At 44.9% G+C, this 124,796-nt stretch overlaps 30 protein-coding genes, 2 long non-coding RNA genes and 1 other non-coding gene across 58 annotated transcripts in view; 18 read left to right on the forward strand and 15 right to left on the reverse strand.

Moving 5' to 3' along the window:
- The window catches only part of LOC9657111 (ABC transporter F family member 3), a 3,719-nt gene extending 2,566 nt beyond the window's left edge, over window positions 1-1,153 (reverse strand). Inside the window, exons 1-4 of the mRNA XM_024661101.1 lie at window positions 900-1,153; window positions 511-726; window positions 259-451; window positions 1-201 (exon numbers count right to left, since the gene is read on the reverse strand). The exon at window positions 1-201 is cut by the window's left edge and continues 8 nt beyond it. Of these exons, the coding sequence (XP_024516869.1) occupies window positions 1-201; window positions 259-451; window positions 511-726; window positions 900-1,115 (826 nt within the window). The 5' untranslated portion in view covers window positions 1,116-1,153. The remainder of the gene's footprint in view (window positions 202-258; window positions 452-510; window positions 727-899) is intronic.
- A 1-nt stretch (window position 1,154) lies between these two features.
- Window positions 1,155-4,695, reverse strand: LOC9657112 (digestive organ expansion factor homolog). Its single transcript, XM_024661102.1, has 23 exons — window positions 4,404-4,695; window positions 4,309-4,350; window positions 4,074-4,256; window positions 3,921-4,023; window positions 3,705-3,849; window positions 3,534-3,654; window positions 3,393-3,478; window positions 3,225-3,341; window positions 3,093-3,173; window positions 2,891-3,042; window positions 2,769-2,841; window positions 2,623-2,721; window positions 2,480-2,568; window positions 2,366-2,430; window positions 2,267-2,313; window positions 2,161-2,220; window positions 2,038-2,109; window positions 1,946-1,975; window positions 1,801-1,895; window positions 1,640-1,745; window positions 1,525-1,587; window positions 1,407-1,478; window positions 1,155-1,355 (listed from the first exon to the last, which is right to left on the reverse strand). The coding sequence occupies exons 1-23, from the start codon at window positions 4,468-4,470 to the stop codon at window positions 1,284-1,286; spliced, it is 2,040 nt and encodes a 679-aa protein (XP_024516870.1). The 5' UTR covers window positions 4,471-4,695; the 3' UTR covers window positions 1,155-1,283.
- LOC9657113 (zinc finger protein STOP1 homolog) lies at window positions 4,526-6,267 on the reverse strand. The gene has a single exon (XM_024661103.1). The coding sequence runs from the start codon at window positions 5,965-5,967 to the stop codon at window positions 4,696-4,698; it is 1,272 nt and encodes a 423-aa protein (XP_024516871.1). The 5' UTR covers window positions 5,968-6,267; the 3' UTR covers window positions 4,526-4,695.
- Window positions 6,255-10,269, forward strand: LOC9657114 (anaphase-promoting complex subunit 5). Of its 2 annotated transcripts, none has more exons than XM_024661099.1 (20): window positions 6,255-6,452; window positions 6,499-6,661; window positions 6,712-6,848; window positions 6,970-7,222; window positions 7,270-7,489; window positions 7,546-7,624; window positions 7,676-7,761; window positions 7,817-7,934; window positions 7,990-8,022; window positions 8,069-8,317; window positions 8,379-8,456; window positions 8,501-8,712; window positions 8,767-8,826; window positions 8,884-8,951; window positions 9,004-9,109; window positions 9,163-9,304; window positions 9,361-9,459; window positions 9,525-9,789; window positions 9,851-9,918; window positions 9,980-10,269. In XM_024661099.1, the coding sequence occupies exons 1-20, from the start codon at window positions 6,303-6,305 to the stop codon at window positions 10,100-10,102; spliced, it is 2,709 nt and encodes a 902-aa protein (XP_024516867.1). In that variant the 5' UTR covers window positions 6,255-6,302; the 3' UTR covers window positions 10,103-10,269. The 2 variants fall into 2 exon arrangements, with proteins under 2 accessions (XP_024516867.1, XP_024516868.1); XM_024661100.1 differs by having other exon boundaries at window positions 6,739-6,848.
- LOC9657115 (serine decarboxylase 1) lies at window positions 10,202-12,304 on the forward strand. The gene is made up of 6 exons (XM_002987095.2): window positions 10,202-10,559; window positions 10,629-10,860; window positions 10,928-11,121; window positions 11,194-11,330; window positions 11,399-11,973; window positions 12,025-12,304. Coding segments are annotated over exons 1-6 (1,428 nt in total). The 5' UTR covers window positions 10,202-10,270; the 3' UTR covers window positions 12,026-12,304.
- A 228-nt stretch (window positions 12,305-12,532) lies between these two features.
- On the reverse strand, window positions 12,533-13,216 carry LOC9656023 (calvin cycle protein CP12-1, chloroplastic). Its single transcript, XM_002987173.2, has one exon. It carries the CDS (start codon window positions 13,108-13,110, stop codon window positions 12,718-12,720), a length of 393 nt encoding a protein of 130 aa, XP_002987219.2. The 5' UTR covers window positions 13,111-13,216; the 3' UTR covers window positions 12,533-12,717.
- Window positions 13,217-13,322: 106 nt separating this feature from the next.
- Window positions 13,323-15,080, reverse strand: LOC9656024 (BTB/POZ domain-containing protein At4g08455). Its single transcript, XM_002987174.2, has 3 exons — window positions 14,775-15,080; window positions 13,754-14,258; window positions 13,323-13,650 (listed from the first exon to the last, which is right to left on the reverse strand). The coding sequence occupies exons 1-3, from the start codon at window positions 15,078-15,080 to the stop codon at window positions 13,571-13,573; spliced, it is 891 nt and encodes a 296-aa protein (XP_002987220.2). The 3' UTR covers window positions 13,323-13,570.
- A 285-nt stretch (window positions 15,081-15,365) lies between these two features.
- Window positions 15,366-15,956, forward strand: LOC9657116 (protein D2). Its single transcript, XM_024661005.1, has one exon. It carries the CDS (start codon window positions 15,366-15,368, stop codon window positions 15,954-15,956), a length of 591 nt encoding a protein of 196 aa, XP_024516773.1.
- An 83-nt stretch (window positions 15,957-16,039) lies between these two features.
- Window positions 16,040-17,677, reverse strand: LOC9657117 (enoyl-CoA hydratase 2, peroxisomal). 3 transcript variants are annotated; one of them, XM_024661105.1, is made up of 11 exons: window positions 17,584-17,677; window positions 17,510-17,532; window positions 17,352-17,457; window positions 17,227-17,297; window positions 17,086-17,158; window positions 16,993-17,032; window positions 16,862-16,934; window positions 16,634-16,802; window positions 16,493-16,563; window positions 16,263-16,442; window positions 16,040-16,203 (listed from the first exon to the last, which is right to left on the reverse strand). In XM_024661105.1, the coding sequence occupies exons 1-11, from the start codon at window positions 17,650-17,652 to the stop codon at window positions 16,107-16,109; spliced, it is 972 nt and encodes a 323-aa protein (XP_024516873.1). In that variant the 5' UTR covers window positions 17,653-17,677; the 3' UTR covers window positions 16,040-16,106. The 3 variants fall into 3 exon arrangements, with proteins under 3 accessions (XP_024516873.1, XP_002987221.1, XP_024516874.1); XM_002987175.2 differs by having other exon boundaries at window positions 16,260-16,442; XM_024661106.1 differs by lacking the exons at window positions 17,510-17,532; window positions 17,584-17,677 and having other exon boundaries at window positions 16,260-16,442; window positions 17,220-17,297; window positions 17,352-17,383.
- A 234-nt stretch (window positions 17,678-17,911) lies between these two features.
- LOC9656025 (NDR1/HIN1-like protein 10) lies at window positions 17,912-19,030 on the forward strand. Its single transcript, XM_024661031.1, has one exon. The coding sequence runs from the start codon at window positions 18,174-18,176 to the stop codon at window positions 18,909-18,911; it is 738 nt and encodes a 245-aa protein (XP_024516799.1). The 5' UTR covers window positions 17,912-18,173; the 3' UTR covers window positions 18,912-19,030.
- Window positions 19,031-28,728: 9,698 nt separating this feature from the next.
- On the forward strand, window positions 28,729-31,308 carry LOC9656026 (methylcrotonoyl-CoA carboxylase beta chain, mitochondrial). 2 transcript variants are annotated; one of them, XM_024661076.1, is made up of 10 exons: window positions 28,729-29,147; window positions 29,208-29,327; window positions 29,394-29,828; window positions 29,943-30,033; window positions 30,083-30,318; window positions 30,374-30,538; window positions 30,602-30,676; window positions 30,731-30,862; window positions 30,917-30,973; window positions 31,028-31,308. In XM_024661076.1, exons 1-10 carry the CDS (start codon window positions 28,797-28,799, stop codon window positions 31,229-31,231), a joined length of 1,866 nt encoding a protein of 621 aa, XP_024516844.1. In that variant the 5' UTR covers window positions 28,729-28,796; the 3' UTR covers window positions 31,232-31,308. The 2 variants fall into 2 exon arrangements, with proteins under 2 accessions (XP_024516844.1, XP_024516845.1); XM_024661077.1 differs by having other exon boundaries at window positions 29,058-29,147; window positions 29,222-29,327.
- Window positions 31,309-50,876: 19,568 nt separating this feature from the next.
- Window positions 50,877-53,087, forward strand: LOC9656028 (U1 snRNP-associated protein usp106). Of its 2 annotated transcripts, XR_002990479.1 has the most exons (15): window positions 50,877-51,026; window positions 51,083-51,135; window positions 51,191-51,350; window positions 51,408-51,471; window positions 51,524-51,603; window positions 51,668-51,821; window positions 51,881-51,942; window positions 52,003-52,065; window positions 52,123-52,181; window positions 52,235-52,316; window positions 52,368-52,405; window positions 52,465-52,605; window positions 52,650-52,730; window positions 52,798-52,873; window positions 52,983-53,087. XR_002990479.1 is itself a non-coding variant. In XM_002987100.2 (14 exons), coding segments are annotated over exons 1-14 (1,185 nt in total). In that variant the 5' UTR covers window positions 50,877-50,879; the 3' UTR covers window positions 52,799-53,087. The 2 variants fall into 2 exon arrangements, 1 of the variants encoding a protein (XP_002987146.2); XM_002987100.2 differs by having other exon boundaries at window positions 52,798-53,087.
- Window positions 53,088-53,242: 155 nt separating this feature from the next.
- On the forward strand, window positions 53,243-59,335 carry LOC9656029 (serine/threonine-protein phosphatase 4 regulatory subunit 3A). 12 transcript variants are annotated; one of them, XR_002990478.1, is made up of 30 exons: window positions 53,243-53,358; window positions 53,416-53,715; window positions 53,778-53,903; window positions 53,969-54,101; window positions 54,175-54,831; window positions 54,967-55,071; window positions 55,128-55,227; window positions 55,289-55,474; window positions 55,525-55,590; window positions 55,646-55,728; window positions 55,776-55,835; window positions 55,901-56,000; window positions 56,052-56,129; window positions 56,177-56,244; window positions 56,292-56,360; window positions 56,412-56,489; window positions 56,543-56,638; window positions 56,693-56,763; window positions 56,811-56,888; window positions 56,940-57,033; window positions 57,083-57,175; window positions 57,235-57,449; window positions 57,494-57,608; window positions 57,656-57,787; window positions 57,836-57,943; window positions 57,999-58,159; window positions 58,213-58,290; window positions 58,344-58,972; window positions 59,030-59,080; window positions 59,132-59,335. XR_002990478.1 is itself a non-coding variant. In XM_024661082.1 (29 exons), exons 5-29 carry the CDS (start codon window positions 54,727-54,729, stop codon window positions 58,795-58,797), a joined length of 2,745 nt encoding a protein of 914 aa, XP_024516850.1. In that variant the 5' UTR covers window positions 53,243-53,358; window positions 53,416-53,715; window positions 53,778-53,903; window positions 53,969-54,101; window positions 54,175-54,726; the 3' UTR covers window positions 58,798-59,331. The 12 variants fall into 12 exon arrangements, 9 of the variants coding, with proteins under 9 accessions (XP_024516850.1, XP_024516851.1, XP_024516852.1 ...); XR_002990476.1 differs by having other exon boundaries at window positions 58,344-59,080; XR_002990477.1 differs by having other exon boundaries at window positions 59,030-59,335.
- Window positions 59,336-59,568: 233 nt separating this feature from the next.
- Window positions 59,569-61,914, forward strand: LOC9656030 (calcium-dependent protein kinase 13). 5 transcript variants are annotated; one of them, XM_024661092.1, is made up of 3 exons: window positions 59,569-59,855; window positions 59,927-61,753; window positions 61,800-61,914. In XM_024661092.1, exon 2 carries the CDS (start codon window positions 60,050-60,052, stop codon window positions 61,643-61,645), a length of 1,596 nt encoding a protein of 531 aa, XP_024516860.1. In that variant the 5' UTR covers window positions 59,569-59,855; window positions 59,927-60,049; the 3' UTR covers window positions 61,646-61,753; window positions 61,800-61,914. The 5 variants fall into 5 exon arrangements, with proteins under 5 accessions (XP_024516860.1, XP_024516859.1, XP_024516857.1 ...); XM_024661091.1 differs by having other exon boundaries at window positions 59,570-59,869; window positions 59,918-61,753; window positions 61,827-61,914; XM_024661089.1 differs by having other exon boundaries at window positions 59,570-59,869; window positions 61,827-61,914.
- A 302-nt stretch (window positions 61,915-62,216) lies between these two features.
- LOC112341238 lies at window positions 62,217-63,845 on the forward strand. Its single transcript, XR_002990480.1, has 6 exons — window positions 62,217-62,334; window positions 62,378-62,457; window positions 62,593-62,936; window positions 62,987-63,047; window positions 63,292-63,371; window positions 63,432-63,845. It is a non-coding gene; the product is annotated as an uncharacterized LOC112341238 (long non-coding RNA).
- Window positions 63,846-64,042: 197 nt separating this feature from the next.
- On the forward strand, window positions 64,043-65,848 carry LOC112341217 (pentatricopeptide repeat-containing protein At4g02750-like). Its single transcript, XM_024661006.1, has one exon. The coding sequence runs from the start codon at window positions 64,043-64,045 to the stop codon at window positions 65,846-65,848; it is 1,806 nt and encodes a 601-aa protein (XP_024516774.1).
- A 798-nt stretch (window positions 65,849-66,646) lies between these two features.
- On the reverse strand, window positions 66,647-69,907 carry LOC112341236 (pentatricopeptide repeat-containing protein At4g02750-like). Its single transcript, XM_024661088.1, has 2 exons — window positions 67,286-69,907; window positions 66,647-67,240 (listed from the first exon to the last, which is right to left on the reverse strand). The coding sequence occupies exon 1, from the start codon at window positions 69,883-69,885 to the stop codon at window positions 67,624-67,626; it is 2,262 nt and encodes a 753-aa protein (XP_024516856.1). The 5' UTR covers window positions 69,886-69,907; the 3' UTR covers window positions 66,647-67,240; window positions 67,286-67,623.
- A 150-nt stretch (window positions 69,908-70,057) lies between these two features.
- Window positions 70,058-71,490, reverse strand: LOC9657120 (peroxidase 57). Of its 2 annotated transcripts, none has more exons than XM_024661107.1 (4): window positions 71,171-71,490; window positions 70,889-71,077; window positions 70,663-70,825; window positions 70,058-70,585 (listed from the first exon to the last, which is right to left on the reverse strand). In XM_024661107.1, exons 1-4 carry the CDS (start codon window positions 71,387-71,389, stop codon window positions 70,188-70,190), a joined length of 969 nt encoding a protein of 322 aa, XP_024516875.1. In that variant the 5' UTR covers window positions 71,390-71,490; the 3' UTR covers window positions 70,058-70,187. The 2 variants fall into 2 exon arrangements, with proteins under 2 accessions (XP_024516875.1, XP_002987225.1); XM_002987179.2 differs by having other exon boundaries at window positions 71,165-71,488.
- A 780-nt stretch (window positions 71,491-72,270) lies between these two features.
- On the forward strand, window positions 72,271-73,829 carry LOC9657121 (peroxidase 2). Its single transcript, XM_002987104.2, has 4 exons — window positions 72,271-72,728; window positions 72,811-72,999; window positions 73,071-73,236; window positions 73,324-73,829. Exons 1-4 carry the CDS (start codon window positions 72,495-72,497, stop codon window positions 73,719-73,721), a joined length of 987 nt encoding a protein of 328 aa, XP_002987150.2. The 5' UTR covers window positions 72,271-72,494; the 3' UTR covers window positions 73,722-73,829.
- LOC9657122 (peroxidase 5) lies at window positions 73,748-75,130 on the reverse strand. The gene is made up of 4 exons (XM_002987180.2): window positions 74,882-75,130; window positions 74,566-74,760; window positions 74,347-74,512; window positions 73,748-74,290 (listed from the first exon to the last, which is right to left on the reverse strand). Exons 1-4 carry the CDS (start codon window positions 75,086-75,088, stop codon window positions 73,854-73,856), a joined length of 1,005 nt encoding a protein of 334 aa, XP_002987226.1. The 5' UTR covers window positions 75,089-75,130; the 3' UTR covers window positions 73,748-73,853.
- Window positions 75,131-75,287: 157 nt separating this feature from the next.
- LOC112341218 (translation initiation factor IF-2-like) lies at window positions 75,288-76,358 on the reverse strand. The gene has a single exon (XM_024661007.1). It carries the CDS (start codon window positions 76,356-76,358, stop codon window positions 75,288-75,290), a length of 1,071 nt encoding a protein of 356 aa, XP_024516775.1.
- A 124-nt stretch (window positions 76,359-76,482) lies between these two features.
- LOC9656033 lies at window positions 76,483-78,698 on the reverse strand. Its single transcript, XM_002987181.2, has 8 exons — window positions 78,427-78,698; window positions 78,309-78,362; window positions 78,095-78,250; window positions 77,913-78,018; window positions 77,815-77,856; window positions 77,704-77,760; window positions 76,940-77,645; window positions 76,483-76,752 (listed from the first exon to the last, which is right to left on the reverse strand). The coding sequence occupies exons 1-8, from the start codon at window positions 78,567-78,569 to the stop codon at window positions 76,604-76,606; spliced, it is 1,413 nt and encodes a 470-aa protein (XP_002987227.2). The 5' UTR covers window positions 78,570-78,698; the 3' UTR covers window positions 76,483-76,603.
- Window positions 78,699-81,468: 2,770 nt separating this feature from the next.
- On the forward strand, window positions 81,469-82,914 carry LOC9657123 (anthocyanidin 3-O-glucosyltransferase 7). Its single transcript, XM_002987105.2, has 2 exons — window positions 81,469-81,966; window positions 82,028-82,914. Exons 1-2 carry the CDS (start codon window positions 81,522-81,524, stop codon window positions 82,912-82,914), a joined length of 1,332 nt encoding a protein of 443 aa, XP_002987151.2. The 5' UTR covers window positions 81,469-81,521.
- Window positions 82,915-82,931: 17 nt separating this feature from the next.
- On the forward strand, window positions 82,932-84,886 carry LOC112341207 (probable glucuronoxylan glucuronosyltransferase F8H). Its single transcript, XM_024660978.1, has 9 exons — window positions 82,932-83,013; window positions 83,066-83,295; window positions 83,381-83,527; window positions 83,605-83,669; window positions 83,724-83,793; window positions 83,868-84,095; window positions 84,146-84,289; window positions 84,357-84,492; window positions 84,549-84,886. Exons 1-9 carry the CDS (start codon window positions 82,935-82,937, stop codon window positions 84,749-84,751), a joined length of 1,302 nt encoding a protein of 433 aa, XP_024516746.1. The 5' UTR covers window positions 82,932-82,934; the 3' UTR covers window positions 84,752-84,886.
- Window positions 84,887-85,206: 320 nt separating this feature from the next.
- Window positions 85,207-86,796, forward strand: LOC9657124 (caffeoyl-CoA O-methyltransferase 1). The gene is made up of 6 exons (XM_002987106.2): window positions 85,207-85,450; window positions 85,520-85,649; window positions 85,749-85,828; window positions 85,945-86,089; window positions 86,143-86,274; window positions 86,344-86,796. Exons 2-6 carry the CDS (start codon window positions 85,524-85,526, stop codon window positions 86,635-86,637), a joined length of 777 nt encoding a protein of 258 aa, XP_002987152.1. The 5' UTR covers window positions 85,207-85,450; window positions 85,520-85,523; the 3' UTR covers window positions 86,638-86,796.
- LOC9656034 (exo-poly-alpha-D-galacturonosidase) lies at window positions 86,688-88,922 on the reverse strand. 3 transcript variants are annotated; one of them, XR_002990465.1, is made up of 4 exons: window positions 88,320-88,922; window positions 87,696-88,027; window positions 87,095-87,641; window positions 86,688-87,039 (listed from the first exon to the last, which is right to left on the reverse strand). XR_002990465.1 is itself a non-coding variant. In XM_024660977.1 (4 exons), the coding sequence occupies exons 1-4, from the start codon at window positions 88,916-88,918 to the stop codon at window positions 87,303-87,305; spliced, it is 1,194 nt and encodes a 397-aa protein (XP_024516745.1). In that variant the 5' UTR covers window positions 88,919-88,922; the 3' UTR covers window positions 87,205-87,302. The 3 variants fall into 3 exon arrangements, 2 of the variants coding, with proteins under 2 accessions (XP_002987228.1, XP_024516745.1); XM_024660977.1 differs by lacking the exon at window positions 86,688-87,039 and having other exon boundaries at window positions 87,205-87,388; window positions 87,465-87,641; XM_002987182.2 differs by having other exon boundaries at window positions 86,688-87,641.
- Window positions 88,923-88,975: 53 nt separating this feature from the next.
- On the forward strand, window positions 88,976-89,047 carry TRNAQ-UUG. Its single transcript has one exon. It is a non-coding gene; the product is annotated as a tRNA-Gln (tRNA).
- Window positions 89,048-89,052: 5 nt separating this feature from the next.
- LOC9656035 (transportin-1) lies at window positions 89,053-93,613 on the reverse strand. 2 transcript variants are annotated; one of them, XM_024660961.1, is made up of 27 exons: window positions 93,383-93,559; window positions 92,893-93,180; window positions 92,669-92,836; window positions 92,531-92,611; window positions 92,416-92,466; window positions 92,280-92,365; window positions 92,162-92,228; window positions 92,053-92,109; window positions 91,976-92,005; window positions 91,866-91,925; window positions 91,689-91,805; window positions 91,520-91,633; window positions 91,247-91,471; window positions 91,120-91,200; window positions 91,002-91,073; window positions 90,842-90,952; window positions 90,701-90,784; window positions 90,548-90,655; window positions 90,394-90,495; window positions 90,286-90,348; window positions 90,170-90,235; window positions 90,044-90,115; window positions 89,860-89,984; window positions 89,754-89,805; window positions 89,616-89,684; window positions 89,504-89,563; window positions 89,053-89,440 (listed from the first exon to the last, which is right to left on the reverse strand). In XM_024660961.1, the coding sequence occupies exons 1-27, from the start codon at window positions 93,557-93,559 to the stop codon at window positions 89,357-89,359; spliced, it is 2,670 nt and encodes an 889-aa protein (XP_024516729.1). In that variant the 3' UTR covers window positions 89,053-89,356. The 2 variants fall into 2 exon arrangements, with proteins under 2 accessions (XP_024516729.1, XP_002987229.1); XM_002987183.2 differs by having other exon boundaries at window positions 89,060-89,440; window positions 90,170-90,232; window positions 93,383-93,613.
- A 93-nt stretch (window positions 93,614-93,706) lies between these two features.
- On the reverse strand, window positions 93,707-95,233 carry LOC9657125. Of its 2 annotated transcripts, none has more exons than XM_002987184.2 (10): window positions 95,119-95,233; window positions 94,939-95,052; window positions 94,775-94,870; window positions 94,597-94,681; window positions 94,421-94,545; window positions 94,330-94,354; window positions 94,198-94,281; window positions 94,106-94,135; window positions 93,934-94,042; window positions 93,707-93,870 (listed from the first exon to the last, which is right to left on the reverse strand). In XM_002987184.2, exons 2-10 carry the CDS (start codon window positions 95,029-95,031, stop codon window positions 93,807-93,809), a joined length of 711 nt encoding a protein of 236 aa, XP_002987230.1. In that variant the 5' UTR covers window positions 95,032-95,052; window positions 95,119-95,233; the 3' UTR covers window positions 93,707-93,806. The 2 variants fall into 2 exon arrangements, with proteins under 2 accessions (XP_002987230.1, XP_024516730.1); XM_024660962.1 differs by having other exon boundaries at window positions 95,108-95,208.
- A 439-nt stretch (window positions 95,234-95,672) lies between these two features.
- On the forward strand, window positions 95,673-99,264 carry LOC9657126 (protein MODIFIER OF SNC1 1). Its single transcript, XM_024661008.1, has 6 exons — window positions 95,673-95,689; window positions 95,902-95,973; window positions 96,138-96,733; window positions 96,822-97,915; window positions 97,979-99,077; window positions 99,173-99,264. The coding sequence occupies exons 1-6, from the start codon at window positions 95,673-95,675 to the stop codon at window positions 99,262-99,264; spliced, it is 2,970 nt and encodes a 989-aa protein (XP_024516776.1).
- A 101-nt stretch (window positions 99,265-99,365) lies between these two features.
- On the forward strand, window positions 99,366-99,849 carry LOC112341202. Its single transcript, XR_002990462.1, has 2 exons — window positions 99,366-99,502; window positions 99,590-99,849. It is a non-coding gene; the product is annotated as an uncharacterized LOC112341202 (long non-coding RNA).
- A 147-nt stretch (window positions 99,850-99,996) lies between these two features.
- Window positions 99,997-100,783, forward strand: LOC112341228 (embryonic protein DC-8-like). Its single transcript, XM_024661061.1, has 3 exons — window positions 99,997-100,196; window positions 100,373-100,528; window positions 100,602-100,783. Exons 1-3 carry the CDS (start codon window positions 100,089-100,091, stop codon window positions 100,680-100,682), a joined length of 345 nt encoding a protein of 114 aa, XP_024516829.1. The 5' UTR covers window positions 99,997-100,088; the 3' UTR covers window positions 100,683-100,783.
- Window positions 100,784-102,880: 2,097 nt separating this feature from the next.
- Window positions 102,881-106,625, reverse strand: LOC9657127 (probable helicase MAGATAMA 3). Its single transcript, XM_024661093.1, has 21 exons — window positions 106,516-106,625; window positions 106,309-106,465; window positions 106,100-106,233; window positions 105,878-106,051; window positions 105,631-105,816; window positions 105,548-105,583; window positions 105,406-105,488; window positions 105,299-105,349; window positions 105,142-105,253; window positions 104,979-105,084; window positions 104,821-104,918; window positions 104,655-104,765; window positions 104,512-104,604; window positions 104,410-104,463; window positions 104,299-104,357; window positions 104,159-104,243; window positions 103,736-104,101; window positions 103,560-103,682; window positions 103,415-103,501; window positions 103,116-103,350; window positions 102,881-103,048 (listed from the first exon to the last, which is right to left on the reverse strand). Exons 1-20 carry the CDS (start codon window positions 106,606-106,608, stop codon window positions 103,132-103,134), a joined length of 2,427 nt encoding a protein of 808 aa, XP_024516861.1. The 5' UTR covers window positions 106,609-106,625; the 3' UTR covers window positions 102,881-103,048; window positions 103,116-103,131.
- Window positions 106,626-124,796: the final 18,171 nt, after the last annotated feature.

Below are 124,796 nucleotides of genomic sequence, written 5' to 3' on the forward strand. Positions count from 1 at the left end.
CAACCAGGCTCGCCTCCTCTTCGAGCAACTGCGTACGTTCAATATCGGTGCTCAAGACGCACTGCAGAACTGTCGTAGAGCTTCCGACCACCTCTTGCTCGACATGTAAGATCTGACAATTCTTTGGTAGTCCATCGATAGCATGCATTGCCATGTGCTTGAGAAGCGTGGTTTTTCCGGTCCCGTTTCTCCCAACAAGACCTTAAGCCACACCACTCAATCAATCCGAGTTATGGAACACAAAACGAAAATGCTCACCATATCTTCTACCATAAGCAAGCGTGACAGAGGCACTGTTGATGAGCTCCCTTCCGCCCATAGAGATGCTGAAGTTCTCCATCCTTATATCTTTCGGTACGTTGGCATCTCCGTCCGTGTTGTGAGTTACGTAAAGACCAGCCATCCCAGCAGCTGCGGCATCCGCTGCAGCAACATGCGCTTCATAGTCTGCCTGTTTATCACAAGAGAAATGAAAGGTGCTAGAAAAGAAAGAAGAAACAAGCCACAAACCCGTCTCTGGCGTTCTTCTTTTTTCCTCCTCCTCTCGAGCTTTGCCTGGTCGCGCTCGGAGATTTGCGGGAGAAGATCCTCGTGGTGTGCTGTGCCCGCAGCCTCGGAGCTACGGAGACCCTCTGACATGCGCACCGGAGCAGCCAGACTTCGCACCGATAGTTTGTTCTCGTCAATACTTCCTCGGTAGAATTTCTCAGCGAGCTTCTTGCAAACCTGGAACACAAAGCACCAAAAAAATTTCTATAATCAGTACATGAAAAATTCCATCCCTTGACTACTTACTCCAACACTCACAACTTCTCCAATTCATTCTTCCTAATAAATTTTCTAGCTGCGCAATTTCTGTCACTCGTTCTAGATCCTAGGAGCAGGGAAGAAGCACATACCCATCGCGCTTCAGCATCGTCGGCCACGCACTCGGCCTCGACGAGCAGCGGGCCGAGCGCCTCGTACGCATTCTCGCCCGACTTGCCGAAATCGAAGGTGTCGTCCTGGAGCACATTGATGATGTAGTCGACGATGATCGAATCGACGTCGGCGTCGCGAATGCGCCTCCCAATGAGCACCAAAACCTCCCCCTTGACGCTGCCGTCTATCCCCATCACTCCCAAAAGCCCTAAACCTTTTAGATCAAGGGGATAAAAGGTTAATAAAGCTCAAGTTTCGTTTAAGTTGGTTTAAAAGCTAATAAAGCATAGTTTAAGTTGGTAGAACTTTTCTTCGTACTAAACGCTCGACTTGGTATATGAAAGGTCCAAGCATTTTTTTGCCTAGAAGAACATCATCGTTTCTTTAGATGCGAGAAGCTTTTGCGCTCGTTGAGTTCCCACGATTCTCTCGAGCTGGAGAAAATTACGAATCAGTAGTGGAGAAGGAAACAGAGAAAAGCTTACTTGCAGTTTGTCGAATTTGGAGTAAATTACAGTACAGGAAGGATTCTGTCCGCCGCCAAGCATATTGACCATCTGTAAAAGGATATGAAAACCGGATCGATCGCAAACGAGCTGGTACCTCGGAGTAGAAGTTTGCGTGATCCGGTAGTGAGTAGAATATCAGTTCGCGTATGCCCCGTATCTGCAAGGATAGCTCTGATGTACCACACGATGAAAACTTCACGGGAGCTTACTTGGTAGCGGTGATAGAAATGTGCGCGCTCAGTGTACAGCATGATTCTTCTTTGGCCGTGGAAAAACCAGGTTCGTGACCGGGAAACATCGCTTGATTTTGTATACCTGCGTAGAATTGTTACAAAAATAGATCGGGATTTGGGTATTTGTTAATGCTCACTCTCCCAGGAGACAAAAGGATGCACTTTCGGCCTTGAGAAAGTTTCGGAGCCGTACGAAGTCAAAATAAGAACGAACAAATAGCATGGTTCCTCCCTGTAAAAGAAAAATTGGTCGATCGTTTAACGTGAACTAACGTGACTGACCTGCAATGACTCCTTGATCCTTGGAAAGAGCTGCAAGATCATGCTAAAGTCAGCACAAGTTTTTGCCAGCGAGTTAGCAGCGTATGAAGAACCTGTTTTGTAAAAAATTCGAATCTTGCGTCATCGACGTCTGTAATTGATTCACACTGCACACCCTCATACACCTGCGGGAAAAAAGTTGAAACCATAGAAAAGTAGAAAAGCTGAAGACTGACCTGACGAACTTGCAACATTATATTTGAAAGCACGCCATCGTAACGACATTGTAACTTGGCCTGAAGCTTAGAAGATCAGCACGTGAGAACGGGCATCGCGAAATACCTTGCCCGTATGATTGACACACTGCCGAAAAAACAAAGCATTGATAGCTGCAAAAGATCGTTTCAAGAGATTGTTCGCTATCAAAGACGACACTATTACCTGCATCAGGATACGATGAAAGAAAAATCGTTTGACGAAAATATCGTGCATGACCATCCAAGTACCTTGTAGCAAATAAAATGTAAGACGAACTAGGAAGTCATAGCGACTCACCATTCGCGAATTCTCATTATGTCAGTATCATGCTGCTTTGAAGGCATCTTGTTTATGTGATCAAACAACGACACAACGTGTGACCAGTTCTGTCAAACCAGACCATTTCAGAGAAAATGAAAGTTTTAAAATAAAGAACATACCTGCATCAATATTACATCCGCAAAATCTATGACCAAAATTTCTATGGAAGATAAAAAGTCGATGTTTTTACTGGTATCAGCTTTTGCTTCTTGAATGCTCTGCACATCATGCTCAGTACTTAGCACTTGGAGGATGCCGAACTTACAGTAGTTAGACCGAGAGGTGATGCAAGTATTATATCTGACGATAAGAAGTCGCTGTAAAGTTTGACCGCTTTTCTGCAACGCAGGACCCTTTAGTTTAGAAGGACAACTTTTACCTTCTAACCTCGTAAATTTTATTCCAATCCTGAAATGATCGTCATTGTTCCCATCGAATATAAACTTAAAATCTGCTGGTTTTGAGGCTTGCTTATCGTCTTTGTCTTCTTCACCCAAACCAAAATCATCGAAAAACCGTTGCTTGAAATCAACGGTAGCCTGTAAGTGACCCGTTAATGACCTGTACACGATGAAACGTTAATTTGCACCTTTTGTGTTGGAGGAGCCAATGCTAGAAGACGCTTCACAAGCTTCAGTGCTAAGTTTCTCATGGGCAACAATACCAGAACCTGCAAAAATCTCAATATTATGGAGAAGACATGCATTGCGAAATGAACAACCTTGGGACGAGTGAATCCTTGATCTCGAGGACTGTTAAAAACACCAGTAGGTTCACGATTATGCAACTTGTCGTTGTTCTTGCTGACCAGATCTTTTGTTTTCAAAACATGGTTTATCTGGTCACAAATAATTGCCGCATCAGATTCACACCGATAGTAATTACGTACGATATGAAGAAGGCAGGCATCCATCGTTTCAGAAGACAATTTCTTCCCTCCTTTCCTTGTGTGTAAAATATCGTAGTAACTGTTGCCTGTAAGAAAGAAACCACCGGTGATGGAGAATAATATAAAGAATTAGCAACTTACACAAAGAATAAAATTGACACTGGTGCTCACTTTGAAAATCCCCAAACTTTCGCTTCGCCACATTCGCCCATTGACTTCGCAACCGTGCTTTGACATTGTAATGGGAGAGTTTACTTTCCGCCTGCAAGATGTCGTGATTGTAAAAAATCTGTGGCACGAAAATATCTGTACCTTGGGAAACTTTTCCTTGTCGATAATCCATTTCGAATTCAAGAAGCCCGAAGCAATATTTTCCACATTCAGTTTGGACTTGGCGCTATCAAGCTCAGCAATTTCCCCTTCTCCTAGTTTGTGATCTAAGTGCACTTTGAATTCGCTATAGTGTTAAAAAGGAAAAACAGACAATGAAATCAAATATCAGCAGCAAAAATTCAAAGCGTTACGTACTCGACAGTGCTTGTCTCCAGATTCTCGTCGTCCACTTGCTCCTCTAGAATTTCGTCACCATCGTCATCCTGGAACTCATCATCAGACTGATCTGGCTCGGTATCTGCGATAAAACGTGAGAAACTTCCAGAACGAAGAGAAGTTAGCAGCTACCTTCTTTGTCCGAAAGTCCACCATTTCTCTCGGTATCAGCATTTGGCACATCGTCACTGCTATGGTCCCTTTCCTTCGTTTGAAAACCACAAGTTTGCCCCCCACCACGCGACTTTAGCGTCGCGATAAGCGTGCTGTATGCCGTAGCCGCATCCAACTCTTCCGAGGTAGACGGACTTGGATCTAGGAACGTTTGAACTGTTCTAGGGATGAAACACGACAAAAAGGATCTTACCTCGCACGTCGTCACGAGAGAGATCCCGAGAGACAATCCGATCTACAAATTCTCGGTTCAATGCGCTGCATTCTCAATCGAGGCGAAATCCTTACCTCCAGCCGCAGCCGCTGCTGCTGCTGCTGCTGTCACGGTGCCATTGCGCTTGCGCTTGAGCGCCATCGCGCTCGCCTAAAACCCTAAACCCTAGAATGGAGAACTTCGTTTTAAACTGGCATACGTTTATTTCTAGTTTCGATCTAGTATCATTTTGGAGGGAAAGTCACAGAGCTCCAATTCTCTCGCATGAAAATCACAGAGTTCCAATCTTCTCGCGAGCAAATCCTTGAAGCTTGATACTTCCAAAGACCACCCTGGAAATCCTTGTTCTTCGAAGGACACTCCTCTCTATAAGACATCTCCTGGAAAGACCACTGTACTCCACTTCTCGCTCGTGAATCCCAGCTCCTCCTCGGAGAACTGGTGTGGAGGAGCTCCCGCGAGGATGGAATTCCTCGACGATGGTTTGTGACCCACGAACAGCGAGAGGTGGCCGAGCAGCTTGTCCTTGCGCGAGAAGCTCGTCCCGCAAGAACACATCCACTTCTCGCGGCCGCAGTGCTTCTCGTGCGTCCGCAGATCCGCCACCACCGAGAACTTCTTGCTCCGGCACTTGCTGCAAGTGAGCATCTTCGGGCAGTGCGATCGCCGGTAGTGGTTCTTCACGCAAAGAACAGTCTTGAGCGGCGAGAACTTTGGATGGAGCTTGTGGCGCTTGCAGCCCTCGAACGGGCATGAGTAGCGCTTGCTCCGGCTGGCCTGGACGAGCTGTTCTTGGATCAAATGCTTCGGCTTGGACAGCGCCGCCGCGGTCTTGTACTCGTCGCCGTGGCCTCTCATATGCATGCGCAAGTTGGCGTCGCGCTTGAATCCTTTGCCGCAGATCTCGCAGAAGTGCGTGTGCTCGGCGAGGATCTCCATCGCGTCCAGCTCGATGAGATCGTAGGAGCCGGGCAGTAGCGTTTCGGTCTCCTCCTCGAGCTCTTCCTTGCGAGGATCGCCGCCGCTGGGAGCGACGTTCCAGACCGCTGGAGCGAGAGTTTCTTCCTCGTCCTCGTTGAGGTCTGTGAGATATGCCATGAACTCGTCCGTGTCTTGGCCTTCTTCCAGCTTTGGAGCGCTGAGCTGCTGCTGCTCTCGATCGCGATCCTTCTCGAGATCATCGAAGACGATGTCAAGGCCGAATTTTTCCGTGAGAGATGGCGTGCTGCTGTCGCTGCTGCTGCTGCTCCCAGTTCCAAACAGTGATGAACAGTGAAAGCCCTCGTCCTTCTTGATCGCTCCAGTTGGAGCTTTCACGTCCTTGCTTTCCTCCTCGCCATGTTTGAGCTCCAGGATGCCCTCCATGAACCGATCGAGCAGCTTCTCGATCTCTCGCAGCTGCTGCTGGCTTGAATTGTCGGGCCGCGATGCCAGCTGCATCGCCACCGCCTGGAGGTAGCCAATCTTCTCGAAGAGAGTCGGGCAGCCAGCGCTGGAACGCCGGGGGCTCACCGAAGGACTCATTGGAGGATTGGATGTGGAAGCTGTGACCCTTCGCGGAGGAGAAAGAGGAGAAGTATCAAACGCTTCCACTCCCAGACCCAAGAGAGAATCTTCACAGTAAGAAGAAGACTCCATGTCCCCAAGAGCTCCTTAAAGACAGTGAATAGCGCTCTTGGTCGAAGGAAGAGGGCGACTCCCTGTCACTGCTCTTCTCTCGCCTGGATCTAAGGAGCTAAAGTCTGTACTGAGCAAGATGGGAAGCCACTCACTGTTCTTCGGTCGAAATTTGTCGCAAAGTCAGCACGAAGCATCTCAAGAAAAATTGCTCTCTCGCCGTCAGAGAGAGCCATCCAACCGAATTGCGGCACGATGCTGTCCGATGGTTTAGCGCTTTGACCTGCGATCGCTCCGATCCACCACGCCCGATAAACCCTAAAATATTTGGGGAGAAATTTCAGGGTTCATGAGGAATGGCAGCGGGATTTGTCTTGACGCCCCACAAGCTCTCGATGTGCGTGCTTCTCCAGCTCTACGCGGCGCCGCCCGCGCTCACGCCTCCATTCCCTCTGCCGGCGGCGGTGCGGCATCAGCTGGCGCTCTTCCTGCTCGGATTGGCCAAGGTAAGCACTGCGATCCAAATCGAGAATGCGGCAATCCTAGACGCAGGCCTGCGATGGATTCCTGGAGCCGACGCTCGAGGACCTGGGAATGCAGCTCAAGGAGTGCCTTGGCAGCATTGGCGAGGTGATTGCCGAGCAGCTGGCGAGTCGATTGCTGGGATTTTCATCGCCGGAGGACTTGTTTACCTTTGTTGTGCTGGGACTGAGAGGTAAGCTATTTGTATGCAAAGTTCTTGCGGTTTAAATAGAGATGTTCCAGAGATTGTTGTCCCGGCTCCATACACAGTTCCTGAGCGCGGTGGTGGCAACGAAGATTCATTGCTGGTAGAACACAATAGCCCGCTGGGACAGTTCTTGCGAAGATGCATCTTGTCATTCAACATTCTATCCTTCGAGGTATGTTCTTTTCTCTTTTTTTACTATAGAGTTAGATGGATCTTCACTCGGTTGATTTTCTTACTGTAGATCTAGTTGGATCTTACGCTGACTGCTTTTCTTTTTTTTTTCGTGTTTCCAGGGAACGTGCCGGCTTCTAGCTGAGCTTGATGCATATCGTCGGCCGGCTTTAAGTATTGGTGATGGAAACATAGTTGCAAAAGATTCCTTGTCTTGCCAGCAAGCAGAAGGTGATGATGATGAAGACGAAGAAGAAGATCGGCTAGAAGACGATGAAGACGAAAATGTCATCGCCTCCGTGACACCCGTTCACGGCAGGGAAAGACATGGAAATGGTCGGCGGGCATTCGGAGTTCCATTGATTCCGACTGAAGGTAAGGTCAATGGATCTTTTTGTCCCGGCTAACTTGAGCGACTGCAGGAAGTGAAGAGCTGGAACTGCAAGAGTTCACGGACATGCAGGAGCTCGAAGGTTTTGGTGCAAACCATGTGGGAAACGGTGGAGGTGTTCGAGACGGTGGGTTTGCATTTGCATTTGGTGATGCTGCAAGCAGGGGCGAGCATGCAACACAGGGTAGTTTTCTGCGGACATATGGTCAGGTTGAAGCTTTCATGAAAGACCAAGCCATACTTATAGCCAAGTAAGTTTTCAAGAGTCCTATTGGGTTTTTAGTGGTTCGCTTACTTCCTTTCTTAGAGAACTTGGAACAACGAACAAAGTAGATCTGGACACTAAGCTCAATCTTATAGAAAACTTGGCTCCAGAGATGCACCGGGTACGCGTCGCTTTACTGCCGTTGACAGGTTTTGTAAAACGTGTTGAGCAGGTCCACTATCTTCAGTATCTTAACTCTATTCATCATGGAGACTATCCAGCTGCTATGAGCAGACTCCATCAGTACTTTGATTATAGGTAGGGCCTGCGACGTGTTTCACTTGATCTTAATCTTAATATTCTTTTATTTTAGTGCGGGACGAGGAAACATCGCACCCGGCATCGACGCAAGTGTCGGAAGGTTCCAAGCTGGCCTTCTCACTCTTGGATCTATGCACGCACACTTTGGTCACGTCACTCAAGCGTTACAGGCAAGTGTTTGTTAAGAGTCCTGATTGTATTGAACTGTGTTTTGTTTGCATGCAGGCTCTCAGTGAAACTGTTCGCATCGCTCAACAGGTACAAGTTTTCTGCTCTCACAATCCATCTAACTTTCTCCATGCAGAACAACGATGATACTTGTCTTGCGCATTCTTTGGCTGCTTTGTGCCACTTACTATCGGAAGTGGGTGTTGCTGCCGAAGTTACAAAGGCCGGTGCAATCGGCGACTTTGATCGTAGTATTGGTCCACAGCTCGCTGCTCAGCAGCATTTGCTTCTTTCTTTAAACCGGTGCTTAAAACGAGCATTAGAGCTGAAACTTCCCAATCTAGTTGCATTCAGTCGCTTGGCTTTAGCGAAGTTTGATCTCCAGGTAATCAGAATATCAGGTTTAGTACATATTTATTGATGATTGAAGATGATATGCTGCGTAGCATGTTCGCAGGTTGCCTCTGATCGGAGGGCTGAGAAGCTCCGAACAACTTGGGACATCGCCAGTTGATGTTTGCAAGGTAATACTTTGGATTAGTTATATTAGCTAACGTGTTTCTTCCAGACTCTCAGAATCAGTCCATATCTTCTAGGCGACCTGGTGCACAGTATGTCGTCATCCGGGTCGCAGCGGATCACTTCTGGGGCTTTCGGTCAAGCACCTGGAATGCCCGGAAACTCTCAAACAGGAAGGCTGGGACCTTTGTCAGAATCACTGTTGAAGCTGGCTGGATCCTCGTATCTTCTTCGATCTTGTTCGTGGGAGTTGTATGGCAGGTATGTCGTTTGTTTTGTTTGTCTGTACATCGTTCTGAAACTCTTTTGTACAAGCGATCCGATGATGCGCGCGAGTACCTTGGTTCATGCGTACTGCTACTCCAAATCCGCAAGGTTTGGCCTTGGATTACGCTTGAGTGGAAATGTTTTTCCAACGCTTGTTCTGTCCAGTGCAGATGATTTATCGGTAGCCTATGTAAAGCTTGCCCATCATTTAGCAGCTCATAAGGGATATAGAGGTATCATTAAGCTTTCACCTTGGCCTTTTACGTAAAAGTTTTGCTGTTTCAGTCGCTTTAACTGCGCTGGAGCAAGCAATGAAGAAGTTTCCACTTCATGCTAGATCTTCTTTGCGATCAGTTCAACTTCAATTTATTCATAGTCAGGCTATTAACCGGTATGTTTAGAATAAACCTTGTTTGTGATGTTTCTGACTCATCAAACCTGCAGTGGAAATACCAGGCTTGCATGGGTAGCATGCTCCGAGCTTGCGGCAATGGCTTCGCCAGTCCTAGGCGTTGACATGGAACTAAAGTTTGAAGCTAGTTATCGCCACGCACTAACGCTTCTGGCGTGTAAAAACTACAGTGAGGTACACGTTTGGCTGGCGCTCCTGTTTGCTTTGGTAACGTGTCTTGGCTATGGCAGGCAGCGACTTCAGCAGGAGAACTGTTCGCTTTGTGCTACAAGTATGACATGCAGCTACATGTTGTCAAAGTCTTACTTCTTATTGCTGAGATTCACAAGGTCTTGATTCTTTCGTTTTTCTTTTCGATACTGTTACTCATTCTAAAGAACTCTTGCCCGTCCAGAAATCCGGGAGCGCTGTCACGGGGCTACCATACGTACTAGGCAGCATAACACTCAGCCAGTCACTCAACCTGGACCTTCTCCATGCGGCGTCCAGGGTCAGCTTAGCAGAACTCTGGCTGGACCTTGGAGCCGACCACGCTCAACGAGCACTCGACCTTCTCCAGCAAAGCTTACCACTTGTCCTCGGCCATGGTAGCCTCGAGCTTCGTGCGCGGACCAACCTCTGCATTGCGCGGTGCTACGTAAGCAGCACAGACTTCGCAGGTATCATTTTCTTCTTTGTTAGACTTTGCGGACTTACGTAGTCTTCTTCTTTTGTTTGCAGTGGCTACAGCTCCAGAGCTTGTACTTGATCCACTCCAACTCGCTGCGGAAGAATTCATGAATTTAGAAGTAAGAAACTTTGATACTTACTGGCAAGGCCTTGATTTCAATCGCTCCTCACTTTTTCCAGGACAAAGACCAGGCATCCGAAGCTTTCTACTTGCTGGCCACCACGTTTAACTCGATCGGTCGTATGGAAGATCGAGACAAAGCCGCGGAGAAATTCCAGCAGTGCGTGGTAGAAGAACCGTAAGGCCAGGCCAACGAGCGATAACCAGCAAGGATTCTTCTTCCAGTACGGAGATTCATGTGAATCGCCAAGGTTCCCGATTCCTGTACGTATGTGTCGGTAGCCACGTGTCCATGACGTGTCTGTAATATCTTTTTCTCCTTTTAAAAAACCACCTAGGGTTCTTCCGCTATGGTAGCTATGGCGCCCGCATTGCACGATAAGGCGGCAGCAGCGGTCCTTCCAGAGGAAATTTCGATCGATTCTTGCGGCATTGAGCCGGATCTCGAGGGTGCCGATGCGATCGGCAAGCTGCGCGGCGAGCGGGAGATTGTTCTTGGCAGGAATTTGCACGACCAGTGCTTCTCGATCACGGAGCCCGAGCACGACGACGAGGAGACCGGCGAGAAGGATGTGTACATGGCTGGTGTTCTTGCGCGCTACCGGAAGACGCTGGTAGAAAGGACGAAATATCACCTGGGTAAGAGATTCTCTTCTTCTTCCTTGCTGCTTTGGAGTGTTTGTTTGAGCTCTTGCGATTGGAATGCAGGGTATCCATACAACCTGGATTTCGACTACGGTGCTCTCTCGCAGCTACAGCATTTTTCCATCAACAATCTGGGAGATCCTTTCATCGAGAGCAACTATGGTGTTCATTCTCGGCAATTCGAGGTCGGTGTTTTGGATTGGTTTGCGAGATTGTGGGAGCTGGAGAAGAACGAGTACTGGGGATATATCACAAACTGTGGGACGGAGGGAAATCTTCACGGCTTGTTGGTCGGGTAAACTTATTTCTTTCCTTTCTTCTTCACGGACTTGTTCTTACTTTGATACTTCTTTTTTCCACAGGAGAGAAGTTTTCCCGGATGGCATCCTCTATGCCTCGAAAGACTCGCATTACTCGGTATTTAAGGCAGGACGTATGTATCGGATGGAAGTCGTGAAGGTTGACACACTTCTATCCGGCGAGATCGACTGTGCCGATTTTCAGCGCCGACTGCTGGAAAACCAAGACAAACCAGCCATTGTGAACGTTAACATAGGTGAGTGAGAGAGCGAGTGAGTGAAAGTTCTATTGTCTAGTTCTCGGATATTGATTCATAGTACTGTTTCAGGTACCACTGTCAAAGGAGCAGTGGACGATCTTGATGGTGTGATTAGAACACTGGAAGACTGTGGCTTCTCCCAGGACCGCTTCTACATCCACTGTGATGGTGCTCTCTTCGGGCTCATGATGCCGTTCGTGAAGAGAGTAAGCTCCACAAAGTTCGTGTTCTTCGTGTTCTTAAGCGCAAGGCGTGTTTTTTCTCTTCTTTCCAGGCACCAAAAGTGTCTTTCAAAAAGCCTATTGGAAGTGTCAGCGTTTCGGGACACAAGTTCGTTGGCTGCCCGATGCCATGCGGCATCCAAATTACCAGGATCGAGCACATCAACACGCTGTCCAGGAACGTCGAGTATCTGGCATCCAGGGACGCGACCATCATGGGAAGCCGCAATGGCCACGCACCACTCTTCCTCTGGTACACTTTAAACCGCAAAGGCTACCGCGGTTTCAAAAAGGAAGTGGAGAAGTGCCTGGCAAACGCGCACTACTTGGCCGGTTGCCTCCGGGAGTCCGGATTTGGGGCCATGCTCAACGAGCTCAGCAGCACCGTGGTGTTTGAGAGGCCGCAGGACGAAGCCTTTGTTCGAAAGTGGCAGCTCGCGTGCCAAGGCAAGATTGCGCACGCGGTGGTGATGCCCAGCGTCACGGTGGACAAGCTCAAAGTTTTCCTCAAGGAGCTGATTGAGAGCCGGAGCCGGCTCTTCCCGGACGGGAAAATCGTGGCTCCCTGCGTCGCGGATGAGCTGGGCGCGAAGAACTGCGCTTGCGTCAAGCACTCCTCCTGTTCCTGGTAAGTTTTTCTAGCTTTGGTTTCCTCTTCTCTGATATCTCATTGTTCCAGAGCTTGGCGCAAATCTCTCGGGTGTACGTATCTGCGTAGAAGAGATATTATGCTAGTGGATGGGCGAGCCAACTTTTTCTCGAAACTTTGGACTCCATACAATGATAGAGCTGTTGGATTTCCAGTCAAGAAATTTAGAAAGACAGGGTCATGCTTTTGAGACCTTGAAAGAAAATTAAACTGAGAAGAACCCCAGAAATTTTCTACAGACAAGATCATGCTTTTGAGACCTTGATAGAAAAATCAAACTCTATAATAGAGCTGTGGATTTTCCAGTCAAGATCATCCTTTTGAGACCTTGATAGAAAAATCAAACCCTATAATAGAGCTGTGGATTTTCCAGTCAAGATCATGCTTTTGAGACCTTGATAGAAAAATCAAACTCTAGAATAGAGCTGTGGATTTTCCAGTCAAGATCATGCTTAAAAGAAAAATCAATCCTTGTGATAGAAATCCAAGAGTATCATGGGCGATTCTTCTTCGAGAACTTTGATCGTCAGTAGGGAAGTTACTAAAGCAATCCATCCATTGAAGATGAAACAATGTACACATTCTTCACCGAGAGAGATCTTCCCAAGCCAAGAAGGAAAGAAGAAGAGGAGGGAAGAAGATCATATAGAATTCTCTACTTATCTGGAAAGAGAGCGAGCGAGCGATTAGATTCCCAGAGTAGCGAGCGATCTTCCTCCTTGATCAATTGTCATAGACCCGGCACTCATCCGTCTCTGGATTGTCCTTGCAAAACGCCTCCAGCGGATCCTTGCCCTTGTCCTTGTCCCTCTGGTGAGACGCGGCGGCGCTCACCTCCTCCACCTCGTCCCACGCCACCACGCACTCGGCCGACGCTGGATTCTCCGCGCACACCTCCTCCGCCTGCTTGATGCTCTCCTCCACCTTACCCTCCAGCGGGCTCGCGCACGCGATCGTCGTCGCCATCCTCCTCCTCCGCGACACCAATCGAATCCCCCCCATTCCCCCTCGCGCCGCCGCGCAGGAGCTCCTCCTGGGAATCGCGGAGATCTGCTGCTGCTGCTGCAAGAATTGGGGCTGCTGGAGCGCCATCGTTGTAATCGCGATGGACGCCATGAGCGCACGAGCTATCGATCGATGCGAGGATCTCTGTCCCAAGAGCCCTAGCTCCAGGGCAAACGATCACCACGCAAGGAGGAAGAGATATCACTGCCACGTGGAGTCCGCTGATTGATCGACAGCACGGCAGGTCTATGGCTTCCAAAGCTGCAGGAAGTAGACCATGGAGAGAGAAGGGGAAAATATAGACCGGGTGCTCTAGGAAAAAATCCAACCCATGGTTCCCACATTTCACTTTGCGAGATTTTTTCTTTGTTTTGCCTTGCCTATCAATCGCATTCTCGGGCTCGCTTGCTCAGGCGTTTTTTTTTTTCTCGAGAATTATTCAGGAGTAGCTCTATGATTGATCTGGAACGAGGAAAACTTCGATCTTCTCAAGCGTAATAACAAGGAGCTTACTTGTCGTGATCACGAGCGCGAGCCAGGCGACGAGAACTTTGCGTTGTTTCCCCTCTTGTCATGACCCAGGCGCTACTTCTTCCTCGTTTCTCTGGATGGCAGCAATCTTAGCTCTGGACGAGTCCCCTTGGCCATCATCTGGAAAGAAAACCAATGAAGTTAGTCACTACTGCTTGATCGAAGAGAAAGAGAAATCCTGGAAACCAAAGCTAGAAGTTGGAAACCAAAGTGAGTGTACTACTACCTGCGACAATCCTGCTTCTCTTGCGTGACATCCGCTTGACAAGCCCCTCGTAGAGCTCGACGAGGAGCTTGGGATCCTTCTCCGCGTACATGCTGTAGTCCCCGAACGTCGGCAACACTTGCATGTCCATGGAGGCCGTCCGGAGCACCGCGTCCTTGACAGTCTCCGAGTCATACTTTCGAGCCAGGTCCAAGAGGTTGATGGCGTTGTCCCGGGAGACGTTGCTGACTAGAAACTCCTCGCACACGGCCTTGAGGAGCTTGACGCCATATTTCTCTGCAGCACAGAAGAGAGACGCGGCATGTTTCTTGAGCACTTCGGGACACACTGTGGCGGTGTAGAAGAAGCGCACAAACGCTTCCAACACATCGTGCGAGAAGTCGTCGATTCGGACGACACCGCTTTGGGCTTCCTTCATTTGAGCACTAAACATGGCCTTAAACACAGGTGACTTCCCCGCCTGCGCTAGAAACAGGCAGACAAACAAAAACCACAGGGGCGCTCACATGTGAAAAAACATGTGGGATTGAGAGCTTTTTGTTTGGCAAGGCTGCACTGCTGAGCATCTCTCTCACTCAAAAGCTTTAGAACAAAGCTTTCAAGGAACACACACACACACAAAAAAAAAAAAAAGAACTCGAAGCAAAAAACGTAGAAAACCTCTCATCCCGTTCTCTCTCACGCAAAAGGTTTAGAACAAAGCTTTCAGGGAAGGCAAAAGCAAACAACAAACAACCAACACAAGAAAATGGAGACAAAAGCAAGAAGAAAAAATTCTCATCTCGTTCTAGTCCCAATTCTAACAAAGAAAAAGAGAAAAGTCCTTGCAAGCTAATCCACCCAGAAAAATGGTTTTTCCCGACTTCTAAAGGAAACAAAAACACAAAGAGCCGCAAAAATTCATTCCAGGAAGATCACGAAGAACAATCAAGCACGCATTACTATCAAAAGCCCAAGGAAACCAAAGGAAAGAAATAAACTAGATGCTAAGCTAGGGCTTGAGAGAAAGATCGCTTACCAGGATCGCCTTGTGCGCGCACACATCCGGCCCATCACACGCCTTGAGCGTCACATCCGACAGCGGCAAATCGAGGGTGTCCTGGTCCCAGGCGCGAAGGAATTCGGCCTGGCGCGCCACGGCTTGCAGGCGCCGCTCCTCGTCCCGGAGGCGCTGCTGCGCGGCTTGCAAGCTCCCCACCAGCGACTCCAGCCTGTGGATCCGGCCCCTGTGGCATCGATCACAATACGCGAACTCCACCGCGTAGGAGCGAAACTCGTACCCTGAGAGGAGCCTCTTGCAAAGCACGCATTCCACGCGAGGCATATTCCTCCTCTCTCCGTGTGCCCTAGAGGGAATTTTTTCTAAAAGATTTTTGGCGCCAAGGGCGTTTCGCGCGGGAACGGTTCGCCACGTGGCGTGTTTGAAAACGTTAGAATTTAGGTTAGGACTAGATAAACAAAAGGGTACCATTAAGAAAGAAAAATTAGTCAAATAAAATTGAAAATAAAATCGAAAAGGTGCCAAAAAGGAATACATAAACCCTATGTTAAAAGGTAAATCACTATATAAATCTAGGTATCAAAGCGATCACAACACAACAAAGGATCAATGAGGAAGCTTGTGGTAGTTGCTTTCTTGGCTATATTCTTTGCAGGAGCTACTTCTTCGCGATTGTTAGCGTCTACTCCACCACGATCTCCATCGCCAGGATCTCTAGCAGTGGAGAAATCGATCTCTATAGCTGTTTCTTACACAGGAAAGGATACCTTCGCCGATGGAACCCTTTTGACGTGCCCGCAAACCGCGATTCATCCCAACGTTATGGTCCCCGGAGATGTTGATCCTGCACAGCTTTACTCCATCGTGATGATAGATAGGCGAGCTTCGCGGTCGATGTTTACATTGGCAGATCAATTCACGTACGTCCACTATTGGATCGCCAACATCCCTGGATCAAAGGTTGACGCTGGCACCATTTTGGAGGAGTATATGAGGCCTGCACCCCACGATTTCATGCAGCACAAGTACGAGTTTATACTGTATAAGCAGCAAGGGCAGATCAATACGCCTCTCGCGGATAGATTCGTCAAGGACTGGGAAGCGGTCGCAAGCGCTTACAACCTTGGCAGCCCAGTAGCAACGACTTCCTTTGTCGCGCAGCTCACCCTAAACTTTAGAACGAGAATGTTCCAGTGTTAAACAGGTGGCTTCTTTGAATCATTGCGTGTTGTTCGAAACTAGAGAAAAGAGATTCAACTATTGTTAGAACAAGATCGTCCCAATGTTATAAAGGTGGCGAGATTATAGGTTTGAATTAAGAGAGAACGAAAATAGAGAAAAGAGATACGATTACAGTTTAGAGTGGTGTATGGTGTTGTTTCTCAAGAACACTGTCCCGGATAGGACGACTTTGCCTCTCTCTTTAACTTTGCACTTGAAGGAGATCCTGAAAGAAGACGCAAGCGTTACGGGGATGGTCTAGAAACGATTGCGGGCGCTTACTGCGAGCTCTCGCCTTGTTCTTTCTTCATCAATGTTACGAGCGTTTCGCCCGGATAGACGTGGTGCAGGAACCTGGAGCTGATCGTCGCAATTCTCGTCGGATCGCCGTCGCAGCAGCACCGAATTATAGCTCGCACGGCATAGCCAAGCGTGCAAAGCCCATGAAGAATGGGACGCTGGAAGCTGTGTTTTTAAATCCCGTCACAGACGTCATTCGCAAGAACAACGCTTACCCCGCATCTGCGGCGAACTTTGGGTCCGAATGCAAGGGATTCATGTCTCCTGAAAGACGGTAAAGTAACGCCTACATCACGGACGAGTAACTTTTACGCTCTAAAAGGAAAAACAAAAAATTAAAATTAATCTCTCGTTACCTGGTTCGGCCTGATTTGATCTTCAAACTCGAAGTCTGGAGGAGTTGCGTCGAATTCTTTCTCATTGAAACTGATGGCTGGAAACTGCGACGATGTTCGCGACGAGAAGGAGAACGGGCTTCCAGGACCTGCCGAGAATCCGCCAGCACCGCGTAAAAATGCCAAAGTCCTGCAAAATTGTTGACTTAGCGCTAGGCCTACTCTCCAATTGTACAAAAGCTACAACACCTTTGCAGACATAGCAGTTCCCCGGTATCGATGTCTCGGTGCAAGAGTTCCATTTCAATTAACGCGGCTTTCCCTAGAAAAGTGACGCTCGGGCCTATCATTTTTGCGCATGAAAAACGAAACAGTCGTACCTTTGTCGTGAAGACCCGAAATTCGTTTGCTGCTACGAACCTGAGATAGAGACACTCGGACATGAAGGAAAAAAGAGAAAGGAGAAACCTTACCCGTGCACTCGTTGGAAGAGGTTTGTAAATCTCCACATACTGTTCACCGTGCAACAGTAGCTTCGGATCAAAGCTGCAAATTATATACATTTTTTTCCAGGCTAAAGTCAATGAAAACGAGAGATGGAACTTACAACTTACTTGAGGCCGCGAATATCACCAAAAGTTCCCACAAGCCTGTTATTGAAAAGTACTGAAAACGTGGGAAGAACCTACGCATGATAACCTCTAATTGTCAATGAGAAGAAGAAAAAAACTTCCCTTGCCTTGATAAACTTCTGGCCATTCGGATGATAGACATAGGAAAGCTCCACGGGATCAATCGGATCTACCGCCGCCGCGCCGACGCCTAACGCATAGAGCGCCACATCCCTGACCCAACGAACAACGAAATTTAGGAGAAAGAAGCGCGATTTCGTCATACTTCTCGGTGTAGCTCAGATCATCCTGCCAAGGACGCGATCAGACAAAATTCTGGTGAAATTTCAGCTGGAATACCTCTGGAAATCGATGCGTGAGTACCTCCTCGGCCACAATCGGGGGTATCGGCTGTCGCCGCTCCTCCATGCCTATCACACAGGACCACGATAAAAAATTAGGGCTCTAGCGAGTCAAATGACCGGGTCTTGACTCATTTTGACTCAGTCAGCGATGGTAAATGAGAAAGCCACTAGATCTTTCTTTTAATCGCGTGAGAGAAACGTTGTCAAACGCAAACGCGCGTGCACGTACTTTCACCGTGTGTAACCGCACACTGCCAAAGAGTTAAAACAAGTAGAAACTTCTCCTATGAAAGGAAGAGGAACCTAACGCAAATTAAAATTCGCCAAAGTCCATTTTGCCCGCGCCTTGACGAAATTGCGCCTTCTTTTTCTCTCCACTCGTTCCGGGGTCGGCATTTAACCACAGTGATTCCCGTCCTTTCATCTTCCATTCCCCCATATTCACGATTCCCTCGTCGCGCGATCGATCGGTTCTAGTTAGCGCAGCGCTAGTTTCGTGTTAGATTCTTCACGCATTCCATCCATCATCCATCACTCGATCGATCAGTGGGCAAATAGGGTGGAATTGATCGAATTCTTGCAGCAATGACGGATCGAATCCATCCCGCGGCATCGCCCTCCGCCCCGATCCTCGAGGAATCCAAGCGTCTCAATGGAGCGTACCAGCAGAAGATCCCCGATCAGCTCTTCCCGCCCCATCCCGCCGCCTACGTCCCGCCGGCAAGGCGGCGATCGCGCCGCTGCTGTGGCGGCCTCTGCCGCTGTCTCTGCTGGCTGCTCGCCCTCTTCGTCATCATCGTGATCCTCCTGGGCATCACCGCGCTCGTCTTCTGGCTCGTCATCCGCCCCGTGCGATCGCCCAGCTACAACGTCCAGGACGTGTCACCGGTGTTCACGATCTCCACCGATTCCAATCCGCCGCTGCTGGATGCCATCGTCTCCTTCACGGTGCGCGCCGAGAACCCAAACCGGAGGATCGGGATCTACTACGACCGGGTCGCGATCTACCTCTACTACGCGGGATTGCAAGTCGGGGAGAGCTCCATCGATCCGTTCTACCAGGGCCACCGCGATGTCAGGTTCCTGAGGAGCAATCTCACCACCACGGATCTGCCCCTAACCCAGGAGCTGGCGACGAGCTTGAGGAACGATATCGCCCAGAATCGCGTCCCTCTGGACGTTCGCGTGAGGGTCAAGGCTAGGGTCAAGATCGGCGCGCTAAAGTCGCCGCGAGTCAAGGTGAGGAGCCACTGCAGTGTTGTTGTCCGCCCAGACGGGGCGGGGCTCTTGGAAAGGAATTGCAGGGTGAGAGTGCGACTCTAGAGGAAGAACGCCCTGCAGTATATACTCGCGCTTGTTCATTTCCGTAAAAAAAAACATTCTTTTGCATTTGTTTAATTCTTTTTTAGCCTTTATTTTTCAATAAAGTTCAGAATTTAGGAGAGGTTTGGAAAAGATCAAAGAAATAAATCCACTGGGAATAATTTGATTTTTGAAGATCAAGATTGGTAGAAATCAAAGAAAATAATTTGTTTTGCTTAGTAGTAGCAAGGCTTGGTTTGCTTTAATAATACAATTACTATCTTGATAAACTTTTGAATATTTTATAACATATTTTTTCCTTAGAATTTTCTTAGTGTAAAATGTTTTTAAACCAAATGCTATTCTGATTAGAGAACAAAAGAAAAATTCCAAGCATTCACATGCATGCAAGAAACCTTCACAAATAAATGACAAGTTCTTAAAGATTATATTTCCTCTTTGATCCATAAAGTTGTAGTTGTCTGCAAGATAAAGGTTCAAGTAATTCTAGTCAGAGGTAAGCATTGGAATAATTGGTCAAGTTGCAAGGTTATGGAGCTATTCTCTTATCGACAACAACTAGAAATTAACTAACTAGGCAATGTAGTATAAGGTGCCATACTCCTCGACTGTCAGCACAATCTTATTGACATTCATTGTGGCCCTCTAGCTGCTAAGGAAAATGTGTTTAGATCTTATTTTTTCCTCTTTAAACACACAGGAGCGAAAGGCAAGAAACGAACTCCAAATCCAAAACAGACGCATCGCACGCAAGGAATCGCAGCTCCGCGAACTAACTGCCAAGCTCTTGACCCTGGAGGTTTGCTTCTATGTGCTAGCGAGTCTCTATGTCATGTTACTCTCCAGTAATGCCAAAGAGAAGCCCGTCACTCGTCACTCGCACGCTACCAAACTTTTATTTTTCTTCTAGCTCGGGATTGTGTTTAGGCAATCGCTATCGATCAGCAAAGACAAGGCTATCCTTTGGTGAGGTCGTGGTTTTCCATACATTCCTTTAATCGCATCTATGGTCGAGAGCCTCCACAGGTCCAACGCTCATCTCAATGCTGGACGAGGCGCTCTGAATGGTGGAGAGGCTGTCCTGCTGGAAACTCAAGGCACCCAGCTCCTGCGCGACGAAGCCTCTCGAGACGAGGCCTGGACGCCGGCCTTCTCTGCCGAGGATTAAAAGTTGCGACACGACATAAGTTTACCTTATATTCCATTTTAGATTCTTTTTTATTTGAAGTGCGAGGCAACTCATGATTAGTAGCACCTCTTGGCCCGTGGTTTGAGGAATAGAGCAGCACTTGGATTGCCTTAGGAACTGTGAGAAGGCTCAAAAATTTTGGAACCAATTGAGCAATCAAATGTGGCACAGTAGATTTAGTGTTTCTAACTCAACAACCTACTATAGCATGATTCAGTTTTTTCTTCGACTCCACGTACAACTATCATGTCGACCAAGTAGGGGCAGCCTTGCTCAATAGCAAGCAAAGAAAAACAACAAGAGGTTCTCTCATGAAGCAAGCTTGTTTGTCTTGCTTGAGTAGCTCATATCGCTAGAACTTGATACTAGAAATGTCCTCCCTCAACAATTGTAAGTCCTCTTGTATTTGAGAAACAAGATGATTAGCATTTTCACATCTTGCAAATCTGTAGTCATTGGTATTCAAAATGACTCATAACAATATTTCTATCTAGATCTCTGCAAGAACTCGAGAAGAACACACCTTGGCTTCCTTATGCTTGGCATTTCACTCAACAAGACCAGAAAAGAATTGATCTCTTTTAGTGTTTAACTCACTACCAACTTGCTTCACAATTCAAATTAATCAGTTATTGTTCTCATGGCGATTAAAGGCTTCGTATGTACGCAGCTTTATGCAGCTTGGGAGCCTAGAAGATCACTTACATAGCTTGTATATTGTTTCCTACATATAAAACTAAGTAAGCGTTACATGCAGACGTGCTAGCCAGAATTGTTGGGTTGGAATGCAAAGATGAAAATACAAGAGCTCCCAAAGGACTAAAGCACTTGTGTGCCAAAGAAAATCCTCCAGTTATTTATTGGAATTTCAAATCTTACTCAAAAAGAATATCATCCCAAGCTTTCAAATATTGGTCTTGCAAAGCTGAGTCCAATCACACGCAAAACACACGTTTGAACCTATGTAGTGCCAACTTATGGATATTGTGCACCCAAGTATCCCATGATAGGACTTAAGTTGGAGATTTGGAGCTGTTCTTTTGGAGCTAATTATTGGACGGGAGGATTTAGAAAAAATCTTGTTGCCTGAATAAGCTTATATGCTCCTTTTTTTCCTTCTTCCATACATAAATGTTTAGGCTAAAGCTTTAGCCAGTTCGCAAATGGACAAACAAGGAACTCAGCATTGATTTTATCGAGATTGCATGTTATGGGGGAAGCATGTTCACATCATGCTTGATGTCGGCTGTGATGTCTTGGAGGTTTTTTGTTTGATAAGTATTCATTTACTCCATAAGACGAACACAAAGCCGAAATTAAGTGGAATTTCAGTAATTCTTGTAGTATATATATGATTATGTGGCATGTAAATGGTATGCATTTATTTTTTTAGCACTCCAATGGACAAAAACAAACCAAAAGATGTACAAATGTGGAATCACCTTTATCATCACGAGTAACTAATAATATGTATTGATTGTTAAAAATCTATTTGTACGTTTTTTTCAATTGCTCTAAGAGAACTTCTCGTCACCTCAAATCTACATAGATCAATTTGAGGATGGATTTTCTTGTTGTAACTTAAAAGAAGTATCTCTCTATAATTACAGCATAAATCTGTTTCTTGCCAAGTTTGATTTTCTTCATGCACTTCAATGTAGGTTAAATGGGAATGAAGAAAAGAGTAGAAGCAACTGGTCATCAAGGCCTGGAAGTACTTTGATTTTATCTTTTGTTTTCTATTGTTTTCACACAAGATTTTGGCTTTTGGCACTAGAAAATTCCTAGAGCCTAGACTTCAACTCAGTATAATTCCAGTGTTCTCCAAGTAAACAACCCTTGTACCTAGAGAGTTCTGAACGATCTGTGCAAAGAAGTTTGATAAACAGCAAAGAAGCATATGAACCAAACCAAACACGAAATATCAAAAAGAAGGAAGAAAAACTGATCATGTAAGAACAACAACGTGAAATAAGGCCAAAACATTGGAGGAAGAAACAAGGGGAAAGCCCAAGGAAAGAAGATTTCACTTATACCAGATCGAATGAGTTCTATCCCACTAAACACGGCGAAGGTCAAACAGTGAAACCATTTCAGCTCGGCATGTGCATCTGGTCATACGAATCGAGCAGAAATACTGCGACTCTTGAGCGCCTTCTCTGACTATGGCTTGCAAAATCATCACGCCGATTCTTTTCTCTCCACTTTGCTTTGCAGACCCAATCAGCAGGATGGGTGGTTCGCTTCCGAAGTGGAGTAGAACGAAAGCAATCCTAGATTCGCGAGCTCGAAATCCATTTTTATAGTAACGGTGCCCTATTATATTGGCGGTGATGGAAGCTCGAGCATTGGGGTTCTCCTGGTTACGACGCTCTCCAGCACAGGCAAGAACACAGGCAAACACACAGGCAACAGGATTGAAGATCCTTCTCCTCGAGGTGTGTACAGCTCGCCATTTTTTCTTGTTCTTTGACATTTTTCGCGTGCAGGCGACTCCTGCCGCAACAGCGGACAAGAAAGCAGGGGATTACCAAGCACTGCCCTTGCAGCTCGAGGCAGTGATCGCCAGCAGTGGCCCAGCATCAAGTGTTCCCAAGTATGATGCACCTATACTCGAGGAGGATGACGAGCATGAGTGTTCCCGAGTATGATCCACCACCATTACCTGTACTCGAGGGTGACAACCATGATTCGCAAGAGGTAACTCGAGAGCTAAGACGGTTTGTTTGGAACCGCACCAACCTTCTCTTGCAGCTAGAGGCGGTCATGGTTGGCATTGTGGATTCAGTTCAGTATACTTCTCTCGGTGGCAAGACTCTTGCAATCAACGACGACGATGACAACCTGAGCTGGAGGAGATCTAGAGCTTCTTTCAGACAACAGGCCATCCAACCATAGCTCCAATACCATGTTGTAAAGGGATCTGGACAAGCCGGGGATTGAGAACTCCTCCCTGGTTGTGTGCTTGTTCAGCTTAGTTCCAACAGGACATTCCCGTTGGTGCAGCTACCATCCAGAGCCGAAATTCATCTGGAGGTGGAGGAACTTAAGAAGCTAATTGGAGAGCGGACTTGGAAGCTACCGACCACTCTTCAGTCGATAAAAGAAGAAATGTGGAGCAGGCTTCTGAACGTGGGACGTCCCAGGAATTATGGGAAGAACTCAAGAACTTCCGGGGGTGGCATCAATTCCCAGTGACCAGTTCCCGACAAATGCTTCTGGAAGCATCACCAGGACATGGACCTTCTCTATTCCGTGGGGTGGATCGCTTCATAGCTCCACCCCACGGAATAGAGAAAGAAATTTGATCCAGAAATCCACCCCAAAATTTCTGGATTTCAGAAATTTGCAAAAGCAGCACAACAAGATGGAGAAGAACAACCAGTTTCAGTCTTTTGGCAGAGGTTGCAAGGCAATGGCACCAGCACCGTGAGAAAGCACAGGAGGCCTCCAGACAAGAATAGTGATGAACAAGAACTTGTGGCAGCAATGGCCGAGGAGTCATCCTACAAGGTATGTCTCTGTGAACAGGAATCAGATATGTATTTGTACTAAGATGTACACTGAACAGGTGCTAAAGTCTCATGCAGCAGCAGGATCTCGAAAGTTGAGGCAAGTTGATGTTTCATCGACACCAGTTTGGCAGAGCCTGCGAGGCGATGGCACCAGCACCGTGGGAATGCACAGAAGGTTTCCATACAAGAATAGTGAAGAACATGCAGCAGCAATGGCCGAGGAGTCATCCTACAAGATATGTCAGGAATCAGATGTATTCGTACTAAGATGGACATTGAACAGGTGCTAAAGTCCCATGCAGCCACAGGAATTCCATCTCAGAAGTTACTGGCCAGTGGCACTGGTGACACTAAGGAGGCTAGCAGCAATGCTTCACCACCACCAGCATCGCCACCACCTTTTATGTGGCGGTGGTTCCCTCGAAGCTTGGGCGAGGATGGTGGGAAGGAAGGCCAAGAGGATCAACACCGAAATGTTTCAAGAAGCTGAAGAGACTTCAATATCAAGCTCTCAGAGTTTAGTGTTTGCGGGGTGAGCAACGGCAGCAGCATTGCCAGTGAATTCATCCAGTTATTTGAAGGAGAAGGCATTAGCAGCAGTGATGCCATCCTGAACTCGCTGTTGGAAGGCGAAGGTGGCTGCAGCAGCAGCAATGCAGATCTTCGGCTGGCTTCCTCCAATGATCTCAACTTGCAAGCGATGGCTGTGGCGGCAACCCCGCTGCTTCTTCCAATCCATGCCGTGGTGCTGGTTGCGCTGCTCTTCCTCTTCTTGCTCTCCTTCCTCTTGGTGATCAAGAGGAGGTGGGGGAGGAGGAACAGAGGGCTCCTGAGTTCCACCTTTCGATGCAAATGCATCAGGATGTGCAGTGGACGGGATCAAGTTGTCGCAAGCATGGCTAGGTACTTGGATCAAAACTTGAAGGCGGTGGCCTAACACTGCGTGATGATCCCCATCGGGAGTGATAGAACTTTGGTGGCAGATTTTCATCGGCTGGAAGCAATAGTTACATTGCCAATAGCTTTGTGTCGCAGCTGATGCCAAAGGATGAGAAAGGATGCATGCAAAGCCTTTTCTCGTGCAAGCCAGGAACGAAAGGAAGAACAGTGAGCGAAAGAAACTGTTTTGTCAGCTGCGGCCATGAACATCACCTGAAGAGTGAATGCGCAAACAGTGCCTCCATCAAACCCCCACACAAAGGTTTTCCCAATGTTTGTAGCGGCAGCTAAGAGCATTCCATCCCCACTATCAAAACAAAGCTGTGTGATCAGCATAAGTTCTAGAAAAACTACGCAATGGATCCAGAGAGCCACTTCGTACCTGAAGTCTAGGGACTTCAACTTAGCCGATCCAATCGCACAGTGTTCGTCAAGCAAAAGCTCCATGGAGATGTCGTGTGAAAAACATCCGAGATAAAAATTAAGAAGGAAACAATCCGCACACCATTCCCTCAATTTTAAACATTGTTCTGTGGACACAGCTCTCACTATGAAGGAGCCAAGTTCCATTGGGATGAATTGGAGCCCGTATGGAGCGAATAGGAAACCATTTTCGATGCACTGGATTGACAACCTGTTCCAAAAAACTTGATTTTAATCATTTTCCTTCATTTAAAAGCATCTAGGCACATATTCAATCCCCCTGATTAAAACACGTACGTTGGTAACGCTTCAATTTTGATTTTAGTTGCGCTTCTTTCTTAGGACTGCTGGTCTATCTCTCTATTTATCCCTGCATTTTAGTGCTGTTCAGCCAGCATCAGATCAAGATTGCCTCCTCTTTATTGCGTTAATTCCTCTGCAAAGAAGTAGCGAGCATAGATTTTCACATTCAAGTGGTAAGAAAGCTTCTTAATATAATTCCTTCTTTCTTTCCATCCATCTAAGATTTTTGAAATCTGGCAGGAACCACATCTCCTGAGAGTCTCAATATGAAGTTTGCAGCAATGGTAATGCGATACTATAGTGTTACAAAACCTTCTTGCTGGTTTTATACCTAGCCATGTAAGTCAATGTACAAGAATGTTCCAAATGGTGTGACCTTCACAGAAAAGGTGAGCATAAAAGTTTCAGAAGGCAAACTCTCTCAATAGCTTAATGCTAATTGTCATTTTTTCACATCTAAACTTAATATGCAAAGAATATTATAATAGGATCTTGTCATTTAGGGCTAAAATTGCAATACATCATTTTATTCTAATTGAGAATGCTCATTTAATCAAGGTTTATGTTCATTGTCGATTATTAAAAGAGATTAAAATTTTATATGCCACTGTTGATTGGGTGCTACACTACCCTACAAATCTGGATGGGCATGCTAACAAGTTTTTTCCTTCTTTTAGGAAAATATTCGGAATGTGACGAGAAGTGTGGAGAATGCAAGAGCTGCAAGGCCAAGGCCACTGGCTCTCCAAGGCCAAGTTGTTCCTTAAATTTTCTCGCTGCTCGACAATTAGGAGACAACGTAAAAACTTTTGGTACATTTTATCTTTGACTTACGATAAGTTGTGAGCCTCTCCTCGTTGTTTCTAGTGAGCATTAACCTCCAACGTGCGACCTGCTAGTCGGCTAGCTCTGCGTTTCCCAGAAAACCAAATCCTGTTTTTTCTCTCGGCATCCCCACCCAAATCCAGAAATTCTCACCACCACTCGATCAGATCAACAGTATCGAAGGAATCCAAATCAAGGCAATGCTGGAAAACAACCTACTGCAGGTATTTTGCGAGTTACATAGGAAAAATCTATGTAGTCCTCCGTGTAGCAATCACTAGAGAAATGCTCACCTTATGACAACATGTTGATGCATTTGATCCATTTTGCATCCAACATCTTCGTTGCTATTCCCTTGACGATCCAATATTCAACTTCATCATCAGAATACCAAATTAATAAGCTATATATTGGAGTGTCTAAGATTTTGTTTTAAAGAGGATTAAAAATATCCATCAGGAATTATTAAACTCTATGCAGATGGTATTGAAACTGATGCATGAAAGATATTTTAAATCCTGGAAATGCTCGATGGTGGTGACGTTTTCCAGCTTTCTATTTTAATGATTAACCATTTGTATATCTACCAGCAATTTCTTCAAATTTTGCTATATATTTTTAGCAAAGTGTTGATTCAAATTAAGGGATGATTGTATTCTTAAGATGATAAAAATTGGTAATAATGTATTGCAACATTTTGTCACCAGGGTTACATCCATTGGCAGAGAAATGTTGATGTCATTATTGTTACTACTATTGTTACATTAGACCACTAATTTATCATAATATTCCACTGTAGCATGGCCGTGGAGATATAGGCACCCAATGTGGACCTTTTAACCACTGAAGGTATATGTTCAGCTTACAAGTTTCTGTCGTCCTTCTAACTCTTGTGCTTCTGGGAGCATCTCCATAAAAACAAATTCATGTGTGCATATCAGCCAGCCAGCTGGCTGAAATCAACGTTTCTGTCGTTGCTGCAAGCTTCGAGCTTAAAAGCCTATGCAAGCCTCTGTTCAATCTCGCTGGGCTCGCATATATATTTCTTATTTGCACAATTCTACATGATGGCACAATCCAAGCTGTTTCTTGCGCTTATGATAGCACTTGTTGTTGCTGCTGCTACTGGCACTGCTGGAAGTTGCGTTGAGGAGCGCAGCGCGCTTGTTGGAGCTGGCTGCGATGGATGCCACTGCACCGAATGCGTTTGCCCGGTAGGAGTTGGACCGGGATGCACTCCCGCGTGCCACTGCAGTGCTTGCGTTTGCCCTGCCTCGCTGCTGGCTCAGGAATTGCTCGGGGCTCAGTTTCTTCATGTTTCCGTTAAGCATGCTTGATCTCTCAGAGCTCATGGGAGAAGCCACCTGATATGTGTGTACTCGTATCGAATGTAATGTGTTGCTGGCAACACATTGCTGCATCGAATAAAATATGTTGCCATTTCATAGAAGAAGAGTACTAAAAAGAAAGAACTCCAAAAAATTCAGCTAAGACCGCACAATCCAATATAACAAAAAAGCCTATCAAAGTCTCTCGCATCTCAATACGTCTCTTCCTCGATCCTCCTCCAAACCCAGCGCCGCCGCCTGGAGCGCCACCACCACCACCACCCTGGTACATTATCGCGATCACCAGGTTGCAGATCCCCTCGAGCGCCTTCTGCTTGTCCTCGAACTCCTCCACCTTGCTGGGACCCTTCTCTCCGGCATTCCTCCGGCTCCCAGGGGTGTCTCGCAGATCACGGTTGCGTTGCCAATGGTATCCTCAACGTTTGAGAAGTTCAAGGCGGAGGACGACGAGGCGAGGAAGAAGATCGACGCCAGGAACGCGCTGGAGAATTATCTATGCGTACACCATGAGGAACACGATCCGGGACGACAAGGTGGCCGGGCAAGAAGAAGATCGAGGAGGCGATTGACAAGACGATCGAGTGGCTGGATGCGAATCAGCTGGCGTATCTTGGCAGTTTGGACATCTGCATCGCACATGAATAAGGAAGACAAGTGGTACCTAAGCAGACCTTCTCGACGTACTAGCCGGGGAAGGTACTTCTTTTCTCCTGAAGGAAAAATCACTCGGTACAAGCTGAACATATGGTTCCGCGAATACAAGACGTCGTTTATTTGGGATTGGGGCTACAAGGTCTGGCTGCTGACTGGTGTTGACTAGCGCAGGCTTTGTTGACGTTGTCCATACACAAGCTGCAGCAGCTTTTTCACTGCCAGCGTGCACACGGTGAAGAGGTGAGCTTTGCCAACTCTCGTAAGGACCTTAAACCTTAGTGTTTTAATTATATTCATATTTCCAAGTAATATTTTTGCATTTATTTAATAAGTATTTATTCATAGAAATTTTACTTTTTCTTGAAATTATATTAAAGGTTTCCAATCTACATCCCAGGTTCTTAATTAGATTTCAGGTTGAAATTGATCACTATGTTATATTGCCTAGCAAATGTTGGGTGAATACAAAATCAATAATTTTATTCAATGTTTTTGCCTAAAAATAAAAGAATTTAACCCCTTTTTTATAATAAAGTTTAAATTTAAAAATCTGATATACATGGGCTCTGCCCGCGCGAGTTCGAATCTCCCAGGCGAGCTAGGTTTTTATTTACTCGAATGGCGCATATTCTTCTAGATCCGTTTTGATCTTCACGAGTATTTCTTCGCCCTACGCATCTATCTCTCCATGGCGCACAGGCATCGCGTCGCGAGGCTGCTGCGATGGAAATGGCGGCGCGCTGGACCTGCGATGGCTCTTGTAAGTCACTGCCAGGAATCCTCCAGCTCGTGGATTGGATTGCGGGAGTTTTGGCTCGGGAGGATTGGCCACGGATCGCGATTTCCATCTCTTTCTCCATCGAGGGGCTATTCCATGGCTTCTGCGTCCACACAACCGCAAGAGAGTGAGAATGTGATGGCCGTGGACATGGGGCTAAACATTCTCAAGGACGGCGTGGATGTCAAGAGCGATGCTTTCCACGCAAATCGCAAGGCTATGGAAAGACTCGTCTCCGAGCTTCGTGAGAATGTCCGCAAGGTGCTGCCGATCTTTCTCTCGACGTTCTCTACGTTTTCATTGTTTTTTCTTTGTTGAAAGGTTTGCAATGACAGGGACCCGAAGACTCTCAGCCGCCATAGAGCAAGAAACAAGCTCCTGCCGCGAGAAAGAATCGACCAACTTTTGGATGCTGGATCGCCTTTCATCGAATTGTCCCAGGTGATAACAGTGTCACAGTTTTACTTCCTTTTCCTCTGATAAAATGTGACAAACTCTTGTGAGCAGCTAGCGGGATTCGACATGTATGACGAGCAAGTTCCTTCTGGAGGGATTGTCACAGGGATTGGATCGATCCACGGCCGGCTGTGTATGCTCGTCGCCAATGATCCAACAGTAAAAGGTGGAACTTACTATCCTATCACGGTAAAGAAGCACCTTCGAGCTCAAGAGATCGCAGCTCAATGCAGCCTCCCTTGTATATATCTTGTGGACAGTGGAGGCGCAAATCTCCCCCGGCAAGCCGACGTTTTCCCGGATAGAGATCACTTTGGCAGGATTTTCTACAACCAAGCGCGGATGTCCGAGGCTGGAATACCTCAGATAGCGCTTGTTCTGGGCTCGTGTACAGCAGGTGGTGCTTACGTTCCAGCCATGGCCGATGAGAGTGTCATTGTGAAAGAAAATGGGACGATTTTTCTTGCTGGACCTCCCCTTGTCAAGGTACGGCTTCGTTCCTTTGTGGCTTCGTGGCTTTGTTCTCGTGCTGCTTTTGTTTTTGTTTTTCTGGCTTTTCCGTTTTCGTTTCTTTAACTTTCTTTCTGTGTGCTTTCTCAGGCTGCGACCGGAGAGGAAGTCACTGCTGAAAATCTCGGAGGAGCCGATTTGCACTGTAAAGTATCAGGAGTAGCCGACCACTTTGCGAAAGGTAAGGATCTTTCAGTTCGAATGTTTGCTCACAGTTTTTATGTTCACAGATGAGCTGCATGCTCTTGGAATTGGTCGAAAGATTGTCCGGAATTTACATCTTGCTGCGTCAACTCCCAACGTAAAGCTGGACGAAGACGCTGTCGTAAGGGAACCATTGTATGATCCTTCTGAATTGCATGGCATCATTCCAGAGGATTTGAGGCAGTCTTATGATATTCGCTCCGTCATTGCTCGAATTGTGGACGGAAGTGAGTTTCACGAGTTCAAGAAGCTATATGGAAGTGTAAGCTTTTTCGAATTTGTCTTCCTTCAAAACTTACTGATCTCAAATCTTCCAGACGCTGGTCACAGGATTTGCAAAGATTCATGGACAGTCCGTTGGGATTCTGGGAAACAATGGAATTCTTTTCACTGAGTCAGCCTTGAAAGGTGCTCACTTCATTCAGCTCTGTGCTCAACGCCACATTCCGCTACTATTTCTTCAGAATATCACTGGCTTCATGGTTCGTATCAACGAACTTTATCCTTCTATCCATTTCATGTGATTTTATTTATGATAATTTTAGGTGGGATCCAAATCCGAGGCTAGTGGTATTGCCAAAGCGGGTGCCAAAATGGTCATGGCTGTTGCTTGTGCCAAGGTTGCTTTGAAAAACTTTAGATAATAGTTTCTTACCTGTTTGAAACTTTTCTAGGTGCCCAAGATTACTGTGATAGTCGGAGGGAGCTACGGCGCCGGGAACTATGGAATGTGCGGACGTGCTTACAGTCCCAACTTCCTTTTTCTGTGGCCAAACGCTAGGATCTCGGTCATGGGAGGCAGCCAGGTATGTTTCTTCATATAGTTTTACTTGAGTCAGCGAGAGCTTTTTTCCGATCAGGCAGCAGGAGTTCTCGTGCAGATTGAGAAGGAGCAACGCTCCAGGAAAGGAAATCCAGTAAGTGTTTCTCGTGAACATTTCTTCTCTTGTATGATGGTGGCTCTGTTGCAGTGGAGCAAGGAAGAGGAGGAGCTGTTTAAATCCAAGACTGTAGAGTCTTATGAGCGAGAGGCCAATCCTTATTATGCTACTGCCAGGCTTTGGGACGATGGCGTGATTGATCCTGCGGACACGAGACAAGTTGTAGGACTGTGTCTCAAGGCCGCATCTCAAAGCTCTCCACAAACTTCGAAGTACGGAGTTTTTCGGATGTAACTACAGAAGATTGGATCTAACAAGATCTGCAAGATGAATACTATTTTATAGTCCTCAACTTTACTTATTCATTCTTATTTAATCAGGGTACAAAAATGCAAGTGAAGTCTGAGAACTTTACTTTGTTCCACGTTTAGCTAAGTCACTCGCTATCATGTTTCTAAGCCTAACATATCTAAAATAGTATAAATAGTAGTATAATTATAATAAGGCTTACTGTTAATATCTAGAGAAGTGAAGACAATAATTACTACTAAAATACTAAAGCAATAGAAAAGAAAAGATAAATTTATATGAATACTCTGACTTTAGAAATTAATTAAGTTTATATCTCAAGTTAATTTAGAAAGTTAAACTCTTCATACTAATTCTAAATACTCATTCATGTGCATTTTTTATTTTGAGTTTAAATCTGATGAATTAAGGTTTAAGGTTTAATTCCCACAACAATCAGTAGTGGTGAATATACTCTCAATAAATACAAAGAGATGACAAATACATAATATTATCCCCCTAATGTTGAGAATCAAGCAACAACTAAAGTGGTGTAAGACCATGCTTAAGTAGATAATATTGATGGAGATTCACAACAAACTTAAAAGCATAAGCATGATGAGAAACAAACTCTTAAGTATGATTGTTAGGAAAATATCCAAGTTAATCAATTAAATAATAGAGTTTGGCAGCAACCTTAAATTTCTACTCTGCAATAATAACCATTGGTGGTGATTGGAATATAAACAAAATCAAAAAGGGCATAATAAAGTTTTAATGAAGAAAAATGAAACATTGTATGAATGGAGAAAGATTAAGTCAATAAATGATTTAGATATGTGAGAAAGCAAAAAGAAAGAACACAATCATTGATAATCTAACTTGCTACAAGGGCATATAGTCTTTCAATAATAATGAAGAAGTTAAAGGCTTAAATTGGTAAGAATAATGAATAGTACAATAATGAGAGAAAGGTGACGGTGAACATCTATCATCTCATGAAGATAGAACTCATAAAGAGAATTTAAAGGAGTAGCATGAGCAATAATAAAATTATTTATAAGATCTAGTATTAAAGGAAAATAAATATAACCAATGAGGATTAATGTTATAGTTGAAAAAGAATGAAAAGTGATGTTTTAAAGAATACTAAGAATTATTATATACAAACTTAATAAAAAAGATTAACTCAATCATTTTGTTAATGGGAAATAAAATATTAAAGATATTGCTCTTTTATCTTCTATCTAGTCTTCTCCAATCTAAGGTTTAGATTAACTCAATCTAAACCTTGAAAGCTTTAGAAATTTATTTATATGGATTTCCTTACTAATCTTCTACCTTCTTAAAGATTTGATAACATCTTTGTTGTGGTCAATTAGTTTTCCAAAATGGCACGTTTCTTGGCATGTCAAAAGAATATTAATGAAAAACAGTTGGTTAAGCTTATTTATAAAAAGATTTTCCATCTTTATGGACTACCAAATGATATTTTTAATGATTAAAGGCTTTAATTTGTTTTCACATTTGGTGCTAGTTTATTTCCTTTTTTGTCAAAAACAAATTGTTAACTTCTCTTAGACTAATGGGTAATGAACAGGTATTATTTAAAATATTTGAGTAGTATCTTGATGTTTTATTTCCCATCAATAACATAATTGAATTGATTTCCTTTGTTGTATTCAGTTTACTTATAATAATTTTTAGCATTTTTCAACACATCACTCTCCATTTTTTGTGTACTATGGCTTTAATCCTCATTAGTCATATTATCCTTGTTAGCTAGAAAAACACTACAAGAAAATATTTGCCAAACTTCTTGAACAAATAGATGGGTCGCTTAAACTATTTCAATTTGCGACTTAAAGAGTGATCAAGAGGAGTAGAGAGCTATACAAAGAAATTAATTTAAAAATGAAAGAAATCAAGGAGAGTTTTATGTTGGAAGTCAATCACAAAGTTTTTAGGTGAAGGTGTGAGATAATTATATATCAAGTAAGAGCATCATCTTTCCCATTTGTTTTTCTTGAATGATGTATAATTGTAAATTAAAAACATGATAGTGATTATAACTGTCAAGCCTGTCACTAATTGAAAATATGTGTCAAGGACAAATATTGAAGATCTTTGGATCATTATATTATAAGATATAAATCTCTAAGTCCTAAAGTAGAGTTGAAAGTGTACTATGTGATAGCTGAAATGAAAGTTCAACAAGTGTTACAAATTTGGACTAAAATGTTTGATTTGAAAAGTTGAGAGTAAGAGTGAAACTCTCAAAGAAGTGTTTAAGGAAAAAGGATGAAGTGATTGATAGGTGATTCTCTAGGAAGGGATAAAAAAAAAGATTGACACGTGGCAAATGTTGAGATTGAGTTTAAGATCAAGATTGAATTTGATATGGAGTTCAAGATCAGATTCAACTCTATTTATTGGCTAAAGGAATTACTCCACATATTGAGATTAATATTTGACATTTTAATTTGCTCTAGCTAGGCTTGAGAATAAAGTTTTTTGGAGAACCATAGCTCTCAATTTCTATTCATGAAAGTGTGAACTTAAAGAAAAGCATGGTAAATTGTAAAAAAAAACTTGAGACACAATATATAAGAGTTAAAATATAGAGGGAAATGGCTCATTAATAAGTGTATATATACTTGTTTCAATCTGTTAAAAGTCTTGGAATACTTAGGTAAACATAAGTACTATTAGCTTGAATGACATCCCAGAAGGTCCGAATTCAAAAATTTAAATTTGGTATAAAAAAGGTTTTATATCTAATTCATCATTTAAATACAACCTTAACTCTTTAGGTTATTTCATCATTTAATAAAAGCAGCAAAGTTACTATTTCAAGGATATATATTTGACCTCCTATAGTCATCAATTACATAAGAATAATTTTATGACTAATTTATTGTTTAGGAGTTCTTGTCCTTCTTGTCCTTCTTTTAAGTGATCCTAACTATACTTATTTACTATAATTATATTAAAATCAATTTATTTAATCAAACTCTTATATATATCACATCCTTAAGCTCTCTAATGAAAACTTTTTATGATTCCCAAGATCTTAAAATTATTCCTTTTTTAACCTTTTTTTTAAGTTCATATATGAATTAAAGTGGAGAGCTATGTCCTCCTGACATGCTACTCCTTGAATATACCCCCACTCTTGGGACCTTCAAATGTCAATATCAAGTGGAGTTATATTTAACTATCAATAAAAGTTAGATTAAAGAATAACTTCAATACTAAGTTGTAAAATTTTTCATTATACTTTAGTTACTCAATCATGCCTTTAACCACTTAAAGAATTTTCACTCACAACCTCTATAAGTACTTATCCTGACTTAAAGAACTTATTAGCCCTTATAAGTAATCTCAAATCCATGTTAACGAAGCATTTGGTTTGTGTTTAATCTCACTTTAGACACTTAAAGGTATCATCAAAGTGTTAACCTTTTACATTAAAGCCCTCTTTTCTATTAATCTTATACATTAAGGCCATATTTTCTAGTCTTACTAGGGTTGACCTAGACCCCACTTTTGCCTCATTGAGATAATGGTTGCTTTTACTGCTGGTGAAATATTAGTGCCTAAAACTTATACATAAGTGTAACACATTCTATTTCTCCTCCTTTAAAAGGTTTTAAGAATGCATAGTGATAGTATATTTAAATCTAATTCCATCATCATAGGGTTATACTCACCTCCCTTTAAAGATGGCAATTAATCATTCACTTGTACCTCACATACCCTACAAGACGAAGGACATACTCATAGATATAATATTTATAATTTTGATTTTTAAGGTAAAAAATATACCTTGTCCAAGGGTATTATATTTTAAATAGCCATTAATCAATATGAATTAAACCTGTGTTATTTGCTCTAATATCATATCTTTTCTTTTAAGCCAAATGGAAAAAAACAGCAATTATTTAATGAGAGTGGCTATTTTATTTATATCCTCTAAAATTCCAATAACAATATATTCAAATTTCATCTCATAAACACATACTCCAAGAAATTAAATTCTAACTTGCAGCAATAAAAGATGCATAGCAAAAAAATGGCACTCACTGCTGGTTTCTTCCATTCCTGCTGGGGGGAAACTTGTGACCCTCCACACTATCCTAATTATACTTGTTTAGATGCTTTGAGCGACAAAGAAATACACGCAACTATGTGACGCTTGCATGGGGAGGCCTATTTTGCTCCACCACCTACTCTGCAACACTGATGGTGCAAGGGATGGGCACGCCATGCTGCTTCATTACTAGCCAGCTACCCCAAGATTGGAAGAAGTATTTTGCTGGGAAATTGGAGATCCAGGGCCAGCCGATCAGGTCTATCGGGTTGCTGATGATGTGTCACATGCCCCATATCTTCCCTTCAAGGCTGACTCCGTGAAAAGAATCCCAACCTCACTTCATTCGGAGCTCTGTGCTCAACTCCTGGTTCGTATTATCCATCACTTGTGATTTGGTTTGCCCATTGGAAGAATGATCAATAGCAAATTTCCAAGAGTCAAGCCAAGAACTAGAGTCTTTTCTCTCACCGAGAGTCTGAGCTTCTTGGGCTGCATGATTAAAATTTTCTCTTTCTCGTGAGTTAAAGGCTATAACTGATAAAGGAGCCCCAGCTCCTCAAGTATGGAGGAGAGGAAAGTCAAAGTTTTGCCCATTCTGGCTCTCCGATGTAAATGAAAAGCTCAATCAATCGAAAGATCTCTCCACTGCTTTTTTTCTGCTGAAGGGAGTAGTGCCAAACTTTTTCCAGGATGGATTTGTCTCAGCAAAAGAAGATGAATCAACTGCGCCTGAATTGGACTGTGACACGAAGATGGCAACGTGCTTTTAAGCCAATACGAGAGGATGATCTTTCTATAAAGAAAGTAGAAAGTCAAGCTGCGCAAAAGGAAGGAAGAAAGTCGTGAGATCCAGCAACAAGCAGTGAAGATCAACAGCAAAAGAAACTAAAGAACTTAACACGAGAACCACACAAGCTCCACTTGTCCTCGAGCTCCGCTCAAAACATCAGAGGCATCAGGAGCTGCCCTCAACACATCCGGCGCATCAACCTCTGACCACCTCCTGGAATCAACTCCATAGTGCACAATGCGCGACTTGGCCACCAGCCATACACTGTCCTTCCCATCGGTGCATGTCAACTTGTCCCGCAGTGACGGATCACGAAGCTCCTCGTCAGAGTACGACACAGCCTCCCACTTCCCTCCCCGCGCCTCAGCGACAACCAGCCCCATCTGTTCCATGTCTTCGCTCACCAGCAGAAGTCGGTCCCGATCCAGCTGAAGGAAGCACCAGCTATAAAGTCCCAGCTCCAACTCGTTGGCATCAACCTGGAAAACCCGCCAGGAACCATCCCACACGTTGTATCTCGCGATCCTCGAGGCCCTCGGGCAAAACTGTACCACCTCACCGTGATCCAGCATCGGAGAGAAGGCCTTCCCTTTGATAGTAGCCGATACATCTGGGCAGTCTTTGCGCCTGGACCACTCGCCACAAGCCGAGTCGTAGATGTGCATCGAGAGCGAGGGCCTGTCGAACCTAGGGGGCCTGTTGAAGCTAGCAATGCAAAACTCTGGCGTCGATCGATCCCTCTCGCGGCTGTACACCACCATGCTAGTTCCATTGCTGACCACCGGCGGCAAAGGGACTCTCACCGGTGAGGAGTTGAGATCACTGTAGCGCCACACGAAGATGGAGTTGGGGCGCTGGAACTCCACAACGGTAGCCAGGCAGAGCAAGCCGGCGTCGCTGCTGACAATCCTCATGCCCTCCGGGAGCGTCTGGAAGTGACGCCACTGGCCGCTGCAAGGGGAGTTCTCCACCGGCTTGACGAAGAGGGACGAGCACCAGGCAATGCGGAGGCAGAGGAGAGGGATGCAGGCGTGGGAGCGCGCGTACCATTTACGGAAGCTGGGATCGTCAATTGTTCGTTGCCAATCACGGCACACGCACCTCGCCTGGCACCGATCGATTGCAGAAAGCCTGAAGAAGACGAGCTCCACACATTCACCGCTGCCTCCTTGCATCCTGTGTGCCCAAGTTTGCTCTAGGTGTTTCGTCAATAGCTTGCCTGTTGGGATTCTGGTAAACAATGGAATTATTTCCACGGAATCAGCCTTGGAAGGTGCTCACTTCATTCAGCTCTGCAACGCCACTGTTTCTCCTTGAAAAAAAATTCTCACCGAGATGGCGTTTGAACATTTCGATCCTGCGGACACCAGACACGTTTTAGGTCCGTGTCTCAAGGCTGTGTCTAAACGAGTACAATTATTACAAGTACACTTGTTGACACCACGTTTATTTTTATTTTGCATATGCAAAACTTATAAATATTATAATCACAGATTATAAAGAATCAAGTATGGCATATTTATAGAGAGGTCATGGCATGCAATTTGTAAAAAAGTGAGTGTTACTGTGGTAAATTTCACTCACAATATAGTGTCTATGTGGCAGTTTTCTATTGGTTCAACATTAAATGTCATTTGGATGCCTCATGGATGATGGCCGATGTCCCCATAATATGAACAATGTGCTAGACATAGATGCCACATATCATCAAATTTAACCCCATGACATAGGGATTTATCAAGTCATCCTTGCTTTAGCACTTTGCTTTAGTGCTTTGTTATTCGGCATGTTTCTTGGTAGCAAATATGGAAGGTAACTTGATTTGCTAATGATTAGTTTCAAATGTTTTTGTGGGTAGTGTTGGAAGTGCCTTTGATTTATTACTAGATTGCTCTCTATAAACTTCGAAGTTCCTATAATTCCCTCCCTAAATTTGTGTCACTAAAACTTTTTCTTCTAGGTTTACTGGAAGACGTGGAGGAAGAGGAGGTGGATGGCCTTCCATCCAATTTTAATGATTCAAACTGTGGTTCAGGTGTGGATAATGACAACAATGCACTCTTAGAGGTTTGCTTAGTTTCCAACCTCTTAGATTTATAATTTGCACATTTCTAGGCCTTCTATAATTTTTTGCGATCGAGAGGATTCGGTAGTCCAGCTGCATTTGGCACTTGGATACACCTGAAGATCCTCAAGACTAAGACTACTGCTTACTTTAGCTATCTTAGAATTTCCAAGCCAACACTGTACAAATACATGCGGCTTGTTAATCCAAATTGAAGAGGTGTATATTACAGAGCACCACCCGAAGAGGTACTTCATCACATTCAGACTAACAATGCTATGAATCAAGGTGACACAAATTGGGGGATTATCAATTCCCAATTTCGCTATCGAACTAGAGGATACCAGTTTAGCCAATGCCAAATTCGTGAGGCATTAACCACTCATGATCTAACTAGGCCAGAACAAAGGCACATGACAAAAATTCGATGATGGATTTACAGGAATAAGGACTTTGCCATATGGATTGTGAGTATTCTTTCATTTCTGCTTTTTTGTTAGCACATGTGGTAACATGTTTATTGTAGCATATTGCAAACTTGTAAGCTATGGTTTCTATGTATATGCTATTATTTGTGGGGCAACTCATTATATTGTAGCTTGCAAGCTAGCTACCTCCAAAGAATCCAATGCAATATTCAACATATATGCATAAGTTGTTCGTCAATTTGGAAGGCCCAAGTGCATCCGGAGCGACAATGCTCCAAAGAACAATGAGGTTGAAAGGGACATGGTCCATTGTTAAGGTCCTGTAGCTAAGAGTTTCATACGTGGGACATCAACACGTAACTAAGTACTCGCAACATTAGAGTTTTTCTAAATAAGGATTAAATCAAATTTATTTTATAGAGCATTTATGGAGAGAGCTTTTTGAGCGCATGATTTGGTTTTATAAACACCTTTTTGAGTCCATGGAAGATATAAGAATTCTCGATGTATCTAATCCATGGCACAACCAAAGTCTACGTTGTGTCTTTGCTCTGTACCTCATGAAGGATATTTCACACTGGGTTGCAACCTAAAACCTCTATGAGGTCTATTCATATTGATATGGTGATTATTTCAGACCATCTTATGTTCTTACAAACTTATTTCAACCAATGGAACAAGAGTTTGGGTAAGAATTTTGGTAATGTTACAGAATTCTTTATAAATTGTGCTTTTGTAGGATTATGCCAACTGTTGGTGGAAAAGATATTGAAGACATACTTGGACTATTTCTCTCCAATGTCAAAGGTGCAACTCTATTAAAGGTAATCTTTAGAGCAAGAATAGAATAATTTCTTTTAATCTATTTCGTTATGCTTGGCTACTTTACAAACTCTTAGCACTGTTCGAAACCAAGCATTTTTTATGTATCGGGAGGGACTCAACTTGGATGAGTAATATTTACTTCATTTGGATTTAACAATGGAGTGTGTAATGGTTGATGTTGCGAGTGTAGATTTACCACTTTACATTGAGGGTGCCTTGCCTATAGCAACACCAGTGACGTGATGAGCTTTGGAAAAATTATACTTGGCCATACTTGGAGAAAATTGAGTGTTCTTTAGTGTACATTTCAAATTTAAATTCAATTCTTGATTTCCTCAATTTTAGGGTTCCCATGTTTGGGATTAGGGTTTACACTAAGTCCCACCCATATTAAATGTGCCTTGGATATAGGGCAATTTTATTTTATGACATGATCTTGTCGATGGTTCATTCATTCTTCCAATCGATTTATGTCATCTAACTGGAGGCAAGGCTTCTAGTGCACACTCCCCCGATCGCAGGACCACCACCCAAGCAAGAGCGTCATAACTGTGATGGTGGGTAACTTCTCCTCGATCAAGTTTGCATAACCAATTCCTTGTGGTTTCCATGCTCAAAGCAAGAACACCACACACCTCAACAGCAATAGACACTATGCAGAAAACACCTCGTGAGCATGCACCCAAGCACTCGATTTTTTACAATCGATACAACCAATAGTCCCACAAGACACACACCAGCCACTTGATTTTCCAAGCTTTGCAGCAGGGACATCAACTCCAATAGCATCCTATCCATAGCTCCCAAGTGCATTTAAGCAAGCAGAGTGCCACTTAATATTGCATACACTGCAACATATGTGGAACCTCTAGATGCTTTATTTCGTTAAAGTGGGACTTATTCAGTAAAGTGGGACATTAATTAGCATGTATCCACATGCCATTTCCTAGTACTTAATTAATATTTATTAATATTTCTATCAGTTTTTTAATTTATTTTTTATATTTCACAATATTATAACACAAAATCATATGAAAAGTTTTTAATTTATAAATTATAAAGTTAAAACTTCAATTTTTTATTGTTGTTATAAAAATGGCATGTGGCCACACACCATAAGTGGGATAATGAAAAGTCCCACTTTAATGAAATAAAGCATCTAGCATGTTTCATTTTCCTCGCCTTCCTTGGAAAGCAGCAGCCCGAGCGTCCGAAATGAGCAAATTCGGACACCTCATGCCCATGGTGTTGTCCAATCTAGAATGCTACCACCAACACCAACTACAAGATATGCTCATGAAAGCCCATATAGTGCCACTACTACCAGCCTACAACTCCACTAGCCGCTATAACTCTTGTAACTCCATTTACCAGTACAAGTGCCAATATTTGGCCATCTACCTCCCGAAGCAACAAGTGGTCTAGCTCGGTAAGTTTTTCATTTGTACCTATCTTTTTTCTATGTGTTTTTCTACATAGGGTGAGTTGACAATACCACCACACTAGTGAGTTCATAGTTCCCATCAGCATTCCACAACTACTCCCAAGGATTGACATCGTCATCTAGTGGAGCTTCAACATCTAGATATATTCAAGTTAACCCTCAAGGCGGGCTGCCATGTGAGCCACAGATATAACATGACCCCATGCACTCTTCAAATTTTTATTTTTTTTGGATTTGTTTGATTCATTTTCATTTCACTATGCTAGACTCTCTCACCGTTTGTGGCTACAGTGCACATCTATGCCAATAACAATTGGCAATTCTCGATTTTAAATGGAAGATTGAAGCTAAAAAATAAAATACATGAATATTAAAAGAGATGATCATTTTTAATTACACAAAACACTTGGATAATGTAAAGTATAAAATATCTTGTTGTCGTGGACCATCGTGGCAACCAATCCAAAGTCATTGGTGGGATGTCATCTACGACACCCTTGGTCCCCCAGCCGTTCACTACAGTCCTTGTCACCAAGTGGATTGCAATCCCGAAGACTTGGTATGTACACTTGTATGGGCGGAAAAGAGAGCCATCTGTGAAGGTGACAGAACTTGATGAGCTGGCAATGGCCCTCCCAGAGTGTCTCATATGGGGTGGCTTATACTCCAATATTCCTTTCTAGCTCGGTACGGCCTAACATGCGATTCTACTATCACTCCAAGCCTCAAGAATCCAACCTTCATCCATGACCAACCCATGAGCATTTGTCCAGTGTGCAAGGCAGTCCAATGGTGGTAAGGCCCATGTTGAGTTTGCAAAATTTGGCCTCAGCTCTATCCGGCCTTGCTATTGACCTCCTCAAACATGATAGGGAGCTATAGCAAACAAGGCCAATGGCAACTGGGCAACAGTAATATACCTATACAATGTTATGGAGCATCTTACTAACAAACATTAGCTAAGTTATCAAAAGTAGGCCCAAGCACTTGAGGAGAAAGATATTCGTGAATGTAAGTCATTATTTTTTTTAAGTTCCTTCTTCACAAATATATGTTGTGGCCTTTTCAGTTATAGTTGCTATAAATACCTTGATTACAAATGATGATCCCTTGGTGATAGAGCCATTTCTCTCAAGGCCAGCCATGCAGGAACCAAACTAAGATGAGAATAATGAAGAAGACTCTACGGATGAAGAGGATATTTTTCCATTACCGGAAGAAACTCTCCCCACACAAGACAATATGGACATCACCGGAGTCAAAAAATAAGGTGATTGTGAGGATGAACCACACCAAGGATCTCCAGAGACATCCTTGTCACCAGAGATAGTGGCTCTAAGCCATATAACTGGTAAGAAGTATAAACATAAATGAATATTTCCTTCACTTTCTAATTTTTGAGTGTAAATAGGCCAATAGTATTATATGATAGTGATAGTGGAGGCCTTGAAGACCATGGTGTGTCTCCACCCCCCTTTTTAGAGGGAAGTAGCTCCACTCTACTTACTCTTATGGAGTTACTTGACATCTTTTCTACAATAGAGTAAGATAATTGAAAATTGTACCATTCGAAATTGAACTAACGTTTGCATGTAGATTGTTAGAGCGTCAACAACGATGGATTGATGCCACCAATACATTTAATAAAGTTATTCAATTAACCACTTAGGATAGTGCTAACTTCATCACACTACAGCATGAGGAGTTTTTTGCCTTACAAGATGCCCCCATAGCCCTTGAGATGAGGGCACAAGGGGATGCTGAAGTTCTTTCATAAATGGAATGGCTGAAACACAAACTTCTTGGTTGCTTTAGCATAGAGAGCACAAATGACGAGGACATGCTAAACACTGTTGCTACACACCTTGAGTTCCATTGAGCTAGTGGTGAAATATTTCTTTGCTTTTCAGCCAAGCCATGCTTCATTGACAAGATTGAGAGAGTGTTCTCTTTAAGCTTGGCCTTTCAAAAGCACAATACGAGGGTGTGTTTTGTGATAACACAATCCAACAGCTCCTTGCTAAAGGAAGCATCAACGTGCCTCCTTCAATTATTGAGTCCACAATAACATGGTTCATTAAGAATAGGTAAGTATATCTATTTTTTAGCACTTAGTACCATCTTATTGTTTTGTGCAAGGACCTACGTAGGAATTGGGCGGCTACACAATAATTAAGAGAACTATTTGATATTGCTGAAACACTGTATTGTAAGTTCTCCCGTTTTTACATCGAGAAGGCCATGTTTCGGCCATACAGACTTGCTCGTACACGTTTGAGGCCGTCTCACATTCTGGATTGCCTATGAATTGGAGTTCCCTCACTTGTCCTTCCAAATTACACTAAACAATGAATTCAGTTGTTTCCAATTCACTTTCAATACTAATCTCCGCACATCGAATTACAAAGTGGTCTATGCGTATGAGATTGGAGGAGCTTTGGTGTGGGAGGATGCCACAATAGATGCGGGTGGGCCACATGCAAAAGCCATTAGAGAGGCTGTTCACCAAATTCTAGGATCGGTAAGTGTAATTTTCACTTAGTTCACTAGAGTAACTTTGTGTTACAGACACATGGACTATTTGTGCTTAGGGAAGGAGCCACGTATTAGCATCCCAAGATGCCAGTGCATTCTAGGACGTTGCGACAAGAAAAGTGGGATGTGGTAAGTTAAGTTTAAAGCACAAGTTTTATATGCTCCTTATTTCTATACGCACAGACTATCTTTGTGGGCTGGTTGCTATTCCAAACATTTGAATCTAATGCATAGGTATCTCGCAGGTGTACAATTGCAACATTGGCAATTACAGTCGGAGAGGTTGCAAACGAGAATGACCGACAACTTGCCCGAGGAGGACTATATGAGATGGACCTCAAGGCATGCGTGTTGCATATCTGAAATGCACTCAACCAATTGCAAAGTGAATCAAGCCTAAAGGAGGAGGGCGATTAGCGCAAGTGTGTGAATTCCATCTTAGAGAACCCTACAATTACCGACTACAATGCAATGCTTGAGTCTAAACTCACCAAACTTAGTGAAGGTTATAAATAGGCTGTGGAGGCATGTGTGGTTGCAATGGTCTAGCGTTATTTATTCATTGAGCCAAATGTAGTGGGAGACTTACTTTGAGATGGCTTCCAACATTCAATGCACATGGAAGCTTGTCAGAGGCTATACAAGAGTCCAACATTGCTAGGTAAGCTTTCACTCATTGGGACAGATGCTTTATTATAGGTCCTCCAGGTAAGGATGATCATTCCTCCCACGGAGTTCATCAAATGCCTGATGTTTGATCAAGACTTTGGAGAGAACTTTCGCAGCTGGATTATGGACATCATCTAAGGTAACTATTTACTTTCACAAACAACTAAAACTCTTGTATGTTTGAACATTTTATAAATATGAACCCGAAAGAGTTACCCAAGTTCCATCACTTTGTGGTTGATTCTCCATAGTTCCAACTGGGAGAGCCTATTTGGATCTAAGTTGAGAGATAAGGTACATCATTTACTCGATTTCCTAGGTTTTCCACATGCACACGAAAAGTTTTCTTCCCTTTAACATACCTGTCAATGGAGTGGACCAAACACAAGATTCACCAGGCACTCCAAAATCCAAAGGGCTTGTATGGATTGGGCTAATGTTGTGGAAGTATTATAATCAAGACACTTTCACAATAAAAATAGATAATTGTCTTGAAGTATGTTTCACACTTTGAAAGACAGTTCATTTGCAAAGTTAAAGGTAAGAATATTCAAAATATTCCATAAATGCCCATTATAGGCACTTGTGGCCCTTGGTACCCTTTTGGCTTATGCTTGCCTCACCAAGGATAATCACTATAGCTTCTAAAGCAACTCCCAATTTAAGATTTGGGTCAAAACTATCAAACTTAGGTGTTATATGATCCCCATCCTCGCTTGAGGAACTCTTAACCTATTTCATGGTAGAACCAAAATCACCTTCTGGGTTTGTGAACTCGTCCTTGCTTACATCTTGAGCAGTAACATATCCCTCACTGTCACTTTTTTCAGCAGAACCTTTCCCCTCGGTGATTGGTATAACATTAGAAGTAGTCTTGGGCTACCTTGTCAGAGGGATTGTCGAGCCTTGAGAGGAGGAGGCATCATATAAAATCTTTAGTCCTCTCCCCTATTGGATCCATTGTTGTGCCTCAAAGAAGTTATAGAATCCTTTTCAGTTTGCCATGTTAGGAGGAAACCTAGAAACCTCAAATATTGCAAAAGGGTTAGAGCATATAGGAAATTGTCACAAATCTACTCTTACCAAAATGAGCATGAGCTTCCAATCCCTGAAAACTCTAGTTCTTCAGCCGTAGCATACATTAGATAATTTTGCCCCATGCTTAGAAACCCTTTTTACAAATTTCAAAATTTGAAACGGTTATAATTGGAAAATGTTGAAAGTGTCTATTGTTATTGCTCTTCATGTTACTACATACAATTGCAACTTCCATATTCTCAAATCTCCTTCAGCATGCTCCTTTTGAGAGAACTCCAAGTCTAAACATCAACACTATACACCTTTGTGTAGTACACAATTGAAGTATAAGCCCCACCAATTCATGGAATTGGTTAAACTTCAACCTACTTTTGAGTCATATGCAAATCTTCTAAGCATCATGGTACAAAATTAAAGCATTGAGAGAGCTACATTGGAAATCAATGGCAACAAAGGATAAACTCAATGGGATGCATTAGAGACATGACTCCAGACAGTATATATTTATGGCTTTGCAATGGGGCTAGATGGAGTTCACTTACACTTGCTATGAACACTATGTTAAAAGAGGTGTGCCAAAAAAGGATAATTCAGTTCTTTTACCATAAGTCCCAAGAGCAAGAAGTGAGAACATAGTGCTCTAGATAAGATAGTATGGTATGCAATTTGATTGATTGTCCATTTGGTTTGCAACATTAACAACTTGCTAGAATGCATGGGATGAATGGGTCTATAGGCCATGAATGGCTCCATTCTATATATAGCACGGGTTATTGCTATGGGCATGATGCCCCATCCGGGGCATAAGGATTGGATATTTGTAAAATATTCTATACCTATGTTTTTTTCACACTCATAATACACGTGGACCAATAGCAGCCATACACATGGTGTGAGTGAAATCCACTGCTGTAAAATCCACCCTTTTACGAATTGCACACCATATTATAGCTCCCCAACAGGGGAAGTGTACTAATATGCTAGAGAATTCAATTATATTACAAGATAAATTCATTCATTCCTTCGTTCATATTTTATTTGTATGATCTTACAGAGGGATTTAAATAAGCTTTACAAATGATTTTCTCCAGTGTTTGGCAGCCAATATCTGTCTCCACCTCTAGTGTTTCTAGTATCACCCAAATCTCTTCCTCTTCCTCACTGTTACCCTTTGGGTAATGGTTGATGTAGTGGAGCTTTAAGTGTAAATTCAAGTTTGAGGCTCTACTTCCTTTTTCGTCCTGCAACTCTATCCTTCTTTTCTTCGTCATCCACTTCATCCGTGTGTGAGCAGCATTTCTTAGGATTGGAATGGAAGAACCTCTCTTCATAAACTCTTCCTTATGTTTGAAACTCCGCACCACTCCAGCTCTTCCGCGCCATGCAGAAAACATCACATTCTTTAGTGTCGCCTGCAGAATCGCAAGCATCCCATCCATCGCGCAGGTGCGGATATTGCTCGGGATCATCCTGGATCACGGATTACCCGAGGACACTCCCCTGGACATCAATATGTTTGCGAAGTGTGGGAATTTGGAAGCCGTGAGGAGAGTCTTTGAGGAGATGCCGATGTGGGACATTAGTGGAATTAGTGGGGATTTCGAATTGGCACCCAGATTCGAGCACTTCGGGCATCTGGAAAGTGCACTACATCCTGTAATAAAGGAACTTGCTGGAGTTCCAACTCGTTGATCCTTGATTGCCTTTATGGTCAGGCGACTATGGATTTTTACTGCAAATGAGATGGATTTTAACTTTTCTTTTCTTTCAGTATTTATTGCCAGTTCCATTAGAAATAATGAAAATAAAAAATTATGACTAAGACTTAATATTTAATAATTTCTCCTTTCTTTTTAGATTAAAGATGTATATTCCCAACATGACATGTATCAGAAGCATCATGTTCTACTACTAATAGTGTTCTATCTACTGTAGTCAAAAGTCATTAATCTATATTTGCAAATCAATTGACCTAAATTTTACATTAGCACAGATCCCAATATTCTTGAGTTAACCCTCCGCATTCTAAATGGTGCTTGCGAAGATGGTGATAATATTACGTTTGGACAGAAGTAAGAAAGAAGTATTACCATCTTTGACCAGAGTACTCTTCCATATCAAATCATGAGAATATTATTTAAATAGGATTCTCTAAAATCCAACTTATGGTTTTTCATGTGTTGCAATTCATGATTCTTCATTTTTTTGCCTGATCATTCTTTGGTCTAAATTCTCGGACCACTGCTAAAAACTTGAGTCAGAGAAAACCTTTTATATACTTACTAAGAATATGCCCATCCAGATTTGCAGCAGCACCCAATCAACAGTGAGGAAGAGCCGTAACTTCCTATTATAGTATTCTTGCATATTAAGCCTAGATGCGCTCAAAGATTTCATTAGTGAAAAATGTCTGTTGTGACCATAATTAGCATTGAGCTATTGAGAGAGCTTGCCTACCAGTTCCGGTCTGAAACTTTTATGCTCACCTTTTCTGTCAAGGTCACACCATTTGGAACATTCTTGTACATTGACTTACATGGCTAGGTATAAAACCAGCAAGAAGGTTTTGTAACACTATAGTATCGTGTTACCATTGCTGCAAACTTCATATTGAGACTCTCAGGAGACGTGGTTCCTGCCAGATTTCAAAAATCTTGGATGGATGGAAAGAAAGAAGGAATTATACCAAGAAGCTTTCTTACCACTTGAATGTGAAAATCTATGCTCGCTACTTCTTTGCAGAGGACATCAAGTCCATTAACGCAATAAGGAGGAGGCAATCTTGATCTGATGCTGGCTGAACAGCACTAAAATGCAGGGATAAATAGAGAGATAGACCAGCAGTCCTAAGAAAGAAGCGCCACTAAAATCAAAATTGAAGCGTTACCAACGTAGGCACGTGTTTTAATCTGGGGGATTGAATATGTGCCTAGATGCTGAGTTACTGTTTTAAATGAAGGAATATGATTAAAATCAAGTTTTGTCAATCCAGTGCATCATAAATGGTTTCCTATTAGCTCCATACGGGCTCCAATTCATCCCAATGGAACTTGCTCCTTCATAGTGAGAGCTGTGTCCACAGAACAATGTTTGAAATTGAGGGAATGGTGTGCGGATTGTTTCCTTCTTAAGTTTTATCTCGGATGTTTGTCACACGACATCTCCATGGAGCTTTTGCTTGACGAACACTGTGCGATTGGATCGGCTAAGTTGAAGTGGCTCTCTGGATCCATTGCGTAGTTTTTCTAGAACTTATGTTGATCACACAGCTTTGTTTTGATATATGAAGTCCATCTCTTGTAAGAATTCATATAGTTGGATTGTCCATTTTGTACTACCAACAATGACATGGTTAGAGCCCTAAGGGATTGTTTATATGTCAGACAATTGTTGACAACATGGTTCACATCCTCCACCTTTTCAAGACAAGTAGCTCACAAATCAATGTTTGGATACAAATGTTTTTCAAATGCATAAGTATGCATTGGCATGCATGCCATGTTTGCGTGGTTTTGTACACATTAGTGCCATATAAGAATTTTTGTTGCATCTCAGCAAGTGAGAAGTCACACCCTAATTGGGGTCTCATTATAACATATAGACACCCTTTTTCCTCTCTAAATTGACACTAAAGTTATAAGCTTGTCACCTTTTTCTCTTTAGCTTTTGTTTCTTACCTCATAGAGGAAACTTGCACTATCAATTAGATTAATAAATAATAAGCACTACTATTAAACAAACCAAGCATTAGTACATGTAAAGTGCACTAAATCATTTTGAATTGTGGATGGAGAGAGCAATGTCATTTAGAGCAACTGGAATCATCTAGAAAGTTAATAGGATTCAGAGTTCTTCGTCTATCACTCAATTACACACCTCATTGGTGCTGTACTTCTATTTGAACAACAGGGCTGAAGAAGACGGCCGCATTGTAAATGAGATATAAGGAATGCTAGGTGAAGTTCAGCACCTGGAAATCGAAGTTAAGTCCCATGACGATGCAAACATTCGAAAACTAGCTTGAGAAAAGAAAGCAAAACGCAAAATCGAGGAATAGGAATAGTTTTCTTCCAGCGGTGATCAATGCGTGCCTCTTTGGCCGACAATTGAGCAGCACTTGCGGATAGAAGCTGATCAACCACACTGAGAACGCAAACCATCCAAGAAGTTGATAGATCACATAGATTGCCAAGACGTCATGCTGTTGAAAGCTGGAGTGAACAGTGCGAAGTGCGCCACTCCTAGAGTCACAAGGTGAAAGTTTTTCATTTGCTCCCAGATTTGTATTTCTATGTGCTGAAGGTGGGAAGCTCTCCCGATAGTGAGGCTGTCTGCATGCAATCTGGTGGTGGAGAAGTGTCCATCTTGTAAGTGCATTTATTTATTTCGAATTGGAGACTGATTTGAGTTCCTTCTCTTTCTAACAACCACCATGAAGTTACAGCCATCCTCGTTCTGTTCAGCGGTGGGGGCAGAGGCATCGTCAGGCAGCACGTTGCTTGTTTTCTCCAGATTTTGGGAAAGAGACTTCATGCCAAGCTGCAAAAGATAGACAGAAGTAAAATCTGATTGCATATAACTTGTCACGAACCATGCCTCGGAAGCCGCTAGCTTCCGAGGCAAATACATTAGGCTGATGCTCTGACTAAGCTTGATGAGAAGCTTCCGTAGCAAAGGACTGCGAGTTGCAACGGGCGAGTCAGATAGCGTACTCACTTCCTTCCATGCAACAGGTGCAATTTCCAGAAGAATGATACGATCCCCGACCTGCGTAGAATGCGTTAACGCAGGGGACAGCAAGAACATCTCAACTTAAAAATTCTAGCCTGTGCATTGACAGTACCAGGGATAAGAAAAAACTCCAGTAGAGCTGTCTTGGGATGTTTTCAGTGCATCGGGCCATGAATGCGCCGAGAAGAACGCAAGCTAATTACGATCATTTACAAGAACTTATTCGTACCCGAGAACATGAGAATGAATATCTGGCTGCGTCAAAAGCCCGGACAGAACGACTCCAGCCATTTCGCGAACAGGACCAGAGCATGACAAGAACTGCTTGCAGAAGTTCAGCATTTTCTAGACGAGAGGCGACGAAGATGCTGTGCTCGTTGTCAGGTACCCCAAGGCAGTGAGGGCGACTGTATACTTCGAGTTCTGATGGCTGGTGAGGGAAGAACTTGACCACCGTCTTGTAGCCACACACCGTGATGAGCTTGTGAATGACACAAGTCGGCATCTTGGATGTTCTCAAGCTGCTAGATTAGAGCAAAGAACTTTCACGAGAGGAACAACAATCACTTCCAATGTGGCTTGAGGAGGTGCTGATACTTGTTGCTAGAAAAGTCACTCATTGATTGTTCACAACAAGATTTTACAATACTTTGTGCAATTTTGTCTATGCTAAGCTTTACAGCTTTATGGATTGTAAATTGAATTGAATCATTGAATCATTCAAAAAAATAATAGATGATATCATAATTTAAATGTGACTACGTACATTTTTTTCTAACATTGGGAATTTTATAGTTTTCAATTGCACAACATGAGTTGTTTTCTTTCCCTAAAGGCTAAACTCTAGTCAATAGCCCATGCACTAGAAGTCCAGCTGGGGGTGTGGAAAATTAAAATATCCAAAAATATTCTAAATCCTTATAAGTAATATTAAAAATTCTTAATTCTGAGATAATGGATTAAATATTTTTTCTAATTAGATTCATTGAGACTCATTAATTTAAATAGATTGCTTATGTTTTAGGGCTCGACAATGGATTCCTTCCGGAAGCAGCTGGACGCCCTCATGGGCGCCAATCGCAACGGCGATGTCCAGGAAGTGCAGCGCAAGTTCTCCGATCGGGATGTCTGTCGCCTCTACCTTGCTGGCCTCTGTCCTCACGATCTCTTCCAGCTCACGGTAATCATCGATCAGAATCCACAGCGCTAGATGTTATTGCATCTGGTTTTCCACAGAGAATGGATTTAGGCGTCTGCCCAAAGATCCATTCCTTGCAACTGCGAAAAGAGTGAGTAGATCAATTTTTTCGCTCTCGTTTTTTCCTCATTACGATGTGTTCTCAGGTATAACGAGCAGACCAAGCAGTGTTATAATAGAGAGCTGGAAGAATGCTTGGAGAAACACGTTTTGGAGTGTGACAGGAAGATCCAGCGTGCTTTGAAGCGAATAGAAGAGGATGATGTGAATGCTGCTACTGCTATTGCAGTGTCGGAGGTGACCAGGGTGAGCGTTGATCGTCTTTGTTGGTTTCAGAGTTTCATCTTCGCATCACTGTGGCAGTCCTCGGAAGCACTCGAATACACAAGACAGATCAAAGAGAAGCTTAGAATCGCCGAAAATCTAGGTGAGAGTTGATGATCCTGGGGATGCTAGCTAACATTTTTCTTCCATTTTAGAGCTGGAGGGGAAAACCGATGATAAAATCAGAGTGATGGGAGAAGTGGAGGCGCTTAGATCCACGAGAGCAGACAGACAAGTATGCTTTCTTCCTTTTTTCAAAATTTTGTTTTCCTTTTGAATGTCATTGTTTTTATTCTCAGGCTCTATCTCTTCTAGAAGCGTTCAACAAGGACAGAGCTTTACTTTTGCAAGGAAATGCGCCTCCACTGGCTCCTCTTCCATATATGCCTTTTCCTCCCGATGCAAGGACCCAGGATATGATCAAGGAGAAGCTGAACAAAGCAGAAGTGTTGGGTAAATATATTTCTTTTAGAGATTGTTGTGTTTTCCTCACTGGTTTGGATGTGATCTAGGTGAGCAAGGCTTGGTGGATGAAGCGCAAAAGACCTTGGAAGAGGCAGAAGCGTTGAAAAAGGTACCACTTGCGAGAATATTTGCAATAAGTGTCAGGCTAAGAATCTGATATGCCGCACAGCTTGTCTCGAGGTATGATATGGCTCCGGACCCAAACAAGGTGCTTCAACAGGACGCACGAGCTGTTCGTATATTGATACTCCTAACTTGTGTGGTTATGCTAATCCGTGATAGTTTACAGACTGATCAGAAGCTACGTGTTTGTGATATATGTGGAGCATATCTTAGCATCTACGACAGGTACTGTAGTTTGATGTGGTATTCCTGTCAAATTCTCATTTCATGTCATGCAGTGATCGACGGCTCGCTGATCATTTCGGTGGAAAGCTTCACCTCGGATACATGCGCATCCGCGAAAAGCTCGGCGAACTTCGGGTAATCTTCCGGATGATTGCTAGTAGCTCGGCCTTTCAACTTTAACTGCAGGAGGAAAAAGAAAAGGCGCGGAAACTTGCAGAAGAAAAGTAGGAGTGTAGTTTTGGCGTCTCGAGGCTGAGCTTAACCGTGTGTGCTTGTGGAGCAGGGCTCGAGAACGGGCTCTGGCAAGCAAGGAGCCCGACGAGAGAGAAAATGATCGCAGAGAACGCAGGGAGAGATCTTACCGTGACAGAGAAAGAGAAAGAGATAGAGATAGAGGATACATGAGGGAGCGTGGTCGCAGGAGGTAAGTTCTCGTTTGCTTTCTTGTGCTAAGTTTTGGTTCTACAGATCAAGGTCTCCTTCTCGCGAGCGTATAAGGGAGAGGTCGAGAGATCTTTCACCCCGCGACGTCCGTAGAAGTCATTGGTGGTAAGATCCAAAGTGGACGAGAACATGATTCTAATCGCGCGTGTGCGCGTGTGTGTGTTTTGCACAGACAAGCTTGCGTTTCTGAGAGAGTCGGATCATCACGAAGATGGGATGAGCAGTCATCGTTTTTACTCTTTCCAAATGTGCGTGGAGTGCCTCTCTCTTTCTTTGATTTTAGCAGCAGCATATAGCTCTATGGCTACTTAGCATGCATGGTTTGTGACGTGGTTTGCACCTTATTCTATTTCCCAGGACTCCTTGACGGTCTTTTGCAAACTCCCAGAGTGTTGCATTCTCATGTACTCGGTGGGACAATCTGTAAGTTATAAACTTAAATTCTTTACGCTTCTCTAGAAATCTCTTTGATATACTCATCTAGCTTGTTCGTCTTGGCGGACAGAGAACAGAGAAGAAGATCGAAAAAAATCGAAGAACAGATGAAGAGCTCGAAAAAAAAATCAAAGTTTTTAGAAGATGGGGAAAAGGTCTAGAGTAAATTTCTAGGGTTTGAGGTGATGACAGTAGCTAGCGGTGTGGGGTACACACTGATCGCGCTTGGGCCGGGGTTTAGTCTCTTCTTCCTCTCTATCGTGTCCAAGCCCCTTCTTATTCTTACGCTCCTTGCAAGGTATGGTCTTGATAAGTTGATACATCGCATTGATTTTCCTTGGTGTTTTTTTTTCAGCACGCTGGTATGGCTCGCATCTCTCGTCGCGCTTGCGATCGTTTGGAGGGGATTTCTTCCTTTGGGTTCTTCCAGTTGGATTTGTTTGCCACTTCTAGCTTCGTCGGTGGCTCTTCAGGAGTTTCTTAGAGTTCACTTCTGGCGAACTTTCAAGTAAGAGAGCTCTTTCTTTGTTGTTTTTTTTTTTTCGGAGGTGGAAATAAGTGTTGATCAGGAAAGTGGAGTCTTCTCTAAATGGTGTTGCGGTCAGGATCTCGAAGCCTCCTCTTAGACCCAGTGAAAAGATCGAGATCGCCATTGGTAAGCTTGAAAAAACTTGTTTTTTTGTATCATAGATAGTCTGAATCTCTTGATGGTTGCAGCTCTGGGCTTTGGCCATGGTTTGGCTCACTCGATCATGTTTTGCTTGAGCCTGCTTACACCGGCGTTTGGACCCGGGACATTTTACCTTCGCTCGTGTCCTCAAATGCCATTTTTTCTTGTGATTTGTAAGTAAAGTTTGGTCTCTTTTTCTCAAGGTTTTTGCTTTTTAATTGGTGTGTGTTTTCGTTAGAACAGCTGTCATCTCACTCGGATTTCTATTGATCCACACATTTTCAATGGTTATATTCTTCAAAGGCTACGAAGACCACAACAGTGGCCTCCGATTCTTCGTCCCCGCTATGCACGCCGTGGCTTCCTCGCTGGTAAAGTTCTTGCATAAAATTTCTAAGAATCGAGAAGTAAAAATTGCTTTCTCTCTTCGTATTTTTCCTGTAGACTTTGGTGAATCTCGTACAGAACGGGTGTGTAATTGGCACTCCCCTCGTGATGCTGTGCGCGGCACTGACGCTTTTCGTGTGTGGAAAATCCCTGTGGCAAAAGGGGGACTAAACAGGATATTCTTTCACAGAAAAAGAGGAGACAATGGCGCTTGACATCGCGAGCTTTTGGATGCCAGGAACTTCGCAATCAATGTCCCTTTTTTGACAAAACGTACCATGGTTTTAAGTCCTATAATTCCCATGGTAGAAATGTCCCCAGGGTGAAATATAAAAAAGTGTGTGTTTTGAGTAGTGTTGTCTTGTTTGGGTTTGGACTCGCGCACGCGTCTAGGGCGCCAAGGTGCGAGGCTATGGCGGACGGGGATTCTCGGCGCGCTGTTGCGCGGGCGTGCTCGCAGGTAGCGTGGCGCTGCTAGTCCTTCCCTGCCGAGAATGGTGTGAGCTGCGAGGGGGAATTTCTAGGGTTTTAGGTGGAGGAGGAGCAGCAGCGGAAGCCGGCAGGATAGGGTTTTCTGGGAAGTGGGCCTAGGGTTACTCCAATGGCGGAATGGATGGAGCTGTGAGTAGCGCGCGCGCGCTTGGTTCCGAGGTCATGTCTTCCTCTCAGAGTAATAACGATGCCGCCACTCAACTCGACTTGAACTACCTTCAGGTGAGTCTCATTGTTCCCGCAAGGATTTATTTTTTTGTTCCTCCTTCTCCTTTGGTAGAAGTAGCGATTTAGCAGTAGCTTGCAGCTAACTGATACTGAATTTTTCTCCCCCTTTTTTTTCGCGATTGGTATAAGAGTTTGCATCTGCTTGCGGTTCAGCGTGTAAAGGTATACCGCTTGAACGATGAAGGAAGGTGGGATGACAAAGGAACGGGCCATGTCTCGGTCGAGTACCTTGAGGTTTGTGCCAGCTTGCTCGCAACTTTGTCTCATATGTATTGCTTTCGTTTCTGCAGAGATCAGATGCTTTGGGCATGGTTGTTATTGACGAGGAAGACAACAACACGCTTCTAGTTCATCGGATTTCGGCGGACGATATCTATAGGCGGCAGGAAGGCAGGTTCTACTGCGCTCTTGCTCGTTGCGGATTTATACTGATGCTTTTGGTGCTCTCTAGAAACGATTATTTCATGGACGGATCCCGAGATTGCCACGGATCTGGCTCTGAGCTTCCAAGAGGCCATGGGGTGTGGGTTTATCTGGTATGGATTGTGTGCGTGGTGGGATTCTTCTGAAAGTTTGAGCTGCAGGGAGCAAATTTGTAATGTTCAAAGGTCTGTTGTTCATTATACCAACGTTGGAGGTACACTTGTGAACAGTAATGTTCCTTCTCTGATACCTTCCTTTACTCAGCTTTGGAAAACGGGGCCCGTGTTACAAGTGACGAATTGGAACATTCTGGTACATCTCAAGACGATGGTATTATTTTGGAACATAGTTCTTTACAGAACTATACTGATACACTGTGCCACAGATGACGTGCTCCACGATAGTGGTAGCAGTGAAATTCAACAATTACCCGGCGTTGAGCTATCCTCGCTTCCGCAGATTGTGAAGGTAAGGTTATTCTTGGTGGCATATTTGACATGTTTTTATCCCTTCAGACGATCGCGGAAGTTGCACCCCCCGACAAAGACCGCGTAGCTTCGCTAATAATGAAAGAAGTAAGTTGTTAACTCGTCTAAGTTTTCTTGAGGCAAGTTCTCATGCTCGAATATGTGTTAATCAGCAAAGTTATATCCCGAAACTGATGGAGCTGTTCAGGCTTTGCGAGGACTTGGAAAACGTTGAAAACCTTCACATGATCTTTCGGATAGTCAAGGGAATGAGTAAGGTTTCAAATTGTGGTTGCCTAGTTGTGATGTTCCTTTCATTTCCAGTTTCTTTGAACGACAAGAATGTGTTCGACACTATTTTTAGCGATGAACACGTCATGGACGTGGTGGGCGCATTAGAATGTAAGACCGAAGGTTTCATTCTCCTGTTTCTGATCTTTGGATATTAGACGATCCTGAACTTTCCTCTCAACAAGATCATCGGGGTTTCTTAAAAACTCAAGTTGTCTTTAAGGAGGTAATTGTGTACGTTGGTTTTGAAGCTTCTTATTATTTTAAATGTAGGCTGTACCCATACATGACGTAGCCATTGTGTCGAAGATTCACCAAACCTATAGAATCGGCTACGTAAAGGTTCGTACTCTTACTCTGACTATAGTATCTGTTCTGACTACATGTTTGCAGGATGTTATTTTACCTCGTGTCTTGGATGACCAAACGTTTGCCAATATGAATTCGATGATGTTAGCGAACAACAAAGCGGTAATTTTTATTTGCATTGTGTGACACGGCCTGCTATTAACTCTACATTTTAGGTGGTCTCTGCTCTCCATTCTGATAAAACATTTGTAAGTGATCTATTTGCAAAACTTCGATCCCCTGACATCTCTCAAAATGTTCGAAACGATTTGGTAAGTTTTTATTTCGTTGATTAACTGGATTTATGCTTAGACTGTTCCTTCCAGATATACTTCCTGCACGAGTTTTGTAACCTTAGCAAAAATCTTCTTTCTCTTCACCGCTCGGAACTTTTCGGGTATGAACACATTAGTTTGATGTTGGACTTTGATCTTCGCTTTACAGCTCCCTTGTTGAGAAAGGCATTTTTGAAGTTGTTACAATGGCTCTTCAAAGTGAAGATTTAAATCTGCGTGTAAGTGGGTAAGTCACTCGAATTTTTGAGAATCCTCGTTTATCTTTTTTGTCTTGCAGGAGCGATATCCTGATTGTAATTCTCAATCATGATGCTGCTTTGCTACGTACTTTTCTTGTGCAGCAAGAGGGTCACGTTCTTTTTGGTCTTCTGGTATTTGCAAATCTTGTTTTCAATAGATACTAAGATGGTTCTTGTCCAGGTCAAGGGTCTGTTGAACTCCTCTGAAGGAGGGTTGCAAGCACAAATTCTCGAAATAATGAGAATGCTCTTGGACTCTGAACCATCAGAACAGGTATGAGGTCAATTTTAGTGTTTTTGCATTTTTTATTGATTTTTGGAGTTGGAAAGCAGCAGCCAACCGAAAAGATTGCGTACTTGGAGATGTTCTATGAAAAATACATAGATCAGCTTGTTGAAGTGTTAACTTCTTCCTGTCCGACAAAGGTGGTTACGGAACATTCGAAGCGAGTCCCTACGGTAGAGAAAACACCAGCATCTGGCGAGGTGCTCGGCAACATTTGTGAATTGATGTGCTTTTGCGTACTGCATCATGGATACAGGATGAAGTAAGTGCTACTTTCATTTAATCAAGCTAAGCGATTGTTAGCAGGTATTACGTGATGCGGAACAACGTTGTAGAGAAGGTCTTGCGCCTTGTTCGAAGGAAGGAAAAAGTCCTTGTCGTCGCGGCTGTGAGGTTCCTCCGAACTTGTGTGGGGCTTAAGGTGATGGTTTTGTGCGAAGTGGTTCGGTACTAACGCCATTATTACAGGATAACTTTTATGCTCGGTACCTTATTAAGAATAATCTTTTTGAGCCTGTTATTCAGGCGTTTTTAGCTAACGGAAACCGATATAACCTTCTTAACTCATCTGTATTGGAGTTGCTTGATTTTATCCGGAAGGTAAATCTTTGCTATATTTTTTACGAAGCTTAATTTCTTTTGTTACAGTCGAATTTGAAGGATCTTCTCATACATATTGTTGAAAACTACGGCAAAAAGCTGGAATGCGTCGACTATGTTGATACTGTTAAGCAACTGAAGGTGAAATATGACCAGGTGAGCAGAGCTTGAGTGTTTTTTTTTTCGCATTCTTTAATGTTTTACTTCACAGTATATGGATGATTCTACTACGTCTAATCGAGAAGCTCCTGCCGGACCTAGTGGAATAGAAACTAGTTCCGACCGCTTTATTGGTCCGCTTCCCAGTCTAAGGAAAAGGAAAGACGAACGTGCACTTGATAAGGCTGAAGAAGATTATTTCAACGAGGATAGGTACGTGCTGCTTTACTTTATAGGCACTGGTTTTTAACTTCCGACTTGCTCAGTGATGACGAAGAGGACAGCGCACAAACGTCTCAGACTATCACAGTCAATGGCAATGCAGTAGAGGATGCTCCGTTCAGGTTAGTCGTTCATCTCTTCGGAAGATTTTTCTCGTGCTAATTTGTCCCTACAGACCATTCTGCTTGGTTGACTATGACGATGAAGATGACGATTCCCTTGTCCCTAGCAATGGGAAAAGCCGTCCTCGAAAGAGTGATGGATCGGAACACTGGCCTCATGCTAAGCGGAGGCCTCATCTAGGCGACTTTTCTATACACAAAAAGCTCAGACAAGACAGTGGTGGCCAGTCCGAATTGGGAAAGCAAGAGGTCGATGGAATCAACAGGATATCAGTCGAGGGGAAACCACAGATTGGTAGAACAACTGATCAACAACCTGGTAGCTTGAAAGGTGGTCTTGACGACAAACGGGACTCCACTAAATCTTCGAGTAGCAAGGTCAGGGATGATAGCGTGGTCTCAAGACTAGGAGCTCCAGGCCGGGTCAGTGCTGGATGCAAGCTCCAGATCGAGGCCAAGCCACGGATCCCGGCAGCATCGTCTCCAGAGCAATCGAGTAGCCGATAGCAGCCGAGAATGGATGACCAGTGTACAACGAGCTCGTGTTTTTTGGGACCGCGAAGCAGCGGGATATGTACGAGTAGGGAAGATTAACTTTCGGTGCTGGGACGGTCGCCAGAGCGAGCAGCAAGCAGATTTTTGACAAAAACGATCCAGGCGAAGGTCGAGTGAGCTTAACAAAGTCCGGAGAGAAAATGCAGGAAGGGATGGAAGTTTTTCTTATATTTTTTTTGATCAGGAGCTCACCGGCGACGTGAGGGAAGCTCTACAATCGCGACACATTGTCAAGGTCTCTAAATAAATCCATCAACAACATCAACACTGACTGGGTGGGACGCAGGGCAAAGACTTTGGACCGCGAAAAAGAAGAAAGAAAGAAAGAAAAGAGACCACGACGAAGATGACATACCTATATACTATATAACTGTTTGGTGATGGTGGTGTGTAAACTGGTCTCACTCGAGGAATGTAAAAAAGAAATCGAGAGAGTGCGCGTTTGTTCTCTCATGCGATCAAGTTTCGCGAAGAACACTTGCTTTCTAAAGTCTTAAGTTTCGCAAAGAACATAGGAACCTGTCCGTACAATGTGTCAATAGGTAGGTGTGTACGGAAGAAAACCTCGACAGCTCCAACTTGCCCAACTTTCAAACGTGAGAATATGCCGGCGCGAATATCCCACGGCTGAGCTTCGTGACACGTAGGCGGCCAAAAAGCAACGTTTCTTTGACCGCCGGAGGACTCTGGCTTACGCTCTAAGGACACTGTCCCTAAATGCCAGGCCGTTCATTTCACTCGATTCACTCATTCTTTTCACTCCTCTCGCGAGGTAGCTCGGCTTCGTTGTGGATGCCGCTAGGGTTTTGCGGCGTGCTAGCTAGGGTTTTCCCGGGGGCCGGAGGAGCATGGCGCTGCGCGAGCGCCGGCGGCGCCTCTCTATCGCTCCGCGGGATTCGTGATTCGTGATTTGCCCGGATTTCATCTCTCGACAGTCGGCAGCGTGAAATATCGGCATCGGGAGCTGGCTGCTGGGGTTTGGCTAGATTCCACGAGGGGCTCGCTGGCCGGTAAGCGCCTTGAGGTAGATCGATAGCTTCTTCGCTCGAAATCTGGCTACATTCTGATATAGCTTGCGCAGATCTGCTCCGGGAGCCGGGCAGCGCGATCTGGGAGTCGCATCGCACGAGTCTTTTCGCCGGGGCTTTAGGCACAGATCCGAGAGGCTTTTGAGCATCCGGTGATCTGTGGATCTCCAGCGGCAATGGGGAACTGCTGCGCGACGCCAGGTATCAAGAGGAAGGAGCGGAAGCCCAATCCTTTTGCTCAGGATGGATTCAAGGGGACCGGGCCGCCCAAGGTGATAATGAAGGAGCATGCACCGGGAATGTCCGTCCAGCAGGAAGTGGACATCAACGAGAAGTACGTTCTCGGCAAGGAATTGGGCCGCGGAGAATTTGGCATCACCTATCTGTGCACGGGCAAGGAGAGCCAGGAGGATCTAGCTTGCAAGTCCATCTCCAAATCCAAGCTCCGGACGGCAGTGGACATCGACGACGTGAGGAGGGAGGTCCAGATCATGCACCACTTGCCGCGGCATCCCAATGTGGTGGCGCTCAAGGATGTTTTCGAGGATGGCAATGCTGTCCACCTGGTGATGGAGCTCTGCGAGGGAGGGGAGCTGTTCGACAGGATCATTGCACGCGGCCACTACAGCGAGAGGGCGGCTGCCGGGATCACGAGGACCATCGTGGAGGTCGTGCAAGTCTGCCACAAGCACGGCGTCATGCACAGGGATCTCAAGCCGGAGAACTTCCTCTTCGCGAACAAGAAGGAGAACTCGCCACTGAAAGCAATCGACTTCGGGTTGTCCGTCTTCTTCAGGCCGGGAGAGAGGTTCTCGGAGATTGTGGGGAGCCCATACTACATGGCACCCGAAGTTCTCAAGCGGAACTATGGGCCGGAGATCGATGTGTGGAGCGCGGGTGTGATCCTTTACATTCTGCTCTCGGGAGTCCCGCCATTTTGGGCCGAGTCGGAGCAGGGTGTGGCGCAGGCTATTCTTCGCGGCCAGATCGAGTTCAAGCGGGACCCGTGGCCGAAGATATCCGAGAACGCGAAGTCGCTCGTGCAAAACATGTTGATGCCGGATCCAAAGCAGCGCTACACGGCCCAGCAGGTCCTCGATCACCCGTGGCTGCAAAACGCGAAGAAGGCGTCGAACGTTCCACTGGGGGACGTCGTGAGGAACAGGCTGAAGCAGTTTTCAGCGATGAACAAGCTCAAGAGGAAGGCGCTGCAGATGATCACGGAGCTTCTGTCGGGTGACGAGGTCGAGAGCTACAAGGACATGTTCAAGGTGATGGACCAGAAGAATGAGGGCAGCATCACGTACGACGAGCTCAAGGTTGGCCTGGCGAAGATTGGCTCGCAGCTGGCGGAGAGCGAGGCGAAGCTGCTGATGGAAGCGGCGGACGTGAATAACAAGGGGACGCTTGACTACCAAGAGTTTGTGGCCATGATGATCCACATACAGAGGATGGACAATGATGAGTACCTGCGGAAGGCTTTCAACCGGCTGGACAAGGACGAGAGCGGATTCATTGAGAAGGAGGAGCTTCGAGAAGCTCTGTACGATGATCGTGGGGCCAGCGAGACGGAGATGATCGACGACATCCTCCAGGAGGTTGATCTGGACAAGGATGGCAAGATAAGCTATGAGGAGTTTGCGTCGATGATGCGGACTGGAACCGACTGGCGGAAGGCTTCGAGACATTACTCGAGAGGACGGTACAACAGTCTGAGCATTCGTCTACTCAGGGATGGTTCGCTCCAGTCTGGAAACTACGAGAAGCGGTGACAGGCTAAAGCTCTCTTCTTCTTCTTCTTCCTCTTCCCTTGAACGATGCGGCGCGCGTAGTATTCTGGGTTCTCATTTTCCAACCCTCTGGGAGGCTCACAACAAAGCGTAAGATCGTGATTTTGAGCACTTTCAGCTAAGTTTTCTAGTGTAGTGTTCTTTATTTTTTTTTTCCTTTCAGGATGTGGTAGTCGGCTGACTGTTACTCTTACAACTTCTATTGTACCATAGCTTTGAAACACCAGAAATGACAACATCTTTTGAGACCAGAGTAATGTCGTCCTTTTCTTAATGGCTATGGCTGACCCTTGAAGCATCACTGTCCACTGAGTGTGATGTTGGTGGTTTCTTCTCTCTCTCTCTCTCTTTTTTTTTTTTTACTTCCAGCGACGCAGGTCCTACTTGCTAGCCCGTGTTTCTAGAGCTCGTAGAAGGTGAAGTAGAGCTGGTAATCAACAGGAAAAATGCTTGCGGAAAGATGGGATCGGAGATAAAATATGGCTTCAAGTTTAGAGGTACGTACTTTATGTGAAGCATGGTCTGAATCTCACTGATTATTTTTTGTTTTCCTTGGCAAAATGATTGCACAGGTTCTGGCCTAGGAATAATTTAACCACGTCCACAAGCTACGCGATCGACGCCGTGTATTCTGTCGAGAATCTCCATCCACTGGACGGAGCCATTTCCAGGTAGAGAGCTGCCAAAGGAATGTAAACTGATACGCTTGTGCAGGACGACAACTTTCGTCACGGGACTCCCCATAAAAACTGCTACACCCGCACAAGACTACACGCAGGGGTCAATCTCAGACGGTACTTTTTCGGCACTTTAGTTTTTATTTCAATCTCTCTGCTGGCCCTGGCATGTAGTTTTTGTGCTAAAGTTTCTTGCCGGTTGCATTGCATTTAGCAACAGCTGGGCTCTAATTTATCACCTTTTGTGTGCAGGGGATGGTGGCTCCATGTGCTGCTGTTGGTTGGGCCCGGCTCGAGTGGCTGCTTTGGCAGAGGGAAAGAGAGCGAGATCATATGAATGAGGCCAAAGTTACGAGCAGCAACAGCACGTGAAACAGTCCAAGGCATCCTTTGGATTCACCAGAAGTGGTCACATCCCAGATTTTCATTGCGACAAAGGAGGCGGGCAGCCAGGGATTTGCCAAACATCAAAGGCTAGTAGTTTTTCTTTTATTTTTTATTTTTTGTTTCTAGGAAATGTTCTTTATGCAGCCGCTTATACCTTGTCTACGAATCGCTGAAGCTCAAGGCGCATATGCAATGTATTTATGCATCAGGTAATCCCTTCTTTGTTGCGGCTTTTGTCGAAACCAAGGTGTCCTAGCAGGAACTGAAGAGCGTGAACTTCTTCGGCCCGCTACCAAACTTTAGTTCGATCGCAAGGCCAGGTATTGTACTTATCCATTTCTTTTCTTAATACTTTTAATTAGAAGTCAAACTCAATCTCGTCGTCATCGTCGTCATCGTCCTCTTCTTCCTCTTCTTCCTCTTCTTCCTCCTCTTCCCCTTCTTCTCCTTCTTCTCCTTCCTCTCCTTCTCCTTTGTTTTCGCTCGCTTTGTTTTTGCCTTTCACTAATTTCTTCAGGGCACTTCCAATCAATGCGACCTTGGATTGATGCTCTGTTTGTGCAGAGGAAGAACGTCGAGCCACTTTTCTGGTGTGCAAAATCACCCTCAACGCACCCGCGTCCCTGCAAAGTACCCGCTTCTAAGTAAGTGAGCAAAGATAAGTTATCTCTTTCTGATCCATACTCTCCCTTCTTTGTTTGCAGCGGCCAGCAGCGATCATCGTAGCCGCATGCCAAGACTTTGTCGAGAAGAACTGTGCCGCGGCCAATGAGGTTATCGTAGAGCGAGTGGTCGTTCCGAACCTCCACACTGATCTCCTGGCACCCCGGGATCACTAACGCCACGAACTTCTTGTTAAACACAGGATTCACGCCACCATCTGCCACAGTGATACGCTTCCATCATCAGCTCGAATTTTCTCATCAAGCACAAGAAGAACTCACGCCGGAGAACTCTGGTTCCAAACTTGTTGGATCCGTACTCCAATTTCACGAAAGGATCTTGCTTGCCAATCCATTCGGTGTTCTTCAAATTTTTCCCATCGAGAACTAAAACCACCACCAACATTGTAGCTAAAATTCCAACGCAACAAACGTACCATTGATGTCGAGTTTCCACTCCCCTTGTTGAGTAGCAGCCATCTTTTTCGCTTGGTCTCTTTGCTTGGGGCGAATTTAAAGAAGATAGTCAATGGAGGAGACTTGGTCAATGGAGACTAGGTCATCGAAGACGAGGTCAATAATTCCATCTTTGGAGAGAACCAGTCTTGCCTCTATGTTTGGGAGGACAAATGCCACTTGGATCATGACCCTCGATGAGAAGCAGCCCAAGCTCGCGACAGGGATTGGAGGAATGCCGCGTCTACTGGGAGAATCTCCTTCGCGCCTGTGGGGATATGGGCGATCTAGCAGAGGCCCGCCGCCTCCACGCGCGAGTTCTCGCCAGCGACCACTCGCGCAGCCGATTCATCGCCAATCTCGCCGTCCAGATGTATGGAAAGTGTGGCAGCGCCCGCGACGCTCGCCTTGCCTTCGATGACATAGATGCTCCAAACGTTTTCTCGCACAGCATCATGATCACTGCATATGCCCACAATGGCCATTTGGTGGATGCAAAGCGGCATTTTGATTCTATGCTCGAGAGAAATGATGTTACTTGGAATGCGATGATCGCTGGATTCGGGCAGCATGGAGCTCTTCCGGAGGTGTGGAGCTTCTTCTCCCGGATTCCTGCCCGGAACGCCGTATCGTGGGTTTCGGCGTTTCAAGCATATGCCCAGAGGGGGCATTTGCGCGAGGCGAAGAGCTTGTTTGATCAGATGCCTGAGCTGAGCGTGATCTCGTGGAGCGCCATGCTGACGGCCTATGCCGACTATGGGGACATCCAGGACGCGATCGCGTTGTTTAAGAGGATGCCGGAGTGGAGTATTGTGAGTTGGAACGCGATGTTTCGAGCCTACGCATGGAACTCGCGGCTCCGGGAAGCCGAGGAGATGTTTTACCAGATGCCCGAGTGGAGTGTCGTATCGTGGACGACATTGCTTCGAGCGTATGCTAGGTGCGGCCAGCTACACCGGGCAAAGGTTGTGTTTGATGTCATTGCCGAAAGGGACGCTATTGCGTGGGTGGCGATGATCTCGGGCTATGGCCAGGAGGGCTGCGTCCTAAAGGCTTTTGCGATGTTTTCAAGAATGCCCAAGTGGAACGCGGTGGCCGTGAATGCGATGGCTACTGCATATGCCGAGACGGGGTATTTGCTGCAGGCGGAGGAGCTGCTCAGGTCTGTGCCTGATCCGTATTCCGTTTCATGGACGCCGCTGGTCACCGCACTCGGAATCCGAGGTGAAACTGAAAAGTCCAAAGAGATTTACGACGCTATGCCGCGGCACGACGTCGTGTCCAAAACCGCTATGCTTACCGTGTTTGCCCAAAACCGGCATATTGACAATGCCGACCACCTGTTTCGAGAGATGGATGTGAGGGATTCGAGCTCTTGGTCAGCTATTCTTGCGGGTTTCGTTCACAATTTACGTCTTCCTGAAGCGAGAAATGTTTTTGGAAAGATGCCTTCGTGGGATCTCGTCTCTTGGACGCTTTTACTGACAGCAAATACCCATTGCGGGGAATTACAAGCTGCTCAAGAGGTGTTCGACCTCATGCCAGACCGAGACATTCTGGCCTGGAACTCGATGCTGGCAGGGCTTGCGCAACAAGACCATGGCGAATCCTTCCGCGCTCTCGAGCTTATGTGCCTCGAAGGGGTCAATCCAAACGAATTCTCCTTCTTGAATGTGCTGCTCGCTTGCAGCCACATTGGCGTGCTCGTTGCCGCTCGATACTACTTCCTGGCGATGGCGGCGGACCACTGCCTTGCTCCGCTCAAAGCCCACTATTTGTTTGTGGCTGACTTGCTTGGAAGATCGGGACTCCTGTACGAGTCCGAGGAGCTTATCCATTCCATGCCATTTGCTGCAGACGATGTGGCCTGGGGGAGCCTCCTTGGATCTTGTAACGTTCACTTGGACGAGAAAAGAGCTGCACGGGCTGCTGAGAAGATAGTGAAGCTTAATCCAGACATTTCTTCTCCATATGTGCTTCTCTCCAATATTTGTATGAACTGAAAGGTACATTTTAAACATTAGATCAAGATTTTGTCATAGTTCCACCAACATTCTATCATATTTTTATCTTTTTGTAAAAAAATGATAAAAGTGCACGTACAAAGTGTTGCCAACCTTAGAAATAGCAAGGCGCTCCAAAACCTTCCTCCTCTTGGGGTGCTGCAACTCCTCCGCGTTGCGCTTCTCGATTCTCGAACCCTATTGGAAGTTCATGCCAGGAGATCAGTGTGGAGTTTTGGAGCGAAAGAAAAACTTATTTACTGTCCAAATAACAAAATATCAAAGTCAAGACTACTCCAAATGGTGAAAAATCTCTAAAAGAGGAACACCATACTTAAAGCCCTTGAGCAGCAAGCCCGTTTTGATCGCTCAGTTCGTAGTCGAACACATTACCTAGACGTGTGTTTGTTCGCCAGCCACTTCATGGCACACGTTTTCTCATGCTCGTCCAGAAAGTATTGTGGCTCTTCTGCAAAGAATAACACAATGCTAAGCACCCAGCTTTAAAACTCTGCACTCACTTCTGGCCATCTTCAAGAGGATCATCATATAAAACCTACCTGTAATGGCATAAACATAAACAACACCCACTCCTAGAAAGAACAGATCTAAAGCATTACCGTACGTGCATTCCAGATCGAGGGACATCCTATCAGCAGATATAAAAGTCCTGCCGCAGCAGTTAGACTAGAATTTCATGGCAGGATCTGCAGGAACAACTGCTGCACACACGAAATAAGAAAAGAGAAGAGAACAAGAAAAAAGAGCAAGGAACAAACCCGCTCTTACTCAAGGCCATTTGAAACAGAGCTCTATACAGCTGAAGAAGGCTGACAGAAAACAGTATGTCACAGAAAACAGGGATCTGTGTATGCCCTCAAGCACGTCCAGGATCAGCTGCTCAGAACAAACTTGTCAGAACAAGTATCGAATGTGAAGTCACAGTCACATTCAGAGTCGGAATGACCATCTCATGGTCCTCAACTTGAACGCCATCCTGAAAAATCTTTTGCAGAAAAAGCAACCACTCGTGCATGTGCACACGGTGAAGAGGCGAGCCATGGCACTTGTTGTAAGGACCTTCAACGAGACCTTGCGCGAGACGGATCATATTCGTCGTCCCTGGCAGTGAAGAAGCTGCTGCAGCTTGGTCAACAAAGCCTGCGCTAGTCAACACCAGTCAGCAGCCAGCAGACTTCCTGATTACATTGCAGTGCGAATAAACGACGTCTTGTATTCGCCGAACCATATGTTCAGCTCGTACCGCTTTGGATACTCCACTGCGAAGCAGAAAGTGATTTTTCCTTGAGGAGAAAAGTAGACAACAGGTACCTAAGTCTTTAAGCTCCATGTGAGCATTCAAGGGCAAAACTTCTTCGCACCTACAATGGCCTTGAATGAACGTCAGTGCAGCACAACATAAACGAAAGACATTACCGTCAACACCCAGTTGTACGACTCCCACATCGGTTGCCGCGATCGATTACAGCGTCAGAGGCGGACACAATTCTAGCATCAAAGGCATCGCACATACGCTATAGTGATGCACAGCTCAGTAGCCAGCACAAAACAAAGAAATTTTCTTCTTCTTCCGTGTATTCCAGGCACAGCGAAGATAAACGCGCAGCATCTTCTTCAAAAATCGCATCACCAGGCTCCTGCATGCATGCGCTATCAGAATCATTACTTGCCTCCTCTTGGATGCCGGATGCTCATCCTCCTCCGCGTTGCGCTTCTTGCTCTCCATCGCCGAATTCCCGAACCCTACCACCTTTTCAACCAAATGATTGATGATATGTGTTTGAAAGAAGAATGTATGATGCCGTGCTATCGCGCTTGAGCGCTCGAATCCTCTCTGCCGCTATCGCCGCGAGCTCTGGATCACGACCATGGAGGCTACATGCGCCCAGCAAGCTCGTCCAGGCACCCACAAACTTGGGCGCGAAAGGCAAGCACTCCACAAGATCCAGCGCGCGATCCAGATGCCCCGCTCGGCCCAAGCAATCCACCACCGCGCAGTAGTGCTCCGGCGATGCTGTCAGATCGTAGTCCTCGCGCATGGATCGAAAGCAGCACTGGATCTCCTCGATCGAGCCTTGGTAGCTGCAAGCCGCTAGCACGGCCGTGTAGCAGATCTCGCTGGGGTTCCAGCCCTCCTGCTGGAGCTCGCAGAAGAGATCCAGCGCCGATCGATGCGATCCGGGATTGTGGGCGAGGCCAGTGATCGCTGCTGTCCACGAGACTAGATTTGGATCCGGCATGGCACGGAAGATCGCGATCGCGGTGCCAAGATGGCCGAATTGGATGTAGCTCGTGAGGAGGGTGTTCCAGGACACTGCGTTGCTCTCTCTCGCCCTGGAGAGGAGGATCTTTGCCTCGCGCAAATGCCCATTCGAGGCCAATGCTGCGATCATAGCGTTGTAGCTCGTGGCATCGGGATGGGCGATTTGGGAGAAGATCCGCCACGCCTCTGCAACATCCACGATCCGGGCATACGCATCGATGATCGCTCTGATCGCGCTAGAGTCCCGATTCTCCGGACTCAAGCGATCAAACAGCACCCTGGCTTCTTCGATCCTCCCGGACTGCGCGTAGGCCTCGAGCATGGAGATTGCGGAGTTGGGCGATGCGAATCGATCAAAGAGGAGCTTGGCCTGCTCGATCCTACCACCAAACGCGAGTGCTGCGACCATGGCATTGATCGTCACAGCGTTGTGATGGGTCATCCGACCAAAGAGGAGCTGCACCTCATCGAGATCGCCGCTCCTTGCGTAGCCAGAGATGATCGCATTCCACGCCGCCACATCCCACCGTGGCATGGAATCGAAGAGTGCTCTCGCCTCGCGCATCTGGCCCTGCATGGCATGGGCGGAGATCATCGACGTCCATGACACTGCGTCTCGATCAGGCATGGAATCAAACACTTTTCTAGCATCGCCCACTCGATCGCTCGCAAGGTAGGCAGCAAGGAGTGAGTTCCACGCGACTGTGTTGTGAGACTCCATGGAATCAAACACGATCTTTGCGTCCACGGCCAGTCCCTGCTGTGCATAAGCTCCAATCATCGTGCTCCAGGAGACAGCGTTTCTCTGCGGCATCATGGCGAAGAGAGCTTGTGCCTCGCGGATATGGCCGTGAGAACCCATTGCCGCGATCATCAAGTTCCATGAAACTGTGTCTCTGAAAGGGATTCTTTGAAACATCACGATTGCATCGTCAATCCTCCCAAAGTCTGCAATCGCACCCAGGAGGCTGTTCCACGAGAAGCAGTCCCACTCGGGCATCTCAAAGAAAACAATGGCCACCTTTTCCATTTGCCAATTCTCGGCATTTGCCGCAATCATAGAGTTCCAAGCGGCTACAGTTCGTAATGGCATAGAATCAAACAGATCCTTCGCATTTTCTAAATCATTTCTTGATGCCAAAACTGATATCATCGTTGTATACGACGAAACATCTCGCTCTGGCATCTCATTAAAGAGCGCAATGGCTTCCTCCAGATGCCAGTTCTGGGCATAGCACAAAAGCATTACGTTCCAGCAGATGACGTCTCTGTGCTCCAGCGCAAGAAACAACGTTTTCGTTTCGTCAACCATTCCGCAATCCGCATACGCAGTGATCATCGTCGTCCATGACACGAGACTGTAGAAAGGCATCGCATCAAACAATCGCCGCGCCTCCTCCAGATCTCCACCCGCGGCAATTGCTGCAATAGCAACATTCCAGCTGACAAGATTCTTCACTGGGTTTTTCTCAAACACCCGCCTGGCCTCGTCAACTCTACCGTTGGTCACAAACGCGCTCATCAGTATGTTCCACGAAAAGGCATTGGGCGCGTGGATCGATCGAAAGGCCTTGACCGCGTCGTCCAGTGATCCACACTTCCCATACATTTCCACCGCCAGATTCCCGAGATAGGTGCTGCCGCGCAGTGGGCTGTCGAGCAATCGAGCATGGGCGTGTTGGGCATTGGCCAGATCCTTGGCAGCGCCACAGCTGCGAAGGAGCTGGGCGAGCTCTTGGACTTGGACGCACATACGTCGTCGCCCATCTCTTCATTTTAAAAAGAGAAGCCTTTAGATCGATCCAATGCACGCGTTTTCTTCCAAATAGAATAGTGGGGACCAAAGAAACGGTCGATCTCCCGAACATGTGTTCTGGCACACAAGCCACGAGAATCTGGACAAAATCGGTCAAGAACAAGGCCCATTTGTTGCAAAGTTCTCGTTTTTATATATAAGAACTTTACGTACAAGGATCAACTTGCCTTTGACAATGAATGCAACACAAAGATGGAATTTTTCCTGCCTCGATCATCGAGGAAACAATCTTGGGTTCTTTAGTTCACAGCGCTGCAGACTCTTCGAATCTCGCCGCGCGTGCCCGTGAGCACATCCAAGTTGCCCATATTGGTCATGGACTGCGCGAACGCGGCGTTGAAGTTGAGCGTGCCGTTTGCAAGCGCGCGGACGATGTCGTCGGTTCTTTGCTCCACCCGGAGCTGCTGGTCGATGATGAGGATCGCCCGGTTGGAGACGAGCTGATCAAAGAAGACCTTGTCCACCCGGAATGGAGTTCCTTGGTCGAGGAAAACTTCCACCGAGTCTGAGGTGCAAGCGCGCTGGAGCTGCCTCACCAGCGCCGGATCCATGCTCGGGTCCGCTCGCCCGGTGCCGCGGAAGTTGAAGAGGCGGTGGCGAAAGAAGCCGCAGTGCGTAATTCCGACAGTGTGAGCGCCTACATTCATTGACAACAAGAAAATGATCATTTTTCCGGGGTTCACGGAGGAGTCCCAAAGTTCTTTCCGTACATACCCAGGAGGAGAACAAGGTCTTGCGGAGTGAGGCCCTTGTTTGCGAAGGCTTGGATGGCACCGTTGGCATTGCTGTTTGGATCCGGCAAGACGTCTGCGTCGTTCACGATGGAGATTCTCCCGTCCCTCCGCCCGGTTGGAACGGGGTAGTCTGGACCTCCAGCCTGCTCGATCGAAACAAAACCACCATGGTGTTCAATCAATCCAAGGAACGCCTCTAGACTCACCAGGGCGATCGAATCTCTCGTCGCCAATGCCACGATATCGGCACACGAGACAACCCCCCGGCATTGCCTCTCCACCTCGGCCTTGGCGGCGTCGATAAGATCATACCCCCGGACGCTCCCGTTTGCTCCGTGCTCCTTCTCGGAACGGTTGGTTCTCGTGGAGTTGAGCAACAAAGAAGCATCGCATCCCTGCCAAGAGGAAATGAAGTATCATACCAAACTATCATCTCCTCTCTCTCGATCGATTGAGATACTATCCATCGCCAGGAAACTTACTCGGACGAAGCAATCGTGGAAGAAGAGCCGCAGCAGTGCCGCCGTGACCGTCCTATCCCTACCGAGAAACCTCTGCACCACACCTCTAACAATGGGTTCTACATTGCGGCACGATCTCGAGTAGAATCCCACTCGCAATCCACTGCTCTGGCCAATGACCTCCACATTCCCGGCAAACAAAAGAAGAAAAACCACAGCAAGAACAGAGTTTCCTCTACTTCCCATAGCTATGGCTTTCTATATCTCTGTTCTTTTCCTTCTTTCGTACACTGACTATATGGTGTTCTTCCCAAGTTCCACACTTTATATACTAATGGATCCAAGGTAAGACACAAGGTGATTTAATGTAGTAGCCATCGATGTCATTTTTGCGCGCCAACCCGTCCTATTTTGTCAGGTGCTTTTGAAAGCTTATAAGGGGGTATATTCTTATCCGCTAGTAGAAATTCTTAGCATATTCTAGCTCCCATCCAACGGCTCTGATTGTTTCAAATCTCACGCGCTTTCAAATTATAACTTGGTGTATACTCAAGCCTAAGTTTTTTCAAACGCTAAAATTCTCCTAGTACTGACTAAGTTTCTTCTCGAAACTTAAAAAACTCCCAAGAAATCTAAGAACTGCATAGTGTCTCTGCTGACCAAGTCGCCTCGTGATTTCTTGAACCAAAACAGCATTTATGATCACATTGACCATTTTAAAAATCAAATGGTTTGCCATTGCTTGGCTCAATCCAATCTCCAAATCGCATTTGAAGCTAAGACAAGTTTCACGCAAGAAAAACTCATATAATACTTCCATCTATCTGGTGAAGGGTTGCATCCAAAGAAGACGTGTGAGCACGTCTGCAATCGCTCACAGCTTAGCTCATTTCTCAACTATTACTCTAATGTTTCATCACTTGGTCATCAATGAATAAATAGAAAACAAACTTTATTAACAACATATTAACAACTTATATGTATCCATATCATGAACTACTAAACCAAGTCAACTGGTTTTGAGTAGTGTGATGTGGCTCCGGGAAAAGAGGCTTTGACTTTGAGAGATTAGAAGGCCAATACTCCATTTTCTTTGATAAATTGTTGTTGTTGGTGTTGGTGGCGTTCTTGTGTGTCAGCCTGGCGAGCACATAGCACATCGCTCCCAAGTTGGGAGCGTGGAACGCTCGTCACTAGGAAGTTTTGTAAGGACATCGTTTCATCCCTTTAAAGTCTCTGTCCACTTTCCTAGATCCCAAAGTGGTCATCCCACCACTTTCTTTTAGGTGAGGTTTCTTGGTCTCTCAGGGTGTTCTTCATTCACAGCTTTTGGGAAGTTCTTGTGTGAATCATGGAGGCAAACTTCCCAAGGCTTGGATTCATTGCAATACTGCTGCTTGCACTGGTTTGGATTTCAACTGCTTATCAATCATATCATCCTCTCAAGATGGGATACTACAAATGCACAAGAAAATGTGTCAATGCGGAGGCGATTGTCAAGAAGATTGTGAGGCAATATGTTAAAAGGGATCCAACGCTGGCTGCATCACTCTTGAGAATGCACTTCCATGATTGTTTCGTAATGGTGAGTTAACAAAGATTAACAACTTAGTGATTTAGATTCTCTTCCCATGGTTATAACTCAACTCTTTTGATGATTTATGCAGGGATGCGATGCCTCTATTCTACTAAACTCTACCAAGACAAGCATTGCCGAGAGAGACGCACTCCCAAACTTGTCACTCAGAGGTTTCGAAGTGATCAATGCTGCAAAGGCTGCACTTGAAGCAGCGTGCCCCAAAACAGTATCTTGTGCTGATATTCTCTCCCTCGCGGCTAGAGATTCAGTAGAAACGGTACAGAAGCTTTTTATTTCTTATCTATCTCTCATAGTTTTCTAATAAACTTTTTTGATCCAATCACACAGATCTATGGACCTTCTTGGGACGTTCCAACTGGCCGGAGAGATGGTATTATCTCCAATGCTTCAGACGTTCTCCTAAATCTTCCACCCTTCTTTGCCAATTTCACAACTCTCAAGTCCATCTTTGCTGCAAAAGGGTTGAATGTAATTGACCTTGTGGCACTCTCAGGTAAGATAAATCTCACCTTCACCAACTTTTCGTTTACATTAGCATCTATACACACCTACACTTCTTAATTCCTCGTTTGACTTGCAGGTGGACACACTATTGGCTTTTCTCACTGTGCTGCTTTTGATGCCCGGCTCTACAATTTCACTGGGAAAGGTGATGCAGATCCATCTCTAGATCCTGCCTATGCAGCCCACCTTAGAACCAAGTGCAAGCATGGAGATCTTGTCACCAAGGTTCCCCTGGATGACACTCTCACAGGATTTGATACGAACTACTACAAGTTTATCATGCAAAACAAGGGGTTGCTCCAGTCCGATGCTGCACTCCTAGAGACTCGAAGGTCGAGATTCCTGGTGGAGCAATCTACCAAGCCTTCGATCTTCAGGCCCCAGTTTGCACGATCCATGACTAAGATGGGGCGGATTGAGGTGCTCGTTGAAAAGCAGGGACAGATCCGCAGTCGGTGTGAGTTTGTCAATTGATTGATTTGATTTTGGAATCTACTTGATTTCTTTTTTTAAAAAAGGTTGTAAATAATGTCAAATAAAGGTACAAATGCCAATACTTAAAAAGTTTGACTTGTTTTCTTCTCTTTATTCTTCTTACTTATTTTTTTACTCAGTTGCATGGCTCGATATGCGCCCACTGTTTGGAACATTACACTTCCTCCGGATCTCTCCATCCTTTGCAGTTTTAACCTCGATCGCCCCCATGTTGATCATGGACTGAGAGAATTGCTTCAAGAAGCTGAGATTATCCTTGGCAAAGCTACGGATAGTCGCGCTGGTCTCCTGATCAAACAGGAGCTCTTGATCCGTCTGGAGCAGCCCATTGTTTTTGACAATTTCCGCGTAGTAGCTATTGTCAAAGATAAACTCGGTGCCTTTGTCGAGCTGGACCCGCGGGCTGGGATTCCCGGACTGGGGACAAATCCCACGCAAGATCCTCAAGTAGTCCTGGCTGAGAGTTGGATCCGGGCGGCTCGTGTTCTGGAAATTGTAGAGCCTGTGGGTGAATGCCGCACAGGTTGCTCGTCCGAGAGTGTGTCCTCCTGCGAAGATTGCCCACATCTTTCAGTGAAAGGCTCCCGGATCATACTAAGTTCACCTGAGAGGACGATGAGATCGTTTGTGTTGAGTTTCTTTCTAGCAAAGTTAGCCTTGAGCTCCGCCGCAGTGAGGGTAAATGCCGGGAGGTTTGGGATAGCCTCCGACGCCAGCGACGTTCTTCCATCGAATCTCCCCGTGGGTAATTGATAATAGAGCCCACTAGTCTGCTCCACAGTAGAATTTAAAGTTTTAACCGAGGAGTTCTTGCAAAACTTACCAGGAAGAAAGAGTCCCGAGCCGAGAGGGCGAGGACATCTGCGCACGACACAACGTTTCCACACACGGCGGTGATGGCGTCCTTGGCTTCGTCGATGATCTCGAATCCTCGGACGGAGCCTTTGTTGGGGAGGGCTTCCTTCTCCACAACTTGGCCACCGGGTGTAACGTCCAGCAACAACGATCCATCACACCCCTGTCAAAGAACAGTCATATAACGTCATTTAGCTAGAACGTTGTCGGTGCCAAACAATTGAGTGACGATCCAAAGAAATAAACATTGATGATCCAAAGATCCGAGCCAAGAAGAACTTTACCCTCACAAAACAATCGTGGAAATGCAGCCGGATGAGCGCCGCTGGGACGGTCCGGTTTTGCAAGAAGTGCTTAAAGACGGTGGCCGAGACGATCGCTTCCGCGAGCGGGCAGACCTTGTTGTAGTAGCCGATCTCCAGAGCGTCGGAGGAGCTCAACAACACCGAAGAACACGCGAACACGGCAAAGATTAGCACTAGGAACTTCATCGTCGGAAACAATTAATCAACTCTTTTGAGTGTTACGTGTGTGGAGCACGAGTCCTTTTAAATCCATCGCGGTGGAGAAATCTCGTGCTTCATCTAGTCTTAGTCCAACTATTCGCAGTTGACTATGTCAAGCCCATCAAACAAATGGCCCTTGGAATATTATCGAAGGCTTAGGGTTTCTCCTAGTTTAGGGTTTATGTTACCTTAGGCTTAGATGGAGGAACGCGCATTTCGCCCCATTGCGGCAATAGCCTTTATCGTAGAATCGGCACGCCACGCCCGGAGGCCTCCACTCGCGCTCGCGATCGCGATCCCGATGGTGGTGATGGTGATGGCGATTATCCTCCCTCTCCCTTCTTGCCCTCTTCCTGGCCGCTTCTTCCCCCTCCTCCTCCTCCCTCGATCGTCGCCTCTGGGGAGATTTCGAGCCGCGATCGTCACCGATCTTCGCCAGATCTCTAAACAGCACGCGCTCCTGGCTCTGGCCGATCTTCCAGATCTTGAGCTCCTCGGGGAGCCTGGCAATCCGGCTGCGCAGCTCGTCTAGCGACCGCGGCCCTTGCAACGCGCCCTTGGCGTCCTCGTACATCCAGGTCTGGATCCCAGCGTTGCCAGCCTCGTCGTAGTAATCGATGAGCGCGGCGAGGTCGATGGAATCGGTGGCGGGCGCCGCGCCGCGCCTCCACACGCGGATGGCGCCGGTGAGGATGTCCATCGATCGCCACTTCTTGAGCAAGTGGATGCTGTAGGGGCCCTGCGTCTTCCCGGTGGAGCTGGTGTAATGCCAGAGCTCCTCGTCGATCTTGCCGCCCTTTTCTCCTTCCTTCCTCTCTTGCGGATAATGCGGGCGCTCTGGCCGACGATCTTGGCGGGGATGGAGCGATTCTTGCCGGTGGCGAGAATCGCCATCTCGATCGTCGCGTTGCTGCTGGAGATTATTTCGCTCGCTGCCTTTGCGGTGGTGGTGGTGATTTTCTCGATCCGATCGCTGTCGATCATCCTCTCGATCGCGTGACCGCGGCTTTCGATCGACTTCCGCCGTGTCGCCGAACCGGTGCCAGTGCTTTCTTTCCGCCGTATCTTTTCGCTCGATCGCATCGGCTTTTGGCGGCGGCGGCGGTGGAGAAATCGTCGTTGGCGGTGGCCGCGGTGGCGATGTCGGTAGCGGCGGTGGAGCTGGAGAAATCGTCGTTGGCGGTGGTGATAGCGGCGGTGGCGGTGATGGACGGACAACGATATTCTTCCCAAACAAGCGCAGTGTCGTCGCCATAGCCATTTCTTTCGTTCACGGGGTGTCGTGCAACCCTAGTGTATAAACCACGTCGCCGCTATATCTGATTGCGACTCGTGGCGGCACCGAGCTTTTCAAGGCCATGCACCTTGCTAAAAATAGCTACGCTAAGAATATACCCCCTAAATTTACATGGTGCGTCCCAGCCGTTGGATACAGACCAGCGCTTAGCAAGTCGCATGGAGATCCCAGCCGTTAGATATTGGTTTAATCTGATTTGATCTTCAGTTAATAATCTCGCTTAAGAAGGAGTGGTATGGATCCATGTCACACTGGATCCCAAAATCTGGGACATTCTCGAAGGCTTCCAGGTAGACGCTGAGCCTGTCCTTTGCCACGCTTAATGGGCTGCCTCCTCCTTTGGTAGTAGCATCTATGACACACAAAACAAACGCCATTAACAATCTAGAGACCACCACCGTATCGATCGATCGAGACGAGACGAGCTTCTCGATCTCGCGATCTCTCTTCTCGATCGATTGCCTATACAATCGAACGATTCGAGATCGGGGGAGGAAGATGGCTATGGAATATATAGTCTAGCAACGCAGCTCAAGTACCTGGCATCGTGTTCTTGGTGCTCGAGATGGTCGTGGAGGAGGGAACGTTGTAGCCCTTTGGAAGATCGTCCGAGTGGATTTGATATGGAGCTGGGGCGCTCAAGCTTCGCGACAGCTGTGGTGGCGGCACTAGAGCGTTATCCGAGACAGAGGGGAGCTTGGAGAGGAGAGCGTGGAGGCTGGACATGGATGGGTGTAAGTGTGGGACGACTCCCGGGGAAGAGTGGCCAGTGTTGAGCGATTTGGAGAGCGGTGGTCGCTCTGGTATCTTGCGGCCGCTGCTGCTGCTGCTACCGGCGATCATGGCGGCTTGATCTTCGTTGGTGTCCGAGCAGGAGGAGCTCGTTCGTTTGAGACCCACCGATGGAACGATCGTGGTGTGATCTTGCTGTTGCTGTTGCTTGAGAGTGGTGTTGTTTGGATCCATCGCGAGCGATCGGTGGTCTTGAATGTTGTAAGATCCTGGTGGTGTTCGAGCCCCGAGGCTCATGAGATTGAATCGCTGCTGCTCGGTGAGGCCGATGAAGGAGTCGTCCAGGACGCCATAGCTGCTGCTGCTTGATCTCAGGGCGCTGGATTGGAGCGGGACTCTTGGACGGATCGAGTGATTTAGCGTGTTTGGATGAGGAGCGAAAACTCCTGGAATGGTTTGGAGGTAAGTGAATTTCCGCTGGAGGAGGATGACCAAGTTGAGATCTTCGAGAACCTGCATAGCTCGATCGATCGAAAGCTTCATCGTTTGTGAAAGAAGATTGAAAATTTACCTTGTCTAACGATCCAAGCTGCAAGAGGCCTTCTTGGACTGCAACAATGGCTATGGTCTGGAAAGAGCCCAAAACATATGAAAAATGCCGCGAAATGAAAGGAAAAATCACCTGAATTCCAGCTTTGAATTGAGCTTCCCATGTTCTTGGATGCTGAAACGAAAAAACAGCCAAACTTTTGTAAGGATTATCGCGAGCGTTTTTCTTACTGGGTCTAGCGATCCATGCCATGGCGACACCAAGCTTGAATCTTGGTCGGCCGGGTCTCTAAAAATCCACTTGTGGCTGCTGTCTGAGGCAACTTTGCCCATCAACCTGTTTGGAAAAACGAAAAAAGAAAAAAAAAAACCGCAAGTGATTTGATTTTTTTTTTTCCTTGGAAAGAACGTACCCTTCTCCGTAGCTGTAAACTTCGTGAGACATTTTGAAGAAGAGCTCGGGCTGCAGTGGCTCGGCCGAGGCAGCTTCACTGTCTCCTGAAGAAGACTGCTTGAAACTCTTGACACAAGCAGCAAAATCGCAAAATCCATCCTCCCAAGTCAAAATCCTAAAAACCAAAGAATGAGGACCCAGACTTGGATCAAACAAACATAGAATGCCCTCACCAATTTCTCTTGTTGCCTTTTGACCTATCCAAGAATCCAGACTCATTGTCCCACCTATATGTATCAATCATACATATATCATGTTAGAACATTCATATGGTAAATTCTGTGTGCTCACTTGGGTGGAGGGTAGTTCCTGGGAAGAATCCTCCACAAAACAGCATAGACCCACTGAGATTCCGTGCAGATGCTCCTTAGTGTGTGCTGCAACAAGTGGTTCACTACAGGCAATCCATGTTGTTGCTGCTGTTGTCTATCCATTATAATCAGAAGCTCTCCAAATGCCCACAAATTCTCCTCCTTTCAATTCTTGCTCATTGTTGACAATCTCAGACTCAAGCAAGAACTGAATGAACCTCTCAATCTCCAGTACATGGAACAAGTATAAGAAAGAAGAGAAATTATATACAAGAAGAATTCCTGTGGCTACTCTCTAAGAAATGCAGGTAGCCCGTATACATATACTCTTATATATGTATATGATCATGATAAAAAAACACTGCAAGTTTTTCCTTTCACTGCTTCTGAAGAAGAAAGAATATGCTGGAAGAGCAAAGTGACAAAGTTTTCACACACAATCACCCACTCATTGCTGGCTAGTTTTCATCCAGTAGAGAAATGGGACAATGGAAGAAGCTTGAGGGAGTAGCAATTGATCAGCAAAAAGAGTGAAGAAAAATGGGTATCTAACTGGGAAATTGGGGTAGAATCAGCTTGACAATGGACTCCCCCCTACCACCCAGCACCTTCATATAAAGCTCCCCATCACACATCACCATCACATTGTTCTTTTCTTGCTGTTCCTTCTTCTTGCTTTGAAATTCCTTGTTTTCCATGCCTTTTAAATATGGTTGCAGAAGTTCATCAGGGTGGAAAAAGAAAGAAAAGAATAAGTGCACAATAGAATGCAGCTGGCTATGGCTGGGGGATGTGGACTGGACCCCTCTTTGGAACTTCTTCTTAGTCTCTGTAAGCTTCTTGAGAAATTTGAGAAGGAAATGTGCTTTTATGTGTTGCTCGATCAGCTGCAATTGTTTCCTGCCAACACAGTCCTGCTTGCTGCTGCCGCTGCTACTGCTGTTCTGGCCTCAGAAATCATTTTCCATGAAGGGGTTTGAATGGTCATTGGTGACTTTTGCAACTCACTCTCCTAAAAAGCATCTCAGCTTGGCTTAGTATAAAATACCAGAAATACAGCTTATAATTACAACTTTAGCCACCATACCATGGACAATTATGTGCTGATAATGATAAGATGAGTACAAGAAAAAAAAGGTGGCTGGCACCACCACCATAACTGTCAATGAGGACCTTCCCTTTCCTTCTGTGGTGCTTTGTACAGTCTTAAGCTAACATCTGCTCAGATAGGAAGAAGTTAAAGGAAAGAACAAAAGGACCACTTGGCTTGGAGTAAGGCTAGCTAGCCTGCCCAGGAAAAGAAAAGGTGGTCAAACCATCTTCATATTGCTATTTGCTATTTCATTTCCCAAGTGATAATTCCACTAAAGTTTATATTTTTTAAAAAGAAAAAGCTTGTTCTTTGGCATGACTTGGGGGTTGAGGTTTCGTCATCCCATTTCGTAAGCGCTGTTGTGAGGGAATGGTTTTTAGATGCTTTTTGTCGAAAAATCCGAGCATTTTGTTTGGCAGGTGGCATTCGCATTTTCAAGTTTTCACTTGGGGCCAAGTTTTTCAGCAGACACGGCTACACACTCTCAGACACGGACACGCAGCAGGGGACAACCAAAACGTGGCATGTTTAAGAAAATGCTAAAAAGAAATAAATTTCTCTTTCCCTTTCTCCAGTGCTCAAAATGTTGGTAGGGAGACAGCTTAATCAGTGTAATAAGAATTTGTCATTTGCGGAAAGAAAAATACAAAAATAAAAAATAACGAACAGAAGAATTTAAAAGCTTCCAAGTTCCGACTTTGTCTTGAGGAATGAATGAGGGGAAAAAAAAAAAAAAACAAGTCTAAATAATTAAAATAAGATGGGCATGGCATGCTTGTGTTTGAGTTTCCATGTACCAAGAACAGCTTTCATTAAAACAGACCATGCCGAAGAAGATGCACGCCTCCAAATGGTGTCCTTGAAGCCCTCCTGCAAAGAGGACGGGCCCATGGAAACGCTTTGGGGGCCTTTGCATTATTGTATGGGATGCAGTCTCCAAGCCTTGCAAGCTTTTGGTTTTGTTATTTTATTTGAGGAAGGATCGTCTCTCTCTCTCTCTCATATACGTATTCTTTGTCTTGAGGGTTTCTCTTCCTTGAGGATGGATCAACGCAAGCAAATCGAGTCAAGGAGACATGATGCGCAGAGCTGGTGATCGATGCAGATTGTGAAAGAGAGAGGGAGACTCTTGCAGGGACAACGGCAAGTGGACTATCACGAAGATCTAGGAAACTGGGGCTCATAGATTTTTAATTCTCACTTGTTGGTGCTCAATGACTAGATTCATAAGAAATTCCTTTGCAATTCTTTTGCGCTGCTGGTTTGATCCATCACGAGGATGGAAAGTCTCGCCACCACCTTGTTGCAGTTGTGTAATAACTTCTACTTTGACTTTAGTTGACCGAGAAAGCTCATTCACTTAAATGGTGAAACTTATCCTTCTATAGCTTCCATGGCGTGTTATACAAAGACGTGATTTTGTTTGTGGAGTTTTCCAAACACCTGATCAAGAAACTCAGCACCTTTGCTTGAGAAACTTTTCCTAATGTTTGAGAAAACTTAGCTCGAGCATGAAAGCTTACTCTCCTCCTCTGGACACAAAACCTCAAGAGTTGAGTGCCGCGCAACAAAGAGAAACGTCTTGCCTGATAAATCTGTCAAGAACATCGAGAGAGCAGGAGCGAGCAGCTCAAATTCAGGGTATGTGCATGAATGATACGTGCACATCACGAAGGAAGTAGCTTCCATTCCCTGCAATTCAATCGAAACACAACTTGTCAAGGTTTACAAAGCTTGTCCGGGCTGACTTACCTCTCGGCTTTCGATCCACGAAGTTCAACCGGTCACAACACCCAACCCCTGTTTCCTGCGTGGCTGGGACGATAACATCTTCCTCACACCAAGGAGTGTATCTCCTGGCTGTAGCATCCACAACACACCTATAACATCCAAAACAAGATCACTGTTTCTGTAAACATGTAACAAAAAGTCGTACCTCTTGTTTCTGTGGCCAAGTTTTGAGCAGATCTGGTACTCTTCAAATGCCGCGAGTTCACGCTGCTGTGTTGCCATCCCGAGGTGCCGGACATGTCAACCCGATGCTCGAGCTATGCCGGCGAATTGTCCACTGCGGATTCAGTGTAAGCTTCCTGGTTCCGGAAAACTGTCCCTACATCCCCACCAGCGAGGAGCAGCAAGAGGGCGAGAGCTTTCACCTCGTGTTCTTCTCGATGCCGAAGGAAGAAATCCCCAACAACAACATGTTCATGTCCCCGGAGATGCTCCACTTCGTCAAGCCAGCGCTGGAAGCTCTAGAACCCCCGGCACAGGTGCTTATCTCGAGCGCATTCATGGGATGGTCCCAAGATCTGGCCGACTCTCTCGGCATTCCTCGAGTCGCCTTGTGGCCTTCCAACGCGGCCAACGAAGTCATTGCTACTTATCTCCCTCGACTCATCGTTGAAAGATACGTTCTTCCTGCCCAAGGTGAGCAAAAGTTAGCGAAGAACACCATCGCTATAAGGAAACTTACGTTTTTTTTTTCCAGAAGATGGCGATTGCAAGGACGATGAGAAGCTCATCACTTTCATTCCCGGACTTCCACCACTCCGCCCGACCCAACTCCCGGTTTGCTACCAAAACGACTCGATCGACGCGCGTATGCAAGCAGCGGCTATAGCGCGGCTTCCACAGGCGGTTTGCGTTCTAGTCAACACGATCGAGGAGCTGGAAATAGAAGTGGTGAGAGCACGGCAGCAAACTCTACGTTCGTACCTTCCAGTCGGGCCTCTCATACGACAGAAGCCCATCGTCAACCATCGCTACAAACGCGAGGCCGCAGCGTGCATGGAGTGGCTGGAGAAACAAGCTCCACACTCGGTGCTCTACATAGCGTTTGGCAGCGTCTTTGGCCTCGCGGTGGAAGAGGTCGCGAAGATCGCCGACGCTGTGGAAGAAACCAGTCAGCCAGTTCTATGGGCGATGCGAAGAAACTTTGCTACCAACGCACCTGGAGGATTCTTCGAGGAGCTCGCGGCGAGGATCGCTGGAGGATGGCGAGGATTGCTCGTGGAATGGGCGCCACAGCAGCTCATACTGCCGCATTCTTCCGTGGGAGCGTTCCTCACGCACTGTGGATGGAATTCCACGCTCGAGGCGCTGGCGGCGGGCGTGCCGACGCTGTGCTGGCCGCTAGCGGCGGAGCAAAACTGGAACGCAATGGTACTGACCGAGGAGTGGAAGATCGGGGTGAATGTGAGCGGCGGAGAGATCGCCGGCGCAATTAGAGCGGTGATGAGCGACGAGATCGGCAGCGGCATGAGAGCGCGAGCGAGATCGCTGCGAGAGAGCATCTGTGATGGCGGCAGCTCCGCGAGAAATCTCCATTCCTTCGCGCTAGCCCTAAAGGCAGAGCGTGAGAATGAAAAACCCTAGAACTTTTAAAATTTTAGGGCATGGGGAGCTCGTCGCGTGCCGCTTGTTCTTCGCCCTCGGCGGTGCGCTACCTGGGCGTCGTCGTTGCCAGCGTCTTGTGTAAGAAGGATCCTCCATTCATTGGCCAGATCTTAGCTTCTGGAGCTCGCAGGCACGAGATTGTTCTTGTTCGAGGCTCGCGATCGCTGCGAGACGAGCAGTGAGGCAAGAAGGAAGAATGTAGGCGAATTTGAGTGGCCGGAGCTCGGCTATGGATCGCATCTGGCTCTACGCATCTATGTCTACCAGGAATCGGAAGTTCCAGGGCTGAAAGAACTCCTTTCCGGCCGTGACAACAAGATTTCTCCGGAAGATTGTCTCAAAGGTCAATATGGAACACAGGTATGGAAAGAAAAAAGGAAGAACACTACATCCATTTTTTTTCCTCTCTTGTTCTAGAATAAAAGCTTGCTTTTACTCTTTCCAGGTGAAAATCCACAAGCTTTTGCTGGAGTCGAGGTATAGGACTCTCGACAAAGACGACGCGGATTTTTTCTTTGTTCCTACGTATGTGAAGTGCGTGCGAATGAAGGGTGGTTTGAGTGACAAAGAGATTGATTTCAAGTTCATACAGGCAGGTACTATACTTCTCTTTTTCTTCTCCGGATTTCGAGAGAGAACTTGACTTGACAAGACAATTTTTTGTTCCAGATTGTTACTCAAATGCCATACTTTCGCCGCTCCGGTGGTCGGGATCACGTCTTTGTATTTCCCAGGTGACTAAGAGTTTCTTTTTGACGGGAGTTTTGGATTTCTTTCTTGTTTGACAGTGGAATTGGAGCTCACATTTTCAAGCACTGGCCAGTCTACCTGAATCGATCTATCTTTCTCACTCCAGAAGTACGTGACGTGCCGATCTCCTTTTCCTTTTCTGGTCTAGGAGAGCTTACTTACAACAACTTCTTCAAAGACAGGGTGATAGAACGGATAAGCGCGAAACGAGTGCTTTCAACACTTGGAAAGACGTGATTATCCCAGGCAACATCGACAACGACATACTTCTCCAAGGCTCGGCCATACAGCAGTTTATCAAGCCGCTACCTCTGGCCAAGAGGAACTACCTCGCTAACTACTTTGGACGTGCACAGAACAAAACTGGACGCCTCAAGCTTTTGAAGCTCGCGAAATTGTACCCCGACGAGGTAGGCCTCTCTCCATAAGATGGTTTCTCATTCCACTCCTTCTCTTTCAGCTAGAGGCGCCGGACTTAACATTCTCAGCCTCATCCAAGCTCGAGCGAAAGGAATACTTCCGCCACCTTCGCAATGCCAAGTTTTGCTTGTCACCGCGTGGAGAGTCGTCATGGACGCTGCGCTTCTTCGAGTCCTTTTTTGTGGTGCGTTTCGGTTTAGTATCTTCTAAAGCGACCTGATCTTCTGGGATTCTTTCTATTCAAAAACCAGGAGTGCGTTCCAGTGATTCTCTCCGACAGAATCGAGCTCCCTTTCCAGAACGTCCTGGACTACAGGAAATTCTCGATCAAGTGGCCGAGCAGCCGAACCGACGAGCAGCTCCTGGACTATCTTCGCTCCATTCCAGGTAGATAGAAAGTTTCCAGGTGATCTCTCGCTATACAAAAGAAAGTTCTTTTTCAGACTATGAGATCGAGGCGATGATCTCTCGCGGCCGGAGCGTCCGGTGCCTGTGGCTCTACGTTGGAGAGTCGCACGCTTGCTCGGCAATGACGGGAATCTTGTGGGAACTCCAACGCAAGTCCAGGCGTTTTCATCAATCGCAAGACACGTTTTGGCTTCACAACCAAACTCTAGTGGACGAGGATCTCAATGCGATCAAGTAACATACAGAAAAATAGAGTAAGAACTGAAAAAAGATTAGAAAACTTGACCCAACTAAGAATCCAGCTACCCTTCCGGTCAGCTCATTCGCATCAGATTAAAAGGTTTTTTAAGTTTTCTCAATCTTTCATGGTGTACCACTGTTTGTTTGTTGATCACAGCGTGTTTGAATTGATCGGGTCCCTATATGGTCTGGGAACTAGCTTCCAAACGTCAATAAACGTGGTCCGGTAAACTTTGACTTTCTCTTTGTTTGGAGCGTTGACCCGGCGCTGAATATGTTTGACCGGTTTCGTTTCGGGTAGCCTGACCGATCGGTGAGCGTGTGTTTGGTAGAGCCAACTTTTTAATTATTTTCTCTCGCTTGGTTGGATTGCTAAATTGTCATTTTTCTTTTTTCTTTTGCATTTCTAGTAATTGTTTTTTGTTTTTTTCATGTTTACTTTTCTTCATTTGTTTTTTCGTTTTCGGTTTTTTAGCTTTGATTGCCACGTTTCGCCATACCTTCTCACTCCGACTTGTGAATGTCTGTGTTGTCCTCGTCAGCGTTTGTGTGCTCCTTCACTGCCACTATTAAAGGCGGCTTCTTTTGCTAGTTTCCTCCAGCAGCGGTCTTTCGTTGTTTCTCCCATTCACCCCCATTTTCGCGAGTCTTCTCCAGTCCATCTCTTCTCTTCGAGTCGAGAAGCCGCTCGCTCAAGGTGGGAAGAAAGCCAGATTGCACTGATCGATTCCCCAATCGCTAAAGCTCTCTGCTGTTCGAATTCCAGAAGGATGGGAGGAGTCGATGTTGCCGCTGTCGTGAGCAGTGTGGAAGTTTCGAGCGACAATGCCAACAAGGCCGGCAAGCACTCGCAAGTCGGGCACAAGAGCGTCCTCAAGAGCGACAAGTTGTATCAGGTACCTGGCCAAAGTTTTAGATGGTTAGCGATCGATCGAGCGAGCGAAAAACGAGCAAGCCAGCAGCATTCTTACTTCTTTTTTGGTATCTCCGTGCAGTACATCCTTGACACCAGCGTCTATCCCCGGGAGCCGGCTCCTTTGAAAGGACTGCGAGAGATGACAGCCCACCATCCATGGTAAATACCACATGAAGCTCATCCGTACCTCTAGATAGATCGAGATTCGAGATATCTGTTCTTCGATATTCAAAGTCTTCGCCCTTCTCACGTCCGGAGCTTCCCCCATTTTGCAGGAATTTGATGACCACTTCGCCGGACGAGGGCCAGTTCCTCATGTTCTTGCTCAAGATGATGAACGCCAAGAAGACAATGGAGATTGGAGTCTACACTGGTTACTCTCTTCTCAGCACGGCTCTGGCTCTGCCGGAAGATGGAACGGTAAAATCTTAGAAAGTATAACCAGCCATACCTGTGCTGACGCGGATGCACAGGTGCTAGCCATGGACATCAACAGGAAGAATTTTGAGCTCGGCTACCCGTACATGGTGGAAGCCGGCGTGGCTCACAAGATCGATTTCAGGGAAGGACCCGCCCTCGCAGCTCTGGACGAGATGCTCAAAGACGTAAGCTTTCAATACAACTTTTCTTTATCTTACCTTGAACCAACGACAATGCTGACACTTTCCTCGCAGGAGGCGAATCATGGCGCGTTCGACTTCATCTTTGTGGATGCTGACAAGGACAATTACTTGAACTACCACAAGAGGTTGATCTCTTTGGTTAAAGTCGGAGGCGTGATCGGCTACGATAACACCCTGTGGAACGGCTCAGTGGTTGCCGAAGAGGACGAGCCTATGCCCAAGTACGTCAAATACTACAAGGACTTCGTCATCGAGGTGAACAAGGCTCTCGCTGCCGACTCGCGTATCGAAATCACCCAGGTCCCGATAAGCGACGGGATCACACTGTGTCGGCGCGTCAACTAGGTATAGCCAGAACTGAGATTTAAGAGAATGATGAAACTGTATAGTCGTAGTAAGGAAAATTACCGGGGTCTCGAGGAAAAATCCAGACAACGCGGAAGAGTGCTCTGGAATCGATAAAGACTGATTCTTTTTTAGTAATCAATCAAAGTGTTCAGGGAATCTATGTACCTTGGTTGAAAGGTCGAATTCTGGGTGGGGTAATAGCTTTTCTCTGATATTCCTGAGAAACTTGGACCCCACCGTCTGCTAGTGCTTGCTTCTCGTCCACTCTACGCTTTCCGAAGTTGAGGATATGATCGTTCCCTCGACGGGGTTGTTCCAACGACCCCCGCTCACGAGTTACAATTAAAGAAATTGTCTTTCAGAGTGACTTTCGTGCGCACGATATATAGCATACGTATGCTGAGAAAAACAAGAAGTCACGTAAGGAAAGAGACCGAACAGAAAGGCAGCTTACTTGTAACAAAGCTATTTCACAAACAGCTCGGCCGGCAGAAGAATGTGATGCCAGCTGACGTCTGCTGGCTATGCGCTGGATGTGAAGTTACTCATCCAGAGGCGTCCGATAGTCCTTGGCTCGAAATCCACAGGCAGATCCCAATCTTCCACCCCACTTCTTTCCCAGTGCAAGTTCACGTCCTTCACAGTAACTTCATGTACGTGCTTCATGAAAACGCCGGCAGTTCGATGATGTACGAGGCCTTGACAACCTGGTCTATAATCGTGGAGGCCGCCCGGGTAGTCCGTGATCCTGCCCAGCCTCACAGAAACATTAGAAAGCTCCAATCTATTCAGCACTCCTCCGTCCGAGCCGGCCAAGAAAATACCATTTTCTGCTGAAGAGGAAATGTTGATAAACCTGACGCTGTCGATCGTGCCCACACTCGTTGAGAGGTTCCGAGGACAAGCTGTGACATAGATTGGTTCTGCTCTTCCCCACCATAAAGGGTCGTACAAGCGAGTGCTTAGTACAATATTGGAGAATGTTACATTGAAAATATTCCCTGCAATGAGAGCTAAAAGGTGAGGATGAGGATAACGTTTTTTAAAAGCCGTACCTTTGTCACGTAACTGTACTCCAAGTCCTCTGTGAGACTCCACGATAGTGATGCTGTCGAAGTAAAGACCATCAAGATCATGGTCAGTTTCGCTGCCGATCTTCACCGCGCAAGATTTGCTTCTGATCCAGGAGTTCGTCACGCTTACATTAGATACTGGTCCCGCGATGCTCTTGACAACAATTCCATCGTCGGCGGTGTCCAAGCGGCAGTTTGTGATGTACGTGTTGTTGGAACCATCTATGTCGATGCCATCGTTGTTGGGCGTGTTAAAATCTCCATACATGGTGATATTATGGATGTAAATCCCGCTCGAGTTGGCAACATGGAGGCTGAGACAATCACGAGACAATCAAAGAATTTAGTAAAAGCCAGTTTTATCAAAAACTAAAAAGAATCAAACTATGGACGACAGCATGAAAGCTTATCAAACTAGAAAATACCAGTGTTATCAAACACTAGAAAGAATCAACCATGGAAGAAAGCATGAAAGCTGATCAAACTAGAAAATACCAGTTCTCTACAAGGAATCAAACCATGGAAGAAAAAAATTACCAGTCTATATACTCTAGAAAGAATTAAACCATGGAAGAAAGCATGAAAGTGTATCAAAGTAGAGCATACCTCCAGTACGCTGGCTGCCTTAGATGGATGTTCCACACGCGAACGTTCTCGCAATTCACGAATCCTAGCAAGCGAGGCCGGCATTCATCGCCAATGCACGCACCCGTCGTGTTCCAGCTGACCATAACGTTCTTGCGCGACCAAAACCTGGAAACAAACTCGAGCCCCCGGCCATCGATGATTCCCCCGCCTGTGACGCTCACATTCACGGCATTCTCGGCCGCTAGAACATACCAGCGCGACCTCTCGCGCGGATAATCCTCCTGCCGGGAGCTGCCAAGGATAATCGCTCCGGGATCGATGACCACAGCCATATTGGAGGCGAGGAACAAAGCTCCGGTGAGATATTTCCCTGGAGGAAAATGCAGGCTCGACGCGCGCGCCTTCCAGGCGCAGTAGTCGATCGCCGACTGGATCGCCGACGTATCGATCGTCTTTCCATCCGCCACGGCGCCGAAATCCAGCACATTGCACACCCACCTATGGCGATGATCGAAAAGAAGAGGGAAGTTCCTGGCGCTGCTACTAGAGATCGCGCATTGAGATTGAGACGAGAGAAAGATCGCCGCGAAGAGGAGCACAATACGAGAAATCCCCATACCCTAAAACAGAGTGGATAAACCCTAGAAACCTAGTATGGACATACCATGACTAATGGTCCCATAGTCTAGTGGTTACGACATTGGACTTTGAATCCAAGAGCCCGAGTTCGAATCTCGGTGGGACCTCTAACTAAGACATCCCTCCAAAATTTTAGTGTCTTATATAAATCTTTGCTTCTTTTTTACAAAACAAAACTCCGCTCTTCTCTTCTCTCCTCTCCCTTTCTCCACTCAAAAAAAAAAAAAAAGGCTTGCTTTGGTAGTCTCTCCTTATTCAAACATCTCTCTCGCTGTCTCTCTCTTTTTTTTCTTTGCGTAAAGCTGCTAAAAAAACGTAAACGAGTGGGAGGTGGAAGCACAAAAACCAGGCCTTTTTTCACTCCAGACCCCGCAGAATAAAGATCAATGTGGAAACCTGTGATTTGCCGTGATTTGTCACAAGCCGTACCTTCTTTTAAGCTTTTCTTGGGTGCCAGGATCGAGGTAACTGAAGTACTGCTCCCAGGATCCACCAAGCATCTGCGTTCGAGTTTGTGTGTCAGGCATCATCGCCACAGTTACAAGAGTTTTCTCCAATCAAACCTGCTTGAATCCGTGTAGAACTTGTGTTATCTCGGAGCGTAGCTCGGCACTTCGAATTTCCTGTTCATTGAAGTTAGCACTAGAGCATGCTGCACTGAAACACGAGACTTACATGCCAGCTACCGATGGCTTCGCATATAGACCCAAAGTATTTTGCAGCACCCCCGGGATTCAGCCTTACCTGGAAATAAAGACAACAAAACATCATATGAGAACTCATTAGAAAGCCAAAAAGGAAAAAAAATGTTACCATTGCACAAAGTCCTCGGAAAGCGTCCTCTTTTTCAATATCGTCGCGGACCCTGTGTCACAAACATCATGAGCGCGTGAAGATCGCATTGCAACTCAAAGCATACATGGCTAACGATTGGCACCAAATCTTCATAAAGTGATCAATGTGTGGAGCAACGAGCTCGGGACAAACCCAACCCAGTCTTCCAAGGGTAATCGCACTGTTCTCCAGCATCGATTTGTTGACGTTCTGGTAACACAAGCTTCCAGCTAGAACCCAAGCCCACAAAGAGAATGAAGTGGAGGTACCTCAACACTCGAAAGTATGGGCACCAGGCAACTGATGACACCCATCACAATAGGAGCAATCTCTTTTCCAACCTGCAAAAGAACATTTGACGTGAAATCTAATTCATGATGATATATAGTCGTTACCTTGATTGCAATTTCGCCTATCGCCCAGCACGCATTGTTAGACACAGAAACATGTTCAACGTCCTGCTTTAAAACAAGTCAAAGTATTTCTCATATGCAGCCGAAAGATTGAATACCAGTTGCCTTGCTGCAAGACTGAGGAAATCACCCATCCTCGGTTGGAGGTGACCAGCACAAGCCTGCCAAAAATCATTAGTATCAGAATCGATTACTCTTTAGCACACCTTTGCAAGATCTCCCAAAAGCGCAAGTGCACTTTGACGAACTTCTGGTGCTTCGTCGCCGCAGCAATAAAACAAGAGATCTCTGAGATCACTTCTCACAACCTATGACCACAACAGACATCAGAATGTATGCAAATTTATTACATAAACATACCAAGCTCTCCATGTTGCTTCCCAGACCTTCAGCTAAACCAGAAAGTAGATCGAGTGAGCACACAATGAATTCCTTGTCATATTGCACACCGGCCCTTCCAGGATCCGCCTGCAAAAACGCATGTTAAACAAAATCAAAACCGTAAAAGCTCACCTTCGCAACTTCCTGCGTGCGAATAACTCGAATACATCTGGCAAAAATCGGTTCTGCGTACTGCGCAAATCCAGAGCCTAATGCCTACGTCAATGTGAAAATTTAGGCCAATAACGACGATAACCAAAGAAAAAAACATACCTGTGCGATGGACGTAAAACATTCTAGAAGTGGAAATAGATCTTTGTCATTGTCGGCGAGCTGTTGCCATTTTGCTATCAATGGTGGCATCAGTATATTGAGATACTTGGGCTGAAAAGGTTGTAGATTTTGTAAGTGTTAGAAAAACTGGGAAGCAAACCTCATTAAGGTCTCCACCCACTGCATCTGCTAGCGTTCCGATGGCATCGTACAAAATTCGTAGGTTACGGCGCTGTAAAATTTGTATCATTAGTGATTGGAGACATAAGATAGTATACCTGGTATTTACTAAAAGCAAACATAAGATGTTGTAGAATGACTTCAAGATGATGTTGAAGAATAACTTCTTCTGCCGCTTCCTGAAGTGCGTGGAAGTTAAGTTCGATCAGTAACAAAGAAGCTTACTTCTTCAAGCGTAGCAAACGCGGAGCAGGCTGCTTCTTGTACTTGTTTGTTGGTGCCAATGACTTGTCGAAGTAGTCCCGTTAAAACACTATCGAACTGTTGGAGACCATTTGTTTCACTTGCTGCCTGGACTATCCATTTGCTATAACGAGACAGTGTCCAACAGGTGATCCCTCTGACCAAAGGATGCTTGTCTTCCAGAAGTGGTGTAAGGAATGCAATCATCTAATATAAAAATGTAAGAATTAATAGAAGCCAGACAAGGTAAGTTACCTGAGGAAGGTGTGGAAGGAGACCATTTATACAGCCTTGAGCAACAGCTCCTAGAGCCAAAACTGCTGCCTCGCGATCTTTCCATTTATCATCCGACGAATTCGATAGTCTTGCCTGACATGCAAAAGAAACAAGCAATGCATTCATGCTCTAGAACTTATGCATTTACCTCTACTAGGGGCATGAGGAGAGGTAAAATATCGTCGCCAAATAATGTCGATAGAGTGTCCAGTCCAGCCGCACTGCACTTACGCAAATTCCACGAACTTATAATTTCATCCGTGTCCTACAAAAAAGTGATCGCAATTAAATAAATTTAAAGAACAGAATGCTTCATCAGAGCTACCTCATCATCATCAGTTTCATTTCCATGAACTCGTGATTGATGAAATCTAGGCTTTAAGTTCTGCAATCCAAAAAAATAAACATTATATATTCCAACCTCAAATCCACTACCTGCTCCGAGTCGGGTACGCTTTCATCGTCCTGAAAGAAAGAGCAAGTTAGATAAAATAAATGGAAGTGCAAAATACCTGAGAGTCGAGCAGAGCTTCATCATCATCTGCGTATATCATGTTTGTTAGAAGAACCTGGAAAAAACTATCAGCAAAACCACAAATTTCTAATGAAAATCCAGCATACTCCAATTAGTCGAGGTAGGGCGTCTCTTAAAAGTTCCAAAGGTAGCTGTGCTTCACAAAATGCCGTCCTACGAAAAACAGCACCTCAGGTATCTCACGAAAGCCATGCAGCAGCGTACCAGAACTCACATGACCCTAGCGCTACTTCTGGATCTGGATCATTGTTTGCTTGTAACATATATTCAATTACACTTTTCATGTGAGGCTGCCAACAAATATTAGCATACACAACTTAACAGAGTCAACAATTCTTACCCGGAGAATTTCTGCATCCATCTCCAACAACCGAACGAGCGCCGCACACACCTTGCATGTAAAACTGAAATTATCACTCACTGTTTCAATATCACAAGCAAACGGAACTACTAACCAATTTCCTCACTTCAGGCGCAGGATCGTTGGAAAGCGTAAAAAGACCTTGAAGGTAGTTATCCATGTTAACAAAGAGTGCCTGAAACAGCTCAGCGTATGATCAGAAAGAAGAAGAAAACATAACCTCGCTTCTTACCTGGGGCATGAAATTAATAAATTGGTTCACCGCGCCCAGCGCAAGCTTTCTTAGCGTTACGTGAGACGACGAGAAGAACTTCAGCAGCCGCGGAATAAACACATCAGATGGTTTCTGTGCTAGTCCTGGGACAACTTGGTCTAGTTGATCGGCGGCATCCTCACAAATCTAAGAGAAAACAGACAAAGAGAACAATGACATTGGCAGTGGCAGCTTAGAAGTACCTTAGACAATGCGTCAAGCGCTCCTTCCATATGGTTATAGTCGTTGCTCTCGAGGCACTCTAGAATCCCTTGGAACAACTCGGGCCACGTCTGGAGCTGGCCTTCCTGGATGATCACACTCACGACGGTCCCGACGGTGGCACGTAGTTCCCTGTTTGGAGATCCAAGTCGAGGAAGAAGCTCCGACTTGATATATTGCTGGTAGACGCCAGGGAGACGCTTGTAGGACGATTTTAAGTTGTTTTTCAGTAGCAATCCAGCGCTCTGTCGGACTACCACTGATTGTCCCTGGGAAGAAAAAAAAAGAAAGAAAATGGCGATGAGCACAGCACACAGACTCGAGCTTAGAAGTTTTAGGGCACAAAGAATTCACTCGGCATTTCGGGAGGAGCTATAGAGATCGCTAGAAGAGCAAAACCAAGCCATTGCCTAGCAATGCGCAGAATCGAAGCAAAGAGTCATGCAAAAAAGAGGATTGGAGCGCGCTTACCTCGCTGCGGCAGAGGATGAAGACGAGATAATTGTTGAAATCCGGGACCTGGCTGCAGCGCTGGAGCTGCTCGAAAATCCGCGCCTGGTCGGCGTTGGGCCGCTTGCCCTCCTGGAGCAGCGCGCAGATTTCGTTGACGCCCTCCTCCCGCGGCTGCCATGGCGATCTTTGATCCATGGGGGCGCCGTCGCGACGCGAGCCCTAAATCCCTGCCCCGAGCGCCAAGCGCGAAGCTCTCACTAGACCGAGCTGGAAGAGATTTGTCCTGCTGAGGTTAAACCCTACTTCCCTCCCTTTGCTCATGTCATACGGACGATATTCCAAAACACAAAAAAAATTATCATACACCAAAACAACAGCATCCACTAGAACCTAAGTATTAGAAAGAATCGAAGAATGTGCCAGCGAAAGAGTTCTCCCGTGATCACGACTGGATGACGAGGCCCACGTATATGGCAGCACACAAGAACGCTAGCGAAACAAATCCCCTGGGAAGAAAAAAAAACGAATTTTTTTTGGTGGCGTCGATCTAGAAACTTTGGAAAGCTTACCAGATCACTCCCCAAGCGAGCCCATTGCACGGGCAGCAAACGCAAACTTCAGAGAACTTCTCGGCGTCGCTGGTGTTTACTCTTCTCGAGATGAGATCGTCGTAGATATCTGGAGGAGATCATGTAGATTGATCACGCACAGAAGCCTTCGAAACATACGAGCGCTACGTACCGTAAACGGAGAACATACAGTTCATAACTCCTGGATGGAAAAAGGATTCCAAGGCGTTATATCTCCACTAGATCAAGCTTGAGCTCGCTTACCAATGAAGAGAATCACGTATCGCAGAAGGTGAACGCTTGTGGTTTCTTGCAATACCCAGATGATCGCCAGGAAAATGATAAAACCTGCGAAGCTTGTGTCAGTCGAGAAGCAAAAGATTCTAATGGTTTTACCGAGGCTGAGAAATCGAAGGAACCACTGCTCCAGTCAAGTTGGACATGCAAGAACGAAAAAAATGAGCTATGGAGCATCCGAAAAGCTTACATTTTTTGCGTAGATGACGAGAACGAAGAGGAGAGAGCCGCCGAGAATGGCTGCCGCGACTCGAGTAGCAATGCGATTCGTGGCCATCAAAATAAATGCCATTCCCCAGAACGAGGATCCGAGATCTGCGTGAAACGACCATCAAACCAGAGAAACTTGGGAAGAACTTAACTTACATCCGGCAGGAAGAATGAGCCATTGACTTCCACCTCGCGTACGAGTCACTCCCCCTTCGTTGAGATTAACTTCGATGCCTTCTACCTGGGAAAAGAAAAAAAACATGGAAGAAGGAAAAGCTTGGATCATCTATCGCGAGCACGAAAGTGACGCTAGGAAAGGATCGTGAGAGCTTACATGGCCGCAAGTGAGCTTACACGCAATCGCGTGAGACGCTTCGTGAAGATACACGGTGATGAGCTTGAATGGTGTCACTAGTGGCGTCCGCCATAGCTGCAAACAAGAAGAACAAGCAAGAACTTATAGACAAGAAGAAAATCCTTCCTTTCGATCGACAATACCGCAAGAATCGCCACGGCAAAGACGCCGATCGTCACCACAAATGTGACTTGCCGGCGATTGCAGCAGCTCCGCAGCTCCCAATCCCAATCCATTGGCGCTCCCGCGAGATCCTCCTATCGCTCGGATTATCAGACCCCGATTATCGATCGATGATATCAGCGATCGTACAGCAGCATCACCTCAAGAGCTTGGATTCGCGAATCCCGATCGCGTGCTTGGCCGCCGCCGCGTCCATTTGACCCAGCCTCCAATCGACCATACCATCGAAATATTTTTCTTCCACCGCGCAGTGGCTCCCCGCGCGGGGAAGAACACCACGACAACCCACCTTTAACTTAAAACTTTAATACAATTTAACACAGTAGCCCTAATCTCCCCCTTTCTCTCTCTCTCTTCTCTCTCCAGCAGTAAAACGAAGGGCAGGCCTTTCTTTTCCATCGCCGGTGGATTTTCAGCGCGGCGCCATCGCCGTCTCCTCGCCCTAGAGCCATCGCCGCGCCCCTGGTCTGTATCTCTCACATTCGATCGGCCGTAGGGTATAGCAGCGGTCCCATTTCTCGTTACCCTAGTTCCTCATTTCCGCAGATTGAAAGAACAGGTTTTTTTTTTGTTTCTTCGTCTTCTTTTTTCTTCCCTTTTTTCCTCTGAGGTGCCCGTAGCTTATAGTTTCTTTGCTCGCCGTGCGGGCTTTCCAGAGGTATAGATTTTATTAGGGCTTTGTGATTCAATCTCGATGGTGGAAGTTTTACTGTAAGCCAACGCTCCTGGGGTGACATTCATGTTGTCTGGTATGTGAATTTGTTTGTTTGACTTTTGAGTCGGCTCTTCTTTCAGGAAGTCTTCTCTTTAAAGAAACTGAATTGCTAGTCGCTCAACTCGGAAGCCATGATCACAGAGCGCAGGTAAGTCTTTTTGCGTTTCTTGATACGATGGCGAATGAATTTTTTTGTGAATTCTTCCAGGGGAGTTCGGAGGGGCATGACAGTGCTCGGCAAAATTCCGGTGCCGAGGCCTGTCAATCTTCCAAGCCAGAGGTATGTTTTTGAAAGCAAGTAACGGGCTTAAGTAAGTCATGTTGGATACAGGCTAGAAAATCGAGGACTCGATCCGAACGTGGAGATAGTGCCAAGGTAGCGATGTTTTTTTTTTTCTTGTCTCGCTTTAGACTTGATAAATAATTTCTCTTTTTTTAATGTAGAGGAACTGTTACGTGGGGTAACGCTGCTCGTTCTCCCCCGACTTCGACAAACAACTGGGGTGGTGGTAACGGTTCACAGCCATCATCGCCACCTGTGAGTGCTGGTGCATGGGGTTCCAAGCCTGCATCAGCATGGGGGCCGAACTCTACACGACCATCTTCCGCTGGCTCCACAAGACCATCATCCGCGGGAGGTGCGCATCCTTCGTCTAGTGTGCTTCGACCTGCGTCTGCCGGGGGTAGGCATCCACAAGAGCTAGCTCGTCCATCTTCAGCTGGGAACCAAGACCTTCCTCCACAGAATGCCTGGGGTCCTGCAAATCGTCCTTCCACTTCTTCAGGAACACAAGCTAGCAGTCAGCCTTCGAATTCACGCCCACGGAGCGCCGAGGCGAGGCCGAACGGTCGAGTGTCTCTTCTGACTTCTGAGCTCGCACGTAATGGTCCGCAGCCATGGGGGCCTTCGGCATCACGGAAATCGGTTCGTAGCTTCTACACCGTTTGCTACTCACCATCCACGTATAATTCTTACAGCAGGACGAGGTGCCTCAGCCGTCCCGTTTTACTCTCACGACTGGAGATTTTCCTACGCTTGGGTCCGAAAAGAATCCAAATCTTCGACCACAGCAGCGTAAGCGTAATCAAGTTTTGTGTCTTTGTTTGCTGATTGATTCTGTTATTCAGGAGAACGTCCTGAGCACGTAGACGAACGTCCTGAAGAAAGACCACCTTCGCATCAGTATGGTACGCGTGTTTCTACATTTTCTTGCTTACTAAGGAAATTGATTGCTATAGATGATGGTTATCCTGGACAAGGTCCACGCTTCAATGACCACCCGGAGGGTGCCAACGGCTGGGGTCGGGGTCCTTTCAGAGGGCCTCCCGGGCCTGGTATGGAAGGAGGATATGGAATGCCGTCGAATAGCTGGCGTCGGGAGCCACCACCCGATGGCGAAGACCACTGGCCTCCAAGTGGACCATACGGACCTCCCAGGTTCCCAAATCCAGAGTTTCTTCATCAAAGGTTTGGTCCGAGCCCTCCAGCTTCCTACGGTCAGCCCGGTGATGGCTATGGTCCTCCACCGTTCATGAGGCCAATGAATCCGGAACGTCCTGGTTTCGGCCCGGGAATGTTTCCAGGGCATTACGATGGGTACTACGGCTATCCTCCAAGTTACAACATGGATGAGAGAGAAATGATGATGTGGGGAGGACCAGGAGGATATGGCGGTTTTCATCCTGATTTTCCCAGGCATCCAATGGGACCAAGGCCCCGTCATATGCCGAACCATGCAGTCTTTGAAAAGGATGGGGAAGGCTTTCATTCGGAGTTCAGAGGTGGTGGAAAGATGAAAGAAGGAGACAATGGGGAGTTCAGGAGAGAACCAGTGAACAAGGCTGCAAACGATGCAAAGAGGTCCACGATGCATCCTCCCAAGGCTGAACCAGTAGTTCCGGACGTGGCCATCCTAAAAAAGCCACAGCCTATCAAGGAAAAGCAGGAGGATGGAGACTCAGTTGACGCACCTCGCATTGCTGACAAAAAGGAAGAAATCATTAAAGCTGAGGCTGTGGCTCCTCCATCCGAGCCTACTGAAACAACCGCAGGTGTTCTTGGAAAGGGCCCTGTTGCCATAGTTGACGAGAAGCACGGCGAACAGGTGCTTAAAGATGGTGTCAAGTCAAAGCCCAAGACAGCTGCGGCCCACGAGTCCGAAAAGGAGTGGAGGCCTAAGCTTCATGCGACGGATTTGAACGTTTATGATTACGAGGCTCAGGTATCCTACAGGCCTTTATTTTAATGACGTGAAACTTATTTCGTTTTGTCTTTTTTCTTTCAGCGTGCAAAGATGAAAGAGATTGCTGCTCAAAGAGCAGAACAGCTTCAGAAAGAAGAGGAAGAACGAATCAAAGAACAGAAAGCAAAGGCAATGGCTAAGCTTGAGGAGCTTAATAGGCGTTCAACAGGCGCTCCTACTGATACCACTGATACTCCAGTTGAAGCGAAGGCTTCAGGAGTAAGTAGTAAGCCCGAGCATGGAAAGCGAGGTGGCAAAGGAAGCAGAGCGAGAAAAGAGAGGTCGAAAGGACAGTCCAAGAAAGACGTGAACGTGAATGCCGCTGAAACTCCACCGCCTCCGAAAACAGACGCCGTGGAAACTCCGGTACGAGATGGGCGAGATGACGTAGTCCAAGACGGCGGAGCAGCCCAAAGCCCGAGACAAGATGCCCGGGTCCAAAGTCCGAAGCAAGAGAACCGGCTCCAAAGTCCGAGACAAGATGGCCGAGCTCAAGAAGCCCGAGTTCAGAGTCCTGCCGCGCAGGAAGAGGTTCCGGCCGAAGAAAGAAACGCGACAAAAGGGAATGGTGGCAGAAGGCTTCCGAGGAAGCCAAAGAGGATATCGTCCAAGTCCCAGGACGTACGAGTTAGCGACAAGCAGCACGGAGCTGAGAATATGATCTGGGCGCCTGTGCGTAGTACTCTCGACCAGCCGCAGCAGCCTCCGCCTCCGCCACCACCAGGGCCACAGCCACAGCCACAGGCTTCCAAGCAGCACCAGGCTCCGGCTTCTCGTCCCCACGACAAGGAACGAGAGCGGCACGAGAGGTCCGAGAGGCACGAAAGGTCCGAGAGGTCCGAGAGGCACGAGAGGCACGAGAGGCCCGAGAGACATGAAAGGTCCGAGAGACACGACAGGTCCGAGAGGCATAGAGACAACGGCATGGTTTATCAGCAGAAGTCAGGAAACGGCGGCGGCGGCGGCGGCGGCGGCGGTAGGCAAGGCCACGATCATCATCCTCAGCCGCAAGACAAAGCAACAGTTCATGCGGAAGGCGGTGGTGGCGGTGGTGCTGCTGCTGGAGGTGGTGGTCATCAGAGGCCACAGTCGGCTGGCTCCAGGTTTGGGCATAGAGAGCGACCATTCTCGTCTGAGAGCGGTCATCACCATAACAAGTCTCAGTATCAGCCAGTACCACAGCAGCAGCAGCAAAACAATCCCCAGCAGCATCAGCAGCAGCAAAACCATCTCCAGCAGCAGCAGAACCCGCAGAACCAGCAGAACCATCAGCAGCAAAACCATCACCAACAGCAGCATCGATCCGGAAAACCCGAGCATGGAAGTAATTCCAACTGGGGAAGTGGCGGTGGCGGTGGTGGTGGCGGTGGTGGTGGTGGCGGTGGCGTCGGCGGTGGCGTCGGTGGTGGCGGTGGTGGCGGTGGCGGCGGTGGTGGTGGTGGAAGGCGAGGTCGGTTTGGACGTGGAGGGATGAGGTCGGTGGTGGACATGGGAGGCAGGGTCGAGAAGCAGAGGATGGTGATCGATGCAACCGGCGGAGCTCTTCCAAATCAAGTTGCTGGCTGAGTAAGCGCCGCTATCTCTCCCGATCTTTATCTTCATCTCGCTTTTTTTTTTTTCTTGTTCTTGATGATTCTTGTTTTGCTTTGATAGGAACTGGATTGTCGGTGCCGTATCCTATCCGCGAACGATTGTCACTGGGATTGGTTACTCAGAATTGGATGGAGAGGTTTTAAAAGCAAAAAGTTTTTTCGTTCGTTCGGTCGTTGTTTGTAGCCTTTGCTCTGCCAAGAAATGAGAAAGTGGAAATGAGAAAGTGATTCCTAGCTTAATAGCTGTAAAGTTTACTACTTCGATCTTATTGCTTTAGTTGGGCAATATGATCTTAAAACATGTAATACTAAACTCGAAAAGCGCTGGACTTCTAACGCGTGGCGACAGCTATCTTCATTCCCCGGACAGCGTAACACGTGTCCAAAATGCTGGACGCCATGCACAATCAACACGTAGGCCACACTTAACCATATTCGCCAAGTATAAATTGGAGCTCCTTGCTCCCGCATTCTCATCAAGTTCTCAGAGCGTTCTTCACACCAGTTGTTTGGATTTCTCTCATTCTCCGAATCGTTTTTTCGTAGTCCGATCTTCGGCAATGGCATCTGAAAAGGCCCAGGAGCTCAAGGACACCGCCGGACAGAAGTGGAACGAGGCCACCGGCGCGGGGCAGCAAAAGACTGGAGAGGCCCAAAAGCACTCACAGGTTTGTCAATCTCTCTCTCTTCCAGTTGCTCCTCTGGATCCTCTGAAGCTCTCGAGAGTTGTTTTGTATGGAGCAATCCTTTCAAGCCTCTCGGGAGTTTCAATTGTTCCTCTAGATCGTTCATGGATCCGAATTTCAATTGGTAATCGGCTTTGACACCATTTTGTGACGAACAGGAGGCTGCTGGTGCCACCAAGGAGAAGACCCACGAGGCCGGCCAGGCGACCCAAGACAAATGGGGTCAAACCAAGCAGGGCACCGGTGACGCTGCTCATGGAGCTCAAGCCAAGGCGGGCGAGGCCAAGGACCACACCGGAAATGTCTTGCAGCAGGTATTTCGTTTAAAGTCTCCATTCGTTCTTCCAACATGTCTACTAACATTTTTGGTGATTTGTTCTTTGCAAGGTTGGAGACCAGGTGAAGGGAACCATGGAGAAGGCCAAGGAGACCCTCTCTGGCGGTGGCAACAACAATCCCACCAAGTAAAAGTGTGAACGAATCAATCCATTATGCTCTTCATCACACTATTGAGGATTGGTTGTACAAATAAGTCGCATATGAATATAATCTTGTCCCGTGTGTGAAAATTGGTCTGTGCTCTTGACTTAACAAATTTTAGGTTAAAGTTAATGGTTTGTGGAACGTTTAGGGCCTAAAGTTCTTATTGAGTTTTAGGTTAAAGTTACGGTTTGTGGAACCTTTAGTTAGAGCTTAAAATTCAAATTCTAGGGCTAGGTTTTCCTGGATATGGCGACGAGCAGGAGGGCATGGCGGGGCACGGCAGGGATTTCGAGCCTGATGCCGGAGCTCGTCAGGGAAATCCTTCGCAGGCTGTCGTTCTCGGGCGTTCTAAAGGCGCGACGCGTGTGCCAGGTGTGGAGATCCGTGGTGGAATTCCGGAGCTCGTACAGGGACAGCGCTCGGTTCTTCTAATTCGATCCAGGACAGGGTGTGATGGGCGCCGCCGCACTTCGGAAACGTGGAGAGGGATGTTCCCGACTGGCTGTGCGCCGTATCGCAGGACAAGCGCCTCGTCTTGGCGCGCTCCTCGCAGGAGAGGAGGGTCTTCGTCGGGAATCCCTTCGTGGGCAAGTGGGAGGAGATCCCCTACTTGCGATTCGGGGACATGTCCATGGTCTGCCTCTTTGCTGCCGCTTCGAATTCTTCTCGCGGGGATTACAAGGTTGCGGTGTGGTGCTCGGATGGCACGCTCTACACCTTCGCTCGCGGCCAGGAGGCGTGGATTCCTGCCAAAGGGGACGGTGCCCCCGGATCGATCCCGGCGCTGCTGGACGGTGTAGTGTATTGTACCGCTTCGCACGATCACAAGTGGCTCCTCCAGTATGACTTGACACGCAACAAGTTCTTGTATTCGCATCTGTATGACAAAGTTGGCGATGGTGCCTATGTAGCTGCCTGGGGTGACAAGCTTTACGTGCTCGTGCTCAATGCGGTGAAGAAGGGCAGAGTGGAGATTTGGGGAGTCCGTTTTGAAGTGAAACAAATCTGGACTGAGTTTGTGAGCAAGTATGTTGTGGGTTTGGAGGCTGGGGAGTTTAGATTTACTGGGCAAGCTGGGAGTGCTCTCAGCTTTTCTTGCTCTTGCAAAGGTAAGAAGAGCAACGCTTGCTTCTCATATGATGTGAATTCAAGGCTAAGCAAGGGTTTGCCTCAATAGCTGTGCCGGTACAGCTTGTTTACTGAGACAAAGAAATACTTACATAAATTTGTTTTGAATTACTAAGTTGGATTAGTTTCTCAGCTAATGTTAAAACTAATATATCAATTAGAGAAGTTATTTTTAGGAACTTTTATGTCAATTTATAGAATAATTTAAAAATAAGCCTAAAAATTCATTCACTAATTATCTAAATTATCAAAAACAAAATAGAAAATTTTAAAAAACTCTATGAACAATTATAAATTATAGCAAGATTTTATTTTACTTGGAAAAGAAAAAAGTGTGTTTATGTTGTATATTAATGTAACAAAGGTTACAAATTTTTAATAGTCAATTTTCAAAATAGTTTCTGAATGATAAATTTGATTCATATGGTCAAACAAATCTTTTTTTTTCAAAAACTTTTAAGTATTTTATCATATATGGTTTATGTTATTTTAAATCAATTAACTGATTGACACATAACTAAAGAAATATAGTACATTCTGTAATGTAAATATATTAAGTTATAGTGAAAGAATAACAAATTAAAATAAAATATTATTTATATATGCAAATAGTTTTATATAAAGTACATTTCTCTATTGTCAAAATTATGAATACTTTTAAAATCTTAATAATTATTAGTTATAGGTAAAACCATAGATTCTGTATGTTGCAAAAATATTTAGATAATAATTAAAATAGATATGTTTTTTTATGCGAGAATGAAAAAAATTAGCTAGAACCCATTTGCCATTTGATAATATAAATAGAGCACTTTAAACATATTATTAAATCAAATATATGATATTTTAGTGATTAGTGATGTTTTCTATGCAAATAAAATAAGATAGAATTTAAAGTGGCTAAAGAATTTGAAGAGAACTCCTGTACTTCATTATCATTTTGGTGATTTAAGTATTAGAATATCAAATCATAAAAAATGTAAATTAAATTAAATTTATATAATATTTATCAATCTCTTTTTTTAATACAATAAAACTTATTATTGTAAAATATGTTATCAAACAATGTTCTACATTGGTTTATATATTAAATACATGAATAAAAAATACAAAAACTTTATATCTCAAAATAATTTCATTAATCATTTCCCGTATAACCCTAAGCACGGATGGGGTAACAAAGCACCCCGGTGAACAGTGCGTGGTACCTGTTGAAAACTTACCTGTAAGAAAGATGGCGTAAGAAAAGAAAAAACGAAGTTAAGCATATGATTAATTTAAAGTATATACCATAAAAATGCAGCTTTCAATCTTCGCCATCGTTTCCGAAGTCTCCAAACTCCTCTCCATCGCCTCCATCGCCCGCCTCGTCCTGCTGCTCGGCCTCACCGAGATCGTAGTGAGACGGAAGCTCCATTTCCACTTCCATGGCGTCGCCTTCTTGCACTGGAAGAGGACCATCGGACATTTTCTTCGTGGCTGCTAAGCTCGCCTCGTTAAACAACGCGTGGTAAGGCTTTTGGACCTGTTGGAAACTTTCTTGTAAGCAAGAACAGAGAACAAAGAGAAAAAAAGATAAAATAAACTACCTTGAACATCCTGTTTCGCTGCTGCGCGTGCTTGATGAGATTTCCCCAGTGCTCGTCTTGCCTCAAAGCAGCCGCGCATCCAACCACCTAGTTAACAAAAAGAACAAAAAAACGGAAATGAAAGCGAGAGAGAGAGTCTACATACCAGCATTGAAGCTCTTGCTCTCGTTAAACCGACGTTCATTCGGCGAAAGTCGGACACAAAGCCAATGCCTTTGCTCTTGTTTGCTCGCACACAAGAGAATATAGCTATGTCTTTCTCACGTCCCTGTAAAAGACAAACAGAAAACAATATCATCCGCGAGCATGAGAAATAAGTACCTGGAAACCATCTACAGTGTTGATGTCGATAAGTCGGGCGGCATCCTTTCCCAGAACTTCGGCAAATCGGGTACGTAACGTTGTCACTTGGTGCTTGTAAGGAGAGATCACGGCGACGTGAGGCCCGCCCTTGAGCTCGGGATATAACGCGATAAGATGGCGATACAAGACCAACACAAACTCGGCCTCGTCACTGTTTATGTAGGAGCCGCTCCCCGGAGGTTGAGTTTCGCGGCCTTCAATGTCAAAGAAAGCGAACGGGCCAAAGCAGCAGTACTCATGCCACGCTCGAGAAGTTTGCTGCTCCACTTCAGCACCATCCTCCAGAGCTTCTCCGTAGAATTCTTTGGACGGGAAATCTCGAATCTACAATGCTTATATGCGTGAGACAATGGCAATGCATAAAGCGGATCGAATGCTTACTTGAGGATGCATGCGATATTGCGTGTTGAGCATTTGCACGGGGTACCCAGCTTTTTGGAAACGTTTAAACATACTTGTTCCATATCTGGTCGAGAGAAAAAAAAAAAAAATTTAAGCGTCATCGAACAGAATGAACTTACCCGTGCTTCACTGCCTCGGTGGACAACACCGTTGCTGGTAACTGTATTGGATCTCCCACCTGGACTAAGAAATTAACCACAAATAAAGCTATGATATACAGAATCACTTACCAGAAACGCTTGCTTACAACCGTGAGTTAGAGGTACTAGAGTCGAGGGTTCAACCTGATAAAACATACATTGTTACACGCGGAAAAATCTCGGCTAGCTTACAGCTTGAGCAGCTTCATCAATGACGACGACATCAAATCCACGTTTCATCCTCGAAAAAACACTGGAGCCGCTAAAACTTAGAGTCGAACAGACCTGTAAGAGTGTCAGCGAAAAAAAGATCGGGATGAGTTAGCTTTACACACAATTGCAGCTTCCTCAAGGATTGCCAATCGAACACGCTCCCTCTCTCTTCCACCACCCCCTCCTCGAGCACTAGACATTGAGCGGTCGATGCTTTGCAATCTTTGATCAACCTGGAACCATACGGCGTGAAATAAATAAATTTTGTAAAAAGCTGCGAACACCAACCAGGTGATCCATACAAACGGACTGAACGGAGTGATGCGCATTCAAGCCCATGCGAACAATACTTGGGACATAACTGTCACCATTTTCGTCGCGAATACCTGGAAAGCATACAGGAGAACGTAAATTCTATAATTTAGAAAAAGAGTATACCTGTGTACCAGATTTTAACAGTCGCAGTACAATCTCATCCAGAGCAGAGTTTGAAGGTGCACATACGAGAACATGAGCGCGATGCTTACGCGTTGTTCCAACGACTTCGGCTCTCTGCAAAGAAAAATACCATAAGATTGGATGAAATCTTTCAAAACCATTCTGTTATACAAACTGGTTCGGTGCGCAAGGGAAAAAACCATCGTCACCATCCTCCGGCATAATTAAATCGCGTGGGTTTCCAACACCCAGCCATGGCGAAGCTTTAAGCCAGTGATCCAGCCTGCAAAGACAATGACCATTCTAGTTTCCTTTCAAGGTGGCTTACTTTTCATGCGAAGACATCTCGGACTTTTGCAGCAAGCGCAGCGAACCCTCTCTGTGTAAGTAAATTCAGTGGCCTTGCCTTACAAATAGACAAGAAGGGGTACGTACTGAGAAAAGGTCGCCACAGTTGCATGTAAAATGACGCTGAGGAGCCCAAGAATTGTTTGAGTCTTACCAGTTCCCGGGGGCCCCTGCAAGGCATTTCGAGTAAGAAAAAGAGAGCAAAGTTCAACGACACACAAGTACATACCTGAATCAACACCAAGGGCTGACCACTAAGCCCTGCCTACTTGCCAGATTAGAGCTAAGACTATAAGAATTGCTTGCGAGTACCTGAATAGCGTTAATCTGTGACTGGTTATGCGTCGTTTGTAAATAGTCTTTAAGTCCGCGGGGGATCGTTCGACAGCCAGCGGAGACATCTGATGCGCTCGCAGAAACGATTGTGTCACTGAAGGCTATAGAGCCTAACGAGCACAAGGCAACGTACTCCCTGGATATCGTCGACAAGTTACAAAGCTGGGAGAACAAAGACTGTAAGAAAGAAAAGAAAACACTGAATAGAAGTCAGCTCGCTTACCTTGCAAATGAACCAGCCGGATCCAGACGCCTGCAAAGCCAGTCGCAGTCTCGCATCTCTATCGTTCGAAGAGTCCGACTCCAAGTAAAGCCGAAGCGAGAGAATTTGTAGCCCTTCATGCCCGTCCACCATAGCAAGTGCGTAAGTTTTTGGAAGATCAGCACCACCTAAAGGCTGAACGAAAGCTTAAGACCTTCCTAAAGAGGAGAAGGAAGTGCTAACCTCTTTCGTGATGAGAATCAACTCATTGTCTGGGAAAAGTTCGCCTATCTCTGCTCGAACTGCAACCTTGGCAGAGTAAAACTCGTTTACTTTCTCGCAATGCGTGAGCGCTGCGACGTGATACTCAGCAGCACCTAAGAGGAGAAGGAAAGAAAAAGAAAAAGAAGCTATAAGCAACGCCACAAGAGGAGTGATGAGAAAACTTTTACCTCCATCGTCATCCCCTCTCACGATCTGTGCTCGGCATTCCTCGAGAAGAAGGGGCTCAAACACAGCAATGTAGTCTTCCAGGCTCGCAAACGTCTGAGGCACGGTGGGGAGCACTGGCGCCGACACGCGATTCTTCCTCTTTTTTGTCTCTGGAGCCTGAAATCAAGAATCCTATGGATTGAATTCCTGCGACGCGGCGACACTACCTTGGATTGAGCTAGCAGCTGGATGTAATCCCACCGGAGCAAGATCTTCTGGAGCTTGGTGTGATGAGACGCCACAATGGACGCCTTGTCCATCGCGCCAAAAGCCCTAACACTAGGGTTTAAGATTGGATACTTGGTATATCCTTTCAGGGTTTTTGGCGCGAAGATCGTCTATTGACTTTTGGTTGACCAAATTGACTTTCATTGACTTTTTGAAATTTTGAGCACGTCAGCTGAGTTGGCGATTGAGCTAGACAAGTTGGAACACTAGATTTCCAGATTGTGAAAGAGAAGCCAAAGATCTTCACTCTGGAGCTACAAAGCCACTGGTATCACCATCTTGTTCATCTCGGCAAGCTCCGTTTCTTCTATGCAAGTTCTCTGTTAAGACGATGGTAAAAGAGAGTAACAAAAGAAACGCTGCTCGAACGATGGAGCTCTTGACACTGGATACACTATTGAAGCACACATGGGGCTTGTACTTCAGCTTGATGGCCATGGGATGGGCATCAATTACACATGCAATTGCAAAACATTGCATGCCATGTCATTGCCCATCACCATTACCATACCATCCAATTAACACAAGAGCAAGAGTGGGCGCGCAATTGGCGAGACTGCCACTGCTGTGAGATGGACAAGAGTGGGTGCATTATGGAGGAAAGCTCTACATGCAGCAGGGATGCCTACACAGAAGGATGTGATTGCATGGATGAATGAAAAAATGCTTGAGGGCTGAGGTAGGCAATCTTGCTGCTGCAATTTGCCAGACAGGACTTCGCAAAGAATACTGGATCTATGAGGCCTAAACATCACAATGGATGATGGCCTTTCCATCAGGAGACACCGTGCTGGCAGTGGTGCTGCCCCTGCTAGCTCATCGAGGAGCCAGCAGGGGCCCTTCTCAATATCATTGGCTCCTCTACATAGAGGAGGAAGGTCCTGCATTGCGAGCTCCAGCTCCCCAAAACCCCATGGGAAATGCCCCTGTCCATGTAGGGAATCCATGTCCTCCTCTTTTGGAACGTTCTCCTTGTCCCAAACTGTTGCCTCTGGGATCACTGGCAAGCTAGCCGAGGTGTGAAGCCGAGACGACGGTGTAGATTCATCACTGGGGATCGTCATTGCTAGTACTTCTGTCGTGGTGGTTTCATCATCTGAGGACCGCGACGCAGACCGGAGCTTTGAGCATCGCTAGTCACGGATCTTGCTATCCCGGATCTTTAATCATCGCTAGATTCGAGCATGGAGCTTTCATCCTCGCTAGATGTGAGCCTGGAGATTTGATCATCGCTAGATGCGAGCCTGGAGCTTTGATCATCGCTATATGCGAGCCTAGAGTCGCTAGTCGTGGGGCTCGCAATCCTCATCGATGCAAGCGTGGAGATTGCAGCAGGATCAGACTGAAACATTGTCGCTACGAACGCTATGATCACGGCTTATGCCCAGAGAGGACAGGTCTCTCAACCGAAGAAGTTGTTTGAGGAGATGCCCGAGAGAGATATCTCGTCCTAGCGTCATGATTCTGGCGTACTCTCAGCAAGGACCGATGGAAGAATCTCGGCTGGTTTTCGACTCCATGTCTTGCCACAACCTCGTCTCGTCGACCACCATGGTGCAAGCGTATGCCCAGAAGGGGTAAGCCGAGAGGATTTTCAACCGGATGGCAGAGACTTAGTCGCATGAACTGCGATGGTTTGCCTCTACGCACAAATCAGGCACACCAAGGCTGCGAGTTCGTCTTCGACAGGATGCCGGAGAGAAATGCCGTGTCGTGGATCCTGATGATAACAGCTCTCTGCCGAGATGGAAATGTCGTGCAGGCACGGAGAAGGCTCGACACAATGCCTCACCGCCCAGTGGCTTGCTACAACGCCATGATGGGATGCTACGGACAGAATGGTCATGTCGAGGAAGCCAGCGAAACTTTTCGACTCATGATCGTGGAGGGTGCCGTGCCCGACGAGGCAACGTTCACGAGCGTTCTCGGAGCTTGTAGCCATGGTGGTCTTTTGGACCACTTTAGAGCTATGGCCGGTGTCGAGCACGTAAGGGAGCACTACTGCTGCGTGGCTGACATCCTGGGAAGAGTTGGGAAGTTAACGGAGGCTCACGAGTTGCTGAATTCGATGCCTCTCAGGCCTGGAGCTATAGGCTGGACATCCTTCGTTGGAGCTTGCATCACACACTCGGATGGCATTAGCTCCGGAGTCAGGGAGTGGAGAATATTTTGGAGACGACTCACTCCAAAAGTCTGGGGAAGCACTTGCCTTGCGTGATGCTGGTGAACGTTTTGAAGGAAACACCAACATATGCTATAGGTAGAAGGCTTTTTGCTTAATTCTTTTTGTTCTTTGGCAGGGATGGATTACGGTTCTTCTTCAGAAGACATTCGAGGCGCTCTCCCTGAGTTTTTGACTCAACCTTCTTCCTTTCACCACTGTTACGGTGAATAGGATCTGCTTTTTACAATTGATCTTGAAAGTCCAGCCCTCCATTTTATATCTTAATACTGAGAAAAGAAAAAAATTAATATTATACAAAAAAAATAACATTTATAAATCAAATACCTCGTCGTCACAAAATGATACGAAAGGCCACTCTTGCACATTCTAACATATGGAACCCAACTTGTGGACCCCAGCTTGTAATAATAAAATACCATGTGTATATTTTGAAATATAAATGCATTCCAAATCCATCAAAGATCAGCACTGAATAAATAAAAAGCAATAAAACACATAAAACATATCTCTTAAAGTCGCAATATAACATACATAGTATATGTTTTATTTCGTTAAAGTGGGACTTTTCATTATCCCACTTATGGTGTGTGGCCACATGCCATTTTTATAACAACAATAAAAAATTGAAGTTTTAACTTTATAATTTATAAATTAAAAACTTTTCATATGATTTTGTGTTATAATATTGTGAAATATAAAAAAATAAATTAAAAAACTGATAGAAATATTAATAAATATTAATTAAGTACTAGGAAATGGCATGTGGACACATGCTAATTAATGTCCCACTTTACTGAATAAGTCCCACTTTAACGAAATAAAGCATGTATCCTAGAATCAAGGCTATAGTTATGTTTGCCCGTCGAATAGCGGCGCTCATGGCATCTTTCTGGGCGCCACGGGATGATGGTGAGTGGGGACCCAGGTCTTTGAATCATCCATCTCCTCTATCCTATTTGCTACTTTAACCGCTGAACCTTTAGCCGATGGAAACAGCTCCAGCTTTGGATCAGAGACAATCTCCTCGTTCACAGAGGCAATGACACAGACGATTGCACATTAGCATGGAGCCCGTGTGATGGAGAACGTCTCATGATCCCGAAGCAGTTAATTGGAAGCCATGGCCTACGCTTGGCCCCTTCCTGCCACGAAATGGGTCCATTCTCTCTCTGCTGCTCGACAGATATGTTGCGGACATAGCAATCCACGGTTGCTTTCTCTGCGTCTCCTCCACCGGGAGCTGGCAGCCTCTGTTAGATGTTGAAGGGGAAGAAGACGTCGAACTTGAGTTAATGGATGCTCAAATACGTACATCTACAACTCCATACAAGGGCTTCCCGGCAGCGCCAGATAATGTTCGTTCTATGGGTCCCCACTGGCACGAGGGCAGCTTCTACATGATGTCTTGCATACCTTTTGAAGAGTTTGTCTTCAAAAGGTCTTCAGCTGGCAGGGTGGTGAAGAAGGGTGGCAAAAGGTTGCTGCACATCCCATATACCAGGATGGGGTTGACAGATTAGGTAGTGACTTGTTTTGGTTTATGGCAGGTGGCTGCATATATCAGGGGAATATAAGCGATCTGGATGAAGACTCTGGTCGCTTTGGAGAGGCAGTGGCACTACCACACCATGCATGCTGATTCTGAATTTGGTATTTGTTGTTGTGTGCAACCTCACTCCAGAGCTTGGTGATTTGGATGCTACCACCTTCAATGCAGTGTGGGCTCAAGATCATTTACTTCTGCAGCTACCGCCCATTCTTCTGCATGACTTTTGATGCAATAGCATGTTAACAAAAGATGGACTAGTACATGGAGTAATGGAGGATATAACCCAGATATATTCCATATATCTTTTAGCTGTTGAAAGATATTCTAAGGTCTTTTATGAGTTCCTTGGCATGTAACACCCCTCTCTTGCGACTGAGCCCAGATTTCGAAATACATTGACTAAAGTTTGTGAAAAAAAAACCCAGCGAAACAATATCAAAAACAAAATGCAGTGAAAGAATGTTAAAGAACAAACAATAGGGGATGAAGGCTTTGATTAAGGGTTTGAAGGGACTGTAAGCAAGAAATTTTCTCACTGCATTGTGAAATATTTTTGCACCCACTACGGGGTGATGTTGCAGGGGGGATTACATCAGAAACACGTTTTCAGAAACACATTTGTTAATAAATTGATCAGAAAATCAAAATGCAACATACATGACAGCAACACATGATAACAACGAAAGTCATAAAAACTTACAAGCAGGGGCCAAAGCTGAAACCTGGTATCACTTTTGCCACGTGGCTAGAGGCTAGGGTTGGATATGATACTGTCAGATCTGTGGGATCCAACGGTCAGATCTGGCCGTGGGATCCCACAGAGATCCCCAACCTCCAATGGAGCCACATCATCCTGGAACTTCAAGATCAAATGGGGAAAATGAACTAACACTAAGTTATCCATTTTGTATTTTGCATATGGATAATAATGGGAGTTGTAGTGCCATTGTTGTCCCACTTGTACACAACTTAAATGTTTAATAGACTTCGCTTGGACAAGTGAAAAAATGCTTGCCAAATATTAATCCTACAGCCTAGCATCAATAGCTCATGGCAATCACAAAAGTAAACCCAGCTCCATTGATAATATTAGATCATGACCATATAAGAGTTTATATAGTGAAGTATCAATAAAACTCTGCACCCCTGTGACATATGTATATTGAAGAGACAGCAAATAACCATTCCAATCCAAATGCTAAAAGTTCACGTACTTTGTGATCATTCCTTTAAATGTCCAAACGAACCATTCCACCAAATCGTTTGACTATGGATGATAAGTACTTGTGAAAGTGTGGCATATCCTCAATCGAGACATCAAAACATAAAATGCTTCAACCATAAATACAGGACTATTATTTGAAAAAATCTGCTCCGGACAAAATGCTAGAATACCACTTGATTGAGGAGGAAGTATCCAATAATAGTTGCAAAGGCACTAGCAAAAGCACTAACTTGCACCCAATGAGTCAAATAATTATAAGTAATAATAACATATTCATTGCCAGTAGTCAATCGTGGAAAAAGTCTCATAAAATCAAATACCACCAACTCAAATGAATGGAAAATTGCAATTGACTCCAACTGTCCTTCCGCAGCACGAGGGGGAGTATTACAAGCTTGGCACTAAACATAGCTACACACATATTAGATAATATCACATCACATCTTCGGCCAATAGAAAGACCATCTTTGCATAGCTTCTCAGTCACATAAAGATGTCTCATATGCCCGCCTAAAATAGGAGAATCATGGTAGGCATAGAGAAATCGTAGAATAAAGACAGAAGGCACCATTAGCTATAATTGATCATTAGGATCCATTCCCATAAAATAAAGAAGGTTGTTTTCAAGGCGATATTGAAAATATAAATGCCAGAATGGCAAATTATCAATAATTGATGCAAGATTCTCAAACCCATCTCAAAGCCTTTAAATCCATGGCTCAATCTTTTAAGCATCGCAAACCTCATTAAGAGAAGGTACTTACTCTACACATTGTGGACATTAAATATCAAGTACAATAACTGCCAATAGCATAGAATCATCGTCTAGAAAATCCACAAATGCTAGAATAACAAGGTCATCAGAAACATAATAATAGAGTGAAGAAAGAAGAAGAACTCTAAAAAGGGTATTAGCATCATGATGGGATCGATAAACAATCCTCTACCTGCAAATCAAAAATCACATTAGAAGAAGTGCCCAAGTTGAAATTGATATACTCACAATCCTGTATCCATGTTGTACGATCAAAGATGTATGGCATGCTATCCTCGAGAACCAGCTGAAAGAAAAGGTACATGCTTAGAACAATAAGGCAAAGGAAGAACGAGAAAACAACACTTACATTGGCCAAGTAGATGATCATTTCACTGAGCCAACTGCTGGTCACAACCTTCTCGGGGAGAGGATTAGCAACTTGGAACTGTCCCTGCTTCGCCAGCTCCATGATTTCTGCAAGCTCGCTTGCTTGCAAGAGTGTGGCATTGTCGTCCCACTGTGAGTTCGCGCACAGAGTCACAAACCGGCCACTGAAATCTTCCCCGAACACTTTGGCCGCGAAACGCTGGTGCTCGTCTTCACAAGAGTTGCTTGAACCGAGTGTGGACTTGACGTGCTCCACGAAATTGTTGCCGGCGAATTTGCACAGCTCCTTGAGCTCGTCGTGATCATGCTGCCCTAAACCGTCAACACATGACGCTGTTATTAACCTCTAGTCGCCGTAAGGAAGGGGTTTACTTGGCTGAGACTGTGACAAAGAAGATCTGCCAAGAGCTTGGAGCGTGGATTCACTCCCCAAAGACAGTAAAAAAGGTAGAAGCTAGTGTGAAAGACATAGATAATGCCCTGAGGATGTTATGTTGCGCGCTGCTGGGGGTGAATTTAGTGACAAGCACGAAACTTTGCTGGCTAAGATGGCCAAGCTACTTAGATTAGGAAACATGGACGGTATGTATGGACTCGCCAGAGCTTACGTTCTACACGGCATGCCTCGAAAAAGTGGCGGTGATGGCCATTCCAACTCTAAAAAATCTAGTAGCAGGGTACGATGGAATTCTCAAATATACTTCAATCCCCTCAAGCGCCGGGAGATGACAGAAAAGCAATGTTTAGAGTTTCAACAGAGAAAGCGGTGTTGCATTGCCACAAAATGATCTAAAATTTTGACAATGGTTTTCAAAATCACGGACCCATCGTTTCTTCTCCAACGCATGGGAATGTATTTACCCCACAAGGCAGAAAGAACAGAATGGCCGGGAGAGGATAGATCCCTTCGACGACGAGGCATGCCTCCAAGCACCACGCTCCGTCTCCGCAGCTTCCAGGAGCCTCGACCATCGACGAGCTCCAGCAGTGGTATTCGAGGTCATGGGCGACAGTTTTGGACTTTCCACCACTGGCAATTCTCCCTGAAGTGCAAGTTGACTAGCGCCGAGGTGAGATCATGACTGGATAGATAAAGAGAGATGGATCAGTCTCTGGATCAGATAGATAAAGATAGATTGGATAGTTTTCTGATTGACCTAGATGAGTTTCTAGATCAGATAGAATTCATAGTGGATGGTTTTCTCTTGACCATCTCATTGCGATTTTTTAATAAAGTGTAAATTAAGAAGATTCAATCGCTAAGTTCAGAATCATAAGGGCTTAAATGACTGTAAAGGTGTAAACACACTAAAATTCATATTTTTGAAAAACCTTTTCAGAGAAATCCATAAATACCAAAAAACTTATTTATATAATAATAATTTGCTACGTGCATGTAGTAAACAAAACCAAGTGTTGCTAATTCAATTGATCAAATAAAGTTTATAACTATAAGCATGCTTGTAATTTATAAACACAGGATTAATCTTATTGTATATCAACTATTAGATGGTAGAATAAAAATGAATATACTAGAAAGGGTTTAAGAAAGTTTATAAATTATGAACATGTTCATAAATTATAAGTATAAAATTAATCTAAATAACTAACAACCATTAGATGGTAGAATATCCTAGAATATCCAAGCATATTCTTGATATATTCACTATTATTCCAGTCCCTCTACAGGTTTGCTTAAGCAAACCAAAAAATTCATTATACTTTTCTAGTTCTAAGTAAACACTTTATAAGAATTTATGCAAGAGTATAGTTTAATAAATGGTGTAATTGTAATTTTGAAGAATAAAATAGATATTAAATTTCAGACATTCAGAATTTAGATGTTTCAAGTAATTAAAATGAATAACAAAATTAAGATTTTATATAGCTCATAAATCCATTCAAAGCCATTCAAAATATGGTCTAATATAGTTTCACAGTCACTTATTCTTAAAACTATTTAAAATGTAATGGCATAATAAAACATCTAGCATTTTTCAAACTATTTAATTTACTAATAAAAAATTTATTCTACCAATATCCAAATATTTATTATTATTATTAAATTATCGTTTTCTAATATTTATTTTTATTTTCTTTGTTTCTTTATTATTGAAGATTATAAAATTAAGATAAAAGTATTAAAAAATATTACATGGAAAATAGATAAATTGGAAACTATAATAATATGTAAAAACAAACTTCCAATATAGGTCCGAAATTAGGGCTAAAAAGTTGTCTTTTCAGCGTTTTGCATTTGCATTAGCCTCTGGTGCAGCTATGGAGGACATGGAAATGGAGTGTGACAGTTACACTGTGTGCTATTGCGTGGTCAAGGCGCAGGAGCACTTAGATCCCACAATTTGGGCTTTGAAGAGACATTCTTCTGCAACTGCTGATGATGTAGCGGTTGGAACCCCGCTAGGTGATGTGGTAACGAAGATCAAATGGGACAAGAATGTCTCCGATGTTTATTGGTTGAGGGACTCACAGTGGAAGAGTGTTACTGACAAGGATTTAGTGTTAAGTTTCCCAAAGGGAGTGATTGTTTATCTCAAGTTTGTGAAAGGTGTGGGTTCTGACCTTCCTTGTTTTGGTTGTTTTGTCTTGCTTGTGTGTTTTTATGACTTTCATTGTTATCATGTGTTGTTGTTATGTATGTTCTTGCATCTTTGATTTTGTGATGTATTGTTGGCTTTTTTAACTCTCAATTTACTAACGAACATGTTTGTGCTGCAGTCCCCCGTGCAACAACACATCAGGCTGCAGGTAAGCACTCTGCATGTCCGGTAGTGGGTGCAAAAATATCTCGCAATGCAATGAGAAAATTTCCTGCTTGAACTTTTGCTATTATCTGGTAGCCCTTAATCAAAGCCTTTGCCCTGTTGTTGACATCCCATTTGTTCTTTAACATTCTTTCACTGCATTCTGAGTGATTCGTTTCTGACATTGCTTCTTTGGTTTTTCTTTTTACACACTTCAGTCAGCGCGTTTCCAAATCTGGGTCCAGTAACCGAGGGCTTAGTCGCAAGAGAGGGGCGTTACACGCCCAGGAACTCAGCAGTAAAGAAGTTGTTACAACTCGTTCAGCAGAAAGGTGCCGTCCTGATACAGGCTCCGCCTCAGAGCGGAAAGACGTCTTTCCTGCAGTTGGCATATCGGAAAGCACAATACATGCCAAACTGGGAAGCTGTTTATTTTATCAATCTTGCTACTGTCAATGACATTAGCTTCAAGGAGCTTCTCAAGCTTACTTGTGGTAAGTGTAGCATCTGCACTTTGAGTTGAATTAATTCCCTGTGCTACAGATGTTGAGGTGGCGGATCTCCTTTGCCCCGGTGGTCCGAAAAGGCTTCTTTTAGTTGATGAAGCCCAGGCTGCATTTGGCCGTGACTTGGTGTTATGGAAAACTCTGAAGCAAGTGCAAGGGGGTTACCAGGGGCAACACTCACCCAACTTGAACATAATTCTTTCATCAGATTATGGAGCAGAAGACGTCCCTGGAGCTATGATTCGAGTGTGGTGGGATACTTTCAACAGAGATCGAATTCTCTTGAAGTAAGCTTGATCTGCTCAAGGATTTTATGCATATAAATTGTTTTCCAGGCCTTCAGGTGATCATGGTCTTTCTTTGCAATTCAGTGACGAGGAGGCAGTAGACCTATGGCTAGCATGGATGAGGTACTACAGATTCCCAGACCTTGGTGATGAATTACGAGATTGGATTATCCGGCTGTCCGATAAGAAGCCAGGAGTTATGACGGGAATTTTGGATTGGCTTGTGGACACTGGGATTGGGACGAAAAGGCCGAGCACACTAAGTGAGTACTTCGTCCGCAAGCTGCAGACGACCGATCTCACTTTCATTTTTGTCAATTGTCGGAGCATACAATCGTAAGCTGTGCTGTTTCTTGAAGGTTACAATAGTCTGACAGGCTATACAGGTTCTACCGCAAAATTGACAGTCCTGGTGCTTACCGTTCCTTCCTAACGTGCTTACTTGCGAATATCGAGGTATGCATTCGCCTGGTATATCTTGATCTGTTTGATATGTCCTCTGATTTTAGATGTCGCATGATTGGCTTTCGCAAGAGATGCAAGACGCTGTCCATGAGCTACTTCTGTGTGGCCAGCTTATGAAGAATAAGCGGGGAAATTACTGCTTGCCTTCGAAAGTGCACGAACGTTTTTACTTGAGGCGCATCTACAAGGGTATACTATCGGTAGCGGAGGTAGGAGCTATGGGAATCAAGCTCTTCCTTGTCAGGGTTTTGGAGTGCTTCTCGTCGAAGGCGTTACGAAACAGCTTTTCACGGGGTCGACAAGATGAGGAAGATACCACCCCGTATGAGCGCCACTTGGAAATGGAGTTTTACAGGTATGTGACTTGGATCTGTTTCTTTTCTCACATTAATGTGTTGCAGATCAGTATGCTCCTTGCTTGATCCAGACATCTGCCCATGTCCCGACATGGGACCTCGTTTCGGTGTCAAAGGCTTTGCTGATTACTATTTGGCACGGTTTGGGTGGTTTTTTGAACTGATGAGGAAGGGTACAGAGACCACAAGACATTCTCATCTTGAGAGGTAAGTAGAGTTAAAAGTGTTTTCCTTGTTGTTTTACTTGTTTACTTCTTTATGTTCCAGATTCAGGCAGAACAACCGGTACTGGCCCCTGTTTACTGGACCGCTCAAGGCTTATGTTATCATCGGTATAGCGAATGAGGTGGAATTTGTGGATAACATGCCAGACGAGGATGGGACATACGTGTTTGCTGTTACATTTGCCTCCAACTTCAAAACAGCAACGGTTTTTCCGGATGGTCTTACTGCTCATCTTGCCAATGATCTTTAGTTATAGGCTAAATAATATAGTCAGCTTATCACACATGATTAAATCTCCTAAGAATTCCATAATGTGAAATCTATCAAAAACAAAAAGGTGTGGACTGCCACAGAACACACCCTTTGCTTTGCACATAATTGAGCAATGATTGAGAGTTTTGACTGAAACAATCTTCTTCATAATCTTAAAAATTTGCAATTTGTTAATATTCAGCTTATCATAGTTAAAAGATTGACTACTCTTCTTACTCGTCAAGAGAAAACTATCCATTATGAATTCTATCTTTCGATCTCTCTTTATCTATCCAGTCATGATTTGGCCGCCCTCTTCAAGTGAAAACCCTAGGTACATTTGTTTTTTTCTCTAATTCTGGATGTGGCTATATTTAGCATCTTTGTTTTTATATTTGTAGTTTTCCAAGTTTGTAGATATTATGCATTCCATCTATTTTCTAAGCAATATACAATGTTTTTTATACGCTTTGTGAGGTCCAAGTGTACAGTTATAATGCCATATACTAATATTAGCATAGTGAGATTTTGGTATCCGTCAGATTGGTTTCAATCCGGACCCCTTGCTTCTATATATAAACTAGGATTTTTAGGCTAATTAATATGCACATTTTCTATATTCACTTTCTATATTCTATACACTCACATGAGAGGCATATTTAATTGTCCCTGAGAAGGGCTTGGATTTGGTTTAAATCTAGCTTTTGCATTGTTTAGATCTATGTTTTTCCATTTCCTTTCTTTTATTCTTTTCTTTCAGAATTTTGGTTTAGATTTAGTTTTTGTATCGTCTAGATCTCTCTTTTCTTCTAATTTTTTTTCCATTTCTTTTCTTTTGCTCTTTCCTTTTCGTTCATCTTCATAGCAGTTTAGTAATCTTTTCTTCCTTTGACTCTGGAGTAGTAGTTGGTGCAATTGCTTAATGCTATGTGATTGCAATTGACCAACCAAACTCAATTGATGGCGGCATTCACAACATGTAATATAGCTCCACTCTTGGTATCAATCCTCACGTTCGGCTGAAGTCCTTTCATAGGAATCCTGTGTACTATTGGTTTAATCACTTCACGATGATTACTACATATCATTCTTGGGATGATGCTTGATGTTTGCGTGAGTTTCCCATATGTTTCCATGGGACGGTGTTGCAGTGGTACAATGGTTTGAGCACAGCCACTTGTAGGGATTGAAGTGTTCTCCCAGACGTCTTCAAATGCACATTCGAACATGCTGATGATTGTGATGATGCCTTCTAACAAATTGTCTTCATCAAGGGTCATCTAAGTCAGTGATGCAATTTAGTGTTCATTTTCAAAACCTCTTGCTTTGTTTATGGAGCCAAATATGTCAAAGCGGATCAAGCTAAGAATGTTGTGGCTAGCACTTCGTCAAGATCTTGTCAGGCTTGTGCATGCACTTGCTTCAACCACCCTTAATAATGATTTGTTTGGCACAACATTATGAGATGTCACCTTTTCCACTTTTTGCTGCACGTTCTTCAGCTCCACTTTCTGTGGGTGATGGTCCTATTCCAATGGAGGTTGATGCTGCTACTGCTTGAGTCTAAGGATAAGGGCGAGGATGTAGTCATGGTTATGATGTTTATTGCTGGGTATGTGATGAAATTGGTCACACTTATCGGCATTGTCGGCGTTTTCTAGATTGGCAGCCACCATTTCCTGGGTGGACACCTTGGCGTCAACAACGTTCTGTTGGTGCTATTGTAGTAAAAGGTTTGGACACCAAGATGCATCTGAAAAACAAGGAGTCGCGCAAGTAGCGGAGGGATTTTGCATAAATAAATCAGTGACCCCTTCATCTTTCTTTTGAGAGAATCATCAAGGGGTTCACTCGACACCAATTCATCTAGTGTTTACTTTCCAAACTCGTTTTTATAACAAATGATTTCCTATTATTCTCTCCGTGTTAGTTGATACAGGTTTGAGTTTATCTTTTATTGCTCAATTTGTTACCACACGTTGCCATCTACACTTGCGTCATGTGGTGAAACTAGTTTTCATTCTTTATGGCAACAACCATATATATGCATGTGCACGGGATGAAGTGGACCTAGTTGTGCGTGTCAAGCTTGGGTTGCAATTTTTGCCAAGTTAAGCTTTTGACCTTATCTTTAGTATGGATTGGTTGTAGCGCAATCATACCAAATGTGATTTTGGGGCTTCTCCCACTTGTCTCATACTTCCTTATATTTCATCCATTCTTCTCACTTTCGTACCTCTTTGTCCCTTTGCTTCTACCTTTGTTTCCATTACTTATGTCCCCCCACTACTTCCTCCTATATTTCTGTCTTGTTCCACTCTTCCCTTTTCTGATCCCACCGACAATCTTTGTGTTGCAGTGGTTGACCGGCTCATGAAGGAGTATTCTAATCCCTTTGAATTTGACCTATCATCTAGGGCCAAGATTGCCACACATTATCCAATTCCAACTGAGGATGCTCATCCAATCAAGGTTCTTGTTTGTCATTAGTCACAAAGAAATCAAAATTTTATGTGCAAACATCAAGGAGATGTTAGAGAAAGATGTTATTTGGAAGTCACAGAGTCCTTGGGTATATGAACTTTATCTTATGCCAAAGCTTAATGGGAGTATTTATTTCTATATTGACTATCGTTTGTTAAATGAAGTGACGATTCTAAATATGTACACTCTTCCTCAGATTGCTGATATCTTGGATCGTTTGGGGAGAAGTTGTTGGTTCACCAAGCTAGATCTTGTGTAAATAACCAAAGAGAACGACTCGAGAGACAATCTATAAAGGTTCAAATATAGAAGGAAAGGGCCCATGAACAAGAGTGCACCCCTTTTCCAATTGGTTAAGGGTTTTGGTATAGTTGGGGTTAAGCGTCTTTGGGTTTAAATAATATTAGGTGACCTTCTGGGAAGTCTAAATTTAGGAGTTCACATTTGGTATCAAAGAGGTCTCAGGTAGGAGTTTACATTTGGTATCAAAAAGGTCTTAAGTTTGACTTTGTTGGTTAGCTAGGGGAATTGCACCACATGTTGATTGACATTTGGTAGGTCCAATTTACTCCTATTTGGCTCGACCCGAGGGGTAAGGGTTCAAATATAAAAGGAAAAGGCCCATGAACAAGAGTGCACCCCCTTTTTCAATCGATTAAGGGTCTTGGGATAATTGGGGTTAAACATCCTTGGGTTTGAATAGTACTGGGATGGATGACCTTCTGAGATGTCTAAATTTAGGAGCTTACATCTTGCTTCTGGGTACTAGCAAGTATCGATGGCTGAAGAAGATATTTCTAAAATTGTTTTTCCTACATTATTTGGTTTGTACGAGTTCTTGGTGATGCCATTTGGTTTGAACAATGCTTTAGCAACTTTCTGTTGGTTTAAAGTTAAAATAGTCCATGTGTGTATTTGGGTCCAAATACATGACTTATCTTGAGTATTGTATTTCTTGTGAGGGTTTGCAAGTTGATCTTGACAAACTTGTGGCTGTTCTAAAGTTCCTTACTTCGAAATGTATGAATGATGTGTAGTGCTTCTTAGGCAAGATGTAGTATCTCAGTCGTTTTGTGGATCATCTTTCTGATCGCACTACATCATTGCAAGTGTTGCTGAAGTCATCATCAGATTGTGAGTGGGCGTTCATTGATCTCAAAGAAATATTGACGACTCCTCCGGTTTTGACATATCCTGACTACACTTGACCTTTCATTTTATGTGTGGATGCTTGTGATATTAGTCTTGGAAGTGTGCTGATGCAAGAGAGCCCAAGTGTGCTTTGTCAGCACTATCCCATTGCATATATAAGCCGTACATTACAACCAGTGGAGGTGAACTAATCCACAACTGAGAAGGAGTCAGTAACATCCTACCGATATCGTAAACCCAAGAGACCAATCCAAAGCAAATCACAAAGAATATGTGGTATTGCAAAAAGCCATAAGCCATCAAAAAGAATAATTAACCATCATGAAAGATCATTAATCATCCCATCAAAAAGAGATATGTATAATCATCGTCAAAAAAGGAATCCACCATCCCGAAGAATAGCGAATCATTTTATATCAACAACAATCAAGCAAAACCTTTTAACAAGGATAATCAACTATCCGAAATGATAGTCAATCATCATCAATGATTGTTAGATGCAAAAAGCTAACTTCAACATCGAAGCTAATGAGCCAAAATGCCTTCCTTAACAATTTCTAACAAATGAACTATAAGCATGAAAACTTAAGAAACCAAAAGCTCAAAGAAGTCTATAGCCAAGTCTTGTTTAATAATGATCATGAGTCTTGTATGAACTAATTTCAATGCTAAAAAGACAATATGGTACAACCCACAATATCCTCTTCAACACATTCATAAACTAAACTTCATAATGCAAAAACTAATGAAGAGCATGTCTACATCAATCCAAAAGCCATACTCCACAAATGATCACTAAACAATCCTCCATGAATCCATCTATAGCAAGACATATCTCACTTTATAACAAGTACAAGAAAAATCATCAATGATCAATATATTCCAACTCAAATCCAACAAGGATTCAAACATTTCAATATCGATCACTAACTTTTCGTTTCGTAAGGCTAATATAGTCCATGACTGAATCACTTTTCAAGAAAATACCAAAGCTCAACCTCTACTAAATAATTTCGTCTAGAACACAACTAACTCAACTTGCCACTCAGTTTATTTGAATGTCAATACAATTGCTAACTAGCAATTGTACAAATGCCAATAACATAAAGTTATAGCCAAATCATCAACACTATCTTCATCAAAACTAATGAAATTTAATATCAATGCTATAGAAAGACATCTCGTTTCACTCGAGTCTCAATATCAACAATGTCAACAACAGAACATCACTTCAATGCCATCAACACCATAACAAAGCTAAAAGAAAGCAAGAGTGAATCACCACCCAAAACTTTCTAGCAACTAAGTTAACCAAAGTCGAAGATACTTTAGTCAGTATTTGACACCAATTCTTCAACAATATTTAGTTATAGATAACACATCATCAAGGAGTGATTCACCACGTCCAAGACTCAATGTAATCTAACATTACGGACTAAACGTAACCAAATGACATTGTTAAAGGTAGAATCGACATGCCAATATGGAAAAACCATGTAAGTCTAATGACATGATCCTCCGTAACACCATTTGGTAGAGTAAGCCTATCATTACTAAATCATCATCGAGCAAAGCAAGTGTTAACAATCCTTGACGAAGTTTACAAGCAATCACTAGTCACAAAGCAACTAACAATCACTTTTCAACTTGCCTTTACAAAATCCAGACACTAAACTCATATCATTGAGTCATATACTCATCCAATATGAATGTAATACCTCAAGTATGAGATAAAGGGTCATGAACAAGCATAATTAAATGACCACTTGAATCCAGCTTAACTGAAATAAGCTCACTAACACGTTTAGCCAATATCTCTGAGCATGCCTTGAAAAGGCTAGCTATGCATAATCAACACTTAGTCGAAACTAAAGTGATGACCATGAGATGGACTCATATCAGTACACAACCTTCTCATAGACAAAGTTATAATACAGGTATTAACATCTCAATCTCAAACAACTAAGTTGGACATTACTATCCTCAGCCAAGGTGCAGGGCCACCAAGACCAAATCAAGATTAGTATGAGCTCACTACTCTCATAAAATCTAACGAGATACAAGGTGCAACCTGCCACCAAGCACAATGCTATAGAAGAAAGGCACAAGGGTCACCTTTCTTAGAAAAGTGCAACGGCCACTTTTTTACACCAACTCTAGACTCTATGCAACTCAATTGCCTTAGCCCCAAAAGTTAGTATCCCTTTTGGGTTACATCATACAAACTACTTATTAAGATTTAAGCCAACCGAAGTTAACTTCGACCCTTTCACTAGTTTGTATTGGCTTACGAAAAATGGAAAGGTTTTTGAACAAAGTGATCAATAGATTAGCCATTGGAAAAGCCTAAGAAAATTTGTGGAAAATTTTCCATCCTAGAAAAAGAATGACTCTCAATCCAGGAATGCAAACTTTCAAGACTCAACCAACTTCCTTTTATTAACAACTTCACATAGGTTCATCTCAACACAAATTCTTATGACCCACAGTATGTCTAAGCATCGAACATCTTTGCCCATTTTTCCGACATCTAACACTAACATTCGCAAAGTGCAAAATGAACATCCAAGGCTTGATTGCAAAGACCTTATCTTCGGACATTCATATTGCACTAACACTCTTTTTCAACCACTTTCAAGATCCAATGTGAAACCAAAACACTAATATGAAAAACGATATGGAAAATTAAACTTTAAGGAAAATTCCTCATCACTCGAACAACAATACCATTTCCACTAACACAAATGCTAGCAATGTCAATGCCTCAACTATACACCTTTTCCATCTAACAATTTACTCCAAGTGTTAATAGATCAATTGATGAATTATAGCAAATGAATGCTACAACCCTTTTCCAACACTTCAATGGGCAAACTTAAGGAAACAAGGTACCAACATAAACTTAGCATAATTGGACCATCATTGAGAACCCAGTTAAGGCTACTTCAATGTTACTACTTGCAAGTAGACTAGCTTCACCATCAACCATCTTGGGATTGATTATCATTTAACCAAACAACTTCATAAACACATTACTCTTTATCACATTGATATGATATAAGCATCACAATGATTTGATCATCAATTGAGCAACATCATGAGCAATACCTATGTTATTACTTCAAAGGTTTATGTGAATATCATGTATTAACTTAATTCGATAAAATGCAACATAAATGCCACACCTCATCGATAGAGATTTACAACACCCAACACCACTAACTTTTGTTCACAACACAGACAAGCTCATGCCACTCTTTTTTTGACCAAACTCAAAACTAATCCAATACCAAGCTACTCAAGGAGCAATAGCAAGGTTCTCCAAAAAAGAATTGAGCATTGTAACCCAAGTTTTCTAATAGCAAGCCTAGACAAAATAGTTTAGCATTTCACTGTTACCCGTCCTATGACTCACCATTTACAAGACCATAATTTCCAACATGCACAAGGTAGGGTCTCCCGATTGCATAATATAAACATAAGCAATGAGTCACATTTCATTGTGAATCATTTCTCCAAGAAAAGAAATGATTTATGTGTTTGATCTTTTGTCCCTAATGACTCTCTTTTCGGTCTCATCTTTGACTAAATCTTAAGCTTGTTTTCGCACTGCCTTTAGTCCAAT

The sequence above is a fragment of the Selaginella moellendorffii genome, unplaced genomic scaffold, assembly GCF_000143415.4.
Source record: "Selaginella moellendorffii unplaced genomic scaffold, v1.0 SELMOscaffold_79, whole genome shotgun sequence".
In the NCBI taxonomy this organism is placed as follows: domain Eukaryota; kingdom Viridiplantae; phylum Streptophyta; class Lycopodiopsida; order Selaginellales; family Selaginellaceae; genus Selaginella; species Selaginella moellendorffii.

Bases quoted from the DNA above. Each gene is read 5' to 3' on its own strand.
- LOC9657112 (XM_024661102.1), bottom strand. From the start codon at position 4,470: ATGGCGCTCAAGCGCAAGCGCAATGGCACCGTGACAGCAGCAGCAGCA. The intron at 2,221-2,266 runs GTATTTCGCGAT...TCTAAGCTTCAG, and splicing joins GTGTCAATCATACGGGCAAG to GCCAAGTTACAATGTCGTTA. The intron at 1,976-2,037 runs GTTCTTCATACG...ATGATCTTGCAG, and splicing joins TCGAATTTTTTACAAAACAG to CTCTTTCCAAGGATCAAGGA.
- LOC9657113 (XM_024661103.1), bottom strand. From the start codon at position 5,967: ATGGAGTCTTCTTCTTACTGTGAAGATTCTCTCTTGGGTCTGGGAGTG.
- LOC9657114 (XM_024661099.1), top strand. From the start codon at position 6,303: ATGGCAGCGGGATTTGTCTTGACGCCCCACAAGCTCTCGATGTGCGTG. The intron at 6,849-6,969 runs GTATGTTCTTTT...TCGTGTTTCCAG, and splicing joins TCAACATTCTATCCTTCGAG to GGAACGTGCCGGCTTCTAGC. The intron at 8,457-8,500 runs GTAATACTTTGG...TGTTTCTTCCAG, and splicing joins CGCCAGTTGATGTTTGCAAG to ACTCTCAGAATCAGTCCATA.
- LOC9657115 (XM_002987095.2), top strand. From the start codon at position 10,271: ATGGTAGCTATGGCGCCCGCATTGCACGATAAGGCGGCAGCAGCGGTC. The intron at 10,560-10,628 runs GTAAGAGATTCT...ATTGGAATGCAG, and splicing joins AAGGACGAAATATCACCTGG to GGTATCCATACAACCTGGAT. The intron at 11,122-11,193 runs GTGAGTGAGAGA...GTACTGTTTCAG, and splicing joins CATTGTGAACGTTAACATAG to GTACCACTGTCAAAGGAGCA.
- LOC9656023 (XM_002987173.2), bottom strand. From the start codon at position 13,110: ATGGCGTCCATCGCGATTACAACGATGGCGCTCCAGCAGCCCCAATTC.
- LOC9656024 (XM_002987174.2), bottom strand. From the start codon at position 15,080: ATGCCTCGCGTGGAATGCGTGCTTTGCAAGAGGCTCCTCTCAGGGTAC. The intron at 14,259-14,774 runs GTAAGCGATCTT...TTTCACATGTGA, and splicing joins GCGCGCACAAGGCGATCCTG to GCGCCCCTGTGGTTTTTGTT. The intron at 13,651-13,753 runs GTAGTACACTCA...TTTTCTTTCCAG, and splicing joins AAGCAGGATTGTCGCAGGTA to ATGATGGCCAAGGGGACTCG.
- LOC9657116 (XM_024661005.1), top strand. From the start codon at position 15,366: ATGAGGAAGCTTGTGGTAGTTGCTTTCTTGGCTATATTCTTTGCAGGA.
- LOC9657117 (XM_002987175.2), bottom strand. From the start codon at position 17,652: ATGGAGGAGCGGCGACAGCCGATACCCCCGATTGTGGCCGAGGAGGTA. The intron at 17,159-17,226 runs GTAAGTTGTAAG...TATAATTTGCAG, and splicing joins GGTGATATTCGCGGCCTCAA to CTTTGATCCGAAGCTACTGT. The intron at 17,033-17,085 runs GTAAGGTTTCTC...TCTCTATCTCAG, and splicing joins CTCTTCCAACGAGTGCACGG to GTTCGTAGCAGCAAACGAAT.
- LOC9656025 (XM_024661031.1), top strand. From the start codon at position 18,174: ATGACGGATCGAATCCATCCCGCGGCATCGCCCTCCGCCCCGATCCTC.
- LOC9656026 (XM_024661076.1), top strand. From the start codon at position 28,797: ATGGCGCACAGGCATCGCGTCGCGAGGCTGCTGCGATGGAAATGGCGG. The intron at 29,829-29,942 runs GTACGGCTTCGT...GTGCTTTCTCAG, and splicing joins CTGGACCTCCCCTTGTCAAG to GCTGCGACCGGAGAGGAAGT. The intron at 30,539-30,601 runs GTTCGTATCAAC...TGATAATTTTAG, and splicing joins AGAATATCACTGGCTTCATG to GTGGGATCCAAATCCGAGGC.
- LOC9656028 (XM_002987100.2), top strand. From the start codon at position 50,880: ATGGATTCCTTCCGGAAGCAGCTGGACGCCCTCATGGGCGCCAATCGC. The intron at 51,351-51,407 runs GTGAGCGTTGAT...TCACTGTGGCAG, and splicing joins CAGTGTCGGAGGTGACCAGG to TCCTCGGAAGCACTCGAATA. The intron at 51,472-51,523 runs GTGAGAGTTGAT...CTTCCATTTTAG, and splicing joins TAGAATCGCCGAAAATCTAG to AGCTGGAGGGGAAAACCGAT.
- LOC9656029 (XM_024661078.1), top strand. From the start codon at position 54,727: ATGGATGGAGCTGTGAGTAGCGCGCGCGCGCTTGGTTCCGAGGTCATG. The intron at 56,889-56,939 runs GTAAGTCACTCG...TTTGTCTTGCAG, and splicing joins TTAAATCTGCGTGTAAGTGG to GAGCGATATCCTGATTGTAA. The intron at 58,160-58,212 runs GTACGTGCTGCT...CGACTTGCTCAG, and splicing joins GATTATTTCAACGAGGATAG to TGATGACGAAGAGGACAGCG.
- LOC9656030 (XM_024661092.1), top strand. From the start codon at position 60,050: ATGGGGAACTGCTGCGCGACGCCAGGTATCAAGAGGAAGGAGCGGAAG.
- LOC112341217 (XM_024661006.1), top strand. From the start codon at position 64,043: ATGAGAAGCAGCCCAAGCTCGCGACAGGGATTGGAGGAATGCCGCGTC.
- LOC112341236 (XM_024661088.1), bottom strand. From the start codon at position 69,885: ATGTGCGTCCAAGTCCAAGAGCTCGCCCAGCTCCTTCGCAGCTGTGGC.
- LOC9657120 (XM_002987179.2), bottom strand. From the start codon at position 71,389: ATGGGAAGTAGAGGAAACTCTGTTCTTGCTGTGGTTTTTCTTCTTTTG. The intron at 70,826-70,888 runs GTGAGTCTAGAG...TCGATCGAGCAG, and splicing joins CGAGAGATTCGATCGCCCTG to GCTGGAGGTCCAGACTACCC. The intron at 70,586-70,662 runs GTATGTACGGAA...CAATGAATGTAG, and splicing joins AGACCTTGTTCTCCTCCTGG to GCGCTCACACTGTCGGAATT.
- LOC9657121 (XM_002987104.2), top strand. From the start codon at position 72,495: ATGGAGGCAAACTTCCCAAGGCTTGGATTCATTGCAATACTGCTGCTT. The intron at 72,729-72,810 runs GTGAGTTAACAA...TGATTTATGCAG, and splicing joins TCCATGATTGTTTCGTAATG to GGATGCGATGCCTCTATTCT. The intron at 73,237-73,323 runs GTAAGATAAATC...TTTGACTTGCAG, and splicing joins TGACCTTGTGGCACTCTCAG to GTGGACACACTATTGGCTTT.
- LOC9657122 (XM_002987180.2), bottom strand. From the start codon at position 75,088: ATGAAGTTCCTAGTGCTAATCTTTGCCGTGTTCGCGTGTTCTTCGGTG. The intron at 74,761-74,881 runs GTAAAGTTCTTC...GTTCTTTGACAG, and splicing joins TCCACGATTGTTTTGTGAGG to GGGTGTGATGGATCGTTGTT. The intron at 74,291-74,346 runs GTGAACTTAGTA...CAATCTTCGCAG, and splicing joins CGATCTCATCGTCCTCTCAG to GAGGACACACTCTCGGACGA.
- LOC112341218 (XM_024661007.1), bottom strand. From the start codon at position 76,358: ATGGCGACGACACTGCGCTTGTTTGGGAAGAATATCGTTGTCCGTCCA.
- LOC9656033 (XM_002987181.2), bottom strand. From the start codon at position 78,569: ATGGATAGACAACAGCAGCAACAACATGGATTGCCTGTAGTGAACCAC. The intron at 78,251-78,308 runs GTGAGGGCATTC...TTTGGTTTTTAG, and splicing joins AAAGGCAACAAGAGAAATTG to GATTTTGACTTGGGAGGATG. The intron at 76,753-76,939 runs GTACTTGAGCTG...TGTGTGTCATAG, and splicing joins CACCAAGAACACGATGCCAG to ATGCTACTACCAAAGGAGGA.
- LOC9657123 (XM_002987105.2), top strand. From the start codon at position 81,522: ATGCCGCGAGTTCACGCTGCTGTGTTGCCATCCCGAGGTGCCGGACAT. The intron at 81,967-82,027 runs GTGAGCAAAAGT...TTTTTTTTCCAG, and splicing joins ATACGTTCTTCCTGCCCAAG to AAGATGGCGATTGCAAGGAC.
- LOC112341207 (XM_024660978.1), top strand. From the start codon at position 82,935: ATGGGGAGCTCGTCGCGTGCCGCTTGTTCTTCGCCCTCGGCGGTGCGC. The intron at 83,014-83,065 runs GTAAGAAGGATC...TGGAGCTCGCAG, and splicing joins CGTCGTTGCCAGCGTCTTGT to GCACGAGATTGTTCTTGTTC. The intron at 83,528-83,604 runs GCAGGTACTATA...TTTTTGTTCCAG, and splicing joins TTGATTTCAAGTTCATACAG to ATTGTTACTCAAATGCCATA.
- LOC9657124 (XM_002987106.2), top strand. From the start codon at position 85,524: ATGGGAGGAGTCGATGTTGCCGCTGTCGTGAGCAGTGTGGAAGTTTCG. The intron at 85,650-85,748 runs GTACCTGGCCAA...ATCTCCGTGCAG, and splicing joins AGAGCGACAAGTTGTATCAG to TACATCCTTGACACCAGCGT. The intron at 86,275-86,343 runs GTAAGCTTTCAA...CTTTCCTCGCAG, and splicing joins TGGACGAGATGCTCAAAGAC to GAGGCGAATCATGGCGCGTT.
- LOC9656034 (XM_002987182.2), bottom strand. From the start codon at position 88,918: ATGGGGATTTCTCGTATTGTGCTCCTCTTCGCGGCGATCTTTCTCTCG. The intron at 88,028-88,319 runs GTATGCTCTACT...TGATTGTCTCAG, and splicing joins AGGCAGCCAGCGTACTGGAG to CCTCCATGTTGCCAACTCGA. The intron at 87,642-87,695 runs GTACGGCTTTTA...CTCTCATTGCAG, and splicing joins AGTACAGTTACGTGACAAAG to GGAATATTTTCAATGTAACA.
- LOC9656035 (XM_024660961.1), bottom strand. From the start codon at position 93,559: ATGGATCAAAGATCGCCATGGCAGCCGCGGGAGGAGGGCGTCAACGAA. The intron at 92,612-92,668 runs GTAAGAAGCGAG...GAGCTGTTTCAG, and splicing joins TTATTAATTTCATGCCCCAG to GCACTCTTTGTTAACATGGA. The intron at 91,806-91,865 runs GTAGCTCTGATG...ACTTTTTTGTAG, and splicing joins ATGAAACTGATGATGATGAG to GACACGGATGAAATTATAAG.
- LOC9657125 (XM_002987184.2), bottom strand. From the start codon at position 95,031: ATGGATTGGGATTGGGAGCTGCGGAGCTGCTGCAATCGCCGGCAAGTC. The intron at 94,871-94,938 runs GTATTGTCGATC...TCTTGTTTGCAG, and splicing joins TTGCCGTGGCGATTCTTGCG to CTATGGCGGACGCCACTAGT. The intron at 93,871-93,933 runs GTAAGCTTTCCA...TTTTCTTCCCAG, and splicing joins CTCGCTTGGGGAGTGATCTG to GGGATTTGTTTCGCTAGCGT.
- LOC9657126 (XM_024661008.1), top strand. The intron at 95,974-96,137 runs GTATGTTTTTGA...TTTTTAATGTAG, and splicing joins GTCAATCTTCCAAGCCAGAG to AGGAACTGTTACGTGGGGTA. The intron at 96,734-96,821 runs GTCCGAAAAGAA...TCTGTTATTCAG, and splicing joins GGAGATTTTCCTACGCTTGG to GAGAACGTCCTGAGCACGTA.
- LOC112341228 (XM_024661061.1), top strand. From the start codon at position 100,089: ATGGCATCTGAAAAGGCCCAGGAGCTCAAGGACACCGCCGGACAGAAG. The intron at 100,197-100,372 runs GTTTGTCAATCT...TGTGACGAACAG, and splicing joins AGGCCCAAAAGCACTCACAG to GAGGCTGCTGGTGCCACCAA. The intron at 100,529-100,601 runs GTATTTCGTTTA...GTTCTTTGCAAG, and splicing joins CCGGAAATGTCTTGCAGCAG to GTTGGAGACCAGGTGAAGGG.
- LOC9657127 (XM_024661093.1), bottom strand. From the start codon at position 106,608: ATGGACAAGGCGTCCATTGTGGCGTCTCATCACACCAAGCTCCAGAAG. The intron at 105,489-105,547 runs GTATGTACTTGT...AATGCCTTGCAG, and splicing joins AGCCCTTGGTGTTGATTCAG to GGGCCCCCGGGAACTGGTAA. The intron at 104,919-104,978 runs GTACACAGGTAT...TATGCTTTCCAG, and splicing joins ACTGCGACTGTTAAAATCTG to GTATTCGCGACGAAAATGGT.